The sequence below is a fragment of the Strongylocentrotus purpuratus genome, unplaced genomic scaffold, assembly GCF_000002235.5.
Source record: "Strongylocentrotus purpuratus isolate Spur 01 unplaced genomic scaffold, Spur_5.0 spur5_contig_842, whole genome shotgun sequence".
Lineage (NCBI taxonomy): Eukaryota > Metazoa > Echinodermata > Echinoidea > Camarodonta > Strongylocentrotidae > Strongylocentrotus > Strongylocentrotus purpuratus.
The window spans coordinates 914365-1058543 of record NW_022145549.1 but is presented as its reverse complement, the minus strand read 5'-3'; the positions used below and the strand labels follow the sequence as shown (position 1 = coordinate 1058543).

The following is a 144179-nucleotide window of genomic DNA, read 5'->3' as shown; positions in this document are numbered from 1 at the left end:
GGTTACGAAAGATATGAATAAACAGCAATAATATGGCTAGCAAGGGTGATCGAAGTAATATATACTTTATTTGAATGAATCTTGGAAATCCTAATTGGAACAATACAAACAAATTTACATGGTGTAAGATAAATTTTCAAAGAAGTGTGAGTTTAATAGATTATGGACATCCTGTAGACAATGGATAATGGATTGCTTTGGTAAGTTTGAATGAAGTGAGTGGTCAGGTTTGGATGAAGTTTTAAGAATGGTATAAGCACATCATGAAACTTACGATTAATTAAACATCCTTTACAATTTGACAGTCCAGACATTCAAAACTGCGTAATCTGAACGACGTAACCTGAACATTATCTGAACAAGTATTAATTATTTGAGTTATCAACGGTCAACATCTCTTCTTTCAACGTTCATGAATCATCCGTAAGATCGTTTTGACGCTCAACTAATTTTGATTTATTTGTACTTGAGAGGTTTCTGACCAATGTATTTACTGTACGAAACAGAAATCTTAAAAATTAAAAGACTAATGTTTGCAATTCTCCAATTTTCGATCACCTAATTTCATGACCAACGTCAGGAACTTGTTACCTTTGTTATACTAGGGAAGTTTGACATAAGAAATCAAACAACATTAAACGACAGTGATGAAAAATACAAAAGAGAGCAACTGGAGATATATGCCGAAATATTGAAAAGTAAAGTAGAGTAATCATGGTGATAGCAGTGTAGAATAAACCACACTTAAAAAGAGAACGTTCTATCTATTAAAATATCAACAATAAAAACAAAGGTACACTGTCGCTCATAAAGTTGGAATATTTTTGTTTTTCCCCAATTTGTGGAATTATTTTAAAAATAATTTAAAAATAATAGATCAGATAATAGTATACATTCTTTAATGCCCCACAAAAGGGCACAATAATATAGCAAATCGACACAAGTCCTCTTGGCGGCCATGCATTATGGCTAAAGGCATGGGCAAACCGAGGATTTTTTATGTTGGGGACCGAGGTAAAGTGCAATGAATTATTGAAAATTTATTACATTTTCTGTTTTTTTTTTAAAATTCATGGAAACTGCCCCTACCCTAGCCCCCACTGCGTACAGTCATGGTTCAGTGACAAAGCAATGGCCTCGTAACTGTGAGGCCCCAGGATCAAAACCGTGTCGATGTGCTATATTAGTGCCCTTTTGTGGGGCATTAATCCTCATTACTGCCATTTATGACTTAAGGGCGTAGGTCCCCTAGTTGATAAGCATAGTAGCATACACATGCTTTAGCAGTCACGCAAAACACACATTGTCAAATTATTATTCAATAAAATCTAAGAATGTATACTATTATCTAGATCTATTATTTTAAATTATTTTTAAAATATTTCCATAAATTGAGGAAAAACAAAAATATTCCAACTTTATGAGCGACAGTGTATGTGCAACTAGTGATTGGATGCATTCTGAGATAACAATAAAGGGTGTGGTAGGAACGGGTGCCAGTAACCGGTCCCGATATAGGGACACCGAGGAAGAACATATCAATGTTGTTGGTTGATCTGAAGGGGTTGATCTCTCGATCTTCATTTTATTTTTTTCTTGAATAGTCTTTGTATGACATTTGAGTGTTTTGTTCTTATATGTTTAAGATGTTAGTATTTCATATTTAACGATCGTAAATAAAACCAAATCAAACCATATACCAATCCCATTCCCATCACCCCTGCCTCCGCGTAAAAACGGGGTAAAGCAGAACATGGATCCTTCTCTCTAGTTTGATAATGTCACAATACAAATCCCAATCTGCTATTCTTGATATAAGATTGTTAACAAAGCGTGACTGTACTCACAGCTAGTTACGTGTTATTCACATTCTAAATACGTTTGTTTTGTTTGGTATGATTTCTCTCCTCTTTGTAGTTGACTGTACTGATGACCCATGCATGAACGGAGGTACCTGTGAGAACGATAGATGTATATGTCCTGCTCCTTTTACTGGATCATTGTGTGACGAAGGTATGACAATATTTCATTATCACTGTCGGATCCAAGTGGGCCCGAATCGGCACCCAAACCCTTTTTCGCGGCCTAAAGAGGGGTCGGAGCCAGAGTTCAAGGTCGAGAATCGTGAGGAGACAATGTGCAGATGAGTTTTAAAAGGCACACTGTCCTACTTGTAGCTACTTGCTCCCTTTATATAGAAAACTTCCCCAATCGGTGCCTGTTGGTCCCCCATGATCCTCTTTTTCTTATGTTAAATGAGAGCTGAGTTAATGAGATAGCCAAGTGTCACAGTGACCTCGCTGGCTCGCTGTGTGGTCTAATCCCTTCTGGCTGAAGAAGTAAAGCCTACCTTTAAAAGAAAGAAAATGAACCGATGGGGAATAGTAACATGTTTGTATTTCGTATTTAATGATCGTAAATAAAACCAAACCAAACCATATACCAATCCCATTCCCATCACCCCTGCCTCCGCTTAAAAACGGGGGAAAGCAGAACATGGATCCTTTTCTCTAGTTTGATAATGTCACAATACAAATCCCAATCTGCTATTCTTGATATAAGATTGTTAACAAAGCGTGACTGTACTCACAGCTAGTTACGTGTTATTCACCTTCTAAATACGCTTGTTTTGTTTTGTATGATTTCTCTCCTCTTTGTAGTTGACTGTACTGATGACCCATGCATGAACGGAGGTACCTGTGAGGACAATGCATGTTCATGTGCTTCGATGTTTACTGGAACTTTGTGTGCCGAAGGTATGACAACATATCAATATCACTGTCAGATCCAGGTGGGTCTGAATCGGCCCGCCACACTTTTTGGCGGCCTTAAAAGGGCCAGAGAGTGACGGAAGAAAATAAAAAAGAAAGAGAAAACAATATTGAAGGCTACAGAGAAGAAACAGGTAAAGCACAGAGTGATAAAAAGAAACAAGAAAAGAATGATTTTAAAAAAAAATCGGTACCCGGCACCGCATTTTAAGACACTGTAAGCTATGTGTAATGTAATAATAACTAGTAAAATGAATATGATGAGTAAATTGTTGTACAAAAATTGCGCATTTTTTTCGTCAACCTTCAACAATGTTACCGAGTCACTTTAAGGTAAGTTGAACCCCTCCCCCCCCCAAAAAAAAAAAAAAAAATCATTTTAGAAATCAAGACGGGTTGAAATCAAAGCATGGGTGGTTGGATCAGTGAACAAGCCGAGATGTGCCCGTTAGAATGTATAGTTCCTACTGGTGTATGTATTTATTCAATCTGTAAAGATAATGCACAAAAAATAACATATTTTGAGTTATCTTGTTCATACTCTGAGTCTGACATGTTCTTAATAAATTGTTTGAAATGTACAATTCTTTTTGTGACCTGGTTCTTATTTATGTTTTCCTTATATATACATAGAAAAGAATCTACCAATGCCTGATTAATGAATAACCCATATCCTCTAAATTGCCTAAGTGTATGAGTGTAGCAGACAATATTGCTTGTTATCAAAAACCAATTTACAAATCACCTTCATATCTTTAACTAAATCACTAACAACTCACTCACTGACACATTACCTTAAATTCCTTTACACAAAAATTGTGCTCCTAACTTCAACCTATTTTCACGTGTACATTATTTACCAAGAACTTTGACTTACTTGCTTACTTGCTTGGTATACTTGGTAGATTAGCCCTCTTTTCCTAAGGGAAGGGCTCTCAGTTGACTTTTAAAAGTCGCCACCGTAGGTGCAGACACTACTTTTTCTGGTAGGTTGTTCCAAGGTTGGACCACTCTGTTAGTATAAAAGTGGCCAGTCAGTTGAGTTCTGGAACGTCTTTGGAACACTTTTCTAGAATGCCCTCTTAATTCCTTATTTGGGTGGGAGAAGAATCTTTGTGCTGGAGTTGTGTAATAGCCATTAAGGTATTTGTACAAATTGATAAGGTCTGTTCTTGCTCTTCTCTCCTTCAATGTCTCAATAGGAATTTCCTTGTTACCAAGACGTAGGCATTTGGTCTGCACCTTCTCTAACTTCTCAATATTCTTCTTTGTAAGTGGGCTCCAAGCAGATGATGCATATTCCAGCGCTGGACGAATTATGGATTGGTACAAAATGGTGATTTTCCTTTCATCCAGTGCAGTGAAACAGCGTCGGAACATTGCAATCTTACAGCGAGCCTTTTTAACTAGTTCATCAACATGTTCGTTAGGGGTGAGGGTATTGCTAATTATAACTCCCAAGTCCTTTTGGTTTGTCCTGCAGATGAACACCATTGATAGAATAATTGTAGTTAATAGCTGCTCGGATGCGCAGGACAACACATTTTTCAGCATTGAATTCAAGTAGCCATAGTTTAGACCATGCAGCGAGTGCATTTAAGTCTCTCTGTAGTATGTCACAATCATCTTTCGATGTTATTTGGCGGTAAATCTTGGTATCATCAGCAAACATCTTAGCAGTTGTGAGAACCATATCGGGAATGTCATTTACGAAGATTAGAAAGAGGAGCGGCCCGAGAATAGACCCTTGCGGCACGCCGCTTGTCACCGACCTCCATCTTGAGGTGCCGTTCCTTAGCACTACTCTTTGTCTGCGTCCAGTTAGGAACCCCTCAATCCAATTGAGAATATGTCCACGGATACCATTGTGCTTAAGCTTGTATAACAGTCGACGATGGGGGACGGTATCGAATGCCTTTCGAAAATCAAGGTATATGACATCCATTCCTTTCGCTTCATCGTATGCTTTCGTCCAGTCATAAAGACACTCTAAGAGTTGTGTCACACATGAACACTTCTTCTGGAAGCCGTGCTGGTGACATGAAATCATATCATTGTCTACTGCATGTTCCATCAGTTTGTCGTAGATAATTCTCTCAAGAAGCTTTACCACTTGACTGGTAAGGGAGACTGGTCTATAGTTGTTTGGAGACAACCTGGATCCCTTCTTGAAGAGTGGAGTGATATTTGCGTCCTTCCATTCTTGGGGTATCTGTCCGGTTTGGATAGATTGATCAAATAAAATACCAAGAGGTACATCCAAATCAGGAACATTCCTTAGCACGTTTACATGTATCCCATCAGGACCACAGGCCTTGTTGATGTGAAGCTTGGAAAGCTTTTCTCTAACTCTGGAAGGGGAAATCTCAATGTCATATACAATGTTGTCATGTGATATCTCGGGAAGAGGTAGATTGAGATTAAGTTCAAGTGGTTCAGGTTTCAGTACACTTGCAAAAAACTCGTTCAGAATCTCTGCTTTGTTCTGGTCATCTGTTATCTTTACTCCATCGTGTTCAAGAACCTCAATTGTAGCAGAAGATCTAGAGAAGTGCCTCGCATAGTTATAAAACTTCTTTGGTTCAGTTTTAATCTGGTTGATAAGAGACGATTCATAGTCTACTTTGGCTTGGCGTATTACTTCCTCAGTATGAAGTTTCTTTTGAAGATACTGTTCCTTATGGGCGTTAAGTCCAGTTTTCCTTGCTTGAACAGCTGCTCCCCTCCTGGATTTCTTTGCTCTTCTGACTGATCTGAAGTTAATCCATGGAGGTTTGTGGCGTTGACCCGACTTCACAGTTTTAATCGGAATGTATTTGTCAATCCATTCACTATACTTGGATTTGAGTAACTCCCATCTTTCGTTCATACTCCTAGATGCAAATTCCTTCACCCAGTCAACAGATTTAACTTCGTTGGATAATGCCGAGTAATCTCCCTTGGAGTACAAATAAATCTTGCGTTCTGTCAATGCAATACGAGGTACAGGTATCCTTAGTTCCAATAGCACACTATTGTGATCACTAGATCCCAATTTGTCTCCAACAGTTACAGAGTGAACGATATCTAGGTTTCCGGTAAAAGCTAGGTCGAGGATATTTTGACCTCTAGTTGGATCCTTCACTAACTGGAACAGCATGTTCTCCTCAATACATGAAAGGAATTTCCGAGAAAGGGCAGTATGCGCTTCTCCTTTATCCCAATCGATGTCTCTAAAGTTAAAGTCTCCGAGTAATATCACATTGTCTGTGTCGATTCTTGAAATTGAATTACAGACTTTCTCCAAGTACGGTTCACCACCACGCTCAGGCCTGTAAACTACTCCAATCAATAATTCTGTCTTTGGGTTTGGATGCGCTGTGCACCAAACCACTTCCGCATCAGTATCTCCTCTCGAATATGGTGTGGGATTTAATTTCCTTCTCACAAGAAGTAGTGCCCCTCCTCTTCCAACCTCTGTGTAGGTACCTTCATTGTAAAAATCAAGGCTGCGGTCTTGGCGAAAACATACATAGTCCTCAGGTGTGAATTCATTACTGCTCACTGAATTATCTAACCATGTTTCTGTTATGGCGCAGATGTCAATGTCATTTTCATATAAGAAATCTTGAAGTTCAACATATTTGTTCTTGATGCTAAAAGCATTCATGTGTACAACCTTGAGTGGATTGAATTCTTTTCCTTTACGAATTTGAGATGTGCTTGTGCTTGTGCAGTAAGTGCGGTTCGATCCATCCTGGGGAGTAGTACATGTACTTCCATGTTCTCCTTCGAAAATAAAAGTGTTGTCGGTGCTTGGGTGCGGTGCAGATTCCTTCTTCTTACTAACTAACTCCTTTCCCCTGAACTTCCTACTCTGTCTGGTGGAAGATCTCGAGGTGGTACCTGAGTCTTTAAGAAGAGCTTTTTTCCCCTTATTATCCAGTTTGGGTCACTTATCCTTTTCCTACGTAGCTCCTCACGCAACTTGAAGTCCTCTTCTCGCTGTAGAATAGTCATATCTGGACTTATGAAGACCTTGGAAGGGTTAAAGCTAACCCCTTCAGGATTAACTCTTCTTACTTTAGGACCACCTCTCAACAGAAGCTTCTTATCCTCTTCATTCTCAAGTACAACCTTAATTGGGCGTGGCTTTCCATCTAGCTTCTTTTTACCTAATCTATGAACAGACTTTGGAGTTACATTGATATCCATACTGTTGAAGAGCTGGTCACAAATTTCTTCATTTGACATGTCCACTGTATCATCTAGCTCTATATCCTTATCTTGGTGCCGTGCATCGTCTGCGATAGATTTCCTGCATTCAGGTAATCCCTTGATTAGGATATTTTTCTTTCTTTTTTCAATCTCTTCAGGTTCTTTATGCATCAACTCGATCCTATCAGATAGTTTGACTATGTCTGCATTTACACCTTCAACTACCTTCTGTGTAGCCATCACATCAGCAGATAATTTTTCCATTGATGTTTTGTCTGCTTTCTGGTCTAAATTGCTCTGCATGTCATCAAACTTTTTGTTAAGCGTAGCCAGATATGCTGCACATTTCTCCTCTATCTCCCAATCTGTTTTGATAGCAGACATGGCTTGTCTGTCACATGCTGTACAATACCAATGGACATCTACTCTACTTGTAAGTACCTCGTACATTTCAGTATCCATATCTAAACATTTAATGCATGTGGGACCATCACATCTTTCACACTTCATAAGCTTGTCGTCATCACTGCAAAAATCTAAGTTACAAACTTTGCAACGCCATACCTCAATTTCCAGTGAACTGCCAGTCACCCCAGGCCCAGTGCCTCTATCACCTGTAGCCAATTCTTGCTGAGGTGCAATTTTTTCTCCTTGTTTATCCTTCTTTTTTGGCCTCCCTCTTTTCTTCCTTTCATTGGTGGTCTGGAAAAAGGTTTGCTCCGTAGAATTTGCAGAATGTAGATCTACCACGTTGCTGCCGGTTGAAGTAGGCTGGCTGCCATTTTGAATGACGTCACTGTCCATGCTGTGTACTGTAGCAGTACCGTACAAGCTACACTACAGGCATTACCTCCAGCACACGTTTTAATGAAAGTAATTTCCCCCAAATTCAAGTTACCAGACCAAAATAAGATTCTCTCCACCCTCAAAGATCTACCAAAACACAAAATCTTACTACTAATCAAGAAGATTTTGGAAAAATCGGACCCAAAAAGTGAAAATTTTGAACAAATATCAGAGCCCTCTCGCGAGGACGTCCACACACCTCTGTAGCGAAATTAAGAGCTCCTTTTGTTTATAACTTTCCTTTTCCTTCTTGTTTTACATAATCACATCATCAACACATTATTTACATAATTATATCATTAATCCAAAGAACTTACTTCTGTGGCGGGACACAAATTAACATGCTGAAAACGAGCAAATGATGACGAGCTGACAATTCCTTCCTGTCAACGTGTTGAAATGAAAGTGAGTGATAACTGAACATGCCGTACTAAAACCACCGTGAAAGAAATTGCTACGGTATCTTCAGAATGAAAAATCCAAAGAAAATACGACTCTAACTGTTTGAGCTTACAAAAGTAACGGGAAAAAACGGTCTCAAAATCAATACCTTTGCAACGATTGAATTTCCTTAATAATATGAAAAACAACAATTTGATACCAAAACAATGGGTATGCTTCTATACTGCGAGTTAAGAATTTGTATAGTCACGCAACTGATACCAGACTGATTTGGAGACGTATTGAATTTGTTGAGACATGTCATGTTTGGGTTAAAAAGCACACCGAGGTTACGAAAGATATGAATGAACAGCAATAATATGGCTAGCAAGGGTGATCGAAGTAATATATACTTTATTTAAATGGATCTTGGAAATCCTAATTGGAACAATACAAACAAATTTACATGTTGTAAGATAAATTTTCAAAGAAGTGTGAGTTTAATAGATTATGGACATCCTGTGGACAATGGATAATGGATTGCTTTGGTAAGTTTGAATGAAGTGAGTGGTCAGGTTTGGATGAAGTTTTAAGAATGGTATAAGCACATCATGAAACTTACGATTAATTAAACATCCTTTACAATTTGACAGTCCAGATATTCAAATCTGCGTAATCTGGTCGGTTGATCTAAAGTGGTTGGTCTCTTGAACTTCATTTTAATTTTTTCTTGAATAATCCTTGTATGATATTTGAGTGTTTTGTTCTTATATGTTTCAAGATGTTAGTATTTCATATTTTACGATCGTAAATAAAACCAAACCAAACCATATACCAATCCCATTCCCATCATCACTGGCCCCGCTTAAAAACGGGGGAAAGCAGAACATGGATCCTTCTCTCTAGTTTGATAATGTCACAATACAAATCCCAATCTGCTATTCTTGATATAAGATTGTTAACAAAGCGTGACTGTACTCTAAGCTAGTCACTTGCTATTCACCTTATAAATATGCTTGTTTTGTTTTGTATGATTTCTCTCCTCTTTGTAGTTGACTGTACTGATGGCAACCCATGCATGAACGGAGGTACCTGTGAGGACAATGCATGTTCATGTGCTTCGATGTTTACTGGAACTTTGTGTGCCGAAGGTATGACAATATATCATTATCACTGTCAGATCCAGGTGGGTCCGAATCGGCCCGCCACACTTTTTGGCGGCCTTAAAAGGGCTAGAGAGTGACGGAAGAAAATAAAAAAAGAAAGAGAAAACAATATTGAAGGCTACAGAGAAAAAACAGGTAAAGCACAGAGTGATAAACAGAAACAAGAAAAGAATGATTAAAAAAAAAAAAAATCGGTACCCGGCACCGCATTTTAAGACACTGTAAGCTATGTGTAATGTAATAATAACTAGTAAAATTAATATGATGAGTAAATTGTTGTACAAAAATTGTGCTTTTTTTCGTCAACCTTCAACAATGTTACCGAGTCACTTAAAGGTAGGTTGAACCCCCCCCCCCAAAAAAAAAAATCATTTTAGAAATCAAACGGGTTGAAATCAAAGCATGGGTATGCTTCTATACTGCGAGTTAAGGAATTTATATAGTCACGCAACTGATACCAGACTGATTTGGAGACGTATTGAATTTGTTGAGACATGTCATGTTTGAGTTAAAAAGCACACCGAGGTTACGAAAGATATGAATAAACAGCAATAATATGGCCAGCAAGGGTGATCGAAGTAATATATACTTTATTTAAATGGATCTTGGAAATCCTAATTGGAACAATACAAACAAAGTCACATGTTGTAAGATAAATTTTCAAAGAAGTGTGAGTTTAATAGATTATGGACATCCTGTAGACAATGGATAATGGATTGCTTTGGTAAGTTTGAATGAAGTGAGTGGTCAGGTTTGGATGAAGTTTTAAGAATGGTATAAGCACATCATGAAACTTACGATTAATTAAACATCCTTTACAATTTGACAGTCCAGATATTCAAAACTGCGTAATCTGGTCGGTTGATCTGAAGTGGTTGATCTCTCGAACTTCATTTTAATTTTTTCTTGAATAATCCTTGTATGATATTTGAGTGTTTTGTTCTTATATGTTTCAAGATGTTTGTATTTCATATTTTACGATCGTAAATAAAACCAAACCAAACCATATACCAATCCCATTCCCATCACTCCAGGCCCCACTTAAAAACGGGGTAAAGCAGAACATGGATCCTTCTCTCTAGTTTGATAATGTCACAATACAAATCCCAATCTGCTATTCTTGATATAAGATTGTTAACAAAGCGTGACTGTACTCTAAGCTAGTCACTTGCTATTCACCTTATAAATATGTTTGTTTTGTTTTGTATGATTTCTCTCCTCTTTGTAGTTGACTGTACTGATGGCAACCCATGCATGAACGGAGGTACATGTGAGGACAATGCATGTTCATGTGCTTCGATGTTTACTGGAACTTTGTGTGCCGAAGGTATGACAATATATCATTATCACTGTCAGATCCAGGTGGGTCCGAATCGGCCCGCCACACTTTTTGGCGGCCTTAAAAGGGCTAGAGAGTGACGGAAGAAAATAAAAAAAGAAAGAGAAAATAATATTGAAGGCTACAGAGAAAAAACAGGTAAAGCACAGAGTGATAAACAGAAACAAGAAAAGAATGATTTAAAAAAAAAAATCGGTACCCGGCACCGCATTTTAAGACACTGTAAGCTAAGCACACCGAGGTTACGAAAGATATGAATAAACAGCAATAATATGGCTAGCAAGGGTGATCGAAGTAATATATACTTTATTTAAATGGATCTTGGAAATCCTTCTTGGAACAATACAAACCAATTTACATGTTGTAAGATAAATTTTCAAAGAAGTGTGAGTTTAATAGATTATGGACATCCTGTAGACAATGGATAATGGATTGCTTTGGTAAGTTTGAATGAAGTGAGTGGTCAGGTTTGGATGAAGTTTTAAGAATGGTATAAGCACATCATGAAACTTACGATTAATTAAACATCCATACAATTTGACAGTCCAGATATTCAAAACTGCGTAATCTGGTCGGTTGATCTGAAGTGGTTGGTCTCTCGAACTTCATTTTAATTTTTTCTTGAATAATCCTTGTATGATATTTGAGTGTTTTGTTCTTATATGTTTCAAGATGTTAGTATTTCATATTTTACGATCGTAAATAAAACCAAACCAAACCATATACCAATCCCATTCCCATCATCACTGGCCCCGCTTAAAAACGGGGTAAAGCAGAACATGGATCCTTCTCTCTAGTTTGATAATGTCACAATACAAATCCCAATCTGCTATTCTTGATATAAGATTGTTAACAAAGCGTGACTGTACTCTAAGCTAGTCACTTGCTATTCACCTTATAAATATGCTTGTTTTGTTTTGTATGATTTCTCTCCTCTTTGTAGTTGACTGTACTGATGGCAACCCATGCATGAACGGAGGTACCTGTGAGGACAATGCATGTTCATGTGCTTCGATGTTTACTGGAACTTTGTGTGCCGAAGGTATGACAATATATCATTATCACTGTCAGATCCAGGTGAGTCCGAATCGGCCCGCCACACTTTTTGGCGGCCTTAAAAGGGCTAGAGAGTGACGGAAGAAAATAAAAAAAGAAAGAGAAAATAATATTGAAGGCTACAGAGAAAAAACAGGTAAAGCACAGAGTGATAAACAGAAACAAGAAAAGAATGATTTTAAAAAAAAAATCGGTACCCGGCACCGCATTTTAAGACACTGTAAGCTAAGCACACCGAGGTTACGAAAGATATGAATAAACAGCAATAATATGGCTAGCAAGGGTGATCGAAGTAATATATACTTTATTTAAATGGATCTTGGAAATCCTTCTTGGAACAATACAAACAAATTTACATGTTGTAAGATAAATTTTCAAAGAAGTGTGAGTTTAATAGATTATGGACATCCTGTAGACAATGGATAATGGATTGCTTTGGTAAGTTTGAATGAAGTGAGTGGTCAGGTTTGGATGAAGTTTTAAGAATGGTATAAGCACATCATGAAACTTACGATTAATTAAACATCCTTTACAATTTGACAGTCCAGATATTCAAAACTGCGTAATCTGGTCGGTTGATCTGAAGTGGTTGGTCTCTCGAACTTCATTTTAATTTTTTCTTGAATAATCCTTGTATGATATTTGAGTGTTTTGTTCTTATATGTTTCAAGATGTTAGTATTTCATATTTTACGATCGTAAATAAAACCAAACCAAACCATATACCAATCCCATTCCCATCATCACTGGCCCCGCTTAAAAACGGGGGAAAGCAGAACATGGATCCTTCTCTCTAGTTTGATAATGTCACAATACAAATCCCAATCTGCTATTCTTGATATAAGATTGTTAACAAAGCGTGACTGTACTCTAAGCTAGTCACTTGCTATTCACCTTATAAATATGCTTGTTTTGTTTTGTATGATTTCTCTCCTCTTTGTAGTTGACTGTACTGATGGCAACCCATGCATGAACGGAGGTACCTGTGAGGACAATGCATGTTCATGTGCTTCGATGTTTACTGGAACTTTGTGTGCCGAAGGTATGACAATATATCATTATCACTGTCAGATCCAGGTGGGTCCGAATCGGCCCGCCACACTTTTTGGCGGCCTTAAAAGGGCTAGAGAGTGACGGAAGAAAATAAAAAAAGAAAGAGAAAACAATATTGAAGGCTACAGAGAAAAAACAGGTAAAGCACAGAGTGATAAACAGAAACAAGAAAAGAATGATTAAAAAAAAAAAAATCGGTACCCGGCACCGCATTTTAAGACACTGTTAGCTATGTGTAATGTAATAATAACTAGTAAAATGAATATGATGAGTAAATTGTTGTACAAAAATTGTGCTTTTTTTCGTCAACCTTCAACAATGTTACCGAGTCACTTTAAGGTAGGTTGAACCCCCCCCCCCCCCAAAAAAAAAAAAAATCATTTTAGAAATCAAACGGGTTGAAATCAAAGCATGGGTATGCTTCTATACTGCGAGTTAAGGAATTTGTATAGTCACGCAACTGATACCGGACTGATTTGGAGACGTATTGAATTTGTTGAGACATGTCATGTTTGAGTTAAAAAGCACACCGAGGTTACGAAAGATATGAATAAACAGCAATAATATGGCTAGCAAGGGTGATCGAAGTAATATATACTTTATTTAAATGGATCTTGGAAATCCTAATTGGAACAATACAAACAAAGTCACATGTTGTAAGATAAATTTTCAAAGAAGTGTGAGTTTAATAGATTATGGACATCCTGTAGACAATGGATAATGGATTGCTTTGGTAAGTTTGAATGAAGTGAGTGGTCAGGTTTGGATGAAGTTTTAAGAATGGTATAAGCACATCATGAAACTTACGATTAATTAAACATCCTTTACAATTTGACAGTCCAGATATTCAAAACTGCGTAATCTGGTCGGTTGATCTGAAGTGGTTGGTCTCTCGAACTTCATTTTAATTTTTTCTTGAATAATCCTTGTATGATATTTGAGTGTTTTGTTCTTATATGTTTCAAGATGTTAGTATTTCATATTTTACGATCGTAAATAAAACCAAACCAAACCATATACCAATCCCATTCCCATCATCACTGGCCCCGCTTAAAAACGGGGGAAAGCAGAACATGGATCCTTCTCTCTAGTTTGATAATGTCACAATACAAATCCCAATCTGCTATTCTTGATATAAGATTGTTAACAAAGCGTGACTGTACTCTAAGCTAGTCACTTGCTATTCACCTTATAAATATGCTTGTTTTGTTTTGTATGATTTCTCTCCTCTTTGTAGTTGACTGTACTGATGGCAACCCATGCATGAACGGAGGTACCTGTGAGGACAATGCATGTTCATGTGCTTCGATGTTTACTGGAACTTTGTGTGCCGAAGGTATGACAATATATCATTATCACTGTCAGATCCAGGTGGGTCCGAATCGGCCCGCCACACTTTTTGGCGGCCTTAAAAGGGCTAGAGAGTGACGGAAGAAAATAAAAAAAGAAAGAGAAAATAATATTGAAGGCTACAGAGAAAAAACAGGTAAAGCACAGAGTGATAAACAGAAACAAGAAAAGAATGATTTTTAAAAAAAAATCGGTACCCGGCACCGCATTTTAAGACACTGTAAGCTAAGCACACCGAGGTTACGAAAGATATGAATAAACAGCAATAATATGGCTAGCAAGGGTGATCGAAGTAATATATACTTTATTTAAATGGATCTTGGAAATCCTTCTTGGAACAATACAAACAAATTTACATGTTGTAAGATAAATTTTCAAAGAAGTGTGAGTTTAATAGATTATGGACATCCTGTAGACAATGGATAATGGATTGCTTTGGTAAGTTTGAATGAAGTGAGTGGTCAGGTTTGGATGAAGTTTTAAGAATGGTATAAGCACATCATGAAACTTACGATTAATTAAACATCCTTTACAATTTGACAGTCCAGATATTCAAAAGTGCGTAATCTGGTCGGTTGATCTGAAGTGGTTGGTCTCTCGAACTTCATTTTAATTTTTTCTTGAATAATCCTTGTATGATATTTGAGTGTTTTGTTCTTATATGTTTCAAGATGTTAGTATTTCATATTTTACGATCGTAAATAAAACCAAACCAAACCATATACCAATCCCATTCCCATCATCACTGGCCCCGCTTAAAAACGGGGGAAAGCAGAACATGGATCCTTCTCTCTAGTTTGATAATGTCACAATACAAATCCCAATCTGCTATTCTTGATATAAGATTGTTAACAAAGCGTGACTGTACTCTAAGCTAGTCACTTGCTATTCACCTTATAAATATGCTTGTTTTGTTTTGTATGATTTCTCTCCTCTTTGTAGTTGACTGTACTGATGGCAACCCATGCATGAACGGAGGTACCTGTGAGGACAATGCATGTTCATGTGCTTCGATGTTTACTGGAACTTTGTGTGCCGAAGGTATGACAATATATCATTATCACTGTCAGATCCAGGTGGGTCCGAATCGGCCCGCCACACTTTTTGGCGGCCTTAAAAGGGCTAGAGAGTGACGGAAGAAAATAAAAAAAGAAAGAGAAAACAATATTGAAGGCTACAGAGAAAAAACAGGTAAAGCACAGAGTGATAAACAGAAACAAGAAAAGAATGATTAAAAAAAAAAAAAATCGGTACCCGGCACCGCATTTTAAGACACTGTAAGCTATGTGTAATGTAATAATAATTAGTAAAATTAATATGATGAGTAAATTGTTGTACAAAAATTGTGCTTTTTTTCGTCAACCTTCAACAATGTTACCGAGTCACTTTAAGGTAGGTTGAACCCCCCCCCCCCAAAAAAAAAAAAAATCATTTTAGAAATCAAACGGGTTGAAATCAAAGCATGGGTATGCTTCTATACTGCGAGTTAAGGAATTTATATAGTCACGCAACTGATACCAGACTGATTTGGAGACGTATTGAATTTGTTGAGACATGTCATGTTTGAGTTAAAAAGCACACCGAGGTTACGAAAGATATGAATAAACAGCAATAATATGGCTAGCAAGGGTGATCGAAGTAATATATACTTTATTTAAATGGATCTTGGAAATCCTAATTGGAACAATACAAACAAAGTCACATGTTGTAAGATAAATTTTCAAAGAAGTGTGAGTTTAATAGATTATGGACATCCTGTAGACAATGGATAATGGATTGCTTTGGTAAGTTTGAATGAAGTGAGTGGTCAGGTTTGGATGAAGTTTTAAGAATGGTATAAGCACATCATGAAACTTACGATTAATTAAACATCCTTTACAATTTGACAGTCCAGATATTCAAAACTGCGTAATCTGGTCGGTTGATCTGAAGTGGTTGGTCTCTCGAACTTCATTTTAATTTTTTCTTGAATAATCCTTGTATGATATTTGAGTGTTTTGTTCTTATATGTTTCAAGATGTTAGTATTTCATATTTTACGATCGTAAATAAAACCAAACCAAACCATATACCAATCCCATTCCCATCATCACTGGCCCCGCTTAAAAACGGGGGAAAGCAGAACATGGATCCTTCTCTCTAGTTTGATAATGTCACAATACAAATCCCAATCTGCTATTCTTGATATAAGATTGTTAACAAAGCGTGACTGTACTCTAAGCTAGTCACTTGCTATTCACCTTATAAATATGCTTGTTTTGTTTTGTATGATTTCTCTCCTCTTTGTAGTTGACTGTACTGATGGCAACCAATGCATGAACGGAGGTACCTGTGAGGACAATGCATGTTCATGTGCTTCGATGTTTACTGGAACTTTGTGTGCCGAAGGTATGACAATATATCATTATCACTGTCAGATCCAGGTGGGTCCGAATCGGCCCGCCACACTTTTTGGCGGCCTTAAAAGGGCTAGAGAGTGACGGAAGAAAATAAAAAAAGAAAGAGAAAATAATATTGAAGGCTACAGAGAAAAAACAGGTAAAGCACAGAGTGATAAACAGAAACAAGAAAAGAATGATTTTTAAAAAAAAATCGGTACCCGGCACCGCATTTTAAGACACTGTAAGCTAAGCACACCGAGGTTACGAAAGATATGAATAAACAGCAATAATATGGCTAGCAAGGGTGATCGAAGTAATATATACTTTATTTAAATGGATCTTGGAAATCCTTCTTGGAACAATACAAACAAATTTACATGTTGTAAGATAAATTTTCAAAGAAGTGTGAGTTTAATAGATTATGGACATCCTGTAGACAATGGATAATGGATTGCTTTGGTAAGTTTGAATGAAGTGAGTGGTCAGGTTTGGATGAAGTTTTAAGAATGGTATAAGCACATCATGAAACTTACGATTAATTAAACATCCTTTACAATTTGACAGTCCAGATATTCAAAAGTGCGTAATCTGGTCGGTTGATCTGAAGTGGTTGGTCTCTCGAACTTCATTTTAATTTTTTCTTGAATAATCCTTGTATGATATTTGAGTGTTTTGTTCTTATATGTTTCAAGATGTTAGTATTTCATATTTTACGATCGTAAATAAAACCAAACCAAACCATATACCAATCCCATTCCCATCATCACTGGCCCCGCTTAAAAACGGGGGAAAGCAGAACATGGATCCTTCTCTCTAGTTTGATAATGTCACAATACAAATCCCAATCTGCTATTCTTGATATAAGATTGTTAACAAAGCGTGACTGTACTCTAAGCTAGTCACTTGCTATTCACCTTATAAATATGCTTGTTTTGTTTTGTATGATTTCTCTCCTCTTTGTAGTTGACTGTACTGATGGCAACCCATGCATGAACGGAGGTACCTGTGAGGACAATGCATGTTCATGTGCTTCGATGTTTACTGGAACTTTGTGTGCCGAAGGTATGACAATATATCATTATCACTGTCAGATCCAGGTGGGTCCGAATCGGCCCGCCACACTTTTTGGCGGCCTTAAAAGGGCTAGAGAGTGACGGAAGAAAATAAAAAAAGAAAGAGAAAACAATATTGAAGGCTACAGAGAAAAAACAGGTAAAGCACAGAGTGATAAACAGAAACAAGAAAAGAATGATTAAAAAAAAAAAAAATCGGTACCCGGCACCGCATTTTAAGACACTGTAAGCTATGTGTAATGTAATAATAATTAGTAAAATTAATATGATGAGTAAATTGTTGTACAAAAATTGTGCTTTTTTTCGTCAACCTTCAACAATGTTACCGAGTCACTTTAAGGTAGGTTGAACCCCCCCCCCCCCAAAAAAAAAAAAAAATCATTTTAGAAATCAAACGGGTTGAAATCAAAGCATGGGTATGCTTCTATACTGCGAGTTAAGGAATTTATATAGTCACGCAACTGATACCAGACTGATTTGGAGACGTATTGAATTTGTTGAGACATGTCATGTTTGAGTTAAAAAGCACACCGAGGTTACGAAAGATATGAATAAACAGCAATAATATGGCTAGCAAGGGTGATCGAAGTAATATATACTTTATTTAAATGGATCTTGGAAATCCTAATTGGAACAATACAAACAAAGTCACATGTTGTAAGATAAATTTTCAAAGAAGTGTGAGTTTAATAGATTATGGACATCCTGTAGACAATGGATAATGGATTGCTTTGGTAAGTTTGAATGAAGTGAGTGGTCAGGTTTGGATGAAGTTTTAAGAATGGTATAAGCACATCATGAAACTTACGATTAATTAAACATCCTTTACAATTTGACAGTCCAGATATTCAAAACTGCGTAATCTGGTCGGTTGATCTGAAGTGGTTGGTCTCTCGAACTTCATTTTAATTTTTTCTTGAATAATCCTTGTATGATATTTGAGTGTTTTGTTCTTATATGTTTCAAGATGTTAGTATTTCATATTTTACGATCGTAAATAAAACCAAACCAAACCATATACCAATCCCATTCCCATCATCACTGGCCCCGCTTAAAAACGGGGGAAAGCAGAACATGGATCCTTCTCTCTAGTTTGATAATGTCACAATACAAATCCCAATCTGCTATTCTTGATATAAGATTGTTAACAAAGCGTGACTGTACTCTAAGCTAGTCACTTGCTATTCACCTTATAAATATGCTTGTTTTGTTTTGTATGATTTCTCTCCTCTTTGTAGTTGACTGTACTGATGGCAACCAATGCATGAACGGAGGTACCTGTGAGGACAATGCATGTTCATGTGCTTCGATGTTTACTGGAACTTTGTGTGCCGAAGGTATGACAATATATCATTATCACTGTCAGATCCAGGTGGGTCCGAATCGGCCCGCCACACTTTTTGGCGGCCTTAAAAGGGCCAGAGAGTGACGGAAGAAAATACAAAAAGAAAGAGAAAACAATATTAAAGGCTACAGAGAAGAAACAGGTAAAGCACAGAGTGATAAAAAGAAACAAGAAAAGAATGATTAAAAAAAAAAAAAAATCGGTACTCGGCACCGCATTATAAGACACTGTAAGCTATGTGTAATGTAATAATAACTAGTAAAATTAATATGATGAGTAAATTGTTGTACAAAAATTGTGCTTTTTTTCGTAAACCTTCAACAATGTTACCGAGTCACTTTAAGGTAGGTTGAACCCCCCCCCCCCAAAAAAAAAAATCATTTTAGAAATCAAGACGGGTTAAAATCAAAGCATGAGTATGCTTCTATACTGCGAGTTAGGAATTTGTATAGTCACGCAACTGATACCAGACTGATTTGGAGACGTATTGAATTTGTTGAGACATGTCATGTTTGAGTTAAAAAGCACACCGAGGTTACGAAAGATATGAATAAACAGCAATAATATGGCTAGCAAGGGTGATCGAAGTAATATATATACTTTATTTGAATGAATCTTGGAAATCCTTCTTGGAACAATACAAACAAATTTACATGGTGTAAGATAAATTTTCAAAGAAGTGTGAGTTTAATAGATTATGGACATCCTGTAGACAATGGATAATGGATTGCTTTGGTAAGTTTGAATGAAGTGAGTGGTCAGGTTTGGATGAAGTTTTAAGAATGGTAAAAGCACATCATGAAACTTACGATTAATTAAACATCCTTTACAATTTGACAGTCCAGATATTCAAAACTGCGTAATCTGGTCGGTTGATCTGAAGTGGTTTATCTCTCGAAATTCATTTTAATTTTTTCTTGAATAATCCTTGTATGATATTTGAGTGTTTTGTTCTTATATGTTTCAAGATGTTTGTATTTCATATTTTACGATCGTAAATAAAACCAAACCAAACCATATACCAATCCCATTCCCATCACCCCAGGCCCCACTTAAAAACGGGGTAAAGCAGAACATGGATCCTTCTCTCTAGTTTGTGAATGTCACAATACATATCCCAATCTGCTATTCTTGATATAAGATTGTTAACAAAGCGTGACTGTACTCACAGCTAGTCAATTGTTATTCACCATCTTAATATGTTTGTTTTGTTTGGTATGATTTCTCTCCTCTTTGTAGTTAATTGTACTGGTGACGACCCATGCATGAACGGAGGTACCTGTGAGAACAGTGCATGTACATGTGCTGCTCATTTTACTGGATCGTTGTGTGACAAAGGTATGACAATAGGGACTTTTAGATTTGCAAGTCGACAGCTTCGACTGCAACGTGTGACGTCATTTTAAGGCACTGCGCATGCGTTACGTCGTCACAGTCGGCGATCGAGAATACATCAACCTTGATTTTCCTAAATCTAGTACATACATATTGATATTTATATAGCGCCTTTACATGCTCAATGTACTAGTTGGTTGATCTGAAGGAGTTGATCTCTCGATCTTCATTTTATTTTTTTCTCCGTTCAATCTGCTATTCTTGATATAAGATTGTTAACAAAGCGTGACTGTACTCACAGCTAGTCAATTGTTATTCACCATCTTAATATGTTTGTTTTGTTTGGTATGATTTCTCTCCTCTTTGTAGTTAATTGTACTGGTGACGACCCATGCATGAACGGAGGTACCTGTGAGAACAGTGCATGTACATGTGCTGCTCATTTTACTGGATCGTTGTGTGACAAAGGTATGACAATAGGGACTTTTAGATTTGCATGTCGACAGCAACGTGTGACGTCATTTTAAGGCACTGCGCATGCTTTACGTCGTCTCAGTCGGCGATCGAGAATGCATCAACTTTGATTTTCCTAAATCTAGTACATACATAATGATATTTATATAGCGCCTTTACATGCTCAATGTACAAGTTGGTTGATCTGAAGGGGTTGATCTCTCGATCTTCATTTTTGTTTTTGTATAGTCTTTGTATGACAATTTTGAGTGTTTTGTTCTTATATGTTTAAGATGTTAGTATTTCATATTTAACTATCGTAAATAAAACCAAATCAAACCATATACCAATCCCATTCCAATCACCCCTGCCTCCGCGTAAAAACGGGGTAAAAAAAAAAAAAAAAAAAAAAATTAAAACAATCGCCACTCTAAGATACGGGTCGGCAAACGTATTGGAAGCCACTGCAAGCTTTGCGTGATAGTATAATAACTAGACATTAAATTCGTCACAGAGACGAATTGGGTGATCTGCTTCCTTGATCGAGTCACAATACATGTAGAAACTCGGTGGGAAATTTGGCCTTTAAATACAAATCCACCCTCTACTCAACACACCTGGGCCTATGGTAATCAAGGATGTAGAAAGAGTAGAAATGATTTCGCTGACTGTTGTTTGGTACAACATTGTTACCATTAAATTAATGACAGAAATAGGACCCGAAATAGGCGAACAAACAACAAAATAACGTGTCGTTAATAAAGTTTAAGTCCTGTCCTGTACTAAATATGTATTATAGGAATAGGTCGGATCGTACAGAGCAGCAAGAAAAGCGATGTTCAAGGTCGGGAATCGTGAGGAGACAATGTGCAGATGAGTTTTTAAAAGAAAGAACATGAACCGATAAGGAATAGTAAGAACCCGGAGGCATTAATCGAATCTGACCATTAAAAACACACAGGCTAGACTGCATGTTTAGATTTACGACCCAGCCAAGTATCATGTTTTGACGGCAGTTTGGGTGGGTTGGTGAAAAGAATAATGAGTAGAATGAGTGTTAATCGGCCGACTACCTAATAACACAGAGTCAATGAGAAATCAGAACATGTATGTGTCAGTTCTGATGACAACTTGCCAATCAGTGCGCAGTCACAATGAGCCTTGCCCAAGAATTTTTGTTCTTCACAATATGACATTCACATAAGATATGGGTACCTGATTCTTACAAATTTACAATTATTTTTCCATTTCCTGGGTTTTGGTTTTGGTTTTGGTTTAGCGTTTGGTAAACTGTTTGGGCCATGGTTGAAGTAATCTGAACGACGTAATTTTGAACATTATCTGAACAAGTTTTAAGTTATTTGAGTTTTCAACGATCAACATTTTTTCTTTCAACGTTCATGAAATGATCCGTCAGATCGCTTTGACGTTCACCTGACTTTTGATTCATTTTAACTTGAGAGGTTTCTGACCAATGTATTTACTATACGAAAAAGAAAACTTAAAAATTAAAAGACTAATATTTGCGAGTCTTAAATTTATCTAATTTCATGACCATCGTCAGGAACGTTTTACCGTTGTTATAATCGGGAAGTTTGACATCAGAAATCAAACGCCATTAAACGACAGTGATGCAAAATACAAGAGAGAGCAACCGGAGATATATGCCGAAATATTGAAAAGTAAAGAAGAGTAATCATGGTGATAGCAGTGTAGAATAAACCACACTTAAAAAGAGAACGTTCAATTGAAGTATCAACAATCAAAGCAAAAGTATGTGCAATTAGGGATGGGGTGCATTCTGAATGTAAAGGAGATAACAATGAAGGGTGTAATAGAAACGGGTGTAACCGATCCCGACTCATATATGGACCCCGAGGAAGAACATATCATATGATCGGAAGTGGTTGATCTCTCGATCCTCATTTTAATTTTTGATTTCTGGAATAGTCTTAGATGATATTTGAGTGTTTTGTTCTGATATGTTTTAAGATGTTTGTATTTCGTGTTTAATGATCGTAAATAAAACCAATTCAAACCATATACCAATCTCATTCCTATCACTTCTGCTTTCGCGTAAAAACGGGGTAAAGCAGAACATGGATACTTCTCTGTAGTTTGATAATTTCACAAAACAAATCCCAATCTGCTATTCTTGATATAAGATTGTTAACAAAGTGTGACTGTACTCACAGCTAGTCACGTGTTATTTAGCTTCTAAATATGCATGTTTTGTTTGGTATGCTTTCTCTCCTCTTTGTAGTTAACTGTACTGGTGACGACCCATGCATGAACGGAGGTACCTGTGAGAACAGGACATGTACATGTGCTCCGAAATTTACTGGACCTTTGTGTGCCGAAGGTAGGACAATATATCATTTTCACTGTCAGATCCGCCTTTTTGGGCGGCCTTAAAAGAGTTGAGGCCAGAGAGTGACGGAAGAAAAAAAAAAGAGAACTAAATATTTTAGGCCACAGAGAAAAAAACATTAAAAGCACAGAGTGATAGAAAGAGACAAAAAAAAAATGATTAAAAAAAAGAAATCGGTACCTGGCACCGCGTTAGAAGACACTGTAAGCTATGTGTAATGTAATAATTGGGGTGGGGTGGGCCTGTCAAGAATACCCCTACATATCCTCTGAGTGTCGTAAAAGGCGACTAAAAGGGGACCATTCAGCATAAGGGGGCTGGTGGTGGTACTGGGTGGCACCAGTAGGACCAACAAAAACTTGCATCCCGTAAGACGTTGAACTGGGAAGGCGAGTTTAGGCCGCCTTTAAATAAGCCTAGCTTGCTCTGCATTGGGCAGCAGCGATGCAGTTGGAGTGTTTCAGCGGAAGATCCTTTTAGGACAACCCTCTATTCATAAAACACATCTAGGCCTATGCACAAGCTCATTTGGTAATCAAGGATGTAGAAAGAGTAGAAATGATTTTGCTGACTGTTGTTTGGTAAAACATTGTTACCATTAAATTAATGACAGGTGTAAGCGAACAAACAACAAAATAACGTGTCGTTAATAAAGTTTTAGTACTGTCCTGTACTAAATATGTATTATAGGAATAGGTCGGATCGTACAGAGCAGCAAGAAAGGAAATGAACCGATTGGGAATAGTAAGAACTAAGAGGCATTCATCGAATCTGACCATTAAAAACACAAAGGCTAGACTGCATGTCTATATTTACGACCCAGTCAAGTATCATGTTTTGACGGCAGTTTGGGTGGGTTGGTGAAAAGAATAGTGAGTAGAGTGAGTGTTAATCGGCCGACTACCTAATAACACAGAGTCAATGAGATATCAGAACATGTATGTGTCAGTTCTGATGACAACTGGCCAATCAGTGCGCAGTCACAATGAGCCTTGCCCAAGAATTTTTGTTCTTCAAAATATGACATTCAAGTAAGATATGGGTACCTGATTCTTACAAATTTACAATTATTTTTCCATTTCCTGGGTTTTGGTTTTGGTTTTGGTTTTGGTTTAGCGTTTGGTAAACTGTTTGGGCCATAGTTGAAGTAATCTGAACGACGTAATTTTGAACATTATCTGAACAAGTTTTAAGTTATTTGAGTTTTCAACGATCAACATTTTTTCTTTCAACGTTCATGAAATGATCCATCAGATCGCTTTGACGTTCACTTAACTTTTGATTCATTTTAACTCGAGAGGTTTCTGACCAATGTATTTACGAAACAGAAAAATTAAAAATTAAAAGGCTATTAAATGTTTGAGAGTTTTAATTCACCTAATTTCATGACCAACGTCAGGAACTTGTTACCTTTGTTATACTCGGGAAGTTTGACATAAGAAATCAAACAACATTAAACGACAGTGATGCAAAATAAAAAAAGAGAGAAACCGGAGGTACATTACGAAATATTGAAAAGTAAAGAAGAGTAATCATGGTGATAGCAGTGTAGAATAAACCACACTTAAAAAGAGAACGTTCAATTGAAATATCAACAATCAAAGCAAAAGTATGTGCAATTAGGGATGGGGTGCATTCTGAATGTAAAGGAGATAACAATGAAGGGTGTAATAGAAACGGGTGTAACCGATCCCGACTCATATATGGACCCCGAAGAAGAACATATCGTATGATCGGAAGTGGTTGATCTCTCGATCCTCATTTTAATTTTTGTTTTCTGGAATAGTCTTAGATGATATTTGAGTGTTTTGTTCTGATATGTTTTAATATGTTTGTATTTCGTGTTTAATGATCGTAAATAAAACCAATTCAAACCATATACCAATCCCATTCCTATCACTTCTGCTTTCGCGTAAAAACGGGGTAAAGCAGAACATGGATACTTCTCTGTAGTTTGATAATTTCACAAAACAAATCCCAATCTGCGATTCTTGATATAAGATTGTTAACAAAGCGTGACTGTACTCACAGCTAGTCACGTGTTATTCAGCTTCTAAATATGCATGTTTTGTTTGGTATGCTTTCTCTCCTCTTTGTAGTTAACTGTACTGGTGACGACCCATGCATGAACGGAGGTACCTGTGAGAACAGGACATGTACATGTGCTCCGAAATTTACTGGACCTTTGTGTGCCGAAGGTAGGACAATATATCATTTTCACTGTCAGATCCGCCTTTTTGGGCGGCCTTAAAAGAGTTGAGGCCAGAGAGTGACGGAAGAAAAAAAAAAGAGAACTAAATATTTTAGGCCACAGAGAAAAAAACATTAAAAGCACAGAGTGATAGAAAGAGACAAAAAAAAAATGATTAAAAAAAAGAAATCGGTACCTGGCACCGCGTTAGAAGACACTGTAAGCTATGTGTAATGTAATAATTGGGGTGGGGTGGGCCTGTCAAGAATACCCCTACATATCCTCTGAGTGTCGTAAAAGGCGACTAAAAGGGGACCATTCAGCATAAGGGGGCTGGTGGTGGTACTGGGTGGCACCAGTAGGACCAACAAAAACTTGCATCCCGTAAGACGTTGAACTGGGAAGGCGAGTTTAGGCCGCCTTTAAATAAGCCTAGCTTGCTCTGCATTGGGCAGCAGCGATGCAGTTGGAGTGTTTCAGCGGAAGATCCTTTTAGGACAACCCTCTATTCATAAAACACATCTAGGCCTATGCACAAGCTCATTTGGTAATCAAGGATGTAGAAAGAGTAGAAATGATTTTGCTGACTGTTGTTTGGTAAAACATTGTTACCATTAAATTAATGACAGGTGTAAGCGAACAAACAACAAAATAACGTGTCGTTAATAAAGTTTTAGTACTGTCCTGTACTAAATATGTATTATAGGAATAGGTCGGATCGTACAGAGCAGCAAGAAAGGAAATGAACCGATTGGGAATAGTAAGAACTAAGAGGCATTCATCGAATCTGACCATTAAAAACACAAAGGCTAGACTGCATGTCTATATTTACGACCCAGTCAAGTATCATGTTTTGACGGCAGTTTGGGTGGGTTGGTGAAAAGAATAGTGAGTAGAGTGAGTGTTAATCGGCCGACTACCTAATAACACAGAGTCAATGAGATATCAGAACATGTATGTGTCAGTTCTGATGACAACTGGCCAATCAGTGCGCAGTCACAATGAGCCTTGCCCAAGAATTTTTGTTCTTCAAAATATGACATTCAAGTAAGATATGGGTACCTGATTCTTACAAATTTACAATTATTTTTCCATTTCCTGGGTTTTGGTTTTGGTTTTGGTTTTGGTTTAGCGTTTGGTAAACTGTTTGGGCCATAGTTGAAGTAATCTGAACGACGTAATTTTGAACATTATCTGAACAAGTTTTAAGTTATTTGAGTTTTCAACGATCAACATTTTTTCTTTCAACGTTCATGAAATGATCCATCAGATCGCTTTGACGTTCACTTAACTTTTGATTCATTTTAACTCGAGAGGTTTCTGACCAATGTATTTACGAAACAGAAAAATTAAAAATTAAAAGGCTATTAAATGTTTGAGAGTTTTAATTCACCTAATTTCATGACCAACGTCAGGAACTTGTTACCTTTGTTATACTCGGGAAGTTTGACATAAGAAATCAAACAACATTAAACGACAGTGATGCAAAATAAAAAAAGAGAGAAACCGGAGGTACATTACGAAATATTGAAAAGTAAAGAAGAGTAATCATGGTGATAGCAGTGTAGAATAAACCACACTTAAAAAGAGAACGTTCAATTGAAATATCAACAATCAAAGCAAAAGTATGTGCAATTAGGGATGGGGTGCATTCTGAATGTAAAGGAGATAACAATGAAGGGTGTAATAGAAACGGGTGTAACCGATCCCGACTCATATATGGACCCCGAAGAAGAACATATCGTATGATCGGAAGTGGTTGATCTCTCGATCCTCATTTTAATTTTTGTTTTCTGGAATAGTCTTAGATGATATTTGAGTGTTTTGTTCTGATATGTTTTAATATGTTTGTATTTCGTGTTTAATGATCGTAAATAAAACCAATTCAAACCATATACCAATCCCATTCCTATCACTTCTGCTTTCGCGTAAAAACGGGGTAAAGCAGAACATGGATACTTCTCTGTAGTTTGATAATTTCACAAAACAAATCCCAATCTGCGATTCTTGATATAAGATTGTTAACAAAGCGTGACTGTACTCACAGCTAGTCACGTGTTATTCAGCTTCTAAATATGCATGTTTTGTTTGGTATGCTTTCTCTCCTCTTTGTAGTTAACTGTACTGGTGACGACCCATGCATGAACGGAGGTACCTGTGAGAACAGGACATGTACATGTGCTCCGAAATTTACTGGACCTTTGTGTGCCGAAGGTAGGACAATATATCATTTTCACTGTCAGATCCGCCTTTTTGGGCGGCCTTAAAAGAGTTGAGGCCAGAGAGTGACGGAAGGAAAAAAAAAGAGAACTAAATATTTTAGGCCACAGAGAAAAAAACATTAAAAGCACAGAGTGATAGAAAGAGACAAAAAAAAAATGATTAAAAAAAAGAAATCGGTACCCGGCACCGCGTTAGAAGACACTGTAAGCTATGTGTAATGTAATAATTGGGGTGGGGTGGGCCTGTCAAGAATACCCCCACATATCCTCTGCGTGTCGTAAAAGGCGACTAAAAGGGGACCATTCAGCATAAGGGGGCTGGTGGTGGTACTGGGTGGCACCAGTAGGACCAACACAAACTTGCATCCCCTAAGACGTTGAATTTGGAAGGCGAGTTTAGGCCGCCTTTAAATAAGCCTAGCTTGCTCTGCATTGGGCAGCAGCGATGCAGTAGGAGTGTTTCAGCGGAAGATCCTTTTAGGACAACCCTCTATTCATATAACACACCTAGGCCTATGCACAAGCTTATTTGGTAATCAAGGATGTAGAAAGAGTAGAAATGATTTTGCTGACTGTTGTTTGGTAAAACATTGTTACCATTAAATTAATGACAGGTGTAGGCGAACAAACAACAAAATAACGTGTCGTTAATAAAGTTTTAGTACTGTCCTATACTAAATATGTATTTTAGGAATAGGTCGGATCTTACAGAGCAGCAAGAAAGGAAATGAACCGATTGGGAATAGTAAGAACCAAGAGGCATTCATCGAATCTGACCATTAAAAACACAAAGGCTAGACTGCATGTTTAGATTTACGACCCAGTCAAGTATCATGTTTTGACGGCAGTTTGGGTGGGTTGGTGAAAAGAATAGTGAGTAGAGTGAGTGTTAATCGGCCGACTACCTAATAACACAGAGTCAATGAGAAATCAGAACATGTATGTGTCAGTTCTGATGACAACTGGCCAATCAGTGCGCAGTCACAATGAGCCTTGCCCAAGAATTTTTGTTCTTCAAAATATGACATTCAAGTAAGATATGGGTACCTGATTCTTACAAATTTACAATTATTTTTCCATTTCCTGGGTTTTGGTTTTGGTTTTGGTTTAGCGTTTGGTAAACTGTTTGGGCCATGGTTGAAGTAATCTGAACGACGTAATTTTGAACATTATCTGAACAAGTTTTAAGTTATTTGAGTTTTCAACGATCAACATTTTTTCTTTCAACGTTCATGAAATGATCCATCAGATCGCTTTGACGTTCACTTAACTTTTGATTCATTTTAACTCGAGAGGTTTCTGACCAATGTATTTACGAAACAGAAAAATTAAAAATTAAAAGACTATTAAATGTTTGAGAGTCTTAATTCACCTAATTTCATGACCAACGTCAGGAACGTGTTACCTTTGTTATACTCGGGAAGTTTGACATAAGAAATCAAACAACATTAAACGACAGTGATGCAAAATAAAAAAAGAGAGCAACTGGAGGTACATTACGAAATATTGAAAAGTAAAGAAGAGTAATCATGGTGATAGCAGTGTAGAATAAACCACACTTAAAAAGAGAACGTTCAATTGAAGTATCAACAATCAAAGCAAAAGTATGTGCATTTAGGGATGGGGTGCATTCTGAATGTAAAGGAGATAACAATGAAGGGTGTAATAGAAACGGGTGTAACCGATCCCGACTCATATATGGACCCCGAGGAAGAACATATCATATGATCGGAAGTGGTTGATCTCTCGATCCTCATTTTAATTTTTGATTTCTGGAATAGTCTTAGATGATATTTGAGTGTTTTGTTCTGATATGTTTTAATATGTTTGTATTTCGTATTTAATGATCATAAACAAACCTAAATCAAACCATATACCAATCCCATTCCCATCACCCCTGTCTCCGCGTAAAAACGGGGGAAAGCAGAGCATGGATCCTTCTCTGTAGTTTGATAATGTCACAAAACAAATCCCAATCTGCTTTTCTTGATATAAGATTGATAACAAAGCGTGACTGTACTCACAGCTAGTCACGTGTTATTAACCTTCTTAATATATTTGTTTTGTTTGGTATGCTTTCTCTCCTCTTTGTAGTTAACTGTACTGGTGACGACCCATGCATGAACGGAGGTACCTGCGAGAACAAGACATGTATATGTGCTACGGGATTTACTGGACCTTTGTGTGCCGAAGGTATGAAATATATCATCACTGTCAGATCCGCCTTTGGGGGGGGGGGGGGGCGGGTTTAAAAGAGGGTTGAGGCCAGAGAGTGACGGAAGAAAAGAAGAAAAAAAAGAACAAAATATTTGAGGCCACAGAGAAGAAAACAGGAAAAGCACAGAGTGATAGAAAGAGACAAAAAAAAAATGATAAAAAAAAGAAATCGGTACCTGCCACCGCGTTAGAAGACACTGTAAGCTATGTGTAATGTAATAATTGGGGTGGGGTGGCGAAATTGGCGACTAAAAATGTTTCCTCGTTGTGTGAGTAAGTGTAATTTCGGAGCACTGTGGTATATTCGTGAAAGTTCGATCCTTGCTCGGTGCTTACATCCTTGGACAAGCTGTTTAGCCTCCATTTCGACCTCACTGCTCAGGTGAAAATGAATACCTGTCATTGTTGGGTAATTAAAAATTAATACTGATATGGCTACCCTAAGTAATTAAGAAACAATCAATATTTCTTTCCTTATTATTTTCGAAAAACAGTCAGGATGACAAATATGGTCCGACCATGCAATGCGGTGTGTGTATTGGGATTTTACAGACGTGTATCAATTAGATATGATTATGTAAGTCTGGGGGACCGACCTTTTAAACGTCACCATCCGAAAGACGTGACTTAGTTTCGAACCTGCGTCCTCGGCTGAATCAGTTTGTAACTTCCATTGTTAGCTGGATTACATTTTAACGTGAAATTACTGACCAGTGTATTTACAATACGAAACAGAAATCTTAATAAGAGTCATGTTCGCGAGTTCTCAAATTTTCTATCACCTCATTTCATCTTTTCATGACCATCGTCAGTAACTGAAGTATATAAATAAACGTAATAATTTGTATAATATGAAGGTTAGACATATATACGAACTCAAACAACGTAAGGATATTAATGCATACTACAAAATAGAGCCAAGATATTGAAAAGTAAAGAAGGATAGTGATGGTGATACGAGTGTAGAATAAACCACAATAAAACATGGACACTGACCAGTGTATAACATATTTTATATATTATTTTGCAGAGTGTGATCCCAACGGCAGCGTTTGTCCAGAAACAGGTATGTTCCTCTCTAACATAAGTTAAACCGCGGATAGTCATTGTCCGACATGTTCATGTTCGCGATTTACCCATGATTTAACTTTTAATATGGCCCATAAATAATCTCTCTGTGTCTCTTAAAGGTACTATGTCCCATTTGCAGGCCAAAAAATGAAAAAGCTAAATTCCAACTGCATTTGAAAGATAATACTAATTTAGAACTTTAGAATATTTGTCATGGGATATTTATACTTCAGGCTTCAATTTTATTTAGCCGTTGACCTAGAAAACTATGATATATATATCTATCTGTCCATATGTCCCATAGCTTGAGTTTAAGCTGTTGGGGCGACAATGAAATTAAATGGACCTTGAGACACAATGTTCTCTTTAACTTTCTGTCTTCAGCCGCTCTTGATAGCTGCTCAAATGACATTCCCGGCCTGTCCATAAAGGTGTTTAAAAAAGTAGAACGGAGCTAACCAAAGATTGTTAATTCCGCAAAGCCATTGTGTTGCATAAAGCGATCCCTCCGTCAGTTGGTACATAGACTTGTACCGGTTTGCACGTAATGGCGAACGAGCGATCGTGGCGATAAGCGCTGATGACAAATACCAGACTCGAGTGGGTTCGCCTTGCACGCTAAGGGACGGCTTTTTTCGGTATATTTTATAGTTATTATTTCTGCACAGGTTTGGGAGTCAGGTGGGAAGGAGAGAACCCTATAACTTTTTCTTTTTTTCTCTCTGTTTATTCTGAAAAAAATCCACTTTAACCGTTTATCGGTAGGCTTATAATATAACATTGTGTGGTTGTACGAAACTTGCTCCTGCGACAATTAACATAATTCGTTTGAGGTCCTTGCTTTAATTTTGTACACGTGTTCTCGATTAAATTAATTTATAATCTTTATATCTTTGTATACTCGAATATATATATTTTTTCTTTCGTGGGCGTCTTTCGCTGGTCATTGACAGAAATATGTTGACTTTATAAAGTTGTTTTCGGTAGTATCCTCCAGACCTCTACTGCTATTCATTTTCGAATTATTTACTTAATCCATAGCTCAGGGCATGAATATGAAATCATGCTCTCCGATCGGGGTTTATTACAAGGAATGAGGTCTTCGCCTTTCAATGAATTTGAGAAATTTAAGGTCGGGTTTATGAATATTAGTAGCAAGACTGTTTGAATATTTCGAAAGGCACTCATGGTTTGTCTGATTCTTTTCATTATTAACTCAGTAATAACGTGCACCGTACCTGAATTTGACGAATTGGTATCTTCTTCGACGTGTTCAACCGATGAATATGTGATCGAAGGTCAACAATGTAGTTTCTTTTGTCCGACTGGTTATAGCCTAGACGGTCCGTCATCTGTTACCTGCACGCGCCCAGGAAGTTTCTCGGAACCGTTTCCTGCATGTGTGGGTAAGTGTAATATAGGAGCACTGTGGAATATTCATGAAAGTTCTTGATTCTCCTATGAAAGGTTCTGGGTTCGATCTGTAATCGGCGCTTACATCCTTGGACAAGCCGTTTGGCCTCCATTAAGACCTCTTTGCTCAGGTGTAAACAAGTACCTGTCATTGCTGGGTAACAAACACTTTCAGGGTCCACAGGAAGAGTACTATTACGACTGATATGGCTACCTTGGGTGAATAAGACACAATGAATATATTTTTCTTATAATTGTCGAAAAATGTCAGAGTCATAAAATTGGGCCGATCAAGCAATGACAAATATATCCAACTATTAAAGGCTTAATTTCCGTAAAATAAAATGCTGTTTTTGTTCTTAAAGATACACGTGAGTTCTGGTAAAAAAAAGAAAATGAATTCTCACAGAATCAAACGGAACTTACACTGAATGTTGAAGATTACAAATAAATGTCATTTGCCAAACAATTTTGGTAGAAAATGTATACTGGCTGAGTAATGAGCATAGAAAGATAAAGAAATCAAAATGAGTAACCCCGACACGATTTGTGTAGTCCCGCATACATCTTCCTGTATGCAGTGCTTGTTACTTTACCAACACTGGGCCAAATTTATTATGATTTTGATGGCTCCAGCACCTTGCAGAACTCACCTTTATCTTTAAATTCAGTTCGGGGGAGAACGATGGTACGTGCATCCTCTAAAATGGTAAATGCGTTTTGCAGGATTTTTTCTTGTGTAGCCTGATTTTTTTTCTCGATAATATTAAATATTCTTATCTGATGGTGACATCTTGGAAATTCCATAATCTATAATAAACTGTTCATTCAGGATTGAGCTTCCTAGCCCCACCCCCTCCCTAAGAATTGTAGATAATACAGAGGTTTGCAATGAATCGCTAATGGCATAATCATTATTGCATGCACATATTGTTAAAAACAGTCGACAACTTACCAATCAAAAACCTTGTTTCAAATTTGAATTGACCTGAAATATTTTTGTTACGGGGTCCTGTTGTGTTTCTTTGTTTTTAAAAATCCAGTATCGATCGAGTTGGTGGGCACACTCGATGAGACTGTCAATCGAAGAAAACGTGCAGCTGTTCCCACCGAGTCACCAGTGGTACAGAACCTGCTGAACTCAGTAAGTGTACCCTTGGTCATTTCTCAAAATAAAACCTTGAGTTTGGGAAACTCTCTAATTTGTTCATAAATAGATTAGTGAAACGATATACCGTCTTAGCAGCAGTGAACCAATTTGATTTGCCTATTAAGGCACTGCTGGTGTGACCAACTGTCAACAGCTATCTGTTGATGATACCTAATTTTGTTACGTTTTGCAAGCGCGCAAAAAAAATGCTTTGAAACTATTTCTTTTTAAAATGTCAAGTGTTGTCATGTTTGTATAATTAAAAAAAAATTGAATAACTGCATCATGAAATGTATAATTAATTTATCTCTCTAGATCTTGAATGCTGTTAACAGCCTTCCAGAAGTAAATAGCGTAAATGGAAAAGCCATTTCAGCGGATGATGACGTCACTGACCTAATCACAGCAAGGGTCAGACTTAACGTGACCTTTAGGACTGACATCACGATTCAACAGTTGACATCACTCGTGATAGCCTCTATCAACAACATCTCTGGAGTCGACGTTCAAAGTGAGTCACTACATTCGCCACTCTCCACCCAGGTGTTAATGGGTCTGGTAGGAAGCGTGGTGGATATGTGCGCTATAACAAATATCCATTTTTCTTCTTCTTCATCTTATTTTTCTTCTCCCCCCTTTTCTTAATTTTTTCTTCTTTTTCTTCATTATCAGCTCACCTGCCATGGCTCAAGTAAAGCCTCGATTACAAATGCCATTACGAACTGCTACCGAACGCCGTACGAACGATTTTCAGACAGTGGAAATTCAGAAAGACAATGGAAAAACAGGGAGATTCGTACGAACGCATCGTTCGTACGAACCTTTGTGACCGTTGCATAAGTTATTACGATCGCTCTATGTCCGACGTCCATTGTCGGTAAACCTTTTCATATTTTCAACTTTCAAATTTTCGGATTTTAACCAGACTTGGAAGGAATCTTCCTCAGACGATTGTGATCAACATCTGTTCAAATGGCGTACGTATCCCCAGGGAGGCCTGGAGCAGCGCCCCCAAAGTTCATCAGTGGCATTAATTGCACATTTTCTTCTTCTTAAAAACACATGGCTGGATTCTAACCAACTTGTAAAGGATTCATCTGCAGGAAAGGGAATTCCAAAGTTGTTCAAATGAGTTCTTGAGCCCAGCGCGATGTAACAGACCCATCGCCATATTATAAGTAATAAGTATCAGTTCTTCTGCACTGCGCCTAAATTGATAAAATAATTCACAGAAATGTTTCATTTTATGTTCGTATTCCCACATACCCGTTATTGTTCCTATCCATTTGAGGTTTTTTAATTTTGTTATTTGACTGCTAAGAAATCATCATGTGTATGCTTGTAAGTAAGCAACCAATTGAACGACGAACGCATCGACTTGGTTTCGAACCCTGGACATCCCGGTTACGAGACCACTGCTCTACCACTCAGCCACCGCGCCTCCTAGTGCTCTAACAAGTTTAGCATATACAATTGTTAACATTTCATGAAGCAAGGCAAACGTTCCGAATCATTTTTATCCGCAGGTTTTGAGTTGCTGCCTGACCCATGTTCATTGGACAATCCTTGTGGTAATGAAGATACATGTGAAAGGGTCGATCCCTACTCTGCGAATGTCACCTGCATGTGAGTTTCTCCTGTTTTTATGTTCTGTAAATATGCCCTCATTTTCTGTACATCAGCAGGACAGGGGGCTTTGCGTGAGTCTATCCATTTAGGGTGCCTGTGACAGAGGAAGGGGGGGGGGGACACGGTCATACTTGGTATTTATTAGATGTGAATTTACAAGGCTATTTGTTGGGGAAAGGGTGCAGGATAAGGTCCATGCGTGTTCTTTGCTCGTCATTTTCTCTTATTCCTTTTCCTTTCTCTATTTTGTTTTGTTTCTTCTTTCGTTTTAATGTTTTGAACCCCTCCCACCACGTGCCCCCTTCCCCCATAGCTACGTCACTACAACGGGCAAGTATCTGTAAAAGACGACCCACATGCTTTGGTAGTATAGTTTTTCCCTGATCCCTTAATTCATGTATGTATCACTTTCTAGTTTTCTCTATATTTTGTATACATCATTTCACGTTTCAACGGTTTCGAAGAAATTATAGTTCTTTCGATGGAGTCTAATCTAAGTAATTACACATCGTGTTTTTCATTTAATTTCTCTTATGTTTCGATAGCTGGAAACTTTATTCCTGAACAAAAGTAACTCGATGTTTTGTGAACATTGATTATTCCAAAAGCTCACAATATACACCACTTCCTATGTGCTACAAAATCAAACTTTTCAAATCCGCTCAGACAGTTTCATTTATATTTGATCACGTGACCATTACTCAACTTTGTCTTAAACCTTAGTCCTGACGATGACGATGACGATGACGATGACATAATGACCACTCTTGCCATCGCCCTGCCCATTGCCTTTCTACTTCTTGTTGCCATTGGTCTTCTTGCGTTCGTCTACCATCGCTATGGAGTGATCCGCGGTCGGAAAGGACGTGTTATTACGCCTGAGCCCTTGATGCAGGTAAGTCCTCAGGAGCGCTTTCAGGATTTACACAAGCAAGGGGAAAAAAAAGGATTACACCCTTACAGAAAAGTACCATGTTAACTATGGCTTTTTTGTCCAAATTACCATCCACCATGGAAACCATGGTAATCATGATACCAAACAATGAAATACACTGTTTGATGACCCTATGCTTATCATTGTTTGACAAAAAACCATGGTTATTATGGTACTTTTTTTATAAGAGTAATACGGGAGCGTGTGGGGCACGATTTATCGTTATAGTGAGCGTTTTCGTAATGGATGAAACCTGACCAGACCTTGAAAGTAAAATTGCTTAATCAAATCGATCTTTTCTAGTTTCTGGGCATGCTACCTAAATTCCTAAAACCATTGCTATATGAACAACATGCATTTGATAATTTGGGATTAATATTTTTGTTAAAGTGCATAAAAGACCAACTCGTCTGTTTGGAGCCAGAAGGGCCTTAACCCATATACTTTAAAACAGAGATAACGCCATTCTGGCTCTAGACGAACTCAAACTCGTTCACTACTCACAATTATTTAAAGCTGGTCATATTTTGATTAGAAAGTAGAAGAGTCTGCATGGTGGTGATTTCCACAGTGGCGCATGATGTACAACCCACTGCATTAACTAATGAACGCGAACATTACAAAATGTAAAAAAAAAAAAAAAAAAAAAAGATCCGAACGTCGTTTCCAAGGGATATACAAAAGGGTATTGAAATTACCTTTAAGGTGATTCCTTGACAAACATTGTATACAGTTTTTGGCACAACACCCATGTTTTATACCATGCATTCGACATTCACAGTGTGATTAGTTGATATGCTTCTAAAGGCTCGTTCTGATTTGACGTATAACCACCTGAAAAATCAAACGTCCGTTCTTTATTCATTTTTTCTTCTTCTTCAAACGTGTAAATGAAGGCAAATGCATACAACCTAGGTAGTACGTGTATTCACTGTGCTACGTCTTTAAGATACAGATATGTAAAGCTTATATGTACTTTATGTCATGATATTATAAAACCACCATTCTTTATCCATCTGACTTATCAGGAAGGCACTTCGGGAGCAGGACTACAGCGAAGCAGCAGTGCAGGCCATCTGCCTTCAGGAGACATCAACCCTCCATTGGTGAACGAGTTCAGCGATGGGCTAGAGATGGACTCTAGATTGAATACTGATGAGGTGGATCGCCATGATGCCGAAGTCAAGGGTCTGCCCTATCGGCAGACAGTAGATGAACATCGAGCATCCAGCGGTAACCGGGCAAAAGAGTCCGACTTAAAGGAGGTCCCCCAAAAGGAATTGCGAGTATAAATCTACCATGGATCTCTTGACACCTACTTCTAAACGATGCTGTAAACCAGACATGGAGATTCTGCCGTTTTTATATTTGGGGTGGAGTGTGGAAGTGACCTTTAAATGCACGCAGTAGATTATCCAGGGTAGAATTGGGCTAGCAGACCCCCCCCCCCTCCTAAACTGTTTAGGTTCTTTGACACACAAAGAAATACTTCTTTTTGCCGTCAGGCCTATGTCTTTCTCATGCTGGGTTTCCATTCCCTTCCGCCCTTCCCTCTGGTGGGGATGCCCCCACCATTGCTGGATACGCCATTGTACTTATCTATTCTTATGCTGTCACCTAGCTCTTTTGCTATGTTTTTTTTTTATGTCTTTCATCGACTACTGTTCACGGTATAAATATAAGCTTTATAATCAACCTTGCTACCATTTGTATGTTGAACTACACAAGATGATAGCCGGGATTACGCCCGTGGTTCGATTTGTTACATCACTGGATGCAGCTGATTCGAGATTATTGTCACAATGAATCAACTTACGATAACATGATATCAAGAATTTTGTGTATATAGTATTGTAAGAAAAAGCCTTAACCTTAATGTTACTAAAAGTGCCGGCTCCTACTTTCTATTCTTACATTATTCATAGCTTATATTTCTGGATGTTTTGTTAGAATGTACGCCTACACGTTGCATACATTTTATTTTAGAGTCAGGGTAATCTATTGACAGTACTTCATATTTACGTATATATATATTATATAGTATGGCTGAGTGTGTTTGGATATACATATATGTATTTTTGTTTTGTTTGTTATAGTGTGTTTTTGTTATATTCTTTTTATTTAATTGTATGTTAATGGGCCCCATTTACAAGCTTTGCTTCTCAGGGGTCCGTACCAGTACCAGTGTGATTGTAAATTGTTTTTAATGATTGGCTGAATAAATTGAAGTGAATTTTACAATGAATTTTACCAAAACAAATTTCCATATATTCTTGTGAATTCGGATGAATTAAATAATTGAATTGAATGAAATCTATTGCTCACTATGTCCCGACGTGTCGACAGCCGTGTCCCACAATGCATCACCAACTACATGACGCGTGAATGGTGATGCGTGGGTACAGGAACCATAACTCGTTCCATGTACGCAATTGAAAATACATTACAGCAGGGGTAGCAGTGTCAGTCAATCATCCTGCCTTTGAAAAGGGATTTTTTTTTTTTTTTTTTTTTTTTTTTTTTTTTTTTTGGTGGTGGTGGTCTTTCTACTGTCTCAAATTTAATGGAGGCATATCTTAGCTAAACTTGACATTTACTTTAGGACCGCTACCATGAAATCCCACATGTCACATATAACCCGCTCGACTTCACTTCTGGAAGCGTGTGAACATTACAATGACGTATTGCGTAATTTGGAAAAAAATTAACGTGTACATAGGCAATACTACCATGGTGTATTGAAAACGCTCTTAAACTGATTTATTGAAATAATGTTAGCAGTTAGGGTATTCGTTATTGCAATGACGAACCTTCGTCATTGCCTTGTTTTCGTTCACATTCTGCCCCATTAATTGCAATGACGAACCTTCGTCATTGCCTTGTTTTCGTTCACATTCTGCCCCATTAATATTCTCCTTTTCCTCCTTTTCCTGTTCCTTATCCTTATCGTCAGGAAATCGCATTCGTTTTGCACGTAGTGTTTGTTATTCCTGGTTCGGTGCTTTCCTCATGTCCTTTTCCTTTCAAATTTCATAGGCATGGTCTCTAACATCTCATCAAGGTCACTACATTCTTCGATTTTGGAAATCACTCATGCATGACCGTCCAGGCGCCATTTTGTCCGTTTCTGGTCCATTTTAAGGCCTTTATATCTTCCTTCCTATCTCCATTATCCTAGATCCTACAAACTTCTAACAAATTCCTCTAGATAGTCTGAGAGATGTTCTTTCATCTGCGACACATGACTTGACCTCTAAAATGCCATCTTCATACTCGAAATTCAAATCTAAATCCGACTCCCTCAAAAATCTCTCAAGTTCTTGAAAAATGGACCCCTAAATAATCTAAAACTGCCATAACTTTCTCATATAAATTCTCTTTTGTATTTAAATCTCACAGTATCTTTATCTTATAATTGCACATAGCCATGCCAAATTTCACGCTCCAATGGCTTTGCAAAACATAAATAGCGCCCTCTAAAGTTCTGGGAATTGGCTTTCTCTCTGTGGCCGTATCTCCATAATGGCTTGGCAAACCCGTACCCTTTTTTGGATTTAGATACTTGAAGATATGCCCTTTCCAGCCATATACAAAATTATATACCCTATCACTGACCAAATTTGAGAAAATTGCCCTCCAAATTTGCCATTTTCAAGAAAATTCCGAAATAACTTCAACTTGCTCTAAAATGGCGATCTTTATACCTACATCAATGAAACTTGGCAGACATATGTATCCTTATACGTGACAACTGTTTACTAAGTTTGGTAAAATTCGAATATGTCAGCGCAAAGTAATCGCCAAAAATGATGAATTTACTATGCATTACGTAATAGCGCGTTTAATGCGTGCAATACATTGCGCGCAGATAACAATGGTGTCAAACTGACCGCAATGAAATGCCCTTTCGAAAGATACCAAGTATAGTATATGTTCACACAGAAAATTGTGAATAAATCGCATTTAAACAAAGGTCACTACACGAATTCCGCCGAGTTTCCGCCCGAATCTAACACGTATCGGCTATGACGTCATTTTTTCAGACTGCTTTTTGCCCCTTAAACGTCCTTTTTTTTCCTTGAAAATTTGCAGTGACATGCCGAGTTGCAATACGCAGGGCACCTCATGGCCGGATTTTTAAAATTGGTCAATGGGGCAATTTAAGACGCCATTTTGTCCTATAAATCTATTTTACATCACGTGTTTCGATAGGATTATCATAGAAAAAAAAGAGTGGTTTACAATAACAACCATGAAATTCTCTTTCTAATGATACCAAATACGGCCCATAAAGAGACAGAAAGAGAGAGAGAAAAAACAATTTAACTCCAGTCATAATACAGATCCTGTACGTTTTCCGCCCATGCATTACACGCATTGTCTATGGGGCATATCGGGTTCACGCTTTTGGCCCCCCAGAACGATCTTTATTGCAATGACGAACATGCACCAAATCCCATTGGTTTTTGCAAGCAGTGCTTGCGAGCCCTTTCTAGGTTCTTTCCCCTATCCCAATTTCTTTCAAACTTCGTAGGCATAGTCACTACCATCCCATCAAGGTCACTGTTGAGGCCTTTCTTTCGCCCTACCTATTTCCAATACCACAGAAGCTACCGACTTCGTACAAATTGCTCTGGATAATCCGGGAGAAGCTCTTTCGTCTGACACGTAGAAACATGGCGTCATTGCACGCACATCGTTCTGACACGATTGCATTTCTAGTTGCAATGACGAACCTTCGTCATTGCCTTGTTTTCGTTCACATTCTGCCCCATTAATATTTTCCTCCTTATATTCCTCGTCAGAAAATCGCATTCGTTTTGCACATGATGCTTGTTATTCCTAGTTAGGTGCTTTCCTCATGTCCTTTTCCTTTCAAATTTCGTAGGCATCATCTCTAGCATCTCATCAAGGTCACCTATTTTTTCGATTTTCGAAATCACTCATGCATGACCGTCCAGGCGCCATTTTGTCCGTTTCTGGTCCATTTTAAGGCCTTTCTTTCTTCCTTCCTATCTCCACTATCACAGATCCTACAAACTTCTAACAAATTCCTCTAGATAGTCTGAGAGATGTTCTTTCATCTGCGACACATGACTTGACCTTCAAAATGCCATCTTCATACTCGAAATTCAAATCTAAAACCGACTCCGTCAAAAATCTCTCAAGTTCTTGAAAAATGGACCCCTAAATAATCTAAAACTGCCATAACTTTCTCACATAAATTCCGTTTTGTATTTAAATCTTACAGTATCTTTATCTCATAATTGCACATAGCCATGCCAAATTTCACGCTCCAATGGCTTTGCATAATATAAATAGCGCCCTCTAAAGTTCTGGGAATTGGCTTTCTCTCTGTGGCCGTATCTTCATAATGGCTTGGCAAACCCGTACCCTTTTTTGGATTTAGATACTTGAAGATATGCCCTTTCCAGCCATATACAAAATTATATACCCTATCACTGACCAAATTTGAGAAAATTGCCCTCCAAATTCGCCATTTTCAAGAAAATTCCGAAATAACTTCAACTTGCTCTAAAATGACGATCGTTATACCTACATCAATGAAACTTTGCAGACATATGTATCCATATACGTGACAACTGTTTACCAAGTTTGGTAAAATTCGAATATGTCAGCGCAAAGTTATCGCCCAAAATGATGAATTTACTATGGATTACGTAATAGCGCGTTCAATGCGCGCAATACATTGCGTGAAGATAACAATGGTGTCAAACTGACCGCAATGAAGTGCCCTTTCGGATGATACCAAGTATTATATATGTTCACACAGAAAATTGTGAGTAAATCGCATTTGAACAAAGATCACTACACGAATTCCGCCGAGTTTCCGCCCGAACCTAAAACGTTTCGGCTATGACGTCATTTTTTCAGACTGCTTTTCGCCCCTTAAACGTCCTTTTTTTTTCTTGAAAATTTGCAGTGACATGCCGAGTTCCAATACGCAGGGCACCTCTTGGCCGGATTTTTGAAATTGGTCAAGGGGGCCATTTAAGACGCCATTTTGTCCTATACATCTATTTTACATCACGTGTTTCGATAGGATTATCATAGAAAAAAAGAGAGTGGTTTACAATAACAACCATGAAATTCTCTTTCTAATGATACCAAATACGGCCCATAAAGAGACGTAAAGAGAGAGAGAGAAAAAACAATTTAACTCCGGCCATAATACAGATCCTGCACGTTTTCCGCCCATTCATTACACGCATTGTCTATGGGGCATATCGGGTTCACGCTTTTGGCCCCCAGAACGAACTTGATTGCAATGTCAAACATGCACCAAATCCCATTGGTTTGTGCACGCAGTGCTTGCGAGCCCTTTCTAGGTTCTTTCCCCTATCCCAATTTCTTTCAAACTTCGTAGGCATAGTACCATCCCATCAAGGTCACTGTTGATGCCTTTCTTTCGCCCTACCTATCTCCAATATCACAGAAGCTACAGACTTCGTGCAAATTGCTCTGGATAGTCCGAGAGAAGCTCTTTCGTTTGACACGTAGAAACACGGCGTCATTGCACGCACATCGTTCTGACACGATTGCATTTCTAGTATTCTCCTTAGTATATTCCTTATCGTCCGGAAATCACATTCGTTTTGCACGTAGTGCTTGTTATTCCCAGTTAGGTGCCTTCATCATATCCATTTCCTTCCAAATTTCGTAGGCATCATCTCTAGCATCTCATCAAGGTCACCTACTTTTTCGATTTTCGAAATCACTCATGCATGACCGTCCAGGCGCCATTTTGTCCGTTTCTGGTCCATTTTAAGGCCTTTATATCTTCCTTCCTATCTCCAATATCCTAGATCCTACAAACTTCTAACAAATTCCTCTAGATAGTCTGAGAGATGTTCTTTCATCTGCGACACATAACCTGCCCTTCAAAATGCCATCTTCATACTCGAAATTTAAATCTAAAACCGACTCCGTCAAAAATCTCTCAAGTTCTTGAAAAATGGACCCCTAAATAATCTAAAACTGCCATAACTTTCTCATATAAATTCCGTTTTGTATTTAAATCTCACAGTATCTTTATCTTATAATCGCACATAGCCATGCCAAATTTCACGCTCCAATGGCATTGCACAACATAAATAGCGCCCTCTAAAGTTCTGGGAATTGGATTTCTCTCTGTGGCCGTATCTCCATAATGGCTTGGCAAACCCGTACCCTTTTTTGGATTTAGATACCTGAAGATATGCCCTTTCCAGCCATATACAAAATTATATACCCTATCACTGACCAAATTTGAGAAAATTGCCCTCCAAATTCGCCATTTTCAAGAAAATTGAGAAATAACTTCAACTTGCTCTTAAATGGCGATCGTTATACCTACATCAATGAAACTTTGCAGACATATGTATCCATATACGTGACAACTGTTTAACAAGTTTGGTTAAATTCGAATATGTCAGCGCAAAGTTATCGCCAAAAATGATGAATTTACTATGGATTACGTAATAGCGCGTTCAATGCGCGCAATACATTGCGCGCAGTTAACAATGGTGTCAAAGTGACCGCAATGAAGTGCCCTTTCGGATGATACCAAGTATTATATATGTTCACACAGAAAATTGTGAGTAAATCGCATTTGAACAAAGATCACTACACGAATTCCGCCGAGGTCCCGCCCGAACCTAACACGTTTCGGCTATGACGTCATTTTTTCAGACTGCTTTTCGCCCCTTAAAAGTCCTTTTTTTTCCTTGAAATTTTGCAGTGACATGCCGAGTTCCAATACGCAGGGCACCTCTTGGCCGGATTTTTGAAATTGGTCAAGGGGGCCATTTAAGACGCCATTTTGTCCTATACGTCTATTTTACATCACGTGTTTCGATAGGATTATCATAGAAAAAAAAGAGTGGTTTACAATAACAACCATGTAATTCTCTTTCTAATGATACCAAATACGGCCCATAAAGAGACAGAAAGAGAGAGAGAAAAAACAATTTAACTCCAGTCATAATACAGATCCTGTACGTTTTCCGCCCATGCATTACACGCATTGTCTATGGGGCATATCGGGTTCACGCTTTTGGCCCCCAGAACGATCTTTATTGCAATGACGAACATGCACCAAATCCCATTGGTTTTTGCAAGCAGTGCTTGCGAGCCCTTTCTAGGTTCTTTCCCCTATCCCAATTTCTTTCAAACTTCGTAGGCATAGTCACTACCATCCCATCAAGGTCACTGTTGAGGCCTTTCTTTCGCCCTACCTATTTCCAATACCACAGAAGCTACCGACTTCGTACAAATTGCTCTGGATAATCCGGGAGAAGCTCTTTCGTCTGACACGTAGAAACATGGCGTCATTGCACGCACATCGTTCTGACACGATTGCATTTCTAGTTGCAATGACGACCTTCGTCATTGCCTTGTTTTCGTTCACATTCTTCTTATTAATATTCTTGGTTCTTCTTCTTCTTGTCGTCCGGAATCCCATTCGTTTTGCACGTAGTGCTTGTTATTCCTATTTAGTTCCTTTTCTCTTGCTCGATTCCTTTCAAACTTCGCACGCGTAATTCCTAATATCCAATCTAGGTCACCTACTTTTTCGTTTTCTGAAATTACTCATGCGTAAACGTCCAGGCGCCATTTTGACCGTTTCTGGTCCATTTTAAGGCCTTTCTATCTTCCTTCCTATCTCCACTATCGTAGATCCCACAAACTTCTAACAAACTGCTCTAGATAGTCTAAGAGATGTTCTTTAACCTGCGACGAATAACCTGCCCTTCAAAATGCCATCTTCATACTCAAAATTTAAATCTTAAACCGACTCCGTCAAAAATCTCTCACATTCTTCAAAAATTGACCCCTAAATAATCTAAAACTGCCATAACTTTCTCATATAAATTCCGTATTGTATTTAAATCTAACAGTATCTTTATCTCATAATTGCACATAGCCATGCAAAATTTCACGCTCCAATGGTTTTGCACAACATAAATAGCGCCCTCTAAAGTTCTGGGAATTGGCTTTCTCTCTGTGGCCGTATCTCCATATCGGCTTGGCAAACCATTACCTTTTTTTGGATTTAGATACTTGAAGATATACCCTTTCCAGCCATATGCAAAATTATATACGCTATCACTTACCAAATTTGAGAAAATTGCCCTCCAAATTCGCCATTTTCAAGAAAATTGAGAAATAACTTCAACTTGCTCTAAACCGGCGATCTTTATATCTACATCAATGAAACTTGGCAGACACATGTATCCATATACGTGACAACTGTCTGTTAAGTTTAGTAAATTGTGATGCCCTCTTTGCCAAGTTATCGTCAAAAATGATGAATTTACTATGCTTTACGTAATAGCGCGTTTGATGCGTGCAGTACAATTTGCGCAAATGACAATGGTTTCAAACTGACCGCACTGAAGCGCCCTTTCGAATGATACCAAGTATGGTATATGTTCACGCAGAAAATTGTGAGTAAATCGCATTTGAACAAGGGTCACTATACGAATTCCGCCGAGTTTCCGCCCTATTATAACACGTTTTGGCCATGACGTCATTTTTTAAGACTGTTATTCGGTTGTGTTAGTATGGGCGGCCATTCGTGCCAAAGCACGCGTCGCAACATGTTCATCATGCACCAAGTCCTATTGGTTTTGCACGCAGTGCTTGCGAGCCCTTTCTAGATCTCTTCCTCTACTCCAATTCCCTTCAAAATTCGTAAGCGTAGTCTCTAGCATTCCTTCAAGGTCACTAAATTCTTCGTTCTCCGGAAACCCTCATTCGTGACCATCCAGGCACCATTTTTTCCGTTTCGGGCCGTTTCGGTGACCTTTCTTTCGCCCTAACTATCTCCACTATCACAGAAGCTACAGACTTCTTCCATATTGCTCTAGATAGTCCGAGAGTAGCTCCTTCGTTTGACACGTAGAAACATGGCGTCATTGCACGCACATCGTTGTGACACGATTGCATTTCTAGTTGCAATGACGACCTTCGTCATTGCCTTGTTTTCGTTCACATTCTGCCCCATTAATATTCTCCTTTTCCTCCTTTTCCTTTTCCTTATCCTTATCGTCAGGAAATCGCATTCGTTTTGCACGTAATGTTTGTTATTCCTAGTTAGGTGCTTTTCTCATGTCCTTTTCCTTTCACATTTCATAGGCATAGTCTCTAACATCCCTTCAAGGTCACTACATTCTTCGATTTTCGAAATCACTCATGCATAACCGTCCAGGCGCCATTTTGTCCGTTTCTGGTCCATTTTAAGGCCTTTCTTTCTTCCTTCCTATCTCCACTATCCTAGATCCTACACATTTCTAACAAATTCCTCTAGATAGTCTAAGAGATGTTCTTTTATCTGCGACATATAACCTGCCCTTCAAAATGCCATCTTCATACTCAAAATTCAAATCTGAAACCGACTCCGTCAACTATCTCTCAAATTCTTGAAAAATTGACACCTAAATAATCTAAAACTGCCATAACTTTCTCATATAAATTCCGTTTTGTATTTAAATCTCACAGTATCCTTATCTCATAATTGCACATAGCCATGCCAAATTTCACGCTCCAATGACTTTGCACAACATAAATAGCGCCCTCTAAAGTTCTGGGAATTGGCTTTCTCTCTGTGGCCGTATCTCCATAATGGCTTGGCAAACCCGTACCCTTTTTTGGATTTAGATACTTGAAGATATGCCCTTTCCAGCCATATAAAAAATTATATACCCTATCACTGACCAAATTTGAGAAAATTGCCCTCCAAATTCGCCATTTTCAAGAAAATTCCAAAATAACTTCAACTTGCTCTAAAATTACGATCCTTTGACCTACGTCAATAAAACTTGGCACACACATGTATTTATATACGTGACAACTGTCCGCAAAGTTTGGTAAAATTTGATTATGTCAGCGCAAAGTTATCTCAAAAAATGATGTATTTACTATGCATTGCGTGATAGCGCGTTAAATGCGTGCAATACATTGCGCGAAGATAACAATGGTGTCAAACTGACCGCAATGAAGTGCCCTTTCGAATGATACCAAGTATAGTATATGTTCACACAGAAAATTGTGAATAAATCGCATTTGAACAAAGATCACTACACGAATTCCGCCGAGTTTCCGCCCGAATCTAACACGTATCGGCTATGACGTCATTTTTTCAGACTGCTTTTCGCCCCTTAAACGTCCTTTTTTTTCCTTGAAAATTTGCAGTGACATGCCGAGTTCCAATACGCAGGGCACCTCATGGCCGGATTTTTGAAATTGGTCAAGGGGGCCATTTAAGACGCCATTTTGTCCTATACATTTATTTTACATCACGTGTTTCGATAGGATTATCATAGAAAAAAGAGAGTGGTTTACAATAACAACCATGAAATTTTCTTTCTAATGATACCAAATACGGCCCATAAAGAGACGTAAAGAGAGAGAGAAAAAACAATTTAACTCCGGCCATAATACAGATCCTGCACGTTTTCCGCCCATTCATTACACGCATTGTCTATGGGGCATATCGGGTTCACGCTTTTGGCCCCCAGAACGAACTTGATTGCAATGTCAAACATGCACCAAATCCCATTGGTTTGTGCACGCAGTGCTTGCGAGCCCTTTCTAGGTTCTTTCCCCTATCCCAATTTCTTTCAAACTTCGTAGGCATAGTCACTACCATCCCATCAAGGTCACTGTTGAGGCCTTTCTTTCGCCCTACCTATCTCCAATATCACAGAAGCTACAGACTTCGTACAAATTGCTCTGGATAGGGCGAGAGAAGCTCTTTCGTTTGACACGTAGAAACATGGCGTCATTGCAAGCACATCGTTGTGACACGATTGCATTTCTAGTATTCTCCTTAGTATATTCCTTATCGTCCGGAAATCACATTCGTTTTGCACGTAGTGCTTGTTATTCCCAGTTAGGTGCCTTCATCATATCCATTTCCTTCCAAATTTCGTAGGCATCATCTCTAGCATCTCATCAAGGTCACCTACTTTTTCGATTTTCGAAATCACTCATGCATGACCGTCCAGGCGCCATTTTGTCCGTTTCTGGTCCATTTTAAGGCCTTTATATCTTCCTTCCTATCTCCAATATCCTAGATCCTACAAACTTCTAACAAATTCCTCTAGATAGTCTGAGAGATGTTCTTTCATCTGCGACACATAACCTGCCCTTCAAAATGCCATCTTCATACTCGAAATTTAAATCTAAAACCGACTCCGTCAAAAATCTCTCAAGTTCTTGAAAAATGGACCCCTAAATAATCTAAAACTGCCATAACTTTCTCATATAAATTCCGTTTTGTATTTAAATCTCACAGTATCTTTATCTTATAATCGCACATAGCCATGCCAAATTTCACGCTCCAATGGCATTGCACAACATAAATAGCGCCCTCTAAAGTTCTGGGAATTGGCTTTCTCTCTGTGGCCGTATCTCCATAATGGCTTGGCAAACCCGTACCCTTTTTTGGATTTAGATACCTGAAGATATGCCCTTTCCAGCCATATACAAAATTATATACCCTATCACTGACCAAATTTGAGAAAATTGCCCTCCAAATTCGCCATTTTCAAGAAAATTGAGAAATAACTTCAACTTGCTCTTAAATGGCGATCGTTATACCTACATCAATGAAACTTTGCAGACATATGTATCCATATACGTGACAACTGTTTAACAAGTTTGGTTAAATTCGAATATGTCAGCGCAAAGTTATCGCCAAAAATGATGAATTTACTATGGATTACGTAATAGCGCGTTCAATGCGCGCAATACATTGCGCGCAGTTAACAATGGTGTCAAAGTGACCGCAATGAAGTGCCCTTTCGGATGATACCAAGTATTATATATGTTCACACAGAAAATTGTGAGTAAATCGCATTTGAACAAAGATCACTACACGAATTCCGCCGAGGTCCCGCCCGAACCTAACACGTTTCGGCTATGACGTCATTTTTTCAGACTGCTTTTCGCCCCTTAAAAGTCCTTTTTTTTCCTTGAAATTTTGCAGTGACATGCCGAGTTCCAATACGCAGGGCACCTCTTGGCCGGATTTTTGAAATTGGTCAAGGGGGCCATTTAAGACGCCATTTTGTCCTATACGTCTATTTTACATCACGTGTTTCGATAGGATTATCATAGAAAAAAAGAGAGTGGTTTACAATAACAACCATGTAATTCTCTTTCTAATGATACCAAATACGGCCCATAAAGAGACGTAAAGAGAGAGAGAGAAAAAACAATTTAACTCCGGCCATAATACAGATCCTGCACGTTTTCCGCCCATTCATTACACGCATTGTCTATGGGGCATATCGGGTTCACGCTTTTGGCCCCCAGAACGAACTTGATTGCAATGTCAAACATGCACCAAATCCCATTGGTTTGTGCACGCAGTGCTTGCGAGCCCTTTCTAGGTTCTTTCCCCTATCCCAATTTCTTTCAAACTTCGTAGGCATAGTACCATCCCATCAAGGTCACTGTTGATGCCTTTCTTTCGCCCTACCTATCTCCAATATCACAGAAGCTACAGACTTCGTGCAAATTGCTCTGGATAGTCCGAGAGAAGCTCTTTCGTTTGACACGTAGAAACACGGCGTCATTGCACGCACATCGTTCTGACACGATTGCATTTCTAGTTATTATTATTGTTGTTATTATTATAATTATTTCAAATATCAATAGTATCATCATCAAAATCAATGTTATCATCGTATATTGTTTATTCAGTACTACTTTAATATTCTATTCATATTAAGGTGTGATTGTTATAAATGGGGCGTATACTTCGTTTTTGTATTAAAATGTAATTAAAAAGATTCTAGTAATATTATTTTCATCATTTCACTCAGTCATGAACGTAAACGATAGATTATTAAGAAATAATACTCGGTCATGATACAACATTGTATCCTACGCTACCAATAGCAAAAATTATTAAAATCAAATGTGGTATTCTCATAAGTTAAGCCGAGACTAAGTCCAGACTAAACAAGAATTTTAGTTCACACTTCTATGGAATGCTAGGTTTCATCTTCCTCCGTCCTTCAATATTCATGACAAAGATAATCTACCAAAGACTTTTTGGAAATTCAGTTCATACTTATATTATCTTTTTCTTCCCATTTCATTGCAAAATTAATTTTTTGGAGACTTTTCATTGAAGGATTAAAATAATCTGTACAGGATAAATGAGTTGACAACAGGCACTCCATAAAAGTGTGGACTAACTTAGTGCGCGCTAACTTAGTACGCGCTACCAGAATACCACCCATCCCTGTGCCTCACTTTTCGAAATGGGCAAACATTACAATAACGTGCACTGCCTTATATATTGGGTCTTTATATATTTACACAGAGCTGAAATAAACATAACTGTGTCTAGTCATACTGTTGTCCAAATGAAGTCAACATGTGGAGAATTACGTCTTTCAAAATTGAAAACGACATTCATTTTCATTGCCTTTTGTGGGCAGTGAAGTAGGTTACCTGTTAATGTCAGATTGCCAAGGTCTAGAAATAGGTTTTGGGAGTTCATTTACATTTGTTGATCAAATCATGAATGAAACTCTTTGTAAATAGTGTGTATATATACAAGAATTATATTTCATTTTAATAAGGTTGTATATTGTTAGACATTGTTAAGTATTTTTTAAAGCCCCACTGCACTTCTTATAGCTACTGCGCCCTCTATATAGCAATCAATTCCTAATCGGTGACCATTAGTCCCCCATGATCCCCTTTTTCTTATGTTAATTGAGAGCTGATTTTGATGAAATAACCACCAGTCAGTGACCATGCAGTGAGGTCTAATCTCTCCTGGCCAAACTAGTGCAGTGGGGCCTTAAAGTATCGATTGTAATAGTAATTTCATTTTTTTGTTTTTTGTTTTCTGAAATTCACTTGTAACAAAATACTTTGTGTAGCTGTAAGGGCCCTAGTGGTTAGGCTTGACTAGCACAATCATGTGCTTTAATCTGGCCCCTTTTACCCCCAAAATGGTTTCTCTTCGTGTGTATGTAAATATCATTGTATAACATGTTGAGCTCAAATTGCTGAATTGTTGTTGGTAAATGAAATCAAACCAAACAAAAATATAGCCATCATGTCAGAAAGAAAACATTGCTTTTGAATGCATTATGATTTTAGTCTATATATATAATTGATAATTACATTCAGAATGTAACGGAATGTAATTAATGCAGTCATGATTACCATGTAATCGTATAATTACGTTCATCACGTGGTCATGATTACCATGTTACATGTGATTATGATTATCATGTGATCTTAAAATCATGATAATCTTGTAATTGCGTAATCATGATGACATGTGGTCGTGTAATCATAATCATGTAATCATATCATGTACATTTATATAGCGTGGCCGCGACACAAAATACCCTACTATGCTCAATACAGAGTATACTTTTACTACCGGCTGTAGCACAGTCGCCATGATAAGGCGGTAAAACAGTTTATGATTTTTCCCCTACCTGGTACCCATTAGATTTCACCTGAATGGAGAGTGGGACATGTAACTCGATGTCTTGCCAAAGTACATTAGTACCGCGGTGGGATTGGAACCGCGAATCACGTAATCTTGTTTACATGATCATCCTGTAATCGGGTAATCATGATGATTCATAGTTATAATTATCGTCGATATTATCATTTGATCGCTGATAATAGTTAATACAATGATTTGGCTACACTTAAAACAATGTGCTTAAAACTCCGGTCGGTTTCTTGAAAAGTTATACGGAATACACAAAGAGACAAGGATATTCCTACCGTGGAAACCACTAAATGTACAATGAGTGATATTTAAATATAAGACTTAAGCATAAAGTGTGAAAATAAAGGTATGACATCCACCGAGTGACATTATTATGGCTCGTTAGTATTAGGCGACGCACGCCACCTCTCGACCGGTTTCTGGCTGCTTTCTGTTTTATGTAAGCCCCCAATGACAGCGAACTGCATCAGTGTTTTACAAAATACAATTATACACATAGCTTCCGTATTGCAAAGCTATTCACGTACTTAGGCAAGGAAAACCCGATGTCGGATATTCATGCAGAAGAAAAGAGATGTAGTAACTACATTCCTTTTCTTCTGCATGTATTGTTAATATTACAAACTGTTTGTGATATTAACAATCAAAACTTAATTTAAAAAAAGTTATACGATCATTTTGCGGAACCGCTGATATGAATTCAGTGTAATGTTAGATGATAATGATGATGATTACGACAATGATGGTGATGGTGATATTGATGATGATTACGATGATGATGGTGACGATGACATTATTAAATTTGACAATGAGAACACTGATGCTGCAAACTCAGCAACATTGCCTACATTCTTCCAAGAGTTTCGTAGCACTTCTAAAAATCTACCTGATATGCATAAAACGGGAAGCGAAGGTTTTTATATTCATTAATATATGGGCACCAATCTTGCCATTCAGGGATGGGACGGCGATGATGATGCTGATGATGGTGATGGTGGTGATGGAGTTGGGTGTATTGATGATAACGGTGGGGTTGTTGATGATGATGGTGATGGTGGTGATGGAGTTGGGTGTATTGATGATAACGGTGGGGTTGATGATGATGATGGTGATGGTGGTGATGGAGTTGGGTGTATTGATTATAACGGTGGGGTTGTTGATGATGATGATAATGATGATGGTGAATATGAAGTTGACGATGAGGGCACCCTTTCTATGTTATTCGATAAAACCGGATAAAATTATTCCTCAAAATCTCAGTAACCGGACCATAAACAATTATTGAAAGGATTGCAGATTTTTCGTTTACAACTTTAGATTGCTTTGAAAAAAATTGTGAAGGAAAGTTCTTCACCACAGTACATTACCGGCTAACTGAACTTCAAAGCAGATAATTTAAATGGCGACCAGCAAGGGCCTTGCGCAAGGTTCACACGCTATAGCACCGTCAGATCGGGCATACCGGAACAACACCGTGACGCTAATGAACATTCCTGACCCGGAGACAAGCCTGTCATGATAACAAAATCGAGAAGTACCTCTTTCGAAAAAAAAACATTGTAACGAGACTAGAAATGTATCAGGTTGTAGTAAATTCAATCTCTACTACGAAAGTTCGAGGTATTCAGAAAATGTCGTCGCCAATTTCGACGTGAATAATTCGCGATTTCGTCTATTCGCGATGTCCCTTCAGGGCTACCATATGTACGTGGCCTTTTAACTCTGTTTTGTCTAGTGTTTCTTTCATCGCGTCTCAAATTGCTCCTATTTCTATTATCCATCGGTCTAAGGAGATGTTTTTTTTATTCCCCAAAAAGCTTCCGGATTTCTTCTTAAATTTAAGCATGATGGATTGTGAAAGACCCCTCCTGCCGGTAGCCATTAAATACGAAATGTGAACATACCAATGTCAGTGTCACTTATTAAAGTAAACAACTGGGAAAATATATTAAACATTTTTACAAACTTGAATTATTATAATGAAGGAGATAATTAGTATTGCTCTCTCGTATTATAAAGCAACCTATATAGGCCTAAACATAAATTTCGGAATGGTTTAATAATATATGGTTACTCATTGAAAAAATGCATTAAATGCTCTACATTGTTGTCCAAAATGCTTTTTTTTACAGTACTAAATTTGTTATCGCTATGGATGGAGGATTCGATCTAGTTCATGTTAAAGTTCTGTTTGAAAACAAATTTGTAAAGATGATATTAAGTGTACATAAATAATTTATATGAATAAAAACGTAAATCTATTTAATAGATTTTGTTTTAAATTAGATAAAATGCACGGAAATCTAAAATCTTTCTTCAGTACAGACCGAAATGGGAGAGGTCTTTGAGGTCATCTTACTACTTTCTGCTCTGATGTATCCCAATTGTATAACTTTTTTCCCTCTGTTTTGTTCTATAAGCAAATATATTAGTTGCTACTTGCCATTAATATTCTTGAATTTTGGTTCAGTTCCTAATTATTAGGTGGTGTTTTTTTTACTTTCATGCTCGCGTCCTGTTTCGAAATTCACCAGTATGCTCTTCTTTTTCTATACAATATTCGTTTAAATGTTAGTTGAACAGTCTGCCGTAAACGTCATCCTTTTTTCGTGCTATAACTTTCAATACCCAAGATATTATCTTTCAAGCGAGAATTCTTGAAATATGAAACTCCCGGATGTCGAGACAGATGTTTGACGTGATTTGAAATGAGGATATGAACCTCTGGGTCAGACTGTCGTCATTCATGCGACCTCACCGTTCATCATTTATAAGAAACGTTCATCTCAAGAGAAATGTGTCCTAATTCTATCAAGTCAAACGGCTGGAACTCGTCTGGTTAGGGTGGTGGTAGGGGTGGTAACGACCGATTAAACAGAGAAGATCTCCCAAGTAAAGAGAAGAAGAACGTTGTTTTTAAATAAGTGCGGAAAATATAAAAGATGAGATGTTCCCCGAAAAGAGGAACTCTTAAAACTGCCCTCACATTAAAAATGTAATGGAAAATAGCTGAAGAATGGTCGGGGCACTTACTCCCCCTCTCTTTCATCATTTACGTTGCCATTCAATGAATGCTGGGTGGGAGGGGACTTGCCCCTTGTGCCCTCTCCGTAGTAAGCTACCCCTAACCCTCACCTGTTTGTGAGGTAATTTATGATAGACTACCTCGAAGTAATAAGGCTTTAATGTTTAATACAACATCAATAGGGTCATATCCGCCCCTATCTGTTACATCGCCGAGATAGTTCATGGTATCAGGGGACTTCCCCGTCTAGTGCTCCAAAGATATCCACACACTCGTGCCGTTCATAGCTGGTTGAGAGAGATAGTTATGCGAGTGGAAGTTGCTCGTGGTTGGACAGTCGTTTCATGGGAGCTCGAAGATTAAAGGTACTATGTCCTATTTGCAGACCAAAACAAAAATGAAAGTTTAAATTCCAACCGCATTTGAAAGATAATACTAATCAAGAACTTCCCTCAAAACGAAAGGCCTTGAAAATGTCTTTCAAGGGAAAATAACGACCATTAGCTGTTGAATCAACTTAAGTAATTGTGATCCATTTAGTAATAGTCTGATTTTCAGAACATTGTACAGAATGGTCGTATGCTTTGTGCTGCGCAAAGATTTAATCAGTATTAATTTTGGCCATTACAGAAGTGGGTTATTGATGTAGAAAAATGCTCATGAATCCATTTCAGCTCATTTTCTGTATGTTATTACCAAATATAAAAAAAGAAGTCATTCAGTCACTTAATAGTATCTGACAGTGAAGCTTAGAGAGTAAACGGGTTCCCTTGCATGATTGGAATATTAGGACACTGCTAACGTTTAAATTTCACAGAGAGGACATACGTGACATATTCATAATTCCTGCAAAGTTCTACAGAATTTAATGTTGGCTGCAAATGGGACATAGTACCTTTAAACCTATAACAGCGCTCGTGTATCTCTTTTCATAAGTATCTTACTCAATGCGCTATGATCCTAGTCCGCAATCACATGCTCTAATTTAACAACACTATACCACAATTCCTAACGCCTTAAGCAGCGCCTAACTCTGTTAGTTTCTGGAAATGCAGAATCAGAAATGCATATTCTCATAGTACAGACTTAACACAACGACTTAAGGGTTGCTCCTGCAAAATATAATGATTCCTTTAAAGGATCATAACTCAATCAGCCCAGGGAGAAATCGCTTTCGAGAGAAATATCAACAACCATCAGATGTTACCGGGAGATAAGGACCTCCCGGGTCTTCCAAGAAACTGACATGCCCAAGAATTCTGCCATTTATCAGTTCCCCTTTCCGTTCAAGTTCACACAGGGTCACATTAAAGATAAACTTTAGTACTGGTAATGCGATTGCATTGTGAAAGAAAAGGTGTGGAATGGATCAGAAAAGTTGATCATATAGCATGTAAGTAATGGTGTGCACTGCAAGGTTCTGGAGTCATCAAAATCATTATAAATTTGACCGAGTCTTGGTAAAGTTACAATCACTCACATAGAAAGCTATATATGGGACAACACACATGGTGTCTGGGCTAGTACTACCTTGATTTCCTTGTCTTTCTATGCTCATTACTCAGCCAGTATATATTTTCTTCCAAAATTGTTTGGCACATGTCATTTATTTGTAATCTTGAACATTCAGTGTAAGTTTCGTTTGATTCTGTGAGAATTTTTTTTTTTTTTACCAGTACTGGAGTTTATCTTTAAGGACCGAGGGGCTATTCCAGAAATACCCCTTTTGGATCTCGTCAAACAACTAGTCATATCTATCAGCTTTCTGGTAGAAGATTAAAGTTGTGAAATACTGCTTATAAGATTATATTTCTTTAGTAGGTGATACGAACGTAGTTATGTATTACCTATTGATTTCGTCAAGATTTTTCTTTATTTCTATTTTCATTATTTATTATTCTGCCATATTTTGTTCGCAGGATATCTCAAGAATGAATAAAGCCATCATCATGAAACTTACCATGATGATAGATATGAGTGTACGTCATCTAGGCGCCATTTTGTGAAAATCAACTCATGATCATATCTTCATAACGGAAAGTCATTTCTCCATTCATATTGCATGTTTCTCTACAAATCATTTTTTAATATTCCTTGATATGAAATAATTGCATCATCGGCGTATGTGTTTATTTTTGGGGAAGTGCTGGGAGATTGCGCGGTAACGTATTCATATACATGATAAACATCAAGTGGCCAATTATTGACCCTATGTGGCACCCCATACTTTAAGTGACTCGGTAACATTGTTGAAGGTTGATGTAAAAATTGCGTAATTTGTGTATGAAATGTTAGTTGTTACCTTATATATTCCTTCTACTGTACTAATCCTCTAACATGCAAATAATCCTGAAAAATCTTTTAAACCACATAGATATTTATGTTTTTCTTTGACTGTGCGAGCTATCTAACAGTTAATTCTCCCAACCATTTTTAAATTTTCCAACATATTGCTCCGATTGTCTCATTTTTGCTCGCGTGAACATTGCCAGCACAAACCACTGACCTCTACCTCCTGGATGGATCATCGCCCATTCCATTCACTATACGTTACGTACTAAAAGGCTGTATTGTCTGACCGTTCATGAATATTCATGTTTTGGCTAAACTTGGCAAAATGTTAGCTTTTACTAAATGGAAAAATTACGGTGGGGGGTTGGATGAAATGGACACAATGAACATAGCAGAAGTGATAATTGATAATTCATGCTCCTTATCCTTCGTGTGCTTGACCTATAATCTTATAATCGCTTGGAAGACTGAGTCCAAAGTTCGACTTGTTTCACATGTGTATTATAGGCAATGGCGAGCTTGCAACCTATTTTGAAAAATTACGGTGGGTGAACTTTCAAAAGTCAATGAGACATGAGGGGTCCAATGAAAGAGCTAGTGATAACGTACGTCGGGGTGGATGTGCTTTTCGTTTAAACAAAAAATGAATTTTTAACGATTTAAAAAAAAAAAAACGTCCATAGGCTAACATGTTAGGCTGCTGACTCTGACGATAGGGGGCGTTGCGAAATGAGACTAAACGGAGCAATATGACGATTTTTCCATGAAATAAGACATAAGACAGACTTTAAACAAAATCTGTCAACACTTAAATGTCTGGAATGGTACATGTATATAAAGCCGATTCATTGCCATGTGACGATTTACATTCACCTATAAGATGTAATTTAATTGTAATAATATAGTTGGGAGAATTAACGAATCGATCAAATCAGTTTTTCCCAATTTTTATCATTAATAATGGTCTGTTTTCCCTCAAACTTTCAGATTATCTTTAATTGTACATCTAGCATTGAAGTCACTACCTTAGCACCATTTCCTCTCATCTGAACAAAGTTACCAAGTCCGTGTAAGAGTCTACACAACCTGATCTTATCACAAAGCTACAAAAGAGAGCAGCAAGAAATATTCTTAATTCCAGATACCCTCGAAAAATGTTTTTACACTATGAGTTGAAATGGATGCCCTTTAAAGGTAATACAAAGTTTTGGGAAATTTTAAAAATGGGGGGGGGGGTAGTGATTCTTTACAATTCTTTACAATATTTGGATGCCCCTGTGGATGCATTATAAGCACTAGAAAGTTTAGCCCTTAAAACACTTCTGCTTTCGAGAAAAACTGAAAATAAATTTTTACCTGTGCTTCCGGTAAATTTTGATACATTTCGATTAGCGTCTACGGCCGTACAATGGTAGCTGCAATCATGAAAATCTCAAAATATGTAGTTATGATATATAATTTCCAAACAGGAATAGCTAATCGGTCGATTTTAGTCAAGAAACATTGTTTTATAGCTTAATTAATACCTGGACCTTGAGAGGGAGCTATACATCATAAAGAGTTTATTATTTACAAGTTCATGACTTTAGACTCGATTTCAACCGCGACAACGATCACTGAATATTGTAGGATCGCATATGCTTCCAATAATTATGTTCATTTGAAACAAATTCATGACCCCATACCAAAACTTTGTATTACCTTTGATTAATGGACGTGTCAGAGAGTTTCGATGTGTGTTTAATCTATAAATGTATTCATGGTTTATCCGCTGATTATTATTCCAATTTATTTCATGAATTAGGTGACGTATTCAATAAGCATACAAGAACATTTGTCAGACGTGACCTTCTACTCCTGAATGCCGCACTGAGTATCGAAAGTATTAATTATGCTCCAAAAACCCTATATTATTATTACTAATTCAGTTAAACCCGACCTTGGGTCTGAGATCACGTTTAACAAAGAAAAACTAACCCCCTTTGTCGAACAGAGGAAAAGAGACAAACAAAATAAATGCTCATTATATCATGTTTTTTATGATTCTTTGCACGTGACTAACATGAGATTACCATGCAATAGAATAAAGTATACATTCCTGCAAACAGCTTTAAAGAGAAGGTTGAGTTCTGGGAAGAGGTGAAAAATAATTTGTGAGCATTACTCATTCTTATTATGCAAGTGTGGATGTACATCAGTTAAGACATGTTCCCTGAAAAGCATGGCTCTTCAAATGCCTTCATATTCTAAATGCATGTAACATCGTAAAAATCGGGGGCCGGCTTTTTACGCCACGTGTTCGTGTAGTCCCATATACATCTTTCTGTGCAAGTGTGTGTAACTGTACCAAGACTTGGCCACATTTCTTATCATTTTGATGATTCCAGAACCTTGCAATACACACAATTCTTATATGCTAGATGATCAACCTTTTCTGGTCGGTTCCACACCGTTTCTTTCACCATGCAATCGCATGACTAGAACTCAATTTCATCTTTAAACACTTTTTTTAGGTTGTATTTCCCATGTTAATAATTCGTATACTACACGTCTAACCGTAAACTCTAGACGAATATAAATGGTTATCAAAGGATCGTCCCGTACCAGACTACATGGCAAATACGATTGTAGACATAGTCAACTGTTATTTGTTGTCGGCAAAATATCCAGACATCTTTACAAAGCGCATGAACGTGATGATTTCAGCATTCTCTCTTATCTTCCGAAGTCACAGACTAGATGCATGATTTATTACCAGAGAACAGACAGTAGCAAATCAGTGTACATGACTTTTGTATATATTTAAAAAATCATGGAGCCAAAATGAGGGGATTTTTTTTAGGGATAATATTTGACCTTCTTGAGATCTCCTTTCACTGTTGTTAAAGAATAGAGAATTAATTAATGACGGAACTTATAACCGAACTTACTGTTCAATTTGAAAGAAATGTGCAAGACGCACGTAATACATACAGAAAATTGGAAAGAATAACAAATTGGAAGAGACTTGAAGGCTACGTCTTGGTCTTCTTTGAAGAAATGGAAATTGGGGCGAGAGGTGATGAATGTAGACTCAAGGCTTTAGGTGTTATGTGTGAATGCGAGGTCAGATTCGGGGTAATGATTGATGGGCATGAGCAAAGCAAACTCTTCTGGCATCTTTTGTTATTTGCTATGGTTGGAAGGATTAATATTGGAAAAGAGCGCAACATGTATTTAGAATAGTAAGATAAGAACATGGAAGAACATTACTTCTACTTCTACTTCTACGACGATACTCAGCAGGATCCATAAGTCAGGATGTAAAGTGCTGAGGAATAAACTATCAGACTCACATTATAAACATTACAGACTCACTTAAAGGTACTATGTCCCATTTGCAGGCGAAAAAAATGAAAAAGTTAAATTCCAACTGCATTTGAAAGATAATACTAATTTAGAACTTCCCTAAAAAAGGTGGGGCTTGGAAATGTCTTCAAGTGGGAAAATAACGACTATTAGTTGACAAATCGACTTTAGGGCTATAGAGCCCAAAAGTAATAGTCTTGATTTTCAGACAATTGTACCGAATGGTCATACGTTTTATGCTGCGAAAAGATTCAATCAGTTTAATCTTGGCCATCACAAGAAGTGGGTTATTGATGTAGACAAATGCTCATGTACCCTTTACAAGTCTTTTCATGTATGTTATTACCAAAGAAGGAAAAAAAAGCCAGTCAGTCACTCAATAGTGTCTAACAGTGAAGTCTAGCAAGTAAACGGGTTTCCTTGCATAATTTGAATATGAGGATACTGCTAATGTATAAATTTCACAGATAGGAAATACATTCCATATTCATAATTCCTGCAAAGTTCTACGGAATTTGAGGTTGGCTGCAAAAGGGACATAGTACCTTTAACTTATTATTTGATCAACATTTTACCCAGGCTTCTCACAATTTATCTTACATGTTTAAATTATGAGTTGTTAATGCTGATATGTATTCTGCTATTAAATATTCCATGATTTCCATTTATTATTGAATCTTTGTATTGTTTCTTACGTTTTGTATTCTATGATGCATCGCACAAACCTGCCTTGAACCCGAATAGCTCCATTCATTAGAGCACTTTGCAAATGTTTGTTTTGCTAAACTTTCTTTTGAAGTATGAAAATAGTTAATTCAACCATTAAAGACTGCAATTTATTCTGATACCTTCTGCTTTATAGATGTGATTGGCACACAGCGAGTCACGTGATATCGATTGCGAGGATTGAAATCCTTATACTTTCCTGGCTAGTCACATTGGGTGGTTATATTGACCAGCTGGTCATTACAAATGAATATATTTTTAATCAATGCATGCATGTCGCCCTCTTGAGGACTGTATGTCACCAATTACATTTTCTTGTTTTTATAACTTTTCTGTTTTTTACATAAATATCATTGTTGAACATTATATTTGTACTATTCAACTGTATTTCTTCCATGTCTTAGTAAACAATAGAAATAGAATGAATAAGACACAGTGCGATCAGGTAAACGAGTTATTTTCCCATGTTGATAGTCCAGTACCAAATAATCAAGCAAAACCCAAGCCAGATGCAAATAAGGGTAAACCTAATGACGATAGTTAACGACATATTGTCTTTTGTCATGAGTTTATTCTCTTCTTTATTCTTCTTCATGTATTAATTTTAAAAAAATTCGAATGTTTCCTTTTTTTGTCTTGACAATATTTCAGCAACGAATCGAGAGTTTGGGTAGACATCTTGAATGTGGGATAGCAATAAATCCTTGGCAAACGACGTATTGCAAAAGATTGTCAGGATAATAAGGACCAGAATGTTACCACTAGACATACTACTAGATGTACTGCTAAACTACTACCAAATTTATTTACCCGCCGGTACTAATGGTAATTTATTTGCCGAATACCGTCTGGATGCCATGGAGGGACACAATAACTCCCCCCCCCCCCCCTCCAATACGTTAGGAAATATTTAGCGGCGAATCAGCCAGCCAGTTAATAAGGGGGGGGGGGGGTAAAGGCACTATTTTTTTTCTTCAATATTTGTTTGCCAATTCGTGAGATTCTGTATACAAAATCGTTGCTCCCTGGTGGTCCCCCTTCTTTTCTGAACATTGGGGGGGGGGGGGACATTTGATATGATGTCCCCTTGGAAAAATCGTGGGGGGGGGGGGGGGACGTGTCCCTCTGTCCCCCCGGATTGACACTTTAGCATTTAACGCTAACAACGCTAAAAGAACAAAGTACTACAGCGTCGTTCATTGTCTTCAAAATATTCAAAAAGCATTGTAGAGACGTTGAACAAATAAGAATGAGAATAGGTCTTCGTTAACCGCTAGAATATTCCTTTCATCTATGCCTCTCTGCTTAATCATCCGAACAGTGCAACCAACCGCGTGTAATTCAGCTGTAAAACGAATCATTGGTTGGGTGGTTACGTTATATACACGACTTTTCGTGAAATGAACGCGGAAGATCATGTAAAGACGGTTCATAGATTTGCCCAGGGGCGGAGATCTCCCCCCCGGAAAAAAATGAAAAAGTGCATTAAAAAAAAATGTACAGCAAATACTGACTGAAGACTGCAACACACTTTTAGGCTCTGGAGGGCCCAAGAATGCAGCGTTTAGACTAATGAAAAATGCAAAAATCTTCTCGCTCGGTCGCTACACTCCCTCGCATAATATCCTTCAAAATGTGCAAGTAAATAATGTAGATCTGTATTCCGTTGGTATCACGTAAGCACAGTTAACACTGTATGTATGCCCAAGCTCCCTACTTACTAAAATGTACCTATTTGATATTTACAACCCTTCGGATTGCACACTAATTATCGGTAAAGTAAAAGTGAAGTGTGAAAAAAAGTTTAATGTTTTTTTATACTACAGTTTTGCTAAGGAATGTATTTTTTTGATCAATCCTTCACAAATCTGTGAGGAGGTAGTCACTTCCGTTACCTCCGCCCCTCTCGTTCACTATGCTCCCTGGGCAAAGGCACGTTCATTTCCCCAATCATATTGCTAGAGAAGTCCGGGGTTCATGCCTTGTGACGCTACATACAAGAGCACCACAATGTTGTTAATTGTTGTTGTCAAGATGTTTTGAATTGCACTAGATTAGGATTACGTGCTCAATCTTGTAATTGAAAAAAAAAAACTGAAAAAAATCTTGGACCCAACAGGATCTACCAGGTGCAAGCCAGATATGTCTTAACAACAATTGAAACTCCTCTCAGGAAGCCTAATATTATTTTGTTGTGTTTATTAAAATAGCTTTGTAGAGACGATGAACAAATACAATTAATACAACGTCGTTATCGTGAGAATGTTCAATGCTATCTCTCTCTGTTTAATTCAAGCGAACAGTGGAATCATGCAAGTGGAATCAACTGTAAAACGAATTTATCTCGAGTCCCGAAATATTAAATTGCTCATCCATTTCATGGATGTATTAAAGGGCAATGGCGAATAATTGTTGCTTAAAGATAAACTTTAGCACTGTTAATGCGATTGCATTGTGAAAGAAAAGGTGTGGAAAGGATCAGAAACAGTTGATCATGTAGCATATAAGTATTGGTGTGCACTGCAAGGTTCTGGAGTCATCAAAATCATAATAAATTTGACCGAGTTTTGGTAAAGTAACAAGCACTCACATAGAAAGCTATATATGGGACACCACACATGGTGTCGGGGCTAGTACTACCTTGATTTCCTTGTCTTTCAATGCTCATTACTCAGCCAGTACACATTTTCTTCCAAAATTGTTTGGCACATGTCATTTATTTGTAATCTTGAACATTCAGTTTAAGTTTCGTTTAATTCTGTGAGAATTTTTTATTTTTTTTTACCAGTACTGGAGTTTATCTTTAACATCAGCAACAATCATCGTTAAGATTCCTTTTAGGCCATAAAGCTAGAAAAAACTTTGATCGACAAAAATGATTTTGTCTTGAACACGTTTAGAAAACATTGGAAAAGAATGAATAAGACATACATGTGATCTTGGCAGCTGAGGATGACGCACTTGATTAGAGTTTGACGAAAACGAGTGCGAAATGATGAAATTGATTCGACAAAGTTCCAAAAATGAACGAACAAGGACGAAATTGACTATGAGATGTGCAAAATTAGGAATGTCCGGGACGAAAGTGAACAAAAATGTATGACATTGATTGAAAAGGTGTTAAAATGGACGAGGAATCTTAATATACATGGTTGTTAATCCTGAAAATATTAACTAAGAACTCTTTCCCTCTTTGCTAAATCCTCCGAACACAAGTTAGGAATATTTTAGAACGAATTTCCCTTCATTATGAACGTTGAAGAGAATTTTGATACGAGTAGGGTAAGAGCATTGTCAACAAGTTATTTACCAGCTTCTGAATATCCAGATAACATTATAGAGCACTGTGGTATATTGGTGAGGACTCTTGACTCTCATACAAAAGGTTCGTTCTGTATCAGTGCTACTGCTTACATCCTTGGGCAAGGTGTTTTGGCCACATATTAGGGACTTTTAGATTTGCGTGGGCTGATACGTGTGACGTCCATTCAAGGCAGTGCATTCAAAGGACGTCGATATTAGCAATTCCCATTGTCTTCGTGCGAATCTAAAAGTCCCTATTTCTTCTCGACCCAGGTGTAGCCTACTTGGTAACGATGGAGTAATAACAATTACAAGGCCCGCAGAAAGAGCAGTATTAATAATGATGTGACTATACCCTTGGTAAAGTAGACAACATGTTCACATGATCACAATTGTCTGTTTATTTTGCAGGCAAGAGTCGGGAACAATAATAGCGACTGATCAATAGCGCATGTAGATATATCACTCGGTATGAAAACAGAGTATGATATTATCATTGCATCGTGTTTTTCATGTGATATTGACCCATCCTAGATTTCACTGATAAGGCAAGTATATACAGTGTAAGAAAATATCAATCTAGTCTCTTGTCGTGAAGAATTTACAAAGATATCGGACAACGTTTCTACATGCAAACGTTTTATTCTCCCCGATTAATTTCACGTTGTGGCAACCAAAGACAATTCTAACGTTACTGAAAATCAACGAATCATAATTCCTGTCTAATCTTCTTCCTATATAAAGGATCCCTTGATATAAATTAGAAATATTGGAATTCACTCTCGAAAAAGTATTTGTAACCACCACTTTGTGTAGATTCCACTTCAATTCGGAGGGAAGCCAACACTATAACAAAGTGATCCCTAATTATGAGTCCTGAAAGAGTGAATAGCCACCCCATATCATAGTTGTATCAAAGAGCAGCAATGGCAAACGATTGTTGCTCAAATTCAGCAACAACCGTTGTTAAGATTGTTTTTACCTAAATATTATACCACATTATAATCAAGGACATTTATGGCCGGAGAATTATGCGTGATTCTTGTGTGTAATTGTCTTCTCAGTGACTATTTACATTTATTTTGTCAGCATCTGCGTCAAGTCAAGTACCAATATTGCTCGTGTTGTACAATGGTATTAAAATAATAATTCGTTTTTATATAGCGCTTAATACAAATGTCTCTAAGCGCTTTACACATATACTATTACCCCGGTCATTGGATTCAGTGCTTGCCCGCACACACTGTTTGCACAATCTCCACTCCCTGGGGAGCATTCCAGCCATGCGTTACTTGACGGGTACCGGGTACCCATTCAACGCATGGGTGGAGAGTAGCAAGTGCAGGTTAATATCTTGCCAAAGGATATTAATGCCGTGTCGGAATTCGAACCCACGACCTTCGCATTTCCAGTCAAGCTCCTTAAACCACTCGACCACGACACTCCCGATATTAGATTACGTTAACCAACACTTCGTACATCAGATAGCGGTATATACGGAAGTACTCAAAACGTGATTACGTGAGTAATCGTTACAAGCCCTTTAAAGATACAATGACCCTTTTGCAGCCAACATCAAATTCTGTAGAACTTTGCAGGAATTATGAATTATGTCATGTATGTCCTATCTGTGAACTGTAAATGTTAGCAGTGTCCTAATATATTATATTCAAATTATGCAAGGAAACCCGTTTACTTGTAAGACTACACTGTCAGACTCTATTGAGTGACTGACTGGCTTTTTTGTTCTTGTTTGGTAATAATATACATAAGATGAGCTGTAAAGAGTACAAAGTATTTGTCTACATCAATCACCCACTTCTTGTAATGGCTAAAATTAAAGTGATTCAATTTTTGTGCAGCATAAAACGTACGGCCATTCGGCACAATGGTCTGTAAATCAGACTATTACTTACTGGCTCTATAGCTGTTAAGTCGATTCAACATCTAATAGTCGACTTAAAGACATTTTCAAACCCCCAATGTTTAGGAAAGTTCTTAATTAGTTTCATCTTTCAAATGCCGTTGGAATTTACACCCACAACAAAAAGTGAGTCATTTGACACATTTAAGCATAATTTTCGTGAGTCAGGTGTAAATTGACTCATTAGTAACAACCAATGAGTCTCTATTGACTCATTTATATCTCACCAGTGTGTCAATCATGAGCTGACGCATTTGCAAAATGCTTCGACTGACTCACATGGTCGTAAAAAATGAGTCAAGATCGACATAAGAGCATTTTAGAAGAAACAAGTGAGTCAACTTGAAAGTGAGGCTGTATACATGCGCGCGCATGCTTTCGTTACGTCATCCAAAATGCACATTCTCGAGCCATATTTGAATTCCCGATCGACGACGCGACGTCGCCATCTTATATCTTGGATTCAGAAGAGTTTTGACTGCAGCTAGTGAAAAATTGGTACGCATAATTATTCATATGGTTTTAAACGATGCTTTTTATGACTGGATTCGTGGGCTTATTATACAAATGATGCATGCGTTCATTTTACGATATCCGCACTCGAGTTGATGAGGCTGTGTGTAACTTAACTATATAGATTCTACTGTATCGCACGAAGCCGTGTCGAATGAAAACATGCATGATCTTGCATCATTGTTTTATACAACGAAACTCCTAGATCCTTGTTATTTGATGTAAAACGAATTAATTCAAGATTGTTTCGTGACAGTATGGGTGACAAATAAATCTCAAGTTAAGGCTTAATTTAGTGCGTACAAAGTAGATTTTTCAGATTCGGGTAGCGGGACCACCGATTACATCGCTAAAATGTGATATTTTAGGATATATTTTCCATCGCAAATGTGGACAGTGACTCTGGCATGGTATGGTATGTGTGTGATAGGCCTAGGGAGTAGGGGGGTCTATGTCATGATGCACCCACAACAAAAAGTGAGTCACCCTTACTCAAATTGATGAGTCACTGGTTTGTCCGTACAGCGAAACACTTGAAGGATCATGTGAGTCACTATGACTCGATACAAATGAGTCTCTTAGATAAATAAGACTCATTTGTATCGAGTCATAGTGACTCACATGATCCTTCAAGTGTTTCGCTGTACGGACAAACCAGTGACTCATCAATTTGAGTAAGGGTGACTCACTTTTTGTTGTGGGTGTAACCTTTTAATTTTTTGACCTACTTTAAGACTCAGTTTAATTTTCGCTATGTATTGTGAGCGTGGATCAATTTCATGCTTGAATTGTGCTATGAATGCAGCGTAATGCGATATAAATCACTGATGATGAAAAGACACCTCGTTAAAAATGCCTGTGATGGATTAGAAACATTCTCCAGAGTTGTGTAAGGTTTTTCTTTTCAATCTCATTCCGAATCTCATGTTGTCAATTGTTGGAACCCTTCGACTTTAAACAGCATTATGAATTCTTCTTCTTCCATACAGAGTATTATCGTATTGTAGAGACGATGAACAAACACAAATGATAATACATCGTCGTTATCATGCGAATGTTCAATGCTATCTCTCTCTGTTGATTTATGCGAAGAGTAGAATCAACCAAGTGGAATCAACTGTAAAACGAATGCATCTCGAGTCCCGAAATATTAAATTGCCAATCCATGTCATGGATGTATTAAAGAGTAGTAATGACGAATAATTGTTGCTTAAATTCAGCATTGTTAAGACTTCTTTTAGGACATTAAGCTAGATAAAACTTGGTCGACAAAAATGACGATGTATTGAACACTTTTAGAAAACATTGGAAATAGAATGAATAGACATAGATGCGATCACGGCAGCCGAGGACGCCGAACTTGATTTGACTTTGACAAAATCGGATGCGAAATGATGAAAACGATTCGACAAAGTTACAAAAATGAATGACCAAGGACGAAATTGACTATTAAATGTGCAAGATTAGGAATGTCCGGTACGCAAGTGAATGAAAAGGTATCAAATTGATTGGAAAAGTGTTAAAATGGACGAGAAAATCTTAGTAAACATGGTCGTCAATCCTGAAAATATTTACTAAGAACTCTTTCCCTCTTTGCTAAATCCTCCTAATACAAGTTGGAATATTTTAGAACAAAATTCCCTTCATTATGAACGTTAAAGAGAATTTAGATACTGGAAGGGTAAGAGCATTGACATATTTACCAGCTTCTGAATATCCAAATAACATTATAGAGCACTGTGGTATATTGGTGAGGACTCTTGACTCTCATACAAAAGGTTCGTTCTGTATCAGTGCTACTGCTTTACATCCTTGGGCAAGGTGTTTTGGCCACATATTAGGGACTTTTAGATTTGCGTGGGCTGATACGTGTGACGTCCATTCAAGGCAGTGCATTAAAAGGACGTCGATATTAGCAATTCCCATTGTCTTCGTGCGAATCTAAAAGTCCCTATTTCTTCTCGACCCAGGTGTAGCCTACTTGGTAACGATGGAGTAATAACAATTGCAAGGCCCGCAGAAAGAGCAGTATTAATAATGATGTGACTATACCCTTGGTAAAGTAGACAACATGTTCACATGATCACAATTGTCTGTTTATTTTGCAGGCAAGAGTCGGGAACAATAATAGCGACTGATCAATAGCGCATGTAGATATCAGTATCGGTATGAAAACAGAGTATGATATTATCATTACATCGTGTTTTCATGTGATATTGACCCATCCTAGATTTCACTGATAAGGCAAGTATATACAGACATTTTCAAGCCCCCAATGTTTAGGAAAGTTCTAAATTAGTTTCATCTTTCAAATGCCGTTGGAATTTAACCTTTTAATTTTTTGGCCTACCTTGAGACTCAGTTTAATTTTCGCTATGTATTGTGAGCGTGCAACAATTTCATGCCTGAGTTGTGCTATGAATGCAGCGTAATGCGGTATAAATCACTGATGATGAAAAGACACCTCGTTAAACATGCATGCGATTGATTAGAAACATTCTCCAGAGTTGTGTAAGGTCTTTCTTTTCAATCTCATTCCGAATCTCATGTTGTCAATTGTTGAACCCTTCGACTTTAAACAGCATTATGAATTCTTCTTCTTCCATACAGAGTACATACCTCTTTACAGAGTGTTATCGTACTATACTGGGGAGTGCAGGTAGACCACTACACCGGGGTTCCCCCAATACTCATATACGAATAGTGCAAAGGTAGTGAATTTGACCATACTTAAACCTAAAAATGAGGGGGAGCGAGAGAAAAAGGAAAATGCTTCGAAACTGAATCCAGACAACATACTACAGTTTATATCATGTTATATTACGGCCCGACCCCCCCCCCCCCCCCCCCCCCCACTCAGAGGTCGGAATGACCGCATGCGTGTTGCCAAAATGTCCGGTAAAGGTGTACTTTTCGTGCGACAAAGTCCGGCCCGAGAATTGTAAAAAAAGGGGTGTATTTGACTTTTCACCCGGAGATTTCTTTAAAAAGGGGGTGTTTTTCTTTTTTTCTCTCATATCTTTAGACTCCTGAGAAATTTAGGGGGGTACATTGAGCATTTTTCCTGATTTAGGGGGGTCTCCAAGGCAGGAAAAGCCCGCGAAAAGCCCGCGAAAGGGGGGTTGGGAAATGTTGGCAGTCCTCAGATAGGGGGTGCTTTCAAAAAGAGGGTACGAGCATATGCGTACCCTAAATAACACTGAGTTGGGGGGGGGGGCGGGTATTACGGCCATACATGTAATGCAAGGCAAGCGAATCAGTGGCTGAGCGATTTTACTCAAATAGACTACGAAACTTTAGAGACCTGCTATATATAAAGACAAGCGGGTCCCAATTTCGATCATTTATAACATCAGTCGCCGCAGTGAATGAACGGAAACTTGCAACTGAAACTGTAACTCCACTTCGAAGTTATATCAATGTGTATTATCTCATGCTTCAAGTTGATAAGGATGAGTGGATAAAGAAGAATAGATTATTTTATCTCTTTCTGTATGTTCTAAATAGTGAAAACTTTGACAAAGGAGCTCGTGGGCGAACCACTCGGAGTTGCTCGCATTCTTACCGGTGGTTAGGTGGTACATGTATACCTGTACAGCAAGTCGAGCGCACAACGGGCAGAGATCACGCCACACTGCACTGCTTGGAATCTCCTGCCTGCGAGAGCTAGAAGTTACCATTTTAATTTAATCAAAGAGCTGAGTGAAGAAAGTTTATATATTTTATGGCAATTTTAGTAAAATGTTCTTATTCTTTTTTTAATGTAAACGTGACGCTGTGAGTTTAGCAAGATTAAGTTTGCCTGTACAAGGTGTGCGTCTAAATTCACACTGCATGTACTCTCATCCAAGGAGTCGTTTTTCAGAAGTGTGTACGCTATCGTCACTCGTGGAACTCGTAAGGTCGTCGATCAATTCAATGCATGTTTGTTATACAAGAAATCGTGAATTCTCTTCATAATTCTACGAGTTTCTTTTGCATGAAGTCGCATCTTTTCAACGACATACCGAAGTGTCTGCTTTCGAATTTGCTTGACTTAGAACAAAGTCTGATTTCTCCTGCTTTCATCCAGCTACCCGAAAGAGTTGTAACATTTTTAGCCTCACCTTAAATTTGGACATCTATTTCTTTAGCCATTGCTGTGATTTATAAAGACATAGAAAGATCAGGGCTGTCGGTTTGGATTCTAAGCCACCTTGAAGTTTTATTTTGGACAAATATATTTGAAGTCGAAGAAACAGAAAATGGCAACATCGTCGATAGCCGTTGTTGTAATCCTCTTCGTGGTCGTATGCCAACTCGGGACAGTTCACTCATCAGGAGGTAAGTCAACTCTTTCCAGTTTTATCTCTCTCAAATCTCACATTTGTACTAGTAGTACTATATATCAACGGCTCAACCATACCATATTATATATATATATAGTCATAGTTATATCAATTTCCCGTCATGATAAAGAGAGCAATATTGTGCATATCTTTTTGTTTTAGTATATACTTTAAAAAGAGAGCCACAAAGGCGCTAGAGTCATGTGTATTAACGCCTTTCTTGCTCTTTGCAAACGGATATTCTTTATTTTATTAATACGTCATGCTAGTACAATTGCAAAGTTGATCAGCTCAATACTTACATCTTAAATAAAAACTATCAAATATACTTAGAAAGGGCGGATGGTCAAGCGTCGACTAAGTGGTTAATGGTGTGAATATCACTCTTCAACTCTTTTTAATCATGTTAATATGTCATGATAACATATGAATTTATCTTTTTTAAAAAGAAAACGCGCATTTCATCGGAGGGATATCAGTTACGTCATTTTGTAGTAAAAATACTGATAAATGAAAGGGCTGTCAACCTGCCGGCACCTGTATGTCATTTATTATTGCTTATGAATAGATTGGTTGTTGAGTACAAGGTAATCGTCTTACTCTAAACCTTTTTGTCTGTACGTGTATCCTTGTTGCACTCTCAATACTGACATGTTTTAAAGAATAACCCTGAATTAAACGGGAGAATGTTCGTCGTTGCAGACATGTGGACTCGCAAAACGTTATTAACGGTATTTGTCAACCTTCACTGTTATAAGATACATATAAATCATGGCTCGGAATTGCTGGGTTGGATTCGGTGTGGAGTCGGTCTCGCGGTGTGACTGAGGTGTTTTATACATTCCTCAATCACACAAACGAAACCGAGAACAGTCCGACTGAAGACCGTGTGGACTGTGGAGTCGGTCTTTCGGTGTGACTGAGGTGTTTAATACATACCTCAATCACACAAACGAAACCAACAACAGTCCGATAGCAGACCTTGTGGACTGTGGAGTCGGTCTTACGGTGTGACTGAGGTGTTTAATACATACCTCAATCACACAAACGAAACCAGGAACAGTCCGATAGCAGACCGTGCGGACTGTGGAGTCGGTCTTTCGGTGTGACTGAGGTGTTTTATACAAACTTCAATCACACAAACGAAACCAAGAACAGTCCGATAGCAGACCGTGTGGACTGTGGAGTCCGTCTTACGGTGTGACTGAGGTGTTTTATACATACCTCAATCACACAAACGAAACCAAGAACAGACCGACTGCAGACCGTGTGGACTGTGGAGTCGGTCTTTCGGTGTGACTGAGGTGTTTTATACAAACCTCAATCACACAAACGAAACCAAGAACAGTCCTACTGCAGACCGAACAAACAATGACATTACCCCCCCCCCCCCCCCCCCCCCGAATGATCGAAGATTCGGCGGTTTGGGGTCGATGTGGGGTCGGTTTGGCGGTCTGTCTGAGGTATCAACCACTCGTCGTATTCAAGCTGAATACATCAGCCGCAAACTCAACTGGATTCTGGAACAACTGAAGAAGAACAAAAGATTATGTATTCTTCCAGGACAGTATAATTTCAGCAACCTCTAAACAAAATGTTTTAGGGGCCAGAACCCATATTCATAAAATCTTACTAAGCTAGTTGTCAACTCAATACATAGGCTATTGTAGTTGACAATAGGGCTTAGTAAGGTTTTTTGTATATCGGCACTTGGCTCTACATTACTTGCATGTGCAATATCAGAAGGTATAAAGTGACGCAAAATCTAGGTTGAAGGTCTTAATGTTAGTCAGGATTCAATCATTTTATAAAACATTGTTTCTTAGAGAGCGCGTTACTTATCAGACACAGACCAAAGCGTATTTCATTATTACCCTTACCTTTGAATTCAGTGACTATTCTGCACTATACAATGCACACCCTCCACTCTATTGGGAGCATTTTATCCTGTTGCCTTTACGGACAATGCACATGTATGCTAATAATAAAAGCTTTACCAATACCATGCAGGAACGTTTTGACATTATTTAATCCTAACTGGCGTTGCATGCCTTCGTCCTAAGCCTCATTGAGCCACTTAATCATCCTTAAAGAGAAAATAAACCACAGTGAAAAATTATTGTCGGGTTATAAGAATAATGATAATAATGTTGGCTTCTTATAAAGTGCAACAGCTCCGCCAGGCATGACTCTCATGGCGCCTCACATACAAATACGAAAACAAAAGAAGGTACAATATATCTATACAACAAACTCGGTAACAAAAATCCTGGATTTAGCTCATACTGCAATCATAATTTAACCTTTAGGTCAATCAGGAATCCCATGACTTTTACAAGCCGATCGCCAGTCTGATTATCAAGATAATTACGATTGGAAATCGAAATTTCATTTTTCCTTTTCCTAACGTGTTTTTTTGTCACATTACAGTCTATTGAGGAAATGAGTATGGTAATACCGGTCACTCAAAGATTGTTACTTTTTTGAGGCACTTGATGATCATTTTGAGGCGCAATTTTGTTTGGGCTTCAATATTACATCATATCACAGACACTGATAACACGTTGGGCCGTGCATCTCAGATTTAACATTGTTAAATGATGCCTTTCCATATTGAACTTAAAACATTAAACTATAAAGAGCATATTATCAAACACAGAATCATGAATAGAACTCACTTTTCATCAAGTTTATGACGAAAGTTTGTTATTTTGGAGGGGTATATTTGTAGACAAAGTTCATACTAAGCCCAAGTTTGCGAACAACTATACAAATTGTCCAGCAAGCAAGATATCAAGCTGAAGAAAAAGGTTTTCAAAGTGCATAGAACTGGCAACAAACAATTAGGACAAAAATTGAGTTCTGGTGGGGGTTTTGGAATCATCACATTGATAAAAAAATAAATCAGTCGTTCTAACATGTATGCGTACTTTACACTGGAATTGGTAGATGGGACTACACACAATAATGTGGTATGAGTCCTGCGCGACTGTCTGGTCCGAACTTGTAACCGTTTCTTGTTATATTTAAGCTATTGTTCATTTGAAGAGCACTTCTTTCTTGGGGTTATTTCTACAATTATATTTTTCCGCGCATGAAAAAGAACGAGAAATATCACGAATTATTGGTCCATATTTCCAAGAATCAACTTTCTCTTAAAAAACTTGTTGACGGAAATTATTGAGGCATAGGTTAATTCTATTCTGACTTTACTAACGTCCCCTGAGCAATATAACATGCTTTTACCCATCCCAAATGTTAAAAGGCGCCATTTCATGTTCTGACGGTTCACCCGATCTTGCGTGAAATTTGGGAAGGATAAAACCTAAGCCTGACGACAGCATGCATAGATGCATTTAAAATGTTTAATGAACGAGGTTCATTTAGATGACATTTCCCCCTTTTATTTACAGGAATTGCCGTTGGCGCCGAGAACATAATGTAAACCTAGCATTGAATATAAGGGCGCACAAAAGTAATTTATCCACTCCCAATGCATGCCAATGAGGCGTAGGAAAAAATACGTGTAATGGATATGAAGTCATTAGAGAAATTATAAACTCGATTATTCTCTTGCGTTTTAAGAACGTTAACATGTTCAATGATGTTTTATAGCAATAGGCTTCTAGATTTTAGCCTTGGGCTGAGGTTAGCTTTTTTTGACAGGAATCATTATTTCAGTGTTTTTCCACTGTTTCAGTCTGTTGGTGAAAGTTGTTGAAGACTTCTATGTATTTGACGCAGTTAGTTTAAACACCATCGCAAAGGCTTTCAATACACTATCAAACTCATGTACGGATTACATGGTAACCTATTTGTAACTTTTCACATTTCGATAGGCGATGATCAAGGCCGCTGAAATTGGATATAGGTAAATATTCTCCCAAACCTTTTCCCCTATAAACTCTTTGCTAAATTTAAATGACGAAGAATCATGTGTGGCGATTGATGCCATGGATTTGGAATTCGGGCATTGGTATGTTCGCAGTGGTAGGCGTACATCGGTATTAGGGACTTTTAGATTTGCGTGGACTTAAACGTGTGACGTCCATTCAAGGCAGTGCATTAAAAGGACGTCGATCGTAGCAATCCACGTTGTCGTTGTGCAAATCTAAAAGTCCCTAGTGATTGCTTCTTGACCAGAACTTGCGGATAAAACCATGGACCTATACTAAGTAGGTCCATGATAAAACACCCACTGATCAGTTCTTCTCATGCGTGCAAGCTTCATTCACTCGACTCGCAAGGCTGTAGCAAAGTGTATCCAGGCATATGATTGACGTGTATGCCTAATAATGGTGTAATTATTGATAAGTGCTTCAGGATCCTCGGTTCTTGCGCACGAAAAGGCGAAACTGAAAAGGATATTTAGACGTAGACATAGAACAATCAGACCATGTAATTCATAATTGACCAACCTCAACCCCCTTCCCTACTGACCTTGCCCTTGACCATTTTGACCTTGGGTGTTTTGATGGTTTACCTGATTGCTAAGAAAACATCTCTCAATTCCTTCACAAAAATATCTAAAAACTCACCTCTTCTGTTAACAATATCATCGTAAAGCGCATTTGAACATGTAACTGGAAAATGTGCTATATAAATACATTATTATATATTAAGGTATTATCATGATGATTATTACTTTTATGTGTATACTTGACGAGCTTGTACGTGATCAACCAGTAGACTGTACGTGATCAACCAGTGGACTGATGCCTTTAGGTCACCTCCGAGGGACTTAGTAGGTCTAACGAGGCAGTTGCGCATCGATTTCGTAACGAACCTGGGACCTGGGAACAAAAAGAAAGCGAAGCAAAATAATGGGAATACCGTTCAAGACAGTGTGATCACATCCGGATGACATTGAATGATGAGAAAAGTGCGTCTACAGTAAATTGTCAGACCGGGGAAAATGCTACCTGTCTCTTGGCAAACAATAATCATTACCGGTCCAAGGCCCTCCAACCGAAATTTCAGATTTTACACTAATATAAAAGTATTTCCTTAGTTTAACAAGGTGGAAGTAAGCGCTTCACATGTAGTTATCATTGTCCTAATTCTTGGGGTTTACGTTTGGATTAAAGCTTCTGGTCGAATGCCCTCCTTTCATGTAAATTGTCACAGTGGTATAGCTAAGGATGTGCATGGGGGCAAAGTTGCCTCTATCGAATCGCGGAAGTAAAAAAAGAAAGAGAGAGAGAGAGAGAGAGAGAGAGATCATTTTAAGGATACACTCTAAGAAAAAAGGGTGCAAAATAAAAGTTTGCATATTGCATGCATATTCATGATTACTGTCCACGTGTTCACTTAAAAATACATTTATCATATGATTTGTTAAGCAAATTATGACAATGCACATCAATTTTGTGATTTGTATTTTCCGTCGGCAATCATTAACCAATAGATTATTTTGTCTGATCATGTTACAATTACATTCACGTTTTAGCAATATATATATTGATTATAATTATGATTACTAACCAAGAAACATCATGTATGTTTATTTTGTGTACGAGCAAATGTCACGAGTATTCCTCGATGATGGGTGCAGGATTGCACCTTTTAAAGGGTGCAGGGTTGAACCCCTTAAGGTGCTGCTATTGTATCGGTTTGCACCCCTAAAGGAGCAGGATTGAACCATTAAGGGTACCTATGTCCCCTAAAAGGTTCAATCTGGCACCCTTTTAAAGGGTGCAGGATTGCACCTTTAAAAGGGGTGCAGGATTTAACCCCTAAAGGCGCTGCTATTGTTGCATCGGTTTGAACCCCTAAAGGTGCAGGATTGAACCATAAAGGGTACCCATGTCCCCTAAAAGGTTCAATCTGGCACCCTTTTAAAGGGTGCAGGATTGCACCTTTAAAAAGGGTGCAGGATTTAACCCTAAAGGTGCTGCTATTGTTGCATCGGTTTGAACCCCTAAAGGTGCATACAGTAGTTGCACCATTTTTCCTAGTGTGTAGATAGAAAGAAGAGAGGAAGAAAGGACAAATAAAAGGCATATGATTTGATTAGGCCCTATGTTCCCCTCTAGTCCACCTAACCACAGCCTTGTTTTTCTCATTTCAACGAATAAGAGCAGTGCCCGGGTGCTCACAAAGACGTCGCACAGTCGGCCAGGGAGGAACCAAAGTGCGCCCAAACTCATTTTGGGGGATTTATTTTTTATAAATCCAGAGGAAATGTTTAGATTTCCAGGTATTTCCGCTTAAATGTTATTGTTGATACCAGACTTGGCTGTCTGAATCTGCCCGTTATTATGTTAGAGCCGTTTTCCTTGCAACATTGCCCCAAAAATGTGTTCATTTCAGAACAAGTGTCACGCGCCCCACGCGCCGTGATTTATGACCGCGAATCCTTCATGATTCAGCCGCCGACCAAAATAAACTCATTTTTCGGGGCAATGTTGCAAGGCAAATCGGCTTTAACAGAATAAAACGCAAACAATCCGCAGCCAAATCTGGTATCAACTTTATGCTTAGACATCAGAGAAAATGTTGGTAATCCAAACATTTCCTCTGGATTTATTAAAACAACATGGATGATTAATCCATTTTTCAGTGAATTATCCTATAATATGTTATGAAGATTGTGTTTCTATCCATTTTAACCCATGAATGCAGTGAAATGAACTATCAGGAGAATGTGAGAGAAATTTCATACCAATAACTTCAAAACTTCATGTTAAATTGTAAGATGTATAAAATAAGTCACTTTTGCACTAAAACTGTGAATAGGCCTATGTAAGATTTTGTTGTTTGAAGGAGTACATTTATACCTTCATTGTGCATACTGGAATTCAATATTTTACTGAAGTATTCTTTCAACTGGGCAAGAAAAAAAATAAAAAAAATAAATCACCCAAAAAGAGTTTTGGCGCACTGTGCGCCGGTGCCCCCCCCAAAAAAATTTCTAGACCCAGGCCACGCCATAATCCGTAATGATTTATAATTGCCATGGTCGCTGGAAGTAAAGATTTATATTGCCCGAACAAGCAAACTGAATGTCAATCATTTTCCACATGGAATGACAGACCTTAGATTTAGATTTAGGATAATGATCATGAATTGGAAAAAAAAGTATGATTGGAACAAAAAACATAAGCAACAGAGACGAGATAATTTCATATATATTAGATCAGTGCATGGTCATAAAATATGTCTTACGAAGCTAGGTGAGCTAGGAACAAATGAACGTGTTAAGAAGGTGACATACCTATCATTAACAAACTGATTTACAGACCGTCAAATCTTGTTAAACCATAATTTCAAATGACAGAGAAGAGTACGTTTGTATGTATTGAATTGAATTTGATTGCAGCATGAAAATTACATCATCATCGTCATCGTCATCATCATCATCATCAACAACAACAAAAACAAACTTATCAACAACAAAAGAAAGAAGAACATATGAGTTGAATTTATTTGAAACATAATTATAACAATAGAAACAACAAACGCAAACTGAAACTTGTTCATAATACAATATGGTTTATTACAGTGTTACCATTAGTAAAACCACGCACCACTTAAAGAAATACTTTATATTAAAGATGTCTTTGATAAAGTATGTACCTGATAACTTGTATTTTTTTTTACGTACTTAGAAAAACATAGATAACATCCGTGACTAAAATGATGTGATTGCTTTCTCCTCCTGCAAATACCAATTAAACCCTTCTACTTTTTACTTAGAATATACACTTTAAAAGCTTTAAAAAATATTATTGCAAATGCTATGATATGACACGGGTTAAAAGTTGTGTAATGCCGTGGTCTTGGTATCTTATCCTCGATTAATTCCCCGGTTTTAACGTCTATTTAATCGTCGCGTACCTTAATTACTGTTTGGCTGTTAAGAAATTGACCTGCGTTGCACTACAGTGGGCCAAGTGTCGTACTATATATACCAATTAGGAAGACAGATGGTACGTGAATTGATGAATTGATGAGCCTCTTTAATACAAAAAGATTAAATGAACCGAATGTCATTAGAACAGACGCTTTTGTAATCAGTGTAAATATTTATCCTCAAGTTCATGTATTCGTGCATTGCATTCCTCTGACAGGTTTCGTCTATTTCCTGTTATTTTACTCGCCCTCTTGACTACACTTTCCATTTTCCTAAAGTCATCATTCCTACATGCACAAAACCAAACAACACAGTTGAAAATAAAAATACCCTCGGAGTGTAATATCCTTTTGTACACTATAAATGTGGGTAATATATATCTGTAAAGCGCTCAGACACGTCGTTGTGTCGATGTATTTGGCGCTATATAAAAGCGGATTATTATTATTATTATTATTATAAAGTGACCGTCAAGTCATTTGTAACCAAACTCAGTCTGTAGATTCCCTTTGCCCATTACTGAATATTTTGAATCAACCTTGTTTGATACTTATCTCGTATTGTGATGTTATCGTTCGTTTTAAAATTGAATGAAAAGTGAATTGTATGGAAATATATAATATTCCCAATTTAAACGACTCAATAATACCATAAACACAAAGCCTATAAATGCCCTAAAGGTTTAGGACTAGGTACCATGCCTACGCTTCCTATACCGATCTGTCGCTATTCTTTGAATTTGTTAAATGCTTGTTGAACTTGTTATTTCCTCCCACGCAAAATCGGTGAAAAAGATTTGCACCCGCCTTAGGAATGGTAAAATCTAAAAGGCCTATGACCAAGCATCATACTCGAAGGAGTTTAATATCGGAGTAATATAGACGTCAGTTATCAAGAATATACATTCAGTACACGCAGAAATCAAAATATAGTTACACAAAATCTTCGATTCATCAAAGCCTCATCAACTACAGGTAGGTAAAATATATACTCCCCCAAAAAAGAATTGTGATTAGACGTTTTGTACTGCCGATTTATCTTTTCCTATTGCCTATTCTCAAAGTAAAACCATTAATAAGTGATGGGGGAACAACCATTACCGAAGGTAGCTAATTTATTCAAGAGAGAAAGTGATTGAGATTTATCGAATGCACGATGCAAGCCTTCAAAGGCTACTTCATTAAAATTTCCGTTGTCCACATTTTCTGACTATTTATTAACCATGCATAAAAGGGCTGTTTTCGGAAGGAATCCAAATTGTGTCTTATGAAATAAAACATGATGCGATAGATATTGGAATGCATTTAAATAAACTTTTTCTTTAATTATTCTCGATAAAAATGGCAATAAAGAAACAGATCTATAGTTGTTTTTTTAGTGGTTGTATCCCCTCCTTTAGGAATTGGTATTTTCCAGGCATCGGGATGTACTGGTGTTTGTAGCTCTAGATAGATTGAGTGTATAATCTAAACTTTTTATTATCTTAGGAGTTTTACAAAATATGTTTTGCTAACCACACAGTGAGGTAATGATATCCAGTTTCGTTCTTACCAGAAAACGGTTTTATCTGTTTAATAACGAAATCGGCTTAGATATTTAAAAACAAAATAAAGGAAATCTTTTTTTGTAGATTTATATTTATTTTCTTGTGGGTTTTACATACATACCACTTACAGTTTCTCTATCGAGTTCAATTTCTTCAGTGAGCTTCGTAAAGGAGTCAATTAAAATGTATTAAAACATTCCACTCCTTCTCTTGCATGTGATATTTCAACATGAACAACAAGAATTTGAAATCTTCTACTAAAACATGATAGGGATTTTTTGACAATTTTGGTAGAACCATGTTTCTTTATTACAAACTAGAACAGAAGAAAGGCAGTACGAAGCTAACTGCTGGTACCAAAAACGTTATAGCTCGCTTACCAAATTAAAATACACACGTTGTCTGACATCAGAATTGTTCAAAGCCAATCGATATATCAAACGTATGGAAAAAGCATACCTTAAGTCCATGGTCGTTATTTCTGATTTCGGAATTCACACTCTTACCAATGACTAACTAGGCGGAAACTAGCGATGTCAAATCAAAGGCCACCTAAAGTTGATTGCTAGTTTCTCGTCCGGGTTCTATGAGGAGGAGGGAGTTCCATAGTTTATAATTTCCCTGTAATGCAATTCAAGTCAATTTGTACAAAAAACATATCAATTACATTTCATTTCAAAACAAGGTGTAATTGCATTAGGCTATATTATTTTTTTAAATTTTAATAGACACACTTTTCACAGCCACACTCCATATTGCCGAAGGTTACAACAGCTGCCTTGCATTGAAATTTCGCGATAACATTGGATCGAAAAAAGGAGAGAGGAGGGGACGAGAAACTATAATTTCATCTTATTTGGCCTAACATTGATTTTGATAAAAACTCACTTACCCAAGTATTTTGTGCTCATTATCTGCTTGGCGGTCGAAACGTATTGATATAATTGACCTTGTACAAAAAAATGTCCTTGACCTTGATCAGTGTCCACTGCACCGTGAACAAATGTTGGCGTTAACACGTGATAGTAAGAACACGTGTCTATATATTTTGTTGATCAGGAAGAGGGTACCGGAAAATATAAGTGTTTTCATTGACATTGGTATGACATGTGGTTAAAGGTATATAATATGCTGCGTCTATATACTCAACTACTGGTTTTTATAACCAGTCAAAGGCCAGCTGAGCCGGATGCGAAAGATAATGTGGTTAGATCAAATAGTGTGCGCTTGTAAAAATGACGCCTGGCTGGAATGCTCACCAGGGAGTGGAGAACGTGCATACATTGTGTGCGGGTAAGCCTGATTCCGATGACCGGGGTAATACCTGTTAAGCGCTTTGAGAGAGCCAGCGGTCCTGAAATGCGCTATAAAAGAACGAACTATTACTGTGTCCCTTTTGCAGCCAACATCAAATTCTGTAGAACTTTGCAGGAATTATGAATATGTCATGTATGTCCCGTTTGTGAAATTTAAACATTAGCAGTGTCGTGATATTCAAATTAAGCAAGGAAACCCGTTTACCATCTAGAATTCACTGTCAGACACTATTTTCGCCTTTAAACCCCGTCCCGGAGACATGTGTGTGTGCTGCGTTTTCCATTTACTCCATACGAAAGTGTTAAGGAAATGATCTTTCCCGGTTAGTATTTTTTTGCCCTACAATCATAGGGATGGCATGTCAAAAACTGTTGCAATATTCTTGCTTTGTTTAAATACTGTTAAAGGTAAAAGACCGGTAATGGTAAAATTGCGGTTCAAGGGTTTTGGGTGCAAAATATCCATTCAATATTGTTTAAATATTGCCTTCAGAGGTTTAGATGGCAATACTTCAACCTACATTCGCAAAAATGCATAAAAATATGCCAAATGTGTTAAATGTTGAAGTGCATTCGCGATATCTATCCAGGCCGGATCGATATGATAATCTACCAAATATATCAATTAGTAGGTGGTTTTCCGGCAAAATTTGTATCATCACGTATTAGAAAACATATCCTTTCACATGATAGGTAATAAGAGCTTCCATTTCATTTTTTGAGGGGGGCGTTCCAAAAACTGGTCTATACATTTAAGACTGAATTCGCTTTAAAGTCTTTAATGTAAAATAGTGAAATATAGGTCAGGAATCTGAGAGAACCCAACGTGACGTAAATACATTTAGGTCATTCCCAAAAGTCTAAAGATATAATCAATATAACATATTAAATAAGGCATATCATTAATTTCTAATTTTTATTATCATTATTATCTTTATCACATTATTACTAAGATTGTCATATTTCAAATATTAACATTCCAACATGCTCAAGGCTCTTTGGAAATGCAGATGGAACATATATCATTATGTCCATGTATTATAAAGCCTTTTGATTGATCGTAAGGTTAATATTGAGCGTAAGTTTATGGCTCATCTTGTATTTATCAAATGTAAGATCTATCGTAACTCTTTATAATACACGGCCTATGTGATATGAGCTGTACAAGAACGAAATGTTAAAGTTTTTAAAGATTATTTACCCTAATCAAGGCATGATCCTAGGATCTTTCATTCATGAATTTGTTTCCCATTCAGATGTTCGACTAGAGGTAACAGTTTTTTTTTCCAGGCCTTAAGATAACATAAAGTTGAGTTCATACCCTTCACATTTTTGTATCATTAAACACATGGCTATGTGAATGAGGACGTAGGGCCTTTCTATCAAGCAGTTTCCAGTCACTTTAAAGATAAAGGTGAGTTCTGGTCATGCGATTGTATTGTGAAAGAAAAGGTGTGGAATGGATCAGAAAAAAGTTGATCATGTAGCATGTAAGTATTGGTGTGTACTGTAAGGTTCTGGAATCATCAAAATCATAATCAATTTGGCCCAGTCTTAGTAAAGTAACAAGCACTGTACACAGAAAGATGTATATGGGACTACACACATGGTGTCGGGCCTACTTACTTTGATTTCCTTATCTTTCTATGCTCATTATTTGGCCACGACGGCCAGTATACATTTTTGTACCAAACTTGTTTGGCAAATGACATTTATTATAATCTTGAACATTCCGTGTAAGTTTCGTTTGATTCTGTGAGAATACGTTTTTTTTTTTTTTTTTTAACCAGAACTCAAGTTTATCTTTAATATGAATTCAATTCATTTTGTCTGGTTTACGCTCTCTATAAACGAGATAGACCTTTAACCCATTCCCACCGTTAATATCCAGCATGCCATTTAATGGACTCGTGATGTGAGAATCTCACTCATATTTAAATGACTATGCTTCCAATAACTTCCGATTGGACAATCGGTCAATGCCATTGGTGCGTTATGTCACTTATGTGCCTTGATATCGGTGCCTATCAAGGATATCGTATCGGACGATCGACTGGAGGGTAAGAAAACTTCAACAACAAAAACCTTTCCTATTTTTTTCGAATGATCCGAAAATATCAGTGGTCTCTTTCTCTCATTTTACCGGTTCTTTGAAAGGGTAAGTCCACCTTGATGTTCAGTTTACTTTAATATAAGAGCTAACATGAGAGGAACAGGGCAGTGAAAAGCTGAGCAAAAATCGAATAAAATTAAGAAAGTTAGGCTTTTTTCAACTCAATGACACTTTTATACCCTATATGTATTTTATGTCCCATAGATATCATGTTCAGATTTCGTAGTACGTCATTGTCATGATCACATGTTTCAATAGATGATGCAAAGAGCAGATCAAATTGTCTCAGGTTGATTTTTTCAAAAGTAGTTGCAATCGTGTTATTAGATTTTCACCGAACGGTCCAAAAAATGTGCCTACTTTGTAGCGATTTATACAAGCCTACAGGGGCGGATCTAGCTTTTTTGCCAAAGGGGGGGGGGGGGGTTCTGACCCAGTGACAGATCCAGGATTTTCCAAAAATCGCGCCGGTGTACTGTTTTACTTTCTTTCTTCTTTTTTTCTTCTTCTTTTCTCCCCTTTTTTTCTCCACTTGGCGGCCCAAGGGGGGTTTAAACCGCCGAACCCCCCCCCCCTAGATCTGCCCCTGGCTTATGTAGCGATTTATACAAGCCTAGTCTACAACAAACCGATATTCACTGTGCAAAATCAACATGCCAATCAAAACATCCATAGTCGACGGGATCCGTTGGTTTACTAAACGCTTTTAAAGTACCATGATTTGTGTGAATTTGTACAAGCTTAATTAAAGTCGGTAATAAAAGATCAGCATACAAAACATTATTATTGTAATCTCCGGTCAACACACAAACTGAATCAATTAATGACGCTATTTTTCAATTTTTTTGTGTGTAAAAAGGCAAAGTTCTTTTCAAAGGTTTCCTCCAACTTTTATAGGTCTTTTAAAACTTTTTTAGAGTCGGTTTACAAATCGTAAGGTAAGATTTATTTTCAATATAAAAATGGCAAGGCTTTGACCATATAGAGTATTGATTACGGAGAGTTCCCGCCGACTCACGAAATTAAGAGGTTTCTTATTTCCCATTTCTTCTTTCTTTACTGCTGGTTTACACCGTTAAAGGGCCACTCTAACCAAAACGGGCTAAAAAAAAATTTTTTTAAAGACATTCAGAGCTGTATTGCGCAACTATTTATGACGTCACTGCAGGCGCCTCTCCGGTGAAAAGGATTTAAATGTCTTTAAAAAGGCAAACTATGATATTATTTGGAACAAAAAAGACATTTATCCGAAAAATGATATGCACTTGAAAATCCCAATACGTTTCTGGCAATTTTGTCATTCCTAATGTAAAATCGTTAGTTGTATAGGTCAAATCGGACATGCCCGCAATGACGTCTAATGTGTCATCACATTAGGGCCCAACAAGCGTGAGAACTGTGACAAATGGATGGTTATTATCATTTTGGAAAAATCAGAGGCTGGAATATTAATCAGTAGAGGTGTATTCATGTTTTGAAAGGCTATGCACCATATGGAAACGTTTGCTAGTATTTGTCTCATAAAAGAATTTGACCACAAACTGACTCCCACACGGTGTTGAGTGCTCAGGGGTCACAGGCCACTGGCTTCATCGGGCAGGTAGTTCCATTATGTGAATGGGTAAATTAACTATTACAAAATGAGGGGACACATCACATTGTACAATAGGGACACACATTGTTTTTATTGTGCAGAACATACTCTTTTATTGACTTATTGCATGAAACTATAAAACCAAAATGCATTTTGTATTCTAACAATTTGAGTACAAAGAATAATAACAGGTGAATGAAATGCATTAAACATCACAAACACCTGGGGAGGAAGCATTCATAAATTTGAATACATTATAGTTGATAAACGACTCCGATGAAACTATAAAACCAAAAAAAAATTTGCGTTCTGGCAATTGGAGTACAAAGAATGATAGCAGGTGAATAAAATGCTTTAACAGCAACACAAACACCTGGGAAGCTAGGAAGCATCCATAAATTTGAATAATTTAGTTGATAAACGACTCCGCATGTGAACGTTTGTTGGAGCAGAAAGCAGTGGATTCTTAACAACACGAACCCATTTAACAGAATGTCGGAACGTAAATTAAATTTGGCGCGGTTGAAAATGCATCTTTCTACACTGCGATTTTAATGGTACGATCCAGTAAATTAAAACAGTAAAATGGCTCTTATTTTAAAATTACTCATTAAATAAAACCCAAAACTTCAGTGATATCAGAAAAAATATGTTATATCCTACTAATAATTAAAAAAGATGTATAAACATTGTGAAAGTGTCGCATTTTACGATAAAAGACACCGATTTAGCCAAGATGACCTCATTTGTGCGCTTGCATCAGGGAATTCAAGGTCAAAAGGTCAATTCAGACGCTGATAAGTTATTGGTCGAGCCTTTTTGTTTCCTTTATTCTGACATAATTATACAATCAATCAAAACAAGTTAAATACCAGAAGAAAGCTAACGATTAGTATTTTCATTAACCGCTTGCCCCAAAGTCGCTTGACCACAGTGAAACGAGTGAGAGCTTGCGAAAGCGGCCAAAGTGTGATTGAAACTCGCTATTTGTTATTCTTCAACGTAAAAAGAGACGACATTGTGCTGGATAAATGTATTTTTTCCGACGAAAGTACAGAAAATTTGCATATGGTCTTTTTATATTATACTTTATGAAATGTTACCCGAGTGACTTCCGGGCGCCCCAATGCTGGAAAGAAACGCACATTTTAGAAAACTTCACTTTTTCATGGAAAAATGCTTATTTGTTCTATGCACGCAAGTCAGATTGAGCGGATGATAAAACGTTTCCATATGTACGTCTGAAAGTGGACTGAGGCCGGCCCCGGAGGCGGCTCGACGTATGTGTAACACCAACTTTTTTTGAAAAGCTGGACTGAGGCCAGGTGGACTCAGTCCACCTCTGGATGTGGTTTGAGGCCGGCCTCAGTCCCGCAATCAGTAGGTGTAACACCAAAGTGGACTCGGGGCCGACTTATAGGCGGAAGTGACGTGACCTGTCATCATAATCAACATAATACATCGGGCGCCCTTTGCCACCTTCTCTTATGTTATTCTTTGTTTTTATCATTCTATCACTTTCTCTTTCTATCTTTCCTTATGTTATTCTTTGTGTCTTCCTTCTATCACCTTCTCTTATGTTATTCTTTGTTTTTATCATTCTATCCATTTCTCTTTCCGTCTTTCCTTATGTTATTCTTTGTTTTTATCATTCCATCACTTTCTCTTTCTGCCTTTCCTTATCTTATTCTTTGTTTCTTCCTTCTATCACCTTCTCTTATGTTATTCTTTGTTTTTATCATTCTATCCCTTTCTCTTTCTGTCTTTCTGAAGTCCGCCCCAACTTCAGCTCGTGAAAAGGCGATGTGAGGCCGGTCTATGTGCAGACGCAAAATTGCGGGCCCGAGATCATGTGTAACAGGGGTTTGATGATCTCGAGGCGGCTTCAAATTGCAGGTGTGAGGCCGCCTCCGGGGCCCGCTTTAAAAGCCGACGCATGTGTAACAGTTGGGTTAGACTGGCCCTTTAACTACATGTATAAAGGGTATTGTGGCATAATCCGCTCGAATACAAAATTACGTGCCAAAGCAGACATTAAGAAACTCTAACTGCACAAGGTCCATGTGACGGGTGTTAGGGAGGGGGTCCAGATCTGCCGTCCCTGCTTTATTGAGCTTGAATGTGTTGATCGATCGCTGCAATGTTTGGCAGGTATTTCAGGAATCATAACATTATGCCATCTTCTTTGTTCTTTTCTTCTCAATCAATATCTTCAATTTCAAAGTAAAAGAAGTAAATAATATGTTTAAATATAGTCTGTATATGATATGGCAGTCAAATTCAGACTCTATATAGAAAGGACTTCAAATGTACCAAAAATATTGAATCTTTGAAGTTCACGCAAACTAAGGGATCTAGGATCCACAAAACAATTGAAAGAAGAAAACACATTGAAATTGTCATTGGATTTGTTAAAGGTGTACACTTTTTAAGCAAGCAAGCAAGCGAAAACACATAACAAACGAAACAAAATTAAATAATTTAATCAGGGGCTGGCATTAACAAAAAGACCCTTGAAAAAAGGGGTACCTTCAAAGGGAAACCACAGGGAAAAAAAATATATAATATTTTAGACATTGGCATATGAGTTTATATAAACCCCTGCATTGTGATTAATAAATTTAATACCAGGGTCATGGTCCAAGATACTGCTTAAGCATAATAGTTTGAAGGTGCGTGTGTTTGTCTTAATCATTATTTACGAGCGAGTGAAGCGTTGTTAGCGAGCATAACGAGCGAGATTTGAGGGAAATTCGAGGAAAAAAAGTTGCACCTTTGAAGGCCAAAAGCAGCCGTGATATTGCTGTTAATATATGCAAGGTCTTTCCAGCTTTTGTTTATTTTATGGTACTTCATGTCTTCAAATTTCATATGAGTCACATTGAAGCAATTTCAATGTCATACTAGGGGAATAACTACCTTTCCCAAGAACCTCGTTTTCCTGCATTAACCTATATATGTTTTTTTTTTTTTTTTTTTACAGGAATGTCTTGTTTATCTAAGATCTTTGGCTTTGCTAGGCTAGCCCTCAGTCCCGGGATCCCGATCTCTCTCTCTCTCTCTCTCTCTCTCTCTCTCTCTCTCTCTTTCCCTCACTCTCTCTCTCTCTATCTGCCTTTCCATCTCTACCAATCTCTCGCTCTCACTATGTATCCCATTTTCCCATTCCCTCTTCCTTACCCTTTCCTTATCTTTCACATTTATTCCCTCCCTTTGTCCCTTTCAGTCTCTCTCTAAAAAAAAATCCATTATTACCCCATTATCGCCGAGTTGGGGGGGGGGGTGGGGGTCCCTCCATATCGTGGTGGATGGTCTATTCACAGTCAGTTCGCTTTCCCTCCCTGTTTCACATAAGCTGACAATTACGTATTGTGTCTTCAATATCTCTTTATTCATTCAAAGTCTCGATGACAAAATATTTAACATCCAAATATCCATAAATATTATAAGGGTTTTAACGATTAATAGGGGGAAATAAATTAAAAAAAAAAAAAAATCAATTTATTTTTTAGTTAAAACAAAAAGACCAAATTTTGGGTGAAATATGACGCACGCCTAACCTCCAGATTTCCGTATGGTCTCTGATCACCATTGTGTGCATTTTGTTCATTGATAAAAAAAATCTCTTTTCTGAAGATACCGAAGTACCATCGTCATATTCGGAACTCATCCAGGTTACGGGTTTTAAACAACAGAACTTGCGCATGAGGTTCTCCGCGGAATCAATCAAGCAAGGGGCTGAATCAGAGCAGATTCATTGTTTGGCGCTGTTATGATCGCCACACCATTGTTCAGCACATGTCTGTAACTAGTGCAGCCGTGACAACTTGGCCGGTGTGACGTCACACTTCGGTACTCTTATAGACCAACCCTGCAAATGAAAGAAATGGCTTACTTTTTTAAAACTTTTAAACTTGTAACGATATTTTCCGGTAGAACGCTTCATCGATGACCCAAAAGCAGTAAATTAGGCCAAGGCGAAAGCTTAATTTCAAATGAATAGTTTGTACACAAAGTATGGCTTGTGTAACTTTACAGCTGGGTCAATATAGACGAATTCAGTAACAATTATGTATTTTAAAAAACAAAGGGGAAGGTTACAATAAGCGAAGTGCAATTAGGCTACCTGAATGCATCCCTTAATTTATGTGTGTCATTTAAGGATTTCTCCCTCCGTTAATACCCCTCCCCCCTCTTTCTATCTTTATGTACTTATGATAATTGCGAAGACAATCAACATATCGACACTGGCGATTTCAATATTCATATGTGTCATTCCCTGTCAAGTGTTAACATTAAGAGATATTAAATATTGAAATGAATATGAATTGTATAGGAAATAAAATAGGGTGTTGAAAGAGAATCGAATATAAATATTTTCCTTTTATTAGTATATAGGTCCGGCTCTCAACGTGTTTACCAGCCGATTTATTCCAAATCTGGTTGCACAATTACATTAAAGGATGTTAATATGTAGTCAGTTCGGGTTAAGTTTAGCGAAGTGACTGGTGATCAGAAGGCGGAATGTTGATAGTACAGCAATGTAGTATCAAAACCAAATGTAACATGTAACAGAATCAAAATGTAACATCCATTGCTTTAATTCGAAGTCATGTCAGCGCATGAAAAGTATGAATCTACTCTCGCTGCTGTATATTGATATTGTCAGATAATAGGTGATTTAAGATTATCTGTGTTTGCATAGACAATACGGATGTTAAACAAGGTTAAGTCTAGTGTTGTAATTAGGCTGCCTGTTACAGCATTTCACATGATTAATGATATAAACATGATAACATTCGGAAGTTGCAACTTAAAACGAAACCACTTGAGGATTTAATGAGAGAGAGAGTGAATTAGCATTATTGTGGTTCAGATTGAAAAAATAAATCTCCTGTACAATGTTTATAATTAGTTGCTGGGTATACCGGCTTTTGTTTCAGATTACACCAGTTTGAATTTATTTAAAGCTAGATTTAAGGATGAGAGAATGTAATCTCAGTTTGTAAATGTAAAGATAAAACGACGACAATGAATTACAAATTATACAAATACCTTATATTTCATATATATTGATTATTTTGTATAGATCTGTTTCAATCTTTTACATCGTTTATAGGTCATCCCCTGCTTGGTTGTTTATTTACTTGTATTTTATTGTAAGTCCTCTTAGTATACCTTGCATATGATTTATTATTGTCTACAGAACATGATGAAAGTATGAAGGGTGTTGCTCAATAACATTCATGTATAACAAGTGTATTCCTCTTTTGGACCAGTTTTGGAAACGCCCTCTTCTCAAAAAATGAAAAGGAAGCTCTTATTACCAATCATGTGAAATAATATGTTTTGACTAAAACGTGATGATACAAATTTTGCTGGGAAACCGCCTTCTAATTGACATATGTGGTAGATTATTATATCTATCCAGACTGGATTGATATCGGGTAGTCCCATATACATCTTTCTGTGTACAGTGCTTGTAACTTTACCAAGACTGGGCCAAATTTCTTATTATTTTGATGATTCCAGAACCTTGCAGTACACATCAATACTTTTATATGCTAGATGATCAACCTTTTATGATTGGTTCCACAACGTTTCTCTCACAATGCAATCGCATGACCAGAACTGGTCTACACCTACGAATTTCGAATGATCTGATTTTTCCCAGGTTTACTGTCGAAACTGAAATGAAGGATTGTTTACCTAAATGCAAATAGCAAATTATATTACCAGATAACAATCCGACATTTTGTTTGCTCCAAGAATCAATGTTCACCTAATTCGCACGGATCACATAATGGATTTGAACTGAAACCGGTCGCCCAAGAGGTCACTCTCCTGTAAACGGATGGGCCTGAATGTCACAGTGGCGTAGAAACAGAATATATTTCGTGAGGGGGGGGGGGGGGGCACATGTCTCTTGATAAATGAGAGAGGGAGAGAGAGAGAGAGATAGATAGAGAGAGAGGAGAGAGAGAGAGAGAGAGAGAGAGAGAGAGGGGAGAGAGAGAGAGAGAGAGAGAGAGAGGGGGATCATACATTGAAAAGAAATGAAAACAGGAGACGGAATTTGACGTGAAGATCATGAAACGACCGCTCTCCCTGGTACAAACCCTCGTCTGTCGCTGCGCTAATAGTAATAGTGTCTGCACTGTGAGAATAAGCGTACAGGGGAGCGGGGGGGGGGGGGTTCACAAAACTGGTCATCAGTGACAAAATGAGCTACTGAGATCCTTGCTTCTGATTGGTAATCAGCACATTTTTTCACAATTTTTTGTCAGTTGTCATTGTAAAAAGACTTTGTGAAACACCCACCAGGTCACTGCATATAGGCTCCGTACTTAAACTGGTCTGGATACAGCCATAGACTGACAGGGCTAGGCTCTGTTCAAGGCTGTAGGAATTCCGGTAAAGTGTCAAATTGGAGTACGTGTCTGCATGACAACTCCCTTCCCACAGTCTCATCCAGGCGCGGATCCACGGGGGGGGGGGGGGGGGGTGCCGGGGACCCCTTGCAAAAACAGTTAAAAAAACGGGCCCCCAACCCTGGCAAAAAAAAAATGTGGGAAAAGTTTATTACCACAATTTTACCTTTAAAAAGATTAAACAAATTAAGTGCCCCCCCCCCCCCAGTTGCTATGGATTTGAATCGACCACATCACTGCGAGACTGTGAGCCCCTGGCGGTTTAACATCAAAATGATATAGGAAATAAATTGTAGATTAGATGTTGTTGCAAGTATTGTTTAAAATCGTATGGCTATTATTATATTTTTTGTCATTATTATCAATATTATTATCGTTATTATTATCCTTTTTATCATTAGTAGTAGCATTATTATTAATATTATTATTATTACTCTTGATTATTATTACTGTTCATATTACTTCCACAGCCACCATTATTAAAAGCCCTGGTGGATGGTCATCCGTGGAAGGGTCAAATTTCACTCTTGGATGCTGGGTAAGCCTCACAAATAACAACATGAATGCCGACACCGTATGCCGAACCAGAATCCGATTCACGAAGAACTCGACGAGCATTGCCGAAGGCCCGAGGCACATCCGTTCGGGTTCTACTCGGGATGTAAATACCAACCGTATCAACTGCACCATGACGATATTTCGGCTACGTTTGGAAGACTCCGGGTTGTACGGGTGCTGCTGGCCTGACGTCGCGGGGATGTGTTCCCGTCATCCGACCAAGATGCTTACAGTCATGCCAGCTTTAACTGGAGGTGGGTATATTGATTGATGCTGTATAATACATGTACACTGACTGTAAACAATATTACGAAAAATAAGTGGGGGATGCCAGGGGGGGGGGGGGGTGGAGGCTGTATGATTAATTAGTAACTGTGCCCATAATCATCAGGGGCGGGGCACGATTTACCTATTGACGAGTCTACGACGCATACAAGAACACCGACCCTGTTTAAAACTTCACGTACATGAACAAAAAGCTTAACAATGAAAAACAAACATCAACAAAACAAGACAAAAAATAAATCAAAATTACCAAACAATGTTAGAAGTGACATTTTATTCTCTCAGAACGGATATAAAAAAAGTTTAGGACGTCCGGCTGCCAAAGTGGTCGAACTTAAAGCAGCTCCTTGTTCACTTGACCCTTAAGAAGTTTTGCCCCAGCATGTTTTACTTTTCTGGCATCGCCTTCTTCTGCTTTGTTGTGACTATTTGTTACTTTATTAGAGTAAATTGAACTGTTTCTATTAAATAGAAATGTGACTATATTCAAGTCGTTATAATAACTTCCATTTTTGTCGTCAAGTTTTTATGTCTGGTTTTATCATTTGCTTCATCATTTTATTTTCGTGCTGCTTTTTTGTCCAGCTCCGACCACTACTCCAGAGTCATCGACTACATCATTAGACAGGCTGCGGACAGGGAGTAGAGCACCCAGTGAACACAACGAAGTAGTCTACCGAACAATCTCAATGAGGAGCAGTACAGCATCATCAGGTGTGTAGCCCTAAGGGGGAGTAGGGGGGGGGGGGTATCAGGCTTTTGGAATGTGACCCATTTTGAAACCCAAATACCTTGAATGCTCACGACAAATTGTCCTTTTAATTCAGGAATCTTTCCAGATTGTGCCCCAGTTTTAATACAAAATACCTGATCCACGTCCTTTGCTATAAATGTGATAATGAGATAGATTTAATGAAAGCAGTCTGTAGCTCATTCCAGAACTTGGTAATTTTTGTATAGTAAGTATAATATTTATAGGAGCGGTTATGGTTGAAAATATGTATGTCACTCACTGAGCGCGAACAAAATGAACCTCTCAATAGTAAATGAGACCGCCGGTATAGTTCATCGTCCCGTCAACATATCCTGCAAACATCCGCAATAACAAGAATGTCCTCGGCATGTCGAAGAAAAGAAGTCGTCTTCTGAGATGGAGTAAACGTCCTGATCAGACGAAATAAGGAGGGAGTAAAGAGCAAACAGGGTCATGGCCATACCTCTCTGATTCCTTCTATCTTGAATTTTGATTGTAGAGTGCATGGAAGGAATTTCAGATCGGAATGCAAATAGAGAGGTCATTTGTGATTTCACATTTGGGTCAAAGGTCAAAGTGAACAATACATTACAGTTTCACTTTAAGAAGCCGTGTCGTCTGTCGCACCCTGGGGGTAGTTCCAGGATTTCAAGAAAGAGATCAGAGGGGGGAGGAGAGGGATTAATCTCCCCAAAATGTAAAAAGCCGGGATTCTAGGTAAGGAGATATTGACCTCCATTTATAAAAGAGTTGGAATAGTGGTTTGATAAATATATCTCATTCCGATCTCATTCCCTTTTAATGCACCAGTGCTCATTTCCAAAATGTGTTGTTATTCTTGCTACATGTAATAAAACAATCGCGAAGGCTTTCACAAAAAATATCAATTAAAAGGCGATTTTAATATCCCATTGTCATTTGAGCTGCTCACAAAAATGATGTTCGGGTTATATGATATGTAAGTGTACTGTTCACAAACTTGATAAGGTAGTACTTTTGGGCTATTACACTTGCCTCAGGTTATATTGCTTGCATGAAAGTCTTCGTGATTGTGAAAACTTTGTCTCCTTGTTATTCTCTTTGTCTCTCTCTATATACATTTCTCTCTTTCTTTATCTCTCTATATAATTATATAACCCTACCTATCTCTGTTTCTAGCTGCATCTCTCTCTCTCTCTCTCTCTCTCTCTATATATATATATATATCACTCTCTCTCTCTCTCTCTCTCTCTCTCTCTCTCTATATCTCGCTATCTCTCCATCCCTCTATATATGTATCTCTTTTCATCTCCTTGTCTCTCTCTATCTGGCTCCCATCAATACATACGAATTTTCCATGAAACTCAGAAATTCAATTTCGATGAAGATTTATATTCTTCATTTGATATCTTTTTAAAAACTATATTTTCACCTTGAATTCATGACCCCCCCCCCCCCCCCCCCATTTTGTTGTTGTTGATAAGCCAGTGCTTCACAGATTGCTAAACTTTGTCTTCATTTTCGATTTCAACTTACAGGTAATACAAAGTTTTGGGGAATTTTGAAAATTGGGTGGCCATAGTGATTCTTTACAATTTTGATATATCTGGATGCCCCTGTGGATGTATTATAAGAACAAGTAAATGTAGCCCCTAAACACTTCTGCTTTCAAGAAAAATGGAATATAACAATTTACCGGTGCTCCGGGTAAATTTTGATAAATTTTAAAAAGCGCCTACCGCTGTACAATGGTAGCTGCGACTATGAAAATATCAGAATATGTAATTGTGATATATAATTTCCAAACGGGAATAGCTAATCGGTCGATTTTAGTCTAGAAACACTGTTTTATAGCTTAATTAATATCTTGACCTTCAGAGGTAGCTATACAACATAATGAGTTTATTATTTACAGTTTCATAACTTTAGACTCGATTTCAACCGCGACAACGATCACTGATTATTGTAGGATCGCATATGCTTCCAAAATGTCCATTTGAACCAAATTTATGACCCTATACCAAAACTTTGTAATACCTTTAATACCATCAGCTCTGTGACCCACCGTGTTATGAGGTCAGTGTTGACTTGCTCTTGATCGACGACGTCTAAAAATTAAACACAAATTGCCCTTGTTGACATGTCTACACATAAATCATATCATACAATTTATATTTGTGTACGGGGATGACCTATAAACTGTGTGACCTTTGTGTGGCATTTCACCATACACCGCAATATACTAAGAACTTTATGTTTTTTCTAGCCCCCCCCCCCCTATATATACAATATGAATTTGCATGTACTATCTCTATCGTTAACTATATAGTTTATATAAGTAATGACATTGCGATATATTGACAAAGCTTTTCATCCAAATTATCTGTTCATTTCGTGTAAAAGTATTTTTTTTGCGATAATGGATACTCTTGTCTAGGTACTCGTATCAAATATGTTTAAAGAATTCGTTAAACTGATCACCATTTTTGTTTTTACCTTGGACTTTAACTATGGGAAATCCTTTTTTGGAGAGCCAACGGGTTATGAGACCTTGCTTTTGAACATCTAAACCATTTATTTATTTTTCAATTTCAAATTTAAAGTGACTCAGTGACATTGTTGAAGGTTGATGAAAAAATTTAATTTTTGTGTGGAATGTTACTTATTACATTCCTTCTACTGTACTTACCCTCTAACATGCAAATATTCCTAATGAAATTCTCAAACCACACAGGTGTTTATGGTTTTCTTTGAAGGCGTCACTGTGCTACACCCTCTAACAGTGATTAACAGTAAATTCTCCCAACCATTTTTGAAATTATCCAACCGTTTTTCCTTGAAAATAAGACATAAGATAGGCTTTTAAAAATATGTCAACACTTAAATGTCTGGAATGGTATAAAAAGCCAATTTATTGCTCTGTGATGATTTTCATTCACCTAAAATGTAATTAAAATAGTTCTGTTCAGTGGGAGAATCGATCAGATCAGTTTTTCCCTATTTTTATCAATAATAATATTCTGTTTTCACTCAAACTTTCTGATTATCTTTAATTGTACATTTAGCACCGAAGTCACTACCTTAGCACCATTTTCTCTCATCTGAACAATGTTACAAAGTCCCTTTAATTCCTATTTACTTTATCTCGATTTGCTGTTCATACAGCAGTGCTAAATTTACCATAACAAAGCGCAATTTCATATAAACATGTGAACAACACAAAATGATTGAGTGAGGTGTAACCTTGTATTGACACGCAAATGAAACAAATTTCCAATCATTGGACAATAAATTTGAAAATAAATATGAATATGAATAATAATAATAATACATAAGATTTATAACATTTATTGACAGTCAAATGCTCAAGGCGCAGCTTGTGCAAAAGATGAAATACATACATGGTACATTTATACAGAGTGCAATAGGAAAGGTACAGACATGAAAGGTTATGGTAATCAATTATAAGCTACATTAAAGATAAACTTGAGTTCTGGTAATGCGATTGCATTGTGAAAGAAAAGGTGTGGAATGGATCAGAAAAGTTGATCATAAAGCATGTAAGTAATGGTGTGTAATGCAAGGTTCTGGAGTCATCAAAATCATCATTAATTTGGCAGAGTCTTGGTAAAGTAACAATCACTTACACAGAAAGATGTATATGAGACAACACACATGGTGTCGGGGCTAGTACTACCCTGATTTCCTTATCTTTCTATGCTCATTACTCAGCCAGTATACATTTTCTTCCAAAATTGTTTGGCACATGACATTTATTTGTAATCTTGAACATTCAGTGTAAGTTTCGTTAGATTCTGTGAGAATTCATTTTCTTTTTTTTACCAGAACTCAAGTTTATCTTTAAACAGATATTAATGTCCAAAAGATGTCATATAAAAATCATATTATACACGCGACTTATTTTATATCTACTCATTTTACTTTCTTTTCCCTCGGCAACATGAGGAAGTGGTTAGTCCTATTGTACCATTCTCTTACATTTAAATTACCCATGGGAAAATGACGGCATCTCTGTTTATACAGTCAAGTACCATGAAATAAAAGAGTGTGAGAAAACGCATTCTAATAGGTCAAATCGGATTGCACAATCCTTTGCATCCTTTATGATTAAAGACTTCTCGTTTTTAATACTTTTTCTCTTTTGTTTTGATTATTTTCATATTCAGGAGGAGAAAATGAAGCCTACAATCAGAAATCGAGATCCTCTATTCATAAGACAATCTGGCCGCTTCTTCTTGTGATAGCAGTTCTTGTGGTAAGTTCGCAGACTTGGAAGCTGTATATCTAGGCGCGGATCCTGGGGGGGGGGGGCGAGCGGGCCTTGCCTTCCAGGCTGTTGCCCCCCTCCCCATCAAAAAAATAAGAGAGAAGATAGGAAAGGGAAGGAAAAAAGGAAAAGAGGGGGGGGGGCGAAAGGTCGAAAGGGCCTTGCCTTCCAGGCTGTTGCCCCCCCCCCCCCCCCCTCCCCATAAAAAAGTAAGAGAGAAGGAAGGAAAGGGAAAGAAAAAGGGAAAAGAGGGGGGCGGGGGCGAAAGGTCGAAAGGTCCTTGCCTTCCAGGCTGTTGCCCCCTCCCCCCATCAAAAAAATAAGAGAGAAGGAAGGAAAGAGAAAGAAAAAGGAAAAGAGGAGATAAAGGGAAGGGAAAAGAAGAAAAGCTTTCGGGGCTCTGCCCCTGGACCCCACCAGGGGGTCTAAGGCAGGCCCCTGAATGCTTATCTGACCGTTATAAAATGCTACAAAATGTTACAGGGGGCTCAGCCCCTGGACCCCATGCCAATTAGTGACCTGACAGTGTCATGAATAAGGTATCACAATATGCTTATCTGACCCTACTTAAATGCCCATATCCCCTTGACCCCTACCAGGGCTTTGCCCTTAGACCCCACGCCAATATACGCTACGCTCTACCTGATCGTAAATACTTTAGCCTCCCCCACTATCTTTGAAAAACGTTCAGCGGGGCATGTAAGAGTGGGGGTGAGGCAGATTTTTTGTCTGCCCCCCTCCAAACATTTTGCTCATTACGCCACTGCTGGTCACCATTACGTACTAATATTTGGCTCGCATAATTTCAAATTAGCCCCCCCAAGAAAGAAATCCTGGATCCGCCCATACTGATACCTTCATATTGTCAACCGAAGATAGTAAGACTAAACTGCTTGAGCGGCTGTCATTGAAATTCTGTTCCTTTTCTTTCTTGTTTTCAGTATGCTTTTTAACTTTGATAGATTTCGTCTTTTTTCTTTATCTGTTTTGTTTTTCTTTTGTATTTGTTTGCCATGTATCGTCTGCCCTTTACCAAGCTTTAATACCCCCCCCCCCCAAACAAAAAACCCCTTTTCTAATAACCGTGTGGACGCCAGATGAATGTCAGATACTGTTTATTTTCCATTTATCAAAACATTACGCGAACCCTCCTCATCAGCTGCGTTCAAAAATTGGTAAAGTTTCGAAATTCTAGGCACCCCACCACCCGCGCATCATGTACTTATGGTGGTGATGATATAAATACATATGCATACATGCCAACATTTGAAAATCAGAAATCTGTACAAATTATGCTATTTTCAAAAAAAAGAGGAACAATCCTAACTCTCCTATTCAATACTACAGACAAATTTGTACAGGAAGAGGAACACCTGCATTAAAATGATAATTATCTTCTCCCAAAAAGAGGAATGTTCCTCTTTAATCTGAACAGTTGGCATGATTGTATGCATATGGTTAATATGATAATCAAATTTGTAAGCACAATACAATTACTTACGACAAATTACCTTCGGGAATACAATGATGTATTATTTGGGTAAATCAGTTACTGTGATTCCCACGAGGTTAGCTGAAATACGTGACATTTTCCAGCCGATGTGAATTACATAAAAAAGTGGAGCAGTAACCCCCGAGGCATTTACCTCGTATAAAGTCCAACTTGACCTTTTATATCAAGATTTATTTCCAATTCATGGGCCGACGGCATCAACGTTGCAATTTTGTTGTCATCAATATGTCGGTTTTGCACAGGCCAAACAAGGATGATGGGTCTTCCTGCCATTATTTTCTTGTCTTGGGGTCAAATGTTTTTATTATCTGAAACAACGATATTAAAATTAGTGGTATGTCTGAAATTTGAAATAGTTTAACGAAAATAGAGAACCTGTTCAGTTTCTTTCCGATCTAATTTGCCTGTTTTCTATGTATGAGTTTGCCGTAATTCATTTATGTCTGGAAAACACTATAAACTATGTTAAAGGAAATATTCTTCTTTTTCGTCTTCTCCTTTTTCTTCTTCATTTTCTTCTTCTTCTTCTTCTTCTTCTTCTTCTTCTTCTACTACTACTCTTCTTCTTCTTCTTCTTCTTCTTCTTCTTCTTCTTCTTCTTTTCTTCTTCTTCTTCTTCTTCTTCTTCTTCTTCTTCTTCTTCTTCTTCTTCTTCTTCTTTTCTTCTTCTTCTTCTTCTCCTTCTTCTTCGTCTTCTTCTTCTTCTTCTTCTTCTTCTTCTCCTCCTTGTTCTTCTCCTACCCTCCTTTCCCCTTCTTCCTCTTTTCGCTCTTCACTCTTTTTTTTCCTCACCTCTTTCTCTTCCTTTTTCTTTGCTTCTTCTACTTCCATCTTCTCTTTCTTCATTCCTCTTCTTATTTTCCATTCCTACGACCACCATCACCACAATCTTTTACCATCTGTATTGTGCCTGGCAGTTGATGATTTATAAAGTAATTTTTTTATTTCTCTGATTTTGTTTGTTTGGTATACGTATTCAGATCCTCATCGTACTTGGCAAGCGATACGTGAAGAGGAAATCGTCCGACGGACACTCATCAGTTACGTCCAGAGACCCGGAGAGTCCGGACCATGTATCAACGGTCCTCGACCACAGTTTTACATACGATACAGACAGTGGGGTTGCTACCACCACTACCACAACCACCACAACAGTGCTCAATCGATTACAGGATGAAGATTCGCAGAGATGATCTCGAAGTTTACATATTTGAGGAGTGACACCTATTGAAGTAAAGACTAGTAAAGACTAGTAAAAGACTAGAGACTGAAAACAATGAAATATAATCCTAAGCTTCAAGCTGAAACCTTGTGCAAGATGGTTTAGATTGTTTGTAGAAAAAGTGGGATGCATTGATTGAAAGGCTAACGAGAGACTGAAAAGAGGCATGAATTAAATCTCGTCCGTTTGAAGTCGTTTGACCCCGTTTGACCTTTTCTTCGGTTCAAAGGTTATTGGCATGCCTATGTAATGAACACTAAAGATGTGCCAATAGTCACAATGGTGGTGCTGTCCGTGCAAGAGTGAAGAAATGCAAAGAAAATGTAGGCCTAATGAGATTGAATCTTCACTGTTTTCAAATTTTTATTTTTATATATATAGCATTAATAATTAGCAAACATTTATCAAACTTGAGAAAAATGAGTGAATATACATGAGTAGGCCTACTAAGAGTGATTCAACACTACGAAGATCTCACTTTACATATTGATGGCAGGTCAAGTCACCAACATGCATAGAGAGAGAGAGAGAGAGAGAGAGAGAGAGAGAGAGAAGAAAAATAAGGGATGAGACAAACAGAGAGAGAGAGAGAGGGGCATATATTATATGATGAAACAAATTTGAATGTCTGTACGAGCTGTGCCAATCTGTTTAAAATATATATTGTGATAGGCCTAATATTATACATGTATATACTAGAATCGATGTATCCATTCGCACTTGCATTATTCTTATATTTTGCTCATCTAAAAGTACTTATTACTACATTTCTGTACACTGTATTGAATTTTGTACTAAATACCATGAACATTATTTTTATGATGCATTTTGAAAAGAAACGTCGTGTATTACTGAAAGAATGGAAAGTTGGACTACTTGTGTTTTTCATTATTCCCCGGTATGCAAACGCTTCCTTTGTGAAAACGTACGACTTGAAGGTTTTGCGCAAGGGCGTATCCAGGATTTTATAAGGGAGGTTTTTTTCTTCTTCCCAATTCGTGAGAATATATTTAGCGGCGAATCAGCTAGCCGGTAGATAAGGAGGGGGGGGGGGGGGTGTTTGAACACCCAAAACGCCTCCCTCGATACGCCAATGGCTTTGTTTCATGGACACAACAAAACTGCTGTCAAAGTAAACTTCTATCAGATTTGGAGTATTAGCATAGCCAGATATTCGCACGTTTTGATGGATGTGAATGTTCGAAAATTGAACAAAGGTGTAGGCATAGTCTCACAATTACTGCTAGAATAGAATAGTATTTACATGTACCATTGATTTACTGTTACATATCCAATCAGATATTCAAATTTTGTCACAAAACGTAATTTCAAGATATTGCTTAATATCTATAATGGGGTATAAGGGAGAATGAATGAGATATCGAACAACATATTCTGTTTCTGTGTATACACTTTAAACCTTGTATAATACTGTACTACATTGTTTTTTGTGCTGAATGTAACGCTTTATGCAATTACCTATTTATCTTTTTGTGTGTATGCAATTCTTAAATAAGCTGCTATCGCAATGCCTGTAGTAGAGTGGGTTAACTTTCAGTTTACAGTGGTGTTTTGTACTTCGAGTCTTTGAAACCAACATTATTTATGAGCTATATCTTTAATGCAAGAACTTGGATAAATAACGCGATCATAATGACTTCCGAGAAATAAAAGGCAGTTTCAATCGCCCTGTCCACCAGCCATTGAAATGTGTGAACATTGGAATGTCGCATTACGAATCTAAACATGATTTCTGTGGGATATACACACTATGAACATGACGGACAAAGAAAGAGGACAAAATATGCAGTTCCTCATTCTACCCTCAACAATTGCTGTGGTAGACAAAGGAACATCCCTTCACTGCTATTATGTAAAAATGTGTATTCACATGTATATTCACCGGTTCTACACATTTTTACAGAATAGCAGTGAAGTGATGTTCCTTCGTCTACCACAGCAATTGTTGAGGGTAGAATGAGGAACTGTATATTTTGTCCTCTTTCTTTGTCCGTCATATTCATAGTGACAATAGGGTATTGTAATCTAGCTTCCGTTCATTTCTTGAAAGTCTTTGCGATCTTGTTACAATTGTAAATTTCTTCAACATTTCATCAAGCAATATTGAAACAGTAATAATATGTATGAGGTTAAAACCTCTATGCACGCTATAAATATAATGATATATATTTTGAATTGTTGATGTTGGGTCCAAATGTTGGCTTATATGTATATGAATAATTAACAAAGTGCTGAAATAAATACATCTTGTTATATATATTTCTACTTCAAAATGTGTGTTGTCTGCATTTGTTCTCGAAGATTTTGTTTTGCCATCTATATCTGTATTTCGTATCTCGGGGGAATGATCTGTAGAGGTGTCGTGGTCGAGTGGAAACGTCCCCGGACTGTCGAACACAAGGTCCGCGGTACGAGTACCGCCGCTGCACTAATGCCCTTTGGCAAGGCATTGATCTACATTTGCCACACTTAACCCAGGTGATGTAAATGGGTACCTGGCAGGAATTAATTCCTTGAATTGCTGGAGCGCTGTAGGCCTATAATGGCAGCTAGGCTAAAGCTGGGGTAATAATAAATGCGCCTCGGAATAGAATTTCTAGATAGACAGCGCTATAGAAATACCTTTTATTATTAATATTATTATTATTATTAAAGAAAAAAGAGAAACAAAGCGAGTAAGAGATGTGAGAGAGAACGGGGTGAAATAAAAAGATAAGTAGGAGGTCAGGAACACTTTTAAAAATTTGATATACGTTAATTTTTACATGTTTTATGTAATTTTAGGACGATGTGAAATGTGGGTATCAAAAGAAAGACAAAGAGAGATGAGAGAAGGACAAAGAGAGAGAGAGAGAGAGAGAGAGAGCGAGAGAGAGAGAGAGGGAAATAGAGAGGGAGAGAGAGAGAGATAGAAAGGGGGAGCTAGTGTGGGAAAGAGAAAAACAAGAGGGAAAGAGAGAGAGAGAGAGAGAGAGAGAACGACAGATCGAGACAGACAGAGAGAGGCAGAGACAGACAGAGGGGTAGAGATCGATCGAGACAGGGAGACTGAGAGGGGGAAGAGGGGGAAGAGGGGGAAGAGGTGTGGATGGGTGAAAAGGTAAGAAAAAAGAAGACGCCAAGACCCACTGCCATCAGGGACGTTGCTAGACCTTATTCAGTGGGGGGGGGGGGGGGGGGGGTGTAGAGGCCAACGATTACCGACAAAACTAGCCACCAATTACCGACAAAATTAAATGTCCCAATATCTACAAATTTAACCCTATAAATCCGGGGCCGAAGGCTGAATTATTTTTCCTATGGACTATCTATAGTACTTGCGTATGCGCAAAGGGTCATTTTCCTCGACGACTTAAATATACGAATTATTTCGTAAATTTATTCAGCATTATAGCTATATATTTTAATGCAGGCGCGGAGCTAGGATCTTATTTTAGGGAGGGGCGGTAGTGAGCAAGCGAATCACCTTAAGAGCGCGCGGAAGCTTAGACGTTTCCTTAAATTATTAGGAAAAGAAGACGATTTATCGTACCGTTCTCGACTGTTAATCTTTTTCTGAATGAATTTCCCCCCTCCCCTCCTCCTTCTCCTCCCGCGCGAAGCGCGAAAGCTTTGACGTTTCATTAAATAATAGAGAAAGAAAGCGATTCTTTGAACCGTGCTCGACTCTTAATCCTTGTCTGGATGAAGTTTCCCCCTCCCGCACGAAGCGCGGAAGTTTTGACGTTTCATTGAATTATTAGAGAAAGAAGACGATTCGTATACCGTTTTCGACTCTTAATAAGCCCTAATTGTCTGAATAAAGTTTCCCCTTTCGCGCGAAGCGCGGAAGCTTTGACGTTCCTTAAATTATTAGAGAAAGCAGACGATTCGTTGTACCGTTTTCGACTCTTAATAAGCCCTAATTGTCTGAATAAAGTTTCCCCTTTCGCGCGAATATACTGGTAGCGATATACTTCTTTATTGCTTGCAGCGAGGAGCCATTGCGGTCCTTCAACTCGGTGATTGCTGTAGCAATCACCGTGTGGTGGACTGTTGCTAAAATCGATTTTGATTCGTCATTATTGATTTACCAACAGAAGCCATTGGACCGCGAAGCGCGGAAGCTTTGACGTTCCTTAAATTATTAGAAAAAGCAGACGATTCGTTGTACCGTTTTCGACTCTTAATACTTAGCTGAATTCAGTTTTCCTCCGCCCGCGCGAAGCGCGGAAGCTTAGACGTTTCCTTAAATTATTAAAGAAAGAAGACGATTCGACGTACAGTTTTCGACTCGTCTAAATGAAGTTTCCCCCTCCCGCGCAAAGCGCGGTCGCTTTGACGTTTCATTAAATTATTAGAGAAAGAAGACGATTCGTTGTACCGTTTTCGACTCTTAATAAGCCCCAATTATTGTCTGAATTCAATTTCCCACTTTAGCGCGAAGCGCGGAAGCTTTGACCTTTCCTTAAATTATTAGAAAAAGCAGACGATTCGTTATACCGTTCGCGACTCTTAACCCTAATTTGTCTGAATTCAGTTTCCCTCCTCTCGCGCGAAGTGCGGAAGCTTTGACGTTTCCTTAAATTATTAGAGAAAGCAGACGATTCGTTGTACCGTTCGCGACTCGTCTGAATAAATATTCCCCTCCCGCGCGAAGCGCGGAATTTTGGGCGTTTCATCAAAATATAGAGAAAGAAAGACGATTAGTCGTACCGTTGTTGAATCTTTATCCTTGTTTGAATTTAGTATCCACGAAAATGTCAACTATCTGATTTCTTTAGCTGATATTATAGGAAAGTAAAACTTCTAGAAAATACAAGTATTGTAGTTGTAGTCACTCTCGAAGTCGTTACAGCGGATAAAAAGTCACAGTTCGTAGGGAAAAAAACTTGTCGGCCGACCGACAATATATACATCTCACCGACTTCAAACTTCTGTATTGATATAGTACATGAGGATCGAGCAAGAATACCGACATAGCTGACCCGACATAGCAACATATTTACCCGTGTCTAATTTCTTGCTCACTCGACGAGACGACTCCACCCAACAACCACCTTCTCTCTTTTACTCCCACTCCTCCTCTCTCAGGCTCTTACCTCCCCCTCTCTGAGACTTAATTTATCAAAAATGTAAATTAATCAGCCTAATCATACATTTTTGTAATGAATATCCGGACAATTCTATGTAAATTTGTCGCCTATTTTACTCCAAGAGAGTCGCTAGGTCAGCATGCAAAATGTCCTTTGCCTTCCCAGATCAGACACATACACGCTGAAGTGCCCTCAGAATATGTGATTATTTTTCCGATTTTTATGCTCAAATGTGACGGAAAAAATATAAAAATCAAACAAACATTAATTTGTAGAAAGTATCATTTATTCAGTGGATCTCATTCAAAATGCCAAAAATAGAGGAAATATCACCACTGGCCATTGGCGGTAAATATACAAACAACGTTAACCCATATCTGAAAATTGCAATGGGTATCCAACATTGTCCCGAATGTGTGATGCAGGTTGTTCATATTGTGACGTCATCGTTTCGCATGTAAAATAACGTCAATTTACTTAGTGAGTGGGTTCAGGAAAGGGTAACAAAATTGCATTTAATCTATTCCTCACAACAGTGAGGGCTTCAAAAGTACTTTGCTCAGAGGCAAAGGCCTTTCTCCGCGATCCACATCTTGTTTGCTAGAAAATTGCAACGGATATCCCTTTTTTTCTTTTCTTCTTTTCTTTCTTTTCCTTTCCTTTCTTCTCTCTTAATTTTTTGCGGGGGAGGGGGGGGGGGGAGGCAACAGCATGGGCGGCAAGGCCCTGTCGGCCCCACGATCTCCTTCTTTCCCCTTTTTTCTTTTCGTCTTCCTTTCGTCTTCTCTCTTCTTTCCTTTTCCCTTCTTTTCCTTCCTTCTCTCTCTCTCTCTTTGTTTGCTGAGGGGGGAGGGCAGGCGAAGGCCCCTATCCACACCGCGTTGGTAGGAAGAATCACAATCGATCTCCCGTACCTTTCTTTTCTTTCCCTTTCCCTTCTCTTCCTTTCTCTCTCTTTTAAGTTTGCTGTAGAAGGGGGGGGGGGGGGGGTAGACGAGGGCCATTTGCACCCCCGATCCCCAGCTTGTTGGCGGGAAAACTGTAACTGATATCCCCCCTTCTTTTCTTTCCTTCCCTTTATCTCCTCTTTTCCCTTTTTTCTTTCCCTTCTCTTCCTTCTCTCTTTCTTTTTGCTGGGGGGGGGGGGGGGGGGCAACAGCCTGGGAGGCAAAGCCCTTTCGCCCCCCCCCGATCTCCTTCTCTTCCCTTTTCTTTTCTTCTTCCTTTCCCCCTTGTCTCTTCTTTCCCTTTCCCTTATTTTTCCTTCCTTCTTTCTGTCTCTCTCTCTCTCTCTCTCTCTTTTGCTGAGGGGGGGGGGGGGGGGTGGCGAAGGCCTTTCGCCCCCGATCTCCTTCTTTTTCCTCTTTTCTTTTCTTTTTCCTCTTCTTCCTTTCCCTTACTCTCCGCTTTACCTTCTCTCTCTCTATCTCTCTCTCTCTCTCTCTTCATTTTTTGTTGGCGGTTGGGGGGTCAAGGCATTCTCGACCACCCCTTCCCTGGATCCGCGCCGGGAAGACCTGATGTGTCATCCCTAGCTAGCTGACAAAGCTGAATATGGCTTATCCAGTCGTTTCATTCATTAAGTATAATTATATTGTTTTGACTATGTATACGTGTGGACTAGAGTACGGACATTCGGTGCGGCAGGCGGACTATTGATGCGGGACCTCTTCCACACAGATTGTCCGTCAGACATTTGAGGCGCGCACGGAATGTCCGACACGGACATTCTGCGCGGATAAAATCCGCACCGATCGTCCGATCTCGAATACTCGGACGATCGGTGCGGGTTACATTCTACGCGGTCACAGCGGCTAGGCGGCCGGACACGTACGTTTGTAACACCGAGGCGAGTCAAAACAAGAAGTCTACTGCACTGACTGTTGTTTGATGGCTTACATTCATGTTTAAGAATCAACAGATTAATTTAAGGTACTATAATCGAGATAATTCATATACGGTATTCACTATTTGCATAGCCTAGTCTGCATTGTTAAGACAATCGGGGAATCTTTTACATCTTCATTTCCAGATCTTAACAAGTTAATTTTACACATTGTCCCACTCGTACATTTTTGCGTTGTACGGTTGTGGTTTATACTTTGTATAGAACTAGGCCTCCCTGGGCCACACATAGATCTGGATTTAGCTGCATTACTATTCTGGCGCTGGCTGTGTATTAAACGCTGTGCTATTGATTCTCAACATTTCAAACACCACAGTTAGACTGTACAAAACTCAACTGATTTCACTCAAAATCGGTAGGCCTATTAGTACTTAAGTTAGTGACGATTAATTACACAGGTCTAACTTGTTAGATCTAACAAAAATTACATAGATTCTAGGCCTAGACTAGATCTAGACCTAAACGGGTTCGCGTTTAAGACATTTCCTATCTGCAAACGTGTTAACATTGCATTTTTCATCATGGCACTGTGGCTACATTTCACAAGATTTTCACTAAATTTGTGTCTCTAGGCCTAGAGATCTACTACTCTAGACTCTAGTCTATTATATTAAAATTTGAGAAATCAACAATTCACTTCCTGAAATGATCGCGAAACCTGCATTTGATGTTATTTTTCCAGAGCGTCAATTCACACTGAGCATCCCATGGACGTCGCCATCTTGAAAAAAGTGACCCTAAATCATGGTCAACTTTCGGTTCAATTTTTCACTCTAACCTTGTCATTATGACGTAGAGTCTATTACCAAACAAAATTTTGCACAGGTCAGCTGTATATAGTACTACATGCAATTCAAGAAGACCAATCAAAACCTCATCAGCAGTTTGCATTTACTTTTTTAAACATTTTTAATCATCCATCTTCGAAAAAAGAGCCACTGATTTTGTTACTTTGGACCCAGTTTTTTAAGGCAAGTTCTTAGGCGCCATTCAAAATCCGGTTTTTATTCCATTCTTTGAGATGTTTTCTTCATAGAAACACCTTACTTTCATGCTGAAACTTTGTCTCATTTTGTTGCAACAGGGCTCTCTCAGTGGTGCCTATGCAGGTTCGCAAGTGCTCTTTAATTCAAGGCCACCTTACTTTTCCCTCCCGTTAAGTGAAATTTTAAGTGATACAGCTTCTACTAGGTCTAGGAACTTTCTATAACATATCTTTTTTTGCCACTGTATTCCTCATAGGAAAAGCTTAGATTTGATGAATAATAAATGTATTTTTTTTTAAAACCTGATGAAAGATTAGAGAGTAAGATCCCAGTTATTTCCAGAAGGTGCGGCAGAAGACATATAGGGGGAATTGACACCTTTGACAAGCCATAACTCAGTGAAAGAACCTCTGATTCAAATTATCTCTACACCATTGGATTGTTCCCATCAAAAGCTTTAATTTGATGTATGGTTTGCCCAGATTTGAAGAAGAAAAAAAATTTGGTGTAATATACTTGGTGTAATTTAGCTACATAAATAGCAGTAAAATACAATTTTTTCAACTTTCCAATGTTATTGTTACTTAGAAAGAATAATTTAACAATTCAAATTTTAGATTAAGTCTACTGTCAAACTTGCCGATCAGCCGCATCGGCATGATTGCGTGCATTTGTGTGTTGTGAGTGTATTGACTATTCATGTATTCAAATGCAGCCTATTAACACGTAGTGCAGTGCTAGAGGTCAATATGCATTAGCATTGACTCTCTATGCTTTACTGGAGTCACTGACAGTAGATTTTCTAGGCGGGGTGTGTGCGTGCGTGAAGTTAGTGACTGTATTCTCAGATCCTCATTAAATTCATGCAAGTAATTCACATTATGAATTGATGATAATCATTACAGTTGCCAACTTCAAGCACGCGCGCTTGCACCCCGGCCAACTGTCGGTAGGCCTATGCACTTGTATCGTGCAGCGGTTTGCCGTGAAACCTGTGAGAAAGTGTATAGTAATTTTATAATCGTTTTTAGACAGCAAAGTCAAATCCCTCATTGCCATTGACATTACACTGTCTTTACATGAATGCCACCATCTGACCTAGTTTAAAATGTTCATATTTCTTAAAATCCTACAAAGCACTTTCATTCTTTCTTTACTGAGGAAAAGGAGATGAGTTACAATGAATGACACACTAGCTACCATCAACGTTGAGCAGCTAAGTAGTGCAGTCAACGCAGTCGTCCAGTCCACTGCGATAGGACAGGTACCCCTGGACCCCTCCCCACCCCCTGCTGCTGGTGTACCCCGATCCCATCAGGAAGGGGGCAGCTTGACCCTTCCTCATGGTGGTACGACTCAGATGGTGCAGCCATGCACCACCCATTGCGGTAGACCGACAGGGCTGAGAACAGCGGTTCCAGTACCGACAGAGATGAGCATTCCGGTGACTGCCGTACCCTCTCCTCCGGTCACTGGCTCACTACCAACCACTCACCAACCTGCCACCCTGCCAATTCTTCATACCCAGGTGAGGCAAAGAAGTAAATTTAATGTACATATAAACAAACTTGACAAAACACATTAATTTCTTCACAAAAAATTGTGAGGATATGAATATTTTTGAGAACAACTGTACGTGTACATCAGGCACACCTCCAAACTGACTCAAAATCCCCCAATTTTGTTGACATTTAGTTTTTTATTTTCTTCTGGGTATTGTCAAGCTGGTGTCTTTCTCCTAGCTGTGACTTGGGTATTGTACATAATCTAAATCCTGGGTTATGACCCACACTCCAGATTCGGCCTATCAAAGGATTTGCTCAGGTTATCACAACATTTTGGAATTCAAATTTTTATAAAAATGCATTCTATTCTGATGCAATGAATGGATGCTTGCTATCTTAGGCTGTCTCATTCGTCAAACATTATTAAGAAGACAATATTGCAAGAAATGGGAACATAGTTTGGCATTGAGGGATTAGACCTCCCTGCAAGGTCACTGGCAGGTGGTTATCTCATCAAATCAGCTCTCAATTAACATAAAAAAGTGGCATCATGGGGGATCAACGGGTACTGCTTAGGCATTGTTGGCTGTATAGAGGGTGCAAGTAGCTACAAGTAGGACAGTGGGGTTTAATTAATACTCATTTACTAGTCATCTTCTTTCCCTTTCTTGTGCAAATGCAGACTGTACCCCCTTCTGGACCGGTTGTTCTTGTACCTAATGCAGGGGTTCAGGCAGGGCAGAGAATGGCCTTACTTCAGCATAGCACACTGAACATCCAGCCACAGGTACCGGCTAAGAAGCTCTACACGCTGAAACAGATAGGTAAACAGTGGTACATGTAGAAGTACATGTACGGGGAGTTACATAAGGTAGATTAGAGAAATGAAGTGGCACTACCTTGGGCCTGGCTAATACTTACATTAATGAAGTCATAACAAAATAATAATGGATGGACAATTTTTAGATGGATGGTTTTAGATCAGATCTACACTGTACCACCCAGTGTCCACTTTACAGCTATTTTTTAAATTTATTACTATCCAATCATTTTTAAACTATTTTAAAGTATTGTCAAAAGATAATCATTTCAATAATTCTAGAGTTCAACTTTCCTGTAAGTATTATTATCTAAATCATGAAATATGTAAAACAATGAACAGTGACACTCATTCTTTTGTTTTATTGATGTTGTCTATTCCTAGGTTCTAACTGGGTTCTTGTTCCAACACAATCACAACCAGCACCAGTTCCTGCATTCATCAACAATGCTGGTCTATTGAAGCCAGTCACAGGCAATCCTGAGACTGTTGTCTACCAATCATCCACTGGTATTATACAAGGCACTCACATCAATGCTACTCAACCAGTATCTTCACAAAGGTAGAGTTTTGATGTTGCTGTTTTGACATGTTATGTACCTGTATATGCAAATCAGTCTGCTTAACCAATGATGCTGTTAACAGGTTCACCTATCTTATGTGCGTACATAAGTTGTTCATACAATGAATGGTTAAAACCCATTGCCAGCAGGATCGGGCAATTCCTTTATTAAGCCTATGAAGTATGACATGAGAGAAATAATGTTCAATGGGTAAATGAATAAATAAAGCAAAAAAGAGGCAGGCAAAAGCAAAATAATGATATTAATAAAAAAAAAAGTGGATTAGGAAAAAGTAAAAAGTAACTGTTTTTGTTGGCTTTCTTATTTCACAGATTTTTTTACAAACTATTATTGCTCTTCATGCGATTCATTCTCCAGGTCCAATTCATCATCTTTGACTAGACAGCAGCCACCTCATGTAAATATGAACATCGCCATCCACCTACCAAACAATGGACTGGCCCACCCTGCATCTGGGGTCACTCAGGTCAATAGGTGTGGCCAGCAGCCAGCCCATCCACCAATCAGGACACAGACGTCACAGGACTCCGCCCATCTCCTCTCCCAAATTTGCAATCTCATCACCTCGACTGCATCCCCAGCATCGGTCGTTCAGCCAGCGCAGACCAATCCACCCCAGCAGATCATGATTGTTCCAAACCAACTTGGTTCATCTCAGCTCCAAAGCCAACCTTTCACCCCTCAGGTGACCTCATTATCTTCCCAGTTCAACGTACTGCCCTCGGGTGGTCAAAGTGGTCAATCTGAAGCAATGCCATTGGCCTCGAGCACAAGCATTTCAGTACCTTCTGTCCTAACAAACAGTATTTCAAACATCAACTTGTTCTCCCCTCCCCTCAACTTTGGGTCACAGACCCAGCTGCTGTCACCTTTGACCTCACAGAAAGGTTTCCATGACAATAACAGCTTCTCAGGTTTTACCAACTCTATGGATTTACAACCAGCTTTGTTGAACCAAGGCCCTGATGTTTTCAACTTACAACCCCAGCAGGTTTCTCCGGGGTTGGTGAAACTCTCATCCCTACCGTCCTTGATCACGCCTCCACAGGAGAGGTCAAGGGTCATGACCTGTGGGGTCGGGGTCAAATCAAGCGGTGGGATAGTGCAGCATAACATCAATCATGAGGTTAAAAAACAGCAGGAATCATGTGAGTATATTCCTTACATTTTTTTGGTTTTATTTGATACATGTTGCATATTCATGAATTAAAATCTATAGAAATGTTGGGCAAGAGTAAAGGTTTGTTTATGAAAGTAATTAATAATAATAATAATAATAGTGGGTTCTTGTATTGCGCTCATCTCTGGCATACGTGACACTCCTGGTGCTCCCATTGTAAGCTTTAAAGCCCCAAAGCCCCACTACACTACTTATAGCTACTTGCGCCCTCTATATAGCAAACAATGCCTAATCGGTGCCTGTTGGTCCCCCATGACCCTCTTTTTCTTATGTTAATTGAGAGCTGATTTGATGAGATAACCACCTGTCAGTGACCTTGCAGGGAGGTCTAAATGTCTTGAGTCTTGACTCATTTCCCATGTGGGGGAAAGGCCTGTAGCAGCTAAAATGGGAGAGCATTCTCTTAATATGTTGTATTAAACTATGAATGTTAATGATATTAATGTTATTCACTGTACCGGTACTCCAAAGGCTCATCCACCAAAGACCAAAATGAGTCCTAGAAAACCATATTAAAGATACCCTCAGCGTGTGTGTCATATGACAATTGTTTGACAGGTATCTCCACTTACATACAGTGTACAGCAAGTGATAACATTCACTGAGCAAAATACCATGACAATGGCTTTTGATGCATGTGGTGGTTCAATCTGTAAAATTGATAGATAAAATTGACAATAATAAATCTCTTGGTTACAAACCATAAAATCTGTAACATTGTTCAATCTCATTTATAATACAAATACATTATTTACTAACTTGAAACGAATGCGTGTTTACCTAACAATTTCTTATCATATCACCAAATTTTGCTACATGATAGAATGTTTATTCCCTACGTATCTCAGTCATCTATAGTATTAAAGTATGCAGGTACATTTTATTTGATTTGATTTTAGCTAATAAAAGCATAATAACACCAATAAAAATACACTTATCAGTGCATTAATGGTTGCCTAACCTTTGTATCAAATGATAATCTGCAAAAATGTACTTCATGCCTAAATCTTACCGTAAACATGCATTTAGTGCCTTCCGTAACATACTTGTTCATCATTATGCAGTAGTGGCACATACAGTCATGCAAGCCTTAAATTTGACAATACACACATAGGGATTGTACAACAGGACCAAATAATTATTGAAAATACTGTTTATTTTCATGCAATACTTGATCTTTTATATTTAATGCAATCATTACAAATCATACTTCATACTATTATTTAGTGCCTTTGAAGGTAATACAAAGTTTTGGGAAATTTTGAAAAATGGGTGGATAGTGAATCTTTACAATTTTGTTTTATTTGGATGCCCCTGTGGATGTACATGTATTATAAGCACTAAAAAAAATTAGCCCCTAAAACACTTCTGTTTTCGAGAAAAATTGAATATAAAAATTTACCGGTGCTCCCGGTAAATTTTGATAAATTTCAAATAGCGCCTATGGCCGTACAATGGTAGTTGCGACCATGAAAATCTCAGAATATGTAGTTGTAATATATAATTTCCACTCGGGATTAGCTAATCAGTTGATTTTAGTCAAGAAAAATTGTTTCATAGCTAAATTAATATCTTGACCTTGAGAAGGAGCTATACAACATAAAGAGTTTATTATTTATAATTTCATAACTTTAGACTAGATTTCAACCGCAACAACGATTAATGAATATTGTAGGAATGCATATGCTTCCGAAATTGTTAATTTGAACCAAATTCATGACCCCATACCAAAACATTGTAATACCTTTAACTTCAAGATAAGATGTCAATTAACACTTACAACATTGGGCTTGGTACAGGATTAATGAAAATTGTTGGTGATCAGGGAAAAAAATACTTTACAAATTTTGGGGGCTACTTTTCAAGCTTGCTTGCATGAAAATGACACTCTCTATTTTTTTTGCATTGAACTCTATGCTATTTTGAGGGGCTCTTTTATGACTTTTTGGGGGCTCTTTTTGGCGTTTCAGGGGCTAATTTGCCCCAAGCCCCCGTGTATTTTTTCCCTGTTGGTGATTCTGGCATTCTTCAAACTTCCCTCAAGGAAGAAATTTGGAAGAAATGGAAGTCTGTTGACTTTGATAATGTACACATCTGAAGTTCTGATATCAAAAATGAATTAAATTAAATGACACAATAACTGAATTTTGAAGTGTCTGTGACAATGATGAGAAACAGTAATACATGGGATTTCTTTCCTGCAACTCTTTATCAAATTCTTTAGTTTTTCCTTCACTATCTGTCATGTTCATGTAGCTAGCTAAAGACAAACATGTATTAAATTTACCAGCAGTAGCAGTTTTAGAAGAAAAATTTTGGGAGGCTTTTAGGGGAGATGGGGGGTTCTTGCATTCATTCATACATGCGCCTCGGTATGTTCTTTTGAGGACTTGACTCACTTGAGCCCCCCCCCCCCCCCCCCCAAAAAAAAAAAAAAAAAAAAAAAAAATAATAATAATAATAATAATAATAATAATAATAATAATAATAATAATAATAATAATTAAAAAAAAAAAAAAAATAAAACCACCCCCAAAAACAAACAAAAAAATCCCATAGAACTGCTATTGTGTAGCAGTATTTCTTCTAACCTACTTGATCAAGGATAGTGGGGAAAAAATGTTTAATTGGTCAGAGAGGGTCCTTTGTTTGAAACATGCAGCACACGCAGATCACCAGGTCTCATTGCCATTTTGGTCTTTATCATTTTGTAGGGTGTAGTTCCTGTAAATCTATTGTGAAATGCTGCCCTCATCAGAAACCCAGTGTGATGGTTCTAGACAAAGTAGTTGAAACCAGAGCAAGGCAGTCTTTACCAGATCTGTTGATGTTTAAACCCTCCTCTGTTATTCCAGGCGAGACAGGTATGGTATTAGAATTTCTAACCATTTGGTTTTAGTTCAATCATAATGGTGTATTTTTGATGTGCTCAAATAATACCCTGGCTATTTAAAACGAATGTGCACATGTAGGCAATAGATTTTGGTGCTCACAGGATTAAAAAATACACCATTATGATTGAACACACTCATCTATTTCGGCATGGCCTAGATGAATGGATTCTAAATTTTGAACTATAAACTTTTGGTGTGAAGGGGGAGGGGGAGGGGATGGTAACGGTCATATTCATAATATGATATAGAAGGTTTGGGAGGGTTTTTTGGATAGTGCGTATGTAATATCTTTGTTATATTTTATGTTTTATTTCTGTGTTTAATTATCTATTTCTGGACCTCTAGGAAGAACAGAGCCATTTTAATAATTGCTCTGAATAGAGCATTCCAGCCGTTATTAATTCTTGATTTTTATTATATTTGTTAATTGTATTCTTGTATTATTTGAATTTTTATACGGAAAATAAAACCAAACCAAACCAAGAAATTCCTTCATACCAGTACACTGACATTTAACAAAGTCTGGCCAAAGAGTGGTAATGTAGGTTACTGTCTTGCAAACGGATGTGCAATGCGGTATTCAATCAAGTAACAGCTAGACTTTACTCTACAGTAGACCACATGGTGACAAAAATCAACAAACACTCGACCTTGGCTGAGTTTACTTGGCTTTAGAATTAGCTTTAAACATAGACTTTGAACTCTTCAGTAGTCTTGTACGGGATTGGAATCAGACCCAGGTTGTCCTAAAGCCACAATGCACTACTTATAACCCCTTGCTTCCTCTATATAATAATGCATAATCGGTGACCATTGGTCCCCATGATCCTCTTTTTCTTATGTTAATTGAGAGCTGATTTGATGAGATAACCACCTGTCCAGTGACCTTGCTGGGTAGTCTAATCCCTCCTGTTCACTAGTATTGATGGGCTAATAAGTTGTCTTTTTGAACAGACTTGACACAGTCTGTTTACAATTCTTGAATATACTCCAGTCCCTTCTCTTACATTTTCTTTTGTTATATTTTCCTAAAGGAGTTTTTGCCAAGCATGAGATTCAGATGAACACCCGTTTTGGTCCTGTCGTTGGGAAACTTGCTGACATCAATTCGTCCACAGACCTAGATGCTATCGGACAAAAAGCATGGAGGGTGAGATATTGTTTTATTATAACTACTGGGTCCAGCTGAAAAATGCAGTTACGTGACCTGTTGGCTGAATACTACCAATAAGTCTTAAGAATTCCTGTTTATGTTTTGGGGTTGTCAGTCCGTACATCCCCTTCTCGTTTTAATATGTTATTTTAAATTAAAACAAAAACAAAAACAGTTTGCTCTACTTCCCCCTGACATTGTACCCAATTTGCTCTGCTGTCAGATTTATGACAGATTACCCTAACAAGATCATCAGATAAACCACTTTTTGCTGTTAATCACTTTCATAAGCTCTAAATTTCTGTTACATGTTTACAACATGAAGAAGTAGATCCGAATCAAATGATTGGTTGACAGTGGCCATATTACTACACTGTAGGCATAACTGGTCATTAGAATTTTCTGATGACTGGCCCTTAGTCGTGTTAGATCTACAGTTTTCATTTGATAAGGTTTATTGTTGAAAGGGTCATTCATATTCTTCCTTATTCTTCCTATGGCAGATTTTCTCTGATGGAAAGCTGTGCCAGCTCCTGTTTACCAACGATGAGAGTTGTTCCAATTGGATGATGTTCATTAAGATTGCCAAAAAACATAACCTGATGGCTTTTCAGAGTGGAGCCCACATCTATTTTACTTCGTTTCAAAACATTCTACCGGGTGAGGAGCTCATAGTCTGGTATTCCAAGGAGTATGGCCGACTCAGAGGTAACAAACTAGTGATCGTATAATAATAATAATAATAATTACATTTATAGGGTGCTATATACAGGCATTTCTATGCGCACGGGTGGTACTGTCTAACTTAGTATAATTATTCAACATGTTAAATACCTTAAAAGCAACAAAATAAAATATAATATTACTAATACAATACAATACAATTGAGTTTAATGGAATTAACTACTTGTGTGCGCCTCCAGTAAACTATAACTGATTCAAAAGGTGGGTTTTGAGAAGGGTTTTGAATGATTCAGTGGATGGGGCATTTTGAATATGGGGTGGGAGTTTGTTCCAGAGGGCAGGGGCAATCGATGAAAAGGCACAGTCACCATTATTTTGGATATATCTGATGTTGGATAGCTGTTATGCCCATGAAAAATCCCTTTTAGAAAAGGAGCATTGTCGGTGAAACTTGGTAGTGCAAAGAAAATCTAGGGGTTGGAGGTAGGGGTCTGTCAAGGTATGATACTTCCTTCAAAGGTTGTTTTAGAGTACATGCTATTTCAAGGAATATATTTCATGTTTATTCTTCTGTGTATTGGTACCCTGGTCAAAACATTAAAACTTGTGTGCTACACCATTTATATATGATCATACAAATAACACTGTTTCCAGTGTACAAATAAGATCAACTTAATTCATATTAGTAGATGTCAAAATAAAGTAGAATATTTATATTCCTTGCTAAATATATTACTCATTGCGGATGTAGTATTGAACATAATATCGCTAGTGATATTCGTTTGTCTCGCAATGTGGTCAATAAGGAATCTAAAAGATCACGACGTTTCGTGCGCTATCTGCAACACTTCGTCAGGTGATAAAAACTAATGTAAGCAAGGGTCTTTTATACTTTACGGGAGTACTGGCGGAGAGGTCTATAATTTGATCGATAATTGGAATTATAGACCGCTCTGCCGGTCCTCCCGTAAAGTATAAAAGACCCTTGCTTACATTAGTTTTTATCACCTGACGAAGTGTTGCAGATAGCGCACGAAACGTCGTGATCTTTTAGATTCCTTATTGACCACATTGCGAGACAAACGAATATCACTAGCGATATTATTTTCGATATATAACCCTTGTGATGAACTTGGTCGATGTGGAATATTGAAATAGTATGTTAACCCATTGCGTACTGAAACTGGGTGGCTCCTGTGTCAAAGGCTATGGGAATGGGAAAAATCAGTTGTCAATGCATTATGCACTATACTTGTGATCATCATCGACTTCAACATCATAATTATCTTCATTATTAATGTTAACAGCACATTATCATTGTCATCGTCACCATTATCATCGTCACCATCATAATCATTGATCACCATGATCATTATCCTTATTGTCATTACTCTCATCATCACTGTTATTATCATTATCATAATAACTTTCTTAATCATAATCATCACCAAAATCATTACTTTCATAATCATTGGTTATTTTCCTATCCCAATTGTTATGGTTCAGGGATCAAAGATCGCAAGGGCACTCTGGATTGTCAGAAATTTATCAATATCACTTTCTTAATCATAATCATCACCAAAGACATCACTTTCATAATCATAATCATCACCAAAGACATCACTTTCATAATCATAATCATCACCAAAGACATCACTTTCATAATCATAATCATCACCAAAGACATCACTTTCATAATCATTTGTAATTTTCCCATCTCAATTGTTATGGTTCAGGGATCAAAGATCGCAAGGGCACTCTGGATTGTCAGAAATGTGACCGTAGTTTCCTGGATAAGACTCAGCTGCGACACCACCTAAAGGAGGCCCACCCCTCTCTGCGATGCCCAGATAAGATGCACAAGTGTAACGTGTGTTCCCACGTGTTCTCCTCTTCGTCCAAGCTGCGTAACCACCTGCTAACCCACCTAGGGGTGAAGCCTCATCGTTGTAAGATCTGCCATAAGGGTTTCACAGACCGCAGCAACCTCAGGGCTCACTCACTTATACACACAGGTATGATATTCATTTCCACAGTGTGGAAAGCAAATCTTGCACAAGGTTTTGAGTGTTGAAGGCTGTTTTTATTTTTATCGATAGCCATGTCATTCTCTGTGCATAGAAATGGTCATGTTGGTTGGCCTCTTATAATGGCTTTTTCTTTGTGGCTTCTTTCCCTGTTTGGAGTATGTGAATATTTTCATCCATGTTTCTGTCATATTACCAGTTATTGTACTTCAAACAAGTTGTTTAAAGTTGTTTTGTATTTTTATTGCAAAGTGAAGAAAAAGTTTAAAGATAAAGGTGAGTTCTGGTAAGAAAAAGAAAATGAATTCTCACAGAATCAAACGAAACTTACACTGAATGTTCAAGATTACAAATAAATGTCATTTGCCAAACAATTTTGGTAGACAATGTATACTGGCTGAGTAATGAGCATAGAAAGATTAGGAAATCAAGGTTAGTAGCCCTGACACCATTTATGTAGTCCCATATACATCTTTCTGTGTACAGTGCTTAATTGTTACTTTACCAAGACTGTGCCAAATTTATTATGATTTTGATGACTCCAGAACTTTGCAGTACACATCAATACTTACATGCTACATGATCAACTTTTTCTGATCCATTCCACTCCTTTTCTTTCACAATGCAATCGAATGACCAGAACTCATCTTTAGATTGATTAGTGTACATCTCTCTTCCAGAAACAGACAAAGTTAGCTCAATATCCATATATCATTTGCTGTCAATATTATTATTTTTGATGTCATTTTTACTGTTATTTCTTTTCATCACCGTTCTAGGAGTGAAACAATTCACCTGCCAAGCCTGCAACAAGTCTTTCCGGCAGAAGATCCATCTGGTATCCCATCAGGTCACCCATACAGGCAAAAGGGACCTTCAATGCTTCGTCTGTGAGAAGATGTTTGCCAGACACAGCGACCTCAGCTATCACATGAAACAACACAGAGAAGTCAAGAAAGTGAGTTACATTATCATATTCTGCTTGGTAAATTGAGGTGGGGTTGAGGTTGGAGATTGTGTTTTCCTACTTCATACCATCGTCTATCAAACTCATACTGTGTCCCACAGCTATTTCTTTATCATTTATGCAATCCATCCTTTTTTTGTTGTGGTCAGCCTCTCTGCCTCCTTCCCCTCTTATGCTTCTTTACTCATCAAGTCATTGAATTCTCTCCTCTATCCTCTACATCATAGTTATAGATGAGTTGTCCTGTAATTGATAAGAAGATATTGGAAGGACTTTGAGCTGATGGGGCAATGTCTGTTCAGAGCTCTACATTCACATAAGAAGTCAACAAATATTCTCTTTTTATGTTGTTATAGGTAAGCTGTCCTGTCTGTGATAGAAGATTTTACAAGGACTCCCAGCTGATGAGGCATATGAAGATTCATAGCGGACAGAGGGATCACCAGTGCCATCTCTGCGGCAAAGGCTTCATCACCAAGTACCACCTTAGCAGGCACCTGAAGTCATGTGAGCGGTATGAGCGCTTCAGACGGAAGCCGTGGCCCGGAAGCAACAGCTTGGACAGCATGACTGGAGTGGTTAGCAGTACAAGTGATGAAAGACATCTTGTGAGACCCATGGCACCTGAAGAGGCTGTTGAACAGCAAGAGTACATTCCTGCTAGGAGAAGACATCAAATGGAGGAGGTTCAGGAAGCGACATCTTCTAGGGTTTTGAGAAGCTCTCGTGGAAGACCTATCAGACCAAAGCCTGTTCCGACATATATGGCTGAGTTGGTAAGTCCACCTTCGAGAGGACAGGGCAGCGCAAAGAGAAAGAAGAGAGTGCCAAGGAAAGTCAGCCGGCTGCCTGATGCTGATGCTGATTCTGGTTCTATGGCAACCCACACTGTTTCTGTGACGTTGTATGAAGTGCAAAGTGATAGTTCTCAAGCGATTGGGCAAGCTATAGGCCAACAGACATCTAGTCTGCGACGGTTGGTGCATGACACCATTTCAGAAGAGACCAAGGAGACAATACCTTCTGATCATTCTGCATCCATTACTGTGTATGGTGTCCGAGGTGAGGAGACAGAAGGAAGTACTGATCCAAGCACTGATCAGCAGCAGCCATGCAGTACCCTGTCTCAGCTTGCCATTTCCGTTCCTCAGGAGTCACCTATAGTTCTTGACTGTGACAACTTTGTCTCGTCCTCATCGGTCACACGATCCCACCTGGAGTCATCCTATCCCTACACCTCGAGTGATACTCCAGGAGATGATGAGATCCATGATGGCTCCCTGACAACACCGCTCTTTGACCTTGGTGAGAGTCCATCAATGTCTTCTGCTGTCCAGTCTATGCCGGCGTACAACTCTCAATCCTTCTCACTTGAGGAGGAGGATGACAGCCATTCGGACGCGTTTGCTGGCTCTCAAGAACACTGCAGTTCTGCTCGCTCTTTGTTCATGACAGATGCTGCCATTTCAGACTCTGTGGCAAGGAGCTCCTCGCAGAGCCTGGACCACCAGACACATGTGGACTCTCTAGCTGAAGACAACCATGCAGATGCCTTCTCGGGAGGGTCTCGGGAGCACTGTCCTTCTTCCCAATCTCTATTCATGACTGATTCTACGATGCCCGACTCTGTCGCCAGCACATCATCCCAGAGCCTGGGTCATCAGGCTCATGGAAGCTCCCTGGCAGAAGATTCCCTCTTCTCCATGGACCCCTCTGATGAGGCTGGGACATCACTACCCCAACATGCTGGAGACAGTATGAATGACATCGGTGTAGACTTGAGAGCCATTGAACGGGTGCTAGACTCAGATGATGAAGAACAATGCACTGACGAAAGAAGGGGAGATTCCCCATCAGAAAACATTGAGGAATGAACATTATTATTATTTGTTTAGTATTATACAGGTTTGTTTCTTAGACAGATTCCTTGAAAAGATGAGAGCTCAAGCTTTGTGGTAAGCTACAGTATATGACCATGTGATATGATGCAATTACCTGAATTGCAGATTTACAAACAATACTGTTTTTTTGTTGGGGGGGGGGGGTGGCATGTGGGGTTGCATTAACACTTGATGTTTTATATAAATGTTCCAGTGCAATTAGACCAACACAGACAAATTAATGGTCTCTCCCTGAAAATTCTGAAGTTCCCAGATATAAAAGCCAAACTGTCAATTCTTGCCATTGATTATTATCCAAGACCATAATGCTTATGTTCATAATTCATATCATATTCAAATCTATTCATTGATAAGTATGTACAAATCTTATTCTGTAATACACTCGGCAAAAGACTAAAGTGGACACTGTAGTGAATGATTTAAATAATTATTTGATATAAACTTATCTTTCATATATTTGTAAATGGTCCAAAAAGCTATAGTTAGGATTTGTGGGATGTGGTAGAGTCTGGACACTTTTCCAAGGTGCAACATTTGGGGTCCTTCTGGTTGGCCTTACTGTTTTGTTTCTGACCTTTTGATGTGCACCACTGACTTGGAGGCTGTTCTTCACTCCTGGGGGGTGTTTCACAAAACTTTTTTTCATTGACAAGTGACAAAATTCAGTGACAAATCTAATGATAACCAATCAGAAGCAAGGATTTCAGTAGCTTATAACAAAAACTGTCATTTGTCACTGATGACAAGTTTTTGTGACACCTCCTTGGTAGCCTGAGCAGAGCCTTTCTTCTTCTGGGCACCACGTTTGACCCTTGACCTTGGTAACTGTATCTCCACATCCAGGGGGTGTTTCACAAAGATCCTAAGTCGAACTTAACTCTAGTTGGACTTAAAATTTATGGAGAGCCATTTGTATAGCCTTAAAATATAATATATTAAATGCAAAAGTTTAAGTATTTAGACTTTCCATAAATTCCACATCAAGAACCTGAAATCTCGCTTGATAATAGAAAATATGAATGATTTGAATCAACATTTTATGCCTTTTAAAATAACTTTGAGAAACTGTCTGCTTGTTCTTGAGCTGCTCTCTTTAGCGCAAAATTAGCACATGATGGAGATGATACTGCTCCGAATACATGTACTCTCATTCTATGGTCAGTCAAGGGCTGCTCAATGTCTCCTTTCTCCCACCAAAGAAAGCGAAGGAGATCTCTGTCGTCTTTGGGTAGTCGAACTTGCGAAAACATGCCTTTAATATCCGCCATCAAAGCCACTTTGTCTTGCCGAAACCTTGTCAAAACTCCAAACAGTGTGTTCGTGAGATCCGGCCCCTGTAACAGCTCTCGATTGAGACAGAAAACTCCAAATTCAGCCGAGCAGTCAAAGACGACTCTAAGTTTCTTCTTTTGTGGGTGTACGACTCCATGGTGTGGTAGATACCAAACACAGCCATCATCCCTCTTGGTTTCATGTTCGGGCACCTTCTCCATATAACCTTGGTTCTGCATCTTGTTCACAAATTCGGTGTAGTCCTGTCTGAAATCTGGCTGCCTCTCAAACCTTTTCTTTGAGTGAGCCACCCTCCGATTGTTAGGAAGTTTAAGTTCCTCTCTTTTCATAGGCAGACCAATTCCGAAATTCAATTCAACTCAATTCAAATGAACATTTATTTATTTCATTCAATTTGACAACATATTTGACATCTGTTCAAATAATACAATTTATACGTAGGAACATAAATATATTTAAAGAACTTGTATTACAAGGAAGAAGGCGCGAAACCCGATAAGCAGAGCTTGTAATGGGTACGCCCGAATAAACAAATACAATTATACATTATAATGTCCATCATCTTGCTGCTTAATTGACTTCTTAACTTTCTTGATGAAGGACAAGTCCTCTTGCGACTTCTCTTGTTTGTCGTTGATAATTCTCTCATTAAAGTCCTGATTAAACAGACTTTCGAGTTGTTGATCTATGTTTGTCTTGGCCTTCACTCTGTGAGAATGAACTGTATGGTGCCTGGCCTGATCCTTAGTTGCTCCGTACACTATCCAGCCGAAAGGGCCTTTAGGCACTTCGCTGTTCATGACCTCGACTGGTTCCATGGCCTTTGGAATACTACTTCCTAAACAGACCAACATGCACAACTTCATCTGAGGTCGGCAGCTGGATGTCTTAAAGGTGTGGCCATTTCACGAGGTCTCCTTCTCTTGGTATGTCATTTTCTGACATTGGTATTTGCTATCGAGCATATACTTCAGGAAGGTTTATGCTGTAATATGTCCATGTAAATCAGTAATTTCCAGATTGCTTGATATGCCTTGACACCACCTTTTCATCGGTCATGGTTGACATGTGAATGTTCATCTTTTTCCCTTTAACCTTCAGGTCTCTTGCCAATTCATCCGTGCAAAATACTGCATTGCTTCCTGAATCAATCAATGCATTTGTCTTCAGTTGGACCTGTGTGTCATGAGAACGAATCAGCACTTGGACTATTCCATGTAGGTTGTCAGCTGACTTAGCTCTGGAATCATTATAACTGCACTTGATATTCCTTGCCGTTGCTTGTTGGCGGTCATCTACATTTCCATCATCATTTTCATGATTATTTATCTGTGTCTCTACTGCAGGGGTCAACGATGCTTCTGCCTCGTTGGGCTGCAGTCTGACATGCTGCCTGTCAGCATTGTTGCTATCTTGACTGTTACTTTTAGAATTACCCTTCCAGTCTCTGTGTAACGCTGTCGGATGTAGTCTGTTGCATTTTCTGCATTTTAGTTTCCTTCTGCAATCTTTGGCATTATGCCTGGCCTTCTTTAGACAGCTGAAACATAGCCCAGTTTTCTTACAGAAGGTTATCCTGTCATCATAAGCCTTTGATGATAACACCTTACATTTCTCGATTTGATGGCTCTCATCATTACAGAAAGTGCAGATTTCTTTTCCTCCTTCCGTTTCCATGTTCAAATCTATCACCATGTTATACAGCTCTGTTATGAATGTGGAGTACTTGTGAAGCTCCTCTCCAACTATACATGAACAAACACTTACAGATCAATATATCTAAATTTGTGTGACAGCTGGTTTAGGCTACAACTAATACTAAACTTGTATACACTGTGCAACAACAACAAAATCATGGCATTTTGTCAAAACAGGTCAAAACTGGAGTCCATATAGCCAAGTCTTTTCTGACACTTGAAGTGGCTCTTTGTTGAATGTTTATGTTTCAAAAGTTCGAATCACTTAACCCTCGTGAGTTCTTCCTTGATAGACTCGATCATCTCCCCTTCCTTTGTGATGTATCGTTCGGTGGTCCTCGTGAAGGTCTTGGGCTGCCTCATGGTTGACAGGACCGCCACCTGACATATCGTTGGCCGCCTCGTCAACTGCTAAGCCAGTACCTGGTGGATCTCTAGTTAATGCATCACCTGCTAGAGGATCGACATCTGTGGGAAGCAATCAACAGGCTCTTTGTCTGTCAGGTCATCATTTGACAACCCTGTATCTGCGTCCTCGACTGCTAGGCTGTTGTCCCGTGGGTCTCCAGTTACTTTGTCTTCTGTTGGGATAGCCTCTGCCGTCCCTCCAAGTGCATCATCATTTGTCGAATCCTCATCCGGTGAGTCTCCTGCTGCCCTCTCTTCTTCACTAGGCTTGGTTGTTGAAGCGTCCGTCTGTAACACGGGACCGACATCCTTCTCTCCTTTCTGTAGCTCGCCAAAGTTGCTTGCAGTCTCAGGAACATTCTCCGAAATGGATATAACCTGCCTTTCAAATCCTTCACACGGAATAGACTGCCAAGGCGTTCATAGCTCCATCCTACGGCAGTCTAGCTCAGCTTGCATCTGAATCAACAGATCTAGGCCAATGATCCCTTCATTCTTTAAGGCAGCTATACGGTCATTTCGACAATGAAAAACAAACCTCCAATCTGCAACTCCATGGCAGCCTTCCCCAGGGAGTCCAAATGTGAGCCATCAGCCTGGTGTATGGTATTTACTACCCTCTGCAAGACCGGTTGCCTCCCTTCACCAATCTTATTGAAGACACTGTCCGCGATGAACGACTGTGTAGACCCAGTGTCAATCAGGAATGTTACTGGCTGCCCGTCGACTTTAGCCACGATGAAAAGACCTTGCCGTTTCTGACATCTCCTGAAGTGCCCACTCGAATTTGCCCAGCCTCTGGTTGTCTTTCGCTTCTGGTCATCTGATCGTTGTTTGTAACTGAACCACCAACGTCTTGTCCAGGGTGCTTGGTCGCCATCCCATCCCATCCCAGTTTTTCTCTGCAACCTTTATAACAAAAGGGGCATATTCTATTTGGTTTCTTGTATGAAACTAGATTCTGCTTTAAGCGACTCTGGTTTGATTGTTGATTTGCCTGATTCTGACCAGATTTTGCTATAACCTATTGTATAGATTGTACTTCTGGAAATAAAAGTCCTAGTGGAAAGTCATTACTTTTTATAAATTATGATCACTAATTGATTATAACCAGTTAGCAATGGCTTCTATTGGTAAATCAATAATGAATAATGCTCTGAATTTTAGACAAGTTTGAAATTCATCAAACCTAAGAACTGTTTTTCAGCTTCCTAATTAGAATCCTGTTCATCACCCTCCAATTAAAAGCAAAAATGAGTTTACAAAATCCTTGAAATATTAATAATTTGTAAAGAATTTGATGGAAAGTCTATTTCCAAAATTGAACGGGTTTGGCTTGGTAAAGTTAAGGGAAACAAATATTCAGTGTGTCATAAATGATTATATATATATATATATGTATATATATATATATATATATATATATATATATATATATATATATATATATTTATAACTTATCACTTATTGATTATAACCAGGTAAAATTGTATCGCACCTATATGAGTCAATATCGTCTCTGCAGCTTTTACACACATTGATCAAGGATACCAATACAACATAAGTACAGCAACATAATATTAATTGTTCCAATCACAAAAACTATAATTTTAACACTTGGGGATTGACCAACGACAATCAATAGAACTTGAGATGTTTTTTGAAGAGATCTACTGAGGGAACTAGTTTTAGCCAGGGCCGACTTAATGTTATTCCTTGGGAGCGTTTCACAAGACTAAGATCGACTTTAAGTTGGACTTAACTATGACAGGCCATTTATGCCGTTGGTTGCTCTCACCATTGGTCTCTCCATTATGATCTTTAGATAACATCTTTTCCTTCAATGATGAACTGTCAAAAAAGCTAAATTCTGAAAAGGGTACATTTCGTTAGAGTATAATACGAGAACCAGGGGAATATACGCTTGCCACTATTCAAATATAATTTTGCAAGAATCACTATAACATGTTTTGGAACGAAATGCTGGAATACTGTCCCAAATGATTTGAAGCTGTGTCCAACGTTAAATTTAAAAAAGAAATACAAATCTTATCTGCTGTGCAATAGTATTTAAAAACCCATGCATGTAAACTGTATCTTTCTCTTACATGATTTTTCTAGTATTACTTTACACGGGGATAGCTATTAGCTAAGCCTTTATTTGGCTGCTATAGTGATCCCCCACATTCAAAAATCCAAGTGTACAGGTAATTCTTACCTCCCCCTTTTCGTATGTTATTTCATTGTTTGATTGTTGAATATTTTGTATATATATATAGTTTGTTTGTCTGTAATTTGAATATCATGTATTTTTCTATGGATTACATGTAAAAAAAAATCTTGTTTTTTATCTTTAAATGTGGAAAGCAATAAAGAAATTAAATGAAATTTTGCAAATATACATATTTCAGTAGAAGAAAGAGTTTCCTGGGGGGTGTTTCACAAAGATCCTAATTTGAACTTATCTCTAAGTTGGACTTTACAGTTATGGAAAGCCGTTAGCATCTTTGAAAATACTTTGTAAAAATTCTTTTAAAAGGCATAAAATGTTGCTTCAAAACTGGAATTTATGAAAAGTCTTAAGTACTTCAACTTTCGCTTTTGAATATATTTATTTTAAGGTTACAAATGGCTCTACATAATGTTTGAGTCTAACTTAGAGTTAGGATTGACTTAAAATCTTTGTAAAACACCCCTGGTCTTTCTCTGCCTACCTCATTGCGTTTATATGTAGAAATCTGCCAAGAAAAGAAATATCAGTACTGTAAAATACACAAAGGGTAACTACAACACATCAGAGAAAGAACAGCTGCCTGTGTTTAAGCAACATACAAAAACAAGAACAAAAATATATGGAAGATTTCCAAAGTTTTCGATCGGAAACCATATTTTCACAGACAAAATGTTTACAAATGTAATGAGCCGTAGCCATTGAACTTTGACCTAGAGAAACCATTGTTTAACTTTCAGGTTGTCTGTCTCTGCGTCCAGTCTGTTGGCAGATTTTGTTACCAACTTTTGATACATGTATATCCTAACTTGGCATATGCAGTGGTCAATGAGAGAGAGGATGGTGAGACAATTTTGGGGTAACTGTCAAAAGTTATAGGTCAAGTATTGATGCCATTTGAATTATAAGATTTGCATATCAATAGAACAATATGATGAGGTCGTTCACTTAAATTTACATAAGTGAATGACCACAAGGACTATGATGACATTTAGGGGATTAAAGGACAAGGGTCATAGGTCAAGTTTTAGTTCCCAGAGCAGTTTCCATATCAAACCTTGAAATTAGTCTTAAAGGCAGGCTTTACTACTTCAGCTAGAAGGGATTGGACCACCCAGCGAGCCAGTGAGGTCACTGTGACAGGTGGCTATCTCATTAACTCAGCTCTCATTTAACATAAGAAAAAGAGGATCATGGGGGACCAACAGGCACCGATTGTGGGAGTTTTCTATATAGAGGGAGTAAGTAGCTACAAGTAGGACAGTGTGCCTTTAAGTTCTCCATGGCATCTTGCAATCGCATTTCAACCATACATATATCTCGTTAAAAAATGTACTTATTTCAAGTTTTGAAATGTTACCTTCTCTGAACTGTTCACAATCGATCGTCATTTAGGGTCGTTGCCAACACATCTTTTACAAGTTTAAAAAGTTCTTGCCTCTTGTGTGTGATTATTCTAACGCTTGAAGAATTTTATAATTCTCTAATCTAATTTCCCCCTTATATTATTGTGTTTAGCAATTTTTGCTGCCAGTTACCAGAGCAACGGCATTATTCCCAGATTTTGGATCTGTGAACCCGAATGCCCCCCTCCAACCCCCCCCCCCCCAAAAAAAAAGTTGTTTTTTAAGAAAAAAAAAAAAATTATTACCCTTTCAGACACATTATAAGTTTTCTCTCATGCAAATATTACGTAATATCTGAATTAGAGAAAACTTATAATGTGTCTGAAAGGGTAATAATTTGTTGTTTTTTTTGTCTAGGGCAAAACCTTGGGGAACTCAAATCGACTCAAACGCAGTGTACTCAAATAATTCACGTGGTAGGGCACACAGGCGCATTTATACTGTCAAATACCTCATTTTGAAAAGTCGCGATGTTTTGCGCACCCGTTTACACTTGTGCGGATTTTTTTTTTTAATCATTCTATCACTTTATCTTTCTGTCTTTCCTTATGTTATTCTTTGTTTCTTCCTTCTATCACTTTCTCTTTCTGTGTTTCCTTCTGTTATTCTTTGTGTCTTCCTTCTATCACTTCCTCTTTCTGTGTTTCCTTATGTCATTCTTTGTTTCTTCCTTCTATCACCTTCTCTTATGTTATTCTTTTTTTTTTTTTTTATCATTCTATCACTTCCTCTTTCTGTGTTTCCTGATGTTATTCTTTGTTTCTTCCTTCTATCACCTTCTCTTATGTTATACTTTATTTTACATCGTTCTATCATTTTCTTCAAGGACGCCAGCTAGCTCCGCTCCTAATGTCACGTGACCTAACATCGCGATGTTACAACTGCGAGCGTTCATACTTGCCAAACACGCCAAAACACGCCAAAAGATCACACTTCGTTTTGGGATGTTTAGGGCTTGGCATTTCTGCCGGTAAAGCGTAGTTGCCCTTGGTAACATCGCGGTCAGGCTCCGGTTTGGCATTTTTTGGCGTGTTTGGAAGACCTAACTATTGCTTGCCTCAGGCTCACATGTCTCGTATTAGGCATTTCTCTGTTATTTCTTTTCCTCATTAGTATCGAAGACGATACTCGATACAGCCACGTGCTTACAATAAAACCTGTTTTGAGACTAGTTTCAATGTATCCAGATAATTTTTTTCCATTGTATTTTAATGCTGCAATCATTTACTTTTGTGAATAATCCCACCATATTTTATAATTTACAGAGTACATTTCAACACAAGTTTACTTACTGGATTTTCTAAAGATAGAGATGTTTTTATTTTCAAAATGAGCTGTTCCAATGTTTCTGGCACCTATAGGAAAGTTTAAACATTGTGTAATATTACTGTCTAAGTAAATAATAAATAAATACCTACATCTTAGATAATGTAAATTACAAAATGAAAGTTCCCGAAATTATCTACTCCTTTTGTGAAAATTAGAAAAAAATCGTAAGCCCGTAGACATCTCATTTGATACATTTAATTCTCTTAAATACTTTTGCGCAAGGCGATATTTGCTCTCTCGCAAACAATGCCTCATGTTCATCCAAGCATGAACACATACCACACAAAAATGGTACCAAACGATTCGGGATATAACACTCTTTTAAAACATGTATGACAACCTTTCGTTCATATTGCTGACTTTTGAAATAAATTACAAATTTCTGAGTTTAATTTTTTTTTTTTTTTTGGACTCGCGGTACAAGGGGGGTTATAAATTAAACAAACAATAACATTCTGACTGTTATCATTGTTAATCTCGACAAAGGGAGAATTAAATACTTTATTATTTCAGATATCATCATTTCGTTGAGTGAATAACAATATTATCTCAACGTTTGTGTAGTCTGTTCTTACACAAAGAGGAATAACCAGGCAGGTATGGCAAAGTGCCGTGTTCAGTTAACCCCGTTTGGATTACCCGAACACATCAAATTAATTAGGCGAGGGTACAATCGAAATTTCTTTGTAGGCTTCTTGAATTGAAATTAATAATAGAAAAAGTTGGATCATTTGGCTCACCTTCATGACTAAATTGACTTTTTAATTCAGCTTTTCTTGAGAACGTGACAGTTTTGTTCTTCATCCTTGATTTGTAATCATCCTTAGTTGTTGTTATTCTAATTAGTACTTGCTTGTAGTGTGCTTGGTGATAACGTTAAATAATCATACGAGTACGTGACATAATGGAATCTCTCTAAAAAAAGGGGGGAAAAATGATGGACATGGAGAGGGTGAGAGAGAGAGAGAGAGAGAGAGAGAGGGAGAGAGGGAGATAGAGGGAGAGAGAGAAGGGGAGGGAAGGAGGAAGAATGAGAGAGAGAGAGAGCGAGAGAGAGAAAGAGAGAGGGGGGGGGGCTATAGTGAGAGAGATAGAAAGGGAAGGAGGACGAATGAGAGAGAGAGAGAGAGAGAGAAATGAGAGAGAGAGGGGGGGCTATAATGAGAGAGATAGAGAGGTGAGGAGGAAGAATGAGAGAAAGAGAGAGAGAGAGAGAGAGGGGGGGCTATAGTGAGAGAGATAGATAGGGAAGGAGGAAGAATGAAAGAGAGAGAGAGAAAGATAGAGAGAGAGAGAGAGAGAGAGGGGGGGGGCTATAATGAGAGAGATAGAGAGGTGAGGAGGAAGAATGAGAGAGTGAGAGAGAGAGAGAAAGAGAGAGAGATAGGGGCTATAGTGAGAGAGATGGAGAGAGTGAGAGAGAGAGAGAGAGAAGGGGAGGGTAGGAGGCAGAATGAGAAAGTGTGTGAGTGAAAGAGAAAGGGGGGCTATAGTGAGAGAGATAGAGAGGGAAGGAGGAAGAATGAGAGAGAGAGGGAGGAGGGGAGAGAGAGATAGAATGCAATTGATGAGACCTCTTGTCATGCCAAGTATAATTCAGAATTATAATTCACTTGAAAAGAAGTTGAATCAAAAGGGGATTAACGCAATAACGCATATGATTTTGACGTCAAGTTAATTCAAAGGACGATGAACTATTTGATATACTTTAAGAAAACCTCTAATATTCAATCACTCTTCAAATTGAAAGGACTGTACGCTGGACTCTCTTTTGAGATGGACCTCCGTGAATGTTTGGATAACAAAAAGTATTAATAATATTCATTTGTGCATTATTTTGTAGAACGTAATTTTTAATTGATCTATTTCTTTTTTGTTCTTTATAAAAGAAAATCTTTCATAACTGACAATAGTAAATTTTTTATTTTTATTTATTTATTTTTTTATTAATAGTACAATTAATATTTTATCGCATGAACTGCGTATATTTTTTCTAGATTTTTGGAAATACCCTGTTGAATACCAATGAAAACACAAACAAACAAAATCAACAAAACAAAAACAGAAACAAAGGCAAAAGGGGGAAAAAAAGATCAAAAGAACAAACGGAGCAAAAGAAAAACAAAAGAAATCCAAGAAAAACACCTGTAAAAAAAATGCTGACAATGATAATAGTAATGATGATGATGATAATAAATAACAATAATAGTAACAGAGCATAGTAATAATGATAATTATAATTATAATAATACTACTACTAATAATAATGATGAAAATGATACATGTTATATATGAAAGTACATTGCCCTATTTATGTATTTTGGGCAATGTATCACTTCCCCTGTCTGGTTCCGATCCCGGGCATAACTCTTTGTATTACGTTCAATTGGGACTAGGAATTCATTTGGAGTAACAATTCCCTAACCCTAACCTTTGCCCATAGTGGAGCCCACATGCTGCTTACAATGACAGTCCTTCTTCCGCAAATAATTTTGTATAATGTTTGGGAAAATTTAGTGTTTATGACAGTTTATCATTTGGTTTTTTGAAAATAACGATTTATATATATGTATTTGCTTACTTATGATTCATTGCCAGAAAAACACTTATTGTACTTTACATAATTATTGTTATTGAAAAATTGTATACTTACATGAATGCAGAAGAAAATAAAATAAAATCAAAAATCAAATCAATGCCGCGACCTTTCAAAACAAACAAAGCAACCAAGCAACAAACACAAAACATGTAAGCTTAGAAACAATGTCATCTGTGAGACAAATATCACTCCTCAGAAGAGCAAACACACATAACACACACACACACGAACACTTTTCTTTTTTTCTTTTTTTTTTTGTTGGGGGGGGGGGGGGGGTTCATGTTTTCTTCCTCCAAATAAACAGAACAAAAAACATAAGTAACAATTTCGTGAACATAATCATGCATCATAAACATGTATGTTCCATTAAATAAAGAAATTACACATACATAGCAATTTACATCTCGTAATTATGAACTACGTACGAATAATGAAAATTGGAGGTTGTTATGCCAACATGAAAAAAAACTCCCCCCCCCCCTCCCCATTCACACTGACACGAAGCGTTACGTATTTGTGTATGTGAAGGAATAGTATACATTTCGGATGCATACTTTATTCGTGTGTGTACGTCATGGCAGTGTGTACGGTACCTACCATACGCAATATATAAAGAGCTGTAAGGATGACTGTACTATCATTCGAAGATGTTTTTCCATTTCACTCGGAGTTGGAGGTAAGTTTTCTTTAATCATTGGGTTACACTGAAAATGGTTATTTTATGTTTTTCCATCTGAATATGGTTATTGTTATGTTTTTCAATGTCTTATCACGGATATATATATATTTAGGTGCACATATAAGAAACGAAATGAGCAGATTAAATGCCAAATAAAAGTATGGCACATAGACTCTACTTCGGGAACCACACCGACAACTCTTTATTTTGGAAGCCTGTATGTGAAGCTCAGGTGTTGGAAATCAAGAAGGCTTGTGGTCATTAAACTGTATTTGCACGATTGCAAAAAAAAGGGGGGATCGTGCTATTTATATAATGTTTCCTGGCATCAGGGTTGTGATCAGTAGAAATGTCGTAGTCGAGTGGTCTAAGCACTTCACTTGAAATTCAATGGTAAAAAAAAAATGTTACTTAACTAAGATAATAATGTTCAAAATTAAAAACTCTGCTTTTTTATAACAGCAAAGGATTTTTAAAGTTGCAAGAATTATGAAAAAAGGTTGCTAGATTGAATTTATCGGGTTGTCAAAGTAACAGTTTTGCCAAAATAAATGTTGTTTTCAATTGTTTGCTTTGCTCGCTTCGCTCGCCCAGGTAGTTTCTATTGACTTCTTTTTCAAATCATGATTCATTCATTGATTTAGGATCATTATTTTGTCCTTTCCTTCCCCTTTTTTCTTTATTATTTCTTACATGGTGCATGTAAAACTATTATATAGACAAATTATATGTTATATAATCATTATTTCGCAAACAATAACCATTATTAAAATATAATGTAAGTAAAAATACATTTTTGGGGGGTAAATAATTCTTAACCAATTTTCATTATTTATGAATAATTACAATTCACATTTCCAATATTTATAAATAAAGACAAATTACGTGTCATTATTTCTACAGTGCGATGCAGAAAAAACAAAACCGAGAATTATCGATGTTTTATCATAACTCTTAATCACAATTATAATTAATAAATGACACATATTTGTAAAGCTTAGATCCTTCTCTTTCATTTGGTGCTACTCATATTTCACGCATGAGTGATTAAAAGCAATTTGAAGGAAAGAAACCAAAAAGTCATTTGGCGGGCGGTGTCTGAGTTTCGAAGAAAAATTCACATTTCAAGAAAGTTCAGTTTCTGCCCTTTCATTTGACACCTCAATCAGGCAAAGTGAGCAAGGAATAAAAAAAGTTATGTATGTTTAATTTGATGCTTGCATTTCCATAATTTGATTTAAAACGTTCGTTTTCAGTTGCTGCCTACCGTAGCAAAAAACAGACTTGACATAAGACTTAACTCCGTTTCATTGACAATCAGCCATGCATGAACACTTTCGTCTATGTCTGATCGTCAACGAAACGGAGTTAAGTCTTTTGTCAACTCCGTTTGTTGCTACGTACGGCAGCCAGTGAAAACTAATTCGTTTAATCAAATTATGGAAATGCAAGCATCACTTTAAACAAACAGAACTTTGTTATTCCTGACTCATTTTTTCTGATTGAGGTGTCATAATTATGAAAGAGCAGAAAATGAACTTTCTAGAAATGTGAATTTTTCCCGAAATTCAGATACCGCCCGCCAAATGACTTTTTGGTTTCCTTCCTTCAAATTGCTTTTAATCACTCATGCGTGAAATATACATCATATGAGTTGCATCAAATGAAAAAGGAGGGTCTAAGCTATACGAATATGTGTCATTTATTAATTATAATTGTGATTAAATTATGATAAAACATCGACAATTCTCGGTTTTGTTTTTTCTGGGTCGCACGGTATATAATTGCTATCATCTATAAATAATTACAAATCACAAGTTCCGTTAATTATATATAATTTTTAAAAAATGTTGTCATTATTTGTATTTTAATTGCTATTATTTATAAATAATTACATTCACGTTTTCATTTATTTATAAATAGTTACGATACGAAATGTAATCATTTATAAATAATTAAATTTACATTTCATTGTTTATGAATAATTGCAATAAACTTCTCCATTTATATTTATAAATAACTATTCCCCTCTTCATTATTCATAAATGAACAATCCACTAATCCTTCATATATATGTATATATAAATATAATGAAAAGCGCTTTACATTTTATACATAATATGGAACTGCGATTCTCAATATTTCACGGCGCCTCATATTCAAGTGCCGCCCGGGGTATATGGGACTCGGCCACCTCTAGGCCTGATATGTGTCATAAATATCCCTTTTGGATTGAAGTTGTACTAATGATGAAATATAATGAAATCGAGATTTAAAAAAAAAATTACATTGCAGAAATGAAAAGTGTATATATACAAAATATGTCAGTATACTGACAATTTAGGCAGACATGAATTTTTTGGTATAAACCATGCAGCTTTTCCAACCATGTCACGGCACCCTTTAACGAAATATCAAATTCATTTACAGAAGATTCTTTTTACATCACTCTGACACTCTTCAAGTGCCATGTACACAAGGGCACATTTTAGTTTTAATTTTAATATAGCAAAAATGTTACTGTTGAGCTAAATTTAAACAGAAGATTGTACTGTATCATGTATATAACTATCCTATCTTCCCATTTGTCTCTTTGACCGAAGACTCGCGAGACCGTACGTGTAAATATAATGCCGCAAGCTATCTATCTGGGCAGAATTTCGGCTGCGTATGTTTGAAAAAAAATAGACATCAGTTCTGGTCACAAAACAATGAATGTATAATTATAAAGACCCTAAGGCACACAGATTAATCAGGACACTTAGTTATGAAAGCAACGTTACAGCTGTGAAAGTGTTGTTGTCATCAAGTTTGATGATGTTAAAGATGCCCTATAAAAGAATGCTCTTATTAGTGATAAAGAGGTGTATACAGTAGGCTTGCGGTTGCACTATGCATCTCCCTGCACCATGTGAGAGAGGGGGAGGATTGCGAGACCTGGGGGGTGTTTCACAAACATCATAAGTTGAACTTATCTCTAAGTTGGACTTAAAAAATATGGAAAGCCATTAGCATCTTTGAAAATATTTTGTAAAAGTTATTTTGAAAGGCATTCATTGTTTATTGAAATCATTCATATTTTCTATCATCAAGGAGATTTCATGTTCTGGATGTGGAATTAATAAAAAGTCTAAAATACTTGAATTTCTGCTTTTGAATATATTTCATTTAAAGACTCCAATGGCTGTCCATAATTTTTAAGTCCAACTTAGTGTTAAGTTCTACTTAGGATCTTTGTGAAACACCCTCCTGGGGCGTTTCACAAAGATTCTAAGTCGAACTTAACTCTAAGTTGGACTTAAATATTATGGAGAGCCATATGTAACCTTATAATGAAATATATTCAACAGCAAAAATTAAAGTATTTTAAACTTTTCAAGAATTCCACATCAAGAACATGAAATCTCCCATGGCAATAGAAAATATGAATGATTTGAATTAACATTTTATGCCTTTTAAAATGACTTTTACAAAATATTTTGAAGGATGCTAATGGCTTTCCATAATTGTTAAGTCCAACTTAGGATCTTTGTGAAACACCCCCCTGGAAAGGACTCTCGGTAATATTTCTTTCTTGAGTGTGTGTAGTCCTGAAAAGGACTGTTGGTTTTCTTTCTTAAGCCTATAGTTGAGCTTATACTGTAAACGTTGTAAAACAGGATGGGAGTTGATTGTGAGAATATTTATACATAAAAATGTTTGTCTGAAAAAGAAATGAGTGTCTTGTATATTCAATGTCTTTAAACGATGAAATAAAGGTTACGTGTAGGAAAAATAATCTGAACTAATCATACGAATCGCTCTCTGTTTAAGTAAAAAAACAAAGAATAAAGGGTGATAGGTTGGAAGATACCTGTTGAGAAGTTGAGTAGAGCTGTCATTGAGGCAAACAAAAAAGGGCACATTTCTAATGAAATTTAGGGCATTGTGCCTCTATCCCGGTTTCATTGCCTTTCATCGCGGCGGTAGCCATAGGGTACCTGTTACTAAACAAAGCTGCTCCCATTTGACAAATCTAGATATGGCTATATATGACGGCAAATGGCCAACTTCGTACGCGACAGAGGGCAATATTTGTAAGAGGACAATTATTAGAAATGAAAATGGACACTTTATATCAAAAGTAACAAGGGGAACTTATCATATTTGAAGGGGGTCATTAGTAAGAAGAGTGAAGGGATTTTGTCTTATTATTGATGAAAAAGGGGCGTATAACAGTAGGGGATACGCCACTTATCAGAGGTGAAAAGCGGGTACTTTTTATACCTAAATAGATGCACTCAGCAGATATAAAAAAGGCATTTACTTCAAAGGAATAGGGGAACTTATTATAAAGGAAAGGGGCATTTGTCGAAGTAACATGAGCATTTATCCGCGCTTCTACATGAAAAAGGGGCACTCATTAGATGTGAAAACGGGCAATTCTGAAAAGAGGAAAGGTGCATTTATATTTTAAAGTAAACGTGGCACTTGTCAAAGTAAAAGGGGCATCCATCAGATTTAAATAGGGGCACTAATCGGAGGTGCAGAGGGGTACTTATGAGAAATGGAAAGGGGCACTTATTAGAAAGTAAGAGGAACAATTACCTGTAGGAAAAGGAGGCAATTCATCAACGTGAAAAGGGGGCACTTGGGTGCGGGGCGCCTTCAACAAGTATTAGTTGGTGTTTGGGGATGACCCCATAATTTGTAAATGGTTAGTGCTGTTGTTATTACACTGTTATACTTTTATCTAACTTGGTTGCTTATTAACCGACGTCGGAAGGTAGAGTTCCCAAAACTGATTGATAAGATAATATATAGAGTAGATATTTTTAAAAGGCATTTAACAGTTGCAAAAATGTATACATTAATATTGTGTTAAGATATAAGCTCATTTTATTTTGAAAGATATATGATATATGATTCCTCTTTCTGATTAACGTTTTGAGTAATCCGCGATGCTTTCAATGTAGGCCAGTAATGACTTTGTGGTTTGTACTATCGATTTTTTGTTTTTGTTTGCGTCCTTATCATTTGTTTTTGTTTGCTTATTTCAATGCAGATCCATCGAAGAGGTACAACGGTAGCTTATTCTTCAAAAGCATCTTAAATGTATCCGACTTCAACATTATATTATTTTTTGAAGCCCGATACGTTTCGACAAGAGATTTCTCCTTGTTTCCTTGCTGCATTTCGAGTCAGGTCTATTGAATTGGTAAATGTACAATAATTATCCTCGCTTTGTTGTTCTGTTGTTTGGTTTTTTCTTTGTTATTTATTTATTTTAGTTTTAGTTAGTTTTGCATGCCCGTTAAATACTGTGATACATCTGACTTTAATGTATACAGTTGTATTGCCAACGAATTAAACTCAAATATAGATGATTTAAATTTTGTAAATTGTCTCCCCTTTCAAGAAGTTAATAATGAAGATTTTGAACGATTATTCTCACCTGTAAATCAATATGATGTCTCTCTAAATGGCTTTAATTTTGAAGATGAAAGTTTGAATGAAAATGAAGAAGACACACATTCAAATCCTCCTGTAAAGTATTATTTATCATCTGAATTTAATGAAATTATAGATAATTCAGTTAATCAAAACTTTAGCATAATTCATTTTAATGCCCGAAGTATGTTTCGTAATTTTGAAGAAATACATGCCTATCTTTCTAATCTTCAATATCAATTCTCAGTCATAGGAATATCAGAGACATGGATTAATTCCAATTCACATGTTCCTTTTGTAATAGAAGGTTATACATTTGTGCATGTTGACCGTCCGTCCGGACGTGGTGGTGGAGTTGGTCTATTTATTCGAAAGGACTTGAATTATAAACTTGTCCAGTTCTCTGAACAATGCGAAGGTGTTGATTGTTTATGTATAGAAATAGATTGCAAAACATCTAAAAATATTGTTGTAGCGATTATTTATCGTCAACCTAAATCAAACGTTATTCAGTTTTCTTCTTTCTTTGATAAATTAATGAATTATAATGAAATAAAAAATAAACGTGCATATTTAATGGGCGACTTGAATATTGATTTGATGAAGAAATACACAAACTCGCAAATATTCGATTTTATCAATACAGTCGCATCATCTGGTTTTTATCCTATAATAAATAGACCAACCCGTGTTAATTCAAGGTCAGCAACAAATATTGATAATATTTATACGAACGTCTTTTGTAGCTCCATTATTTCCGGTATTTTTGTAACAGACATAACAGACCACTTTCCTATTTTCTATATTTCACACTTTTTAGACAGGGTAAATATCAGTAAATCAAAGTCATTCTCATTTAGAAAAGTCACTATTGAAAATTGTAATAGGCTGAGTGTTGATCTTGCAAATGCTGATTGGTCTGAAGTATACCAGGAGAATGATACTGAAAGGGCCTATGATGTATTTTATGAAAAGTTTATTGGCTATTATAATGAACATTTTCCTGTACAAACTAAACATATTAAAAAACGCAAACGAAATAGAAAACCGTGGGTATCTCTTGATATGTTAAAACTTATTAAAACGAAAAATAAATTGTATAAGAATTACTTGAAAAGATCGATTCAAGCAAACTATGATAAATACAAAAAGCTCCGTAATATGGTCACAACTCGTTTACGCAGAGCAAAAAGGGATTATTATTTTAAAAAGTTTGACTCTGTAAAAAATAACTCTAAAAAAACATGGACACTTATTAATGAAATTTTAGGAAAGCAAAAGAGTGCTGTGGAAGAAGGAAAATCTTTTTGCCACAATGGTTCTTACATTAGTAATCCGGATGACATTGCGGGAAACTTTAATGAATATTTTGTGAACATTGGATCAAATATTGCTAATTGTATTGCGGAGGATGAAAATGCAATTGATACATTTAATGTTTATATGGGCCAACCATCGCCACATATATTATTTTTTAAACCAGTTACAAAAGAAGAAATAATAGATATTGTAAAGTCAAATCTTAAATCTGGTAAAAGTTGTGGTTTTGATGAAATTGATTCAATAGTTGTGAAACATATACTACCTTTTATTGTTGAACCACTACTTTATATTTGTAATTCATCATTACGCACTGGTTGTGTTCCTTCTAAGATGAAGATATCTAAGGTTGTGCCAATTTTTAAAAAGGATGACCCGAGTCTTTTTACAAATTATCGACCAATTTCAATTTTACCTTGTTTTTCTAAAATTTTGGAAAAGTTAGTTTTTAATAGATTATATGACTATTTATTGCAGCATAACTTTTTATATGATAGTCAGTATGGCTTCCGACAAAATTACTCAACAGACATGGCAGTCATTGAAATTCATGATAGAATAGTTAAAGAACTTAATGAAGGTAAAAGTGTTATTGGCGTATTCATGGACCTATCCAAGGCCTTTGACTCCCTTTCACACGATATTTTATTACAAAAAATGCAGCATTATGGCATTAAAGGTCTTTCCTTAAAATGGTTTCAATCTTATTTATTACATCGACAACAATTTACAGTTTATAACTCACATAATTCGTCTTTCGGTAATATAAACACAGGTGTCCCTCAAGGGTCAATTCTTGGACCATTACTATTTTTAATTTATATTAATGATATTGTGAATTCTTGCCATGAATGTGACTGTATTTTGTATGCGGATGACACCTCACTCCTTGCCTCTCATAATGATATTGAAGCTTTAGTTGAATCTTTGAATACAAGTCTTGCCCACATATCAGCATGGTTTAAATGTAATAAGCTCTCTTTAAATACTAGTAAAACCCAATGTGTTCTGTTTAAAAAGGGTGGTTTGCAATTTAATGTCGATGATATATTGTTGAAAATAGATGCAGTTCCTTTGAAATTCTATGATTCTGTTAAGTTTTTAGGTGTAGTATTAAATAGTAGTTTGTCTTGGAAGGATCACATTGATTTAGTACGCTTGAAGATTTCACGATTCATAGGGATTTTAAGTCGATTGAAGTATGAATTGCCTAGTAACATATTATTTCTTCTTTATAATGCTTATGTTTTGTCACACTTGTCGTATTGTAACTCAATATGGGGTAACACATATTCGAGCCATTTACATAAACTAATAATGTTACAAAAGAAAGCCATACGAGTATGTACGAAGTCCGAGTATACTGCTTCTACTTCCACATTATTTAAATTATTATATACTCTCAAATTACAAGATATAAATAAGATCCAAATTGCTTCGTTTATGCAACGTTTTCACTCTCAAACACTCTCCCCATATTTAATGAATATGTTTGTAAAAAATAGAAATATCCATAATTATAATACAAGATCTTGCAATCATTTTCACCGTTGGACGTATTTAAATAATAAATCAAAATACTCATTACGCCACACAGGCCCAATCCTTTGGAATAGTCTAAATTTAAGTAACTTTAATATTCAATTTAATAACTCATTTAAAAGGCAATATAAAAAATATTTGATTGGAAATTATTGATTTGTTTGTTGTTGTTGTTTTTGTTGATTTTTTATTTTGTGTTTTGGTATATGATGATACAGTATTGTTGGTACTTGTTATTTTTTTGCAATATATATTCATACATTATTTAAATTGTAGGGTCGTACACTCTTACAAGCCTACCCTTGGCTTTTTACGTACGCCTCCTTTTCCATTCATTTTTACAATATTATTATGAAACTTATGTATTTATTTTTTGTACCATTTTTACTAAATGTTGTATATAATGCTATTGTGTTTTATATTTGATGTTGTTGTATTTTTATGAATTGGAATAAAGATTGAAATAGCGATTCAAATAGCGATCCCTCTGAGAAAAAGCCTGAAGCCAGCATTAAACATGACGAAGTTTGTTAAACATAGTGTCGGTCGCACAATGTTTCGTACAATGTTGATTTCCATGACAATCATTGCTAATTCAGCTAGATATACCACAGATACTACAGGGCAAACAACATGGATCATCACAGATGCAGATGGTCCAAGTGTACGGCCATCTTCATCGGAAGGGATCTTGGGCAACTTTGCTCCGACCGATGCAACGCAGAAGACATCACCATTTTCCACTGCCATGGTGGAAACCTCTATGCTAACATCGCAGAAGGACTTTGTGACGTCGTACCAAAGATCACACCAAACAGAAGACGTACAAGACTTCCTCAGCGAGCTTACCACTATTACTTTCAATTACATATCGACAGAGACAGTTTCCATGGAAACAGGTGGATGGCAATGGGAATTCTCTTGGGATTGGAACATCATCATGCAACTGATCCTATCACTGGTGGGTGTCTTTGGTAATCTCCTTGTGGTCATTGTACTGATAACCCGCAAGTTCACCTCGAATTCGACAGACATTCTCATAATGGCTCTCACAGTCTCTGACTTGCTGACATCAATTTGTAATATCCCAATTCCACAGGCATCGCAATTACCTGCTTCGATACTTGGAGCCTTGTACTGCCGAATAATTCATTACAAATATCACACTTGGGTGTGTGTCATTACTTCAAGCTTCATCCTCATGGCATTGTCCGTCGAGCGGCTTGTTGCGGTCTACCGTCCTCTCCATTTTCGGAAAATCTTCACCAACCGCCGAGTTTACATTTTCATCCTCTTAACATGGTTGTTTTCCCTTCTTTCCTGCAGCTACTACTTCATCGATATCAAGGCCATGTTGCAGGAAAGCTTCTCAAATGAAAGAAATTGTGAAGCGTCTGCATCTGTTCCAGCAAGAATAAAGGCACTGAAAGTGTTTACCGTGATAAATTTTGTAATACGTTTGGTTATTCCGACCGTTGTGATGATAATTACCCAGATAGCAATGGCTTCTATACTGCATCTCAAATCCCGTCATCTTCATGGGCCCGGGTCGCAGCAGTCAGGTCAGTCCTACCACATCGTTGCCAGGAATCGCATCATCAAGATCATGCTCATTGTGGTGGTCGTCTTCATTCTCTGTTGGGCTCCAAGCCAGATCACATGGGTAATTATCTCTTTTCAAGGATCAGCCAAAGACTACAGCCTCAGCACTCTCCGTCAGATCCTGAACCTAGCCACCTTCTTCAACTCCTCCATTAACCCTTTCATCTACACATCGCAGTATCCCAAGTTCCGTTCTGCCCTCAAGGATATTCTAATAGGTAAAACGCAGAAAAATGCGCCAATGTTCGGATCCAACTAATAATATACAAATAATAATAATAATAATAATCTTTTTTAAAGTCCACTCCAAATTTTATCAAACTGAAACGGAAATTCTTTTTGCCCAATTGATCGTGAGCCCGGCAGCCACTGAGCAGCGCCAGATCGACGTTGCTCTATCCCTTATTGTTGAACGCCAAACAAGCTAGCAGCAACTCCCATCTTTAAACGTCTTTTGGTATGACGCGGCCGGGGTTCGAACCAACGACCTCCCGGTTGTGAGGCGGACGCTCTACTGACTGAGCCAACACTCCGGTGTATATACCCTGTCTTGAGAGGTTCTGGTTGAAACTATGAGCAAGACA

At 37.7% G+C, this 144179-nt stretch overlaps 3 protein-coding genes across 4 annotated transcripts; all 3 read left to right on the top strand.

Moving 5' to 3' along the window:
* The first annotated feature begins 69939 nt into the window (after positions 1-69939).
* LOC115918762 lies at positions 69940-102087 on the top strand. Its single transcript, XM_030989659.1, has 5 exons — positions 69940-70898; positions 92229-92570; positions 93187-93315; positions 97522-97610; positions 100116-102087. Exons 1-5 carry the CDS (start codon positions 70820-70822, stop codon positions 100326-100328), a joined length of 852 nt encoding a protein of 283 aa, XP_030845519.1. The 5' UTR covers positions 69940-70819; the 3' UTR covers positions 100329-102087.
* Positions 102088-107282: 5195 nt separating this feature from the next.
* LOC100891124 lies at positions 107283-123291 on the top strand. 2 transcript variants are annotated; one of them, XM_030989647.1, is made up of 11 exons: positions 107283-107385; positions 109513-109873; positions 110533-110674; positions 111055-111232; positions 111612-112402; positions 115149-115298; positions 116363-116478; positions 116985-117189; positions 118902-119180; positions 119972-120150; positions 120516-123291. In XM_030989647.1, the coding sequence occupies exons 2-11, from the start codon at positions 109526-109528 to the stop codon at positions 122031-122033; spliced, it is 3906 nt and encodes a 1301-aa protein (XP_030845507.1). In that variant the 5' UTR covers positions 107283-107385; positions 109513-109525; the 3' UTR covers positions 122034-123291. The 2 variants fall into 2 exon arrangements, with proteins under 2 accessions (XP_030845507.1, XP_030845511.1); XM_030989651.1 differs by having other exon boundaries at positions 109507-109873.
* A 19192-nt stretch (positions 123292-142483) lies between these two features.
* On the top strand, positions 142484-143854 carry LOC105445656 (gastrin/cholecystokinin type B receptor-like). Its single transcript, XM_011681451.2, has one exon. The coding sequence runs from the start codon at positions 142511-142513 to the stop codon at positions 143852-143854; it is 1344 nt and encodes a 447-aa protein (XP_011679753.2). The 5' UTR covers positions 142484-142510.
* The last annotated feature ends 325 nt before the right edge of the window (positions 143855-144179 follow it).

What these genes read in the sequence shown, in the direction of transcription:
- LOC115918762 (XM_030989659.1), top strand. Translation starts at nt 70,820, where the DNA reads ATGGCAACATCGTCGATAGCCGTTGTTGTAATCCTCTTCGTGGTCGTA. An exon ending in GAGCAGTACAGCATCATCAG is followed by an intron (nt 93,316 to 97,521) that starts GTGTGTAGCCCT and finishes TTTCATATTCAG; the next exon opens with GAGGAGAAAATGAAGCCTAC. An exon ending in TTGTGATAGCAGTTCTTGTG is followed by an intron (nt 97,611 to 100,115) that starts GTAAGTTCGCAG and finishes ATACGTATTCAG; the next exon opens with ATCCTCATCGTACTTGGCAA.
- LOC100891124 (XM_030989647.1), top strand. Translation starts at nt 109,526, where the DNA reads ATGAATGACACACTAGCTACCATCAACGTTGAGCAGCTAAGTAGTGCA. An exon ending in CAACCAGTATCTTCACAAAG is followed by an intron (nt 111,233 to 111,611) that starts GTAGAGTTTTGA and finishes TTCATTCTCCAG; the next exon opens with GTCCAATTCATCATCTTTGA. An exon ending in TCGGACAAAAAGCATGGAGG is followed by an intron (nt 116,479 to 116,984) that starts GTGAGATATTGT and finishes TTCCTATGGCAG; the next exon opens with ATTTTCTCTGATGGAAAGCT.
- LOC105445656 (XM_011681451.2), top strand. Translation starts at nt 142,511, where the DNA reads ATGACGAAGTTTGTTAAACATAGTGTCGGTCGCACAATGTTTCGTACA.